Source organism: Cryptomeria japonica, chromosome 1 (assembly GCF_030272615.1).
Source record: "Cryptomeria japonica chromosome 1, Sugi_1.0, whole genome shotgun sequence".
NCBI classification, from domain to species: Eukaryota; Viridiplantae; Streptophyta; class Pinopsida; order Cupressales; family Cupressaceae; genus Cryptomeria; species Cryptomeria japonica.
Genome location: NC_081405.1, coordinates 530,680,230 through 530,824,408, shown reverse-complemented (window position 1 = coordinate 530,824,408; position 144,179 = coordinate 530,680,230).

Below are 144,179 nucleotides of genomic sequence, written 5' to 3'. Positions count from 1 at the left end.
TGTATGTATGTATGTATATGTATGTATGTATGTATGTATATGTATTTATATATATGTATGTATATATATGTATGTATGTATGTATGTATGTACATACATACATACATACATATATATATATATATACACATTATATATATATATATATACATACATACATACATATATACATACATATATATATATACATACATATATACATACATATACATATACATACACACATACATACATACATACATACATACATATGTATGTATGTATGTATGTATGTATATATATACATATACATATACATATATATATACATATACATATACATATACATATATATATGTATATATATACATATACATATCTATATATATATATGTATATATATACATATATATATATACATATACATATATACATATACCTATACATACATGCATACATACATACATTTATATGTGTGTGTGTATTTGTACATATGTACATATATATGTATATATATTATGTATATGTACACACACACACATACACATATTATATATATGTACACACACATTATATATATAATTTGAAAATGTACATATATGTTTTATTTTTCACGTTAGAAAAAATTGTACATTGTTTATATGCTATATGTTGATGTTTCATTTGATGTAGTAAAAAAATAGATTTAATGTTTTAGTGTTATATGTTTGATTAGAAAAGGTTTAAATTTTTAGTTTTTTTTAAAAGATTAAATTATATATATGTGGACATATAAAGTTAAACATATAAAACATATAAACCACATATGCAACAACACATCCCCTTAAGACATGATATACAAACTACACATAAAACCACGCACACACACACACACACACACACACACACACACACACACACACACATATATATATATATCCCTCTCTCTCTTCCCCCCTCGCCTCCCTCTCTCTCTCTCTCTCTCTCTCTCTCTCTCTCTCTCCAAGTAAGTGTTAGGATAATTGAATAACTGAGAGTGGGGGGGTGAATCAGTTGTTAATAGATTATAACATTTAATCCACTTAATAAACTTTAAACAGATCAAGTACTGGTAAATAAAAACAGATGGCGGTAGGAACGAATACTAGTAAACAATACAACTTAATAATTAAACAGATAATCAATGCAAAGCAAGGATACCACATGATTTGTATGTGGAAAACCCGAAGAGGGAAAAACCATGGTGGGAAGCCTACCCACAATCAAATGATACTTCTGCAAAAAGTATGTGATACAATGAGGGGTCTGCACATGCATGAAGGCACACTTCCTAGAGTGTACTGCTCATTATAAAAGAGTCTCACTGACTACAGAGAGGCAACAACCATCTCAAGATAAATGGACAACAATCTAGAATAATGAACTGCTAGAGGTAGCATGGATGATAGAAGAGGATGAGAGGAGAAATGAGCATCATAAGAATGCTATAGAATATGGTCCCTTTGTGAGGAAAAGAGGCACAAATTTATAGATTAGAGGAGGCCAATAGAGGGATGAGATTGATTTGATAATGAAGGGATAGGATTGGTTTGAGGTAGTGGACATGGATCAAGGATATCTTGAAGGAATAAAAAGGATTATAAAATTCCTTGTGACATGAATGGGGGGATTTAAAATTGGAGAGAAATAGTAAGTGGGATTTTGAGATATGAGTGGGAAAATATAAAATTCCTTGTGACATAAGTGGGGGGACTTTAAAATTCCTTGTGACATGATTGGGGGAATTTAAAATTCCTTGTGACATGAGTGGAGAAATATAAACTCGAAGGATATTGTTAAGCATGATTATGAGGGTTTCTAGAAGAATTAATTAGGATAAGTGGGTATTAGGAAAATTTATTTGTAGGAATCACATGATTAGGATAATTAATTAAAATTAATTAACTAAAAAGGATTTAGTAGAATTAATGATTTGGTTGACTTTAGAATAATGGTAAATAATTAATTTATTTGATAAATTAATTATTGGACTATAGTGACATGATTAATTACATATTAATTTAATTAATTTTAGGTGTCTACACTATCAATGCATATCTTTATAACCCTATTAATTATCTAGGTTGATTTTAAAGCACCAACTCAAATGTTCCTAATACCCATATTATTCCATTTACATATGCAAGATTATACAAACAAATCCTATTCTACTTCCCAGTTAGGACATCGTGCCATTACTAAATAAGAATCAAATGATATAACAAGAGTTAACTTAGTCTAAACACCCAATTACTTAATCCACCATAAGATCTCAATCCTATATATAATGCACATTTTTACAATATGATCCATATAATAATACATCACATTAATTCATTTCCATTAAAAGCAATCATACAACCCACAAGCTACTCATTCATGTCTTCATTCTAAGGGAGTCCATTAAGAACACACTTCCTAATACCAACATGTCCATTTAACACTTACACTACAATCATAGATGCACATAGGATAATCTAAATATAATACTCATTCATTTTATTTCCTTTCCATTTTAGATTTACATACATAATGAATATCTAGCTATAAAAACCATAATTCCTTACATCTCGACAAGAACTTAACCTACTACAAGTCCTAATGCATGTTCTCAAACTCATCTCTATATAATAAATATTCTTACAACAAGAACTACATGAATACAACATATAAATCTATTACAAGATCATAGTCTTTACATCAAAATATCCTATTACATAAGAGATCATGGTACAAGTGTTGGAAACCAATAACACTAAGAGGGGGGGTGAATCAATTTTATACTAAAATAGAAGATTTTAATCTTAACAAAACATTCATACACCAACTGGTATACCGGTATAAATAGAATTGAAAAAAGTAATGCAACCAATAAGCCACACACATAAATGAGAAACATAACACATATATTTATATGTGGAAAACCTCGAAGAGGAAAAACCATGGTGGGATTTGTGACCCACAATATCAATTCACTAGCCATATGAATGTAGGTCCCAGGGACAACTGAGAGGGGGGGGGGGGGGGGGGGGGGGGGGGTGAATCAGTTGTCTAATAAATTCAAACCAAAATCTTATTAACCAACTTAATGCTTAGTACCGGTAAGATAGTTAAGTATGCTGGTAAACAGTGTTAACAAAAAATTGCTATACCGGTAAGAATTAATGCATGAAACATAAACATAAGGTCATCCACAACACATAACACAAATATTTGTACGTGGAAACCCTATAAGGGGAAAAACCATGGTGGGAAACCTTACCCACAATCAGATGATACTACTATAGATAGTAAGTGTACAAGAGGGGTCTGCACATGCAGAAAGGCCAACAACCTAGAGCTCATTGCTCAATCACAGATGGGAGTCACACTGACTACAGTTGGATGGTTAAATCCAATGAGAATGTACTGCACAAAATAGCATCTTCATATGCTGGATTCAGTACCGGTGTAATGCTGATATGCTTTTGCAAAAACCTAACTTCACCTTCAAATGATGTCTTTGTGTATATCTTTGCTTGATCTCGCATATAACCTTCCTTAAATCTTTTTCGCATTCCACACTTGATCTTACAAATAAGATCTTACATTTATACCATACCCTAAGACCAATTTTAGTAGGTTGGCTCTACAAGATATTACAATAAAACATTTTACAAATAATACAATATCTGATACAATAACCAATTGAACATGTCAGCTTAATGTATTTACAACAATAATAAATCATCTCCATAGCGTGCCATGCTAATCTGGAAAAGATAACCCTGTCGGTGTAACCCTAGATAACCTGGACCTATTTGCCGGTAAAAGCAAATATGCAAATAAGAATATGCTAATGATTATTACTTCAAAGAAAAGTGTCCACATGATGTCTTTGATATTACCAAGTGTCTTCCATGTCAATGCAGGTACCGGTGAACATTATATCCTGTCAGTTAACCATATACCGGTGACTGTTTGCACAGTTTACTGATTGTCGGTGAATGTTGTTGGATCTCCAAAGTAGGTGTATTTAGCAGGTGTTGACATCAATGACAAAACCATACCAAAATACCAACAATGAAGAGATATTGCAATATATGATGGGCCTGCACTTGTAGGAAGGCTTACAACCTAGAGCACACTTCTCATCATAATAGGAGTCTCACTGACTACATAACAATCTAGAGAAGTATGAACTGCTTAATATAGCATCTCCTTATGCCAGAATACAGTTCTGCTTTAAGCTCTATCTGTTCTGGTTAAAACCCTAAACCTCAATACTGGAATAACCCTTACAATGAATTTATCATATACATAGTCTCTCAGAATGATTTCACATCATATTACATTTCATGTTCATATCCTTCATTCTCATATCCATATATTTCATTTTACAAAATGATCTATCAAACTGACCTATATATACCCTATACAATTTTCATGCCTTATGTCGGCTTACAAAGATATGTACAATATCATATTATATGTTAGTCAAATAACATAAATGAATAAGAATTAAAAAAAATTACCGATGCCGGATCCAAGATGTGTCGGCCTCCAATACCGATGACCTTTGCTACACCATGTCAGCTGATGGTATGATGAAAGAATAAGTATCTGGTAGATTACTGAGAGGGGGGGTGAATTAGTGAATATAAAAACTGATACAAACTTCCCAAACTCAAATTCAAATATACAAAGTAATCTTATCAATGAAATGTCCCTATCAAGATCAATACTCATAAGAATACCGATTGACTGTTACAACAACTTAACAGTAAACAACATTTAACTTGTAAACATCTAAATTCTTTATCATATGCCAATGCTTCATTTCTCAATGCTTCTAGTTATCATGCCTTATCAAAAATAGTTAATCAAATCAACAATAAGATCATAACCACAAAAACATTCACCACATGACACAAGTATTTGTACATGGAAAACCCAAATAGGTAAAAACTACAGTGAAATGAGACTCACAAGTTAATATCTGAACTCTCTGGAAGTTCGCCCTATTAGGAGCCAAACCTGTTAAAGCTCTTACAAAATTCCCATTAAGAACTGATCCTGTTAGGAATCACCCGGTTAAGGGATTGACTACAAATGCCTTGTTAGAAGCAAATACCCTATAAGGAGTAACCACAGTAGAAGATTTGAAAATCCAATCTAATGGACCACCTTGTTAGAGGATTTAATAAGTAACCAAGCTTGTTAGATCTTACTCGGTTAGGGGATTTCAATTTTGCTATAATTGTTAGAGAACAACAGGAGTTTCTTGATCTGTCTGAATAGCACTACATTTTCTTGGTTAGATCAATTTAAGCTTCTATCTGCCTGTACTCAAACTGCAGACTCATTCTTCGGTTCCGCAATTCACACACTCAACTGATTTCTGCCAACTCTTGCCAACACTAAACAAAAGAACTTCGTTGACCTTAAATATAAATTAATTAGGTCGATAACACAACAAAAAATCTAATCCTCTCACTGAGATTACAAACAAGCCAGTACAAGAATGACCTTTGTATTTCATAACAATCTCTACACATCAATCAAGAAAACCTCAATCGCTCCTTGATTACCACTTCAACAAGCTCAGTAACTCATCATGCATTTTGTATTAGATGCAATACACTTTGTTCATTCCCTAGACAAACAATCACGCCAAAACATTTTGAACTTGTCTTCATACAATGACCATACGTGTTACCATCACTGCCGCTCAACATCAAATCATAAACTAACATAACCAATTCAACAACCTTAATCAGTTAGGGTTTAACAAAAACAACTGGTAGGGTTTATCAGTTACATAACATAGAAAGGGTTTAACCTTTTACTCCGATTATCAGTTCAACTCACAAACTTACATACCGGTTTACAATAACCTTTACAAAGCTCTTCCTACTAGTTATAAGACAATATCAACAATAACAACAATATCAGCAATATCATTAATATCATTAGTGGTTCAATTGACATCAATGACAACATAACATATCATTAATGCAATCTTAATGAAAATACCTACAATCTCCCCCTTTGGCATTGATGGCAATACAAAATATCAACACCATTGCTTTGCTGTTGTGATTGTGAATATGAATCCTAGTATACATTACCAAGTATTAACATGCTCTCTCTATCTTCAGTTTGTCACTGGTTTTCCTTCACATAATCACATAATTCTTCTCCCCCTTTGACAACAATGCCAAATTGGATGTAAAACATGTAATGTTAAATTTCCACTTTGCATCAACAACATACTACAACTTGATGCTTCCCTTGTGGAATATATCCACTTTTACATCAACCCTTGCAAACTTTTGCAAATGATTCAAGGACTAATGTAGTAAACATCATGTTCAACTAACTTCATGAAGAGGGACAACCCCTACTTGACTTCTAAGATACTCAAAAGTAGTCTTAGAAAGAGGTTTGGTAAAAATATCAGCAAGTTGCTCCTTGGTAGAAACATGCTCTAAGATAACATCTTTTCTCTAAATTTTTTCCCTCAAGAAATGATACTTCAATTCAATGAGCTTGGTTCGTGCATGAAAAATGAGATTCCTGGAAATATTTATGGCACTTGTGTCATCACATAAAATCTTTATAGGTTCTGAAATCTTCATCTTTCCTAACTGACATTCTTTGCAAAGAGCAATAATGGGTTTGTCTAACTAAGGCAAACCTCTCATTGTCTTAGACTTACTAACTTTAACAATGTTATCAAATTTTATATGAAAAAATCTCCTATGCTAAAGCCAGCTATAATCTATTTTAGCAATAAAACAATTTATAACTTTAGAATTAAGATGAAACATGTTACCTTTAGTTTGTTTCCCAGTTGCAATTAATTCACCTTTGTTGTCAAATATTTTGTACATGCCATTTTTACATTCCAGTGGGTATCCTTTGTCATTGAGTTGTTCCACACTCAAAAGATTGTGCTTTAGTCCTTCAGCCTAGTAGACATCATTTGCATTGCTCTTCCCATTAAGAGAAATAACTCCTTTACCTTTAACCATGCAAGGTGAGTCATTGCCAAATCTAACAACACCGCCATCAAATTCTTTCAAAGAAATAAATTTTCTCTGATCACCGGTCATATGACGTGAACAATCACTATCAATGATCCAATCATCAGAGTTATCCATCCTGGATATTAATGCCTTCTGGTCTAATATCTCTTCCGTAATAGCTACAAACACAATATCTTCACTAGAATCACCATCAGATTCTTCATCAGTGATACCACTATCAATAGTAATAAGACAATCTCTTTTGTATTTACCCTTATACTTCTTGAATCTATCTCTCTTGTGTTCATTTTCACCATTAGGACAATTAGCTGCTATGTGGCCAATCTTATTGCATGCAAAACATTTAAAGGTAATTTACCTCTGTATTTACCAGTGCCTCTAGGCAATGGCTTTTCCAATAATGCTTCAAGCTCCACTAAACTATCTTCATCATCAACATCTGTGCTAGATCTAGATTCATAATCATGACTAGTATCTCTACTTTTTCTCATAGATGGGTTAGAAATAGAAGCTCTAAATGTAGACTCAGATTTTTGTACACTACCACCATAGCCATTTAATTTAAAAGCACTAAGCTTGCCAATGATGGAGTCAAGAGTTACCTTAGTTTTGTCAATGGACTTCAACTCCTGAATAGTTGAAACTCGAATAACATAGACCGGTAGTAGGGTTCTTAGTACCTTACCGATTACTGTGACATCTTTCACTTTCCCTCCCGCACTCTTAATTTCACCAACTATCTCTTTTATCCTTTGACCATACTCCTAGATATTCTCACCTTCAAACATCCTCATTTCATCAAACTTTCCTCTTAGACTCTCTTCTTTATCAATGTTAACATGTCCATCACCACTATAAATCTTTTCAATTTTTTTCCATACTTCATATACAGTTTCAAGACCATGAACATCTACATATTCGACATCAGACAAGGAATTGATAATAGCCTCCAATGCTTGATGATTTTCTTGTTGTTGTTTCTTTTGATCATCAGTCAGAATTCTAGTAGGTGGAATATACTTAGTATCTATATGATCCCAATACTGACTTCCCAAACTCTTGATGTAAATTTTCATTCTGTCACTCCATATCCTATAGTTTTGTCTGTTGAACTTCAGACCTTCCTTCTTCATCATGATCTAGCAGATCTTTTCCTCAAGTTGTTAGCCTTAGACCTTAGAGGACCTGATATGTTCTGATACCAATTGATGGTATGATGAAAGAATAAGTATCTGGTAGATTACTGAGAGGGGGATGAATCAGTAAATAGAAAAATTGATACAAACTTCCCAAACTCAAACTCAAACATACAAATTAATCTTATCAATGAAATACCACTGTCAAGATCAATACTCATAAGAATACTGGTTGACTGTTACAGCAACTTAATAGTAAATAACATTTAACTTGTAAACATCCAAATTCTTTATCATATGTCAATGCTTCATTTCTCAATGCTTCCAGTTATCATGCCTTATCATAAATAGTTAATCAAATCAACAATAAGATTATAACCACAAAAACATTCACCACATGACACAAGTATTTGTACGTGGAAAACACAAATAGGTAAAAACCACGGTGAGATGAGACTCACAAGATAATATCTGAACTCTTTTGAAGTTCACCCTATTAGGAGCCAAGCCTATTAAAGCTTTTACAAAAGTCATGTTAAGAACTGATCTTGATAGGAATCACTCGATAAAGGGATTGACTACAAATGCCTTTTTAGAAGCAAATTCCTTGTAAGGAGTAACCTCAGTAGAGGATTTGAAAATCCAATCTAATGGTCCACCTTGTTAGAGGATTTAATAAATAGCCAAGCTTGTTAGAGCTTACTCAGTTAAGGGATTTTAATTTTGGTGTAATTATTAGAGAACAACATGAGTTTCTTGATCTATCTAAATAGAACTACATTTTCTTGATCAGATCCATTTAAGCTTCTATCTACCTTTACTCAAACTGTAGACTCATTCTCTGGTTTGGCAATTCACACACTCAACTAATTTCTGCCAACTCTTGCCAACACTAAACAAAACAACTTCATCGACCTTAAATACAAATCAATTAGGTCGGTAACACAACAAAAAATCTAATCCTCTCATTTAGATTACAAACAAGTCGGTACAAGCATGACCGTTAGATTTCATAGCAATCTCTACACATCAATCAAGAAAACCTCAACTGCTCCTTGATTACTGCTTCATCGAGCTCAGTAAAACATCATGCATTTTGCATTATATGCAATACACTTTGTTCATTCCCCAGACAAACAATTGCACCAAAATATTTTGAACTTGTCTTCATACAATGACCATACGTGTTACCATCATTACTACTCAACATCAAATCATAAACCAGCATGATCAATTCAACAACCTTAATCAGTTAGGGTTTAACAAAAATAAATGGTAGGGTTTATTAGTTACATAAAATAAAAAGGGTTTAACCTTTTACTCCAATTACTGGTTCAATTCACAAACTTACATACTAGTTTACAATAACCTTCACAAAGCTCTTCCTACCGGTTATAAGACAATATCAACAATAACAACAATACCAACAATATCATTAATATCACTACCAGTTCAATTGACATCAATGAAAACATAACATATCATTAATGCAATCTTAATACAAATGCCAACAACCTGCATTTCTTGTGACCAAAGAAATATTTTATCTTACTGGTGCCGGTGTAAAGTCTGTGAAGTGTTTTCCGATACACCATATGAAGCCGGAACCCAAAATCATGTTGCCATAAATGACAACATAATGAAACCAACCAATAGAGTATCATTTGCCAACTATCTCCCCCATTGGCATTAATGGAAACACTCTTGTGAAAAATGGTCATGGTTTCACCTGTCGGTGTCATCTTGCCCTACTCCCCCTGAGCTGAATATGCAAAATAATTCCAAAATTTGAAAAAATTTGTATCTCCCCCTAATTTATGCAACTCTTTATTCTTTTTTATATTTACATTACCCCCCTTTGACATCAATGCCCAAAAATTATAAAAAGAGTGTCAAAGAATAATAACTGTACATTGAATATCTCCAAAAATGTCTTACCAGAGCTTGACCAATTTCAAGATTTTTGGATAAGCTTTCTCTAGTAACTCTACATATGTATCCCAGTCGGTTTTGAATGTGTCAGAGATGGATACAAGTCCACTCAATAAATATGCAAGTGATTCTTTCTCAGTGACTTCTATCAGTGTGGGCTTCCCAAGCATATCCATGTATTCCCTCTTATGTACACGAAGTGAATCCAATCCTGGACTCACCAAACCTCTGAGACTTCTGGCTCTCTGAATGATCTTATCTCTTTCCATTTCAAGAGCAGAAATTTAATTCTCCAAAGTCAAAATTTGTCCATCAATAGATGTGGTTAGTGAAGTTAGTCCATCAAAAGAGTTAGCAATATTAGCAATCTTTTCTTGTAACTCCTTTATCTTCTTATCTATATTTGTTGTAAGAATATTTGTATTACAACTTACCCTGTTTATGTTAGTACCCCGTTTCAAAGAATTTTCAGTAAGAATAAGTTTCTCCTCAATCTTCCTCTTCTCTGTCTCAATAATCTGATCAAAAGTGACTCTCTTAGCCAAAGTGCATCTCTCAAGCGCTTGCCGGTTAGAGATTTGCTATAATGATTGAAAATCTTTGGAGATGTGTTGTGTTATTGCCTTAAGCTTGTTGGAAGGGCTCACTTCATTCTCAATCTTACATTCTGGGACCAGCCTGTAGAAAAATGTTATTGATTGATCTATTATCCCCTTATATGTCAATCCCTCCTTCATTATTTTTTGAGCAACCATCATCATTAGCCCTGTGGGACTCATATCTATGATGGACTTCTTCTCAAATTGAGAAGTGTCAATAGTCAACAATGATGGACTCCCAACTGGTGCCTTACCAGATTTCCTTGTTCTCTCTAGTGATTTAACTTTTATTGCCTCCTCACTTGCACTGGTGGCTTCGCCACTTGGTGCAGTCTGTGCAACTATCGGTTCCTCTCTAGGAACAATATCCTCAACCTATACATTAATATCTGGAGGATAAGCATCCTCAAAGTTAGTGTCCTATACAATGTTCTCAGTAATAACCAGTGTCTCAATATGTGTCTGTACATTTGCGATAACCGGTGGCTCAATTTCCACTATCTTAATGTTCTTCAAAACTATGGGTGGAGTACCCATAATTCATTTACCTTTCCCTTCAACCGGTGTATCTTTATTTTCTATTTTGGTCTCCGATGAAGTGAAGAATCCTCTATGCACTCCCAAAAATTTGATCCAAGTTTGTGTTTCCTTTATCACCTCATTCATTCTCCCTAACATTAGGCTAGTTATTCTATGTTTGTTGTTAAAACCTTCCTATTAGCAGCCTCTATTGTCTTAGCCATCTCATTTGGAGCTATCATAATACAGATGGCTACAATTTCCTGTATCTTAATGTGTTTGTCTTCTTGCATTGTAGATAACCTTCTAACATCTAACATGTTGTATAACTCTGTCGGTATTTGATTTTCTATTTCAATTAAAGATTTTTTATAGATATCTAAAAATAGAAGCATGACTTCCTCTACCTCTCTTTGTTCATCAACTTCTAATTCATCATAATATAACTCAACATCATTCAATATTCCATCCTTAGTGATTTCATCAACAATTTCAGCACAAGTCTTAGGCAGAATAATTGTTACATTACTAGTATCAAGTGCCAAATCAATGCCACTTTTCTTCCTCCTCCTAGTAGTACTGGATGCAGCTAATGGTGTGGCCTTAGGTTCCTACTTCTATGCTAGTAATTTGATGATAACCATCCTAACTGGTTGCTTCTTTTCTTCCCCCTTAGGTTCTTCCAATTTCTTCCTTACAACCCTTTTGAATGCTAATAGAGTGTTGTCCTCAAATTCAGAATCTGTAGTCACAGGTTCAACATGAACTATCAGATCCTTCCTCTATTTCCATGTCTCCAGGACAACATAAATGAGGGCCTTAATGTCCTTAGAAACTTCCTGTACAAACTTTCTCACCTTGCCTTCTTTTTCTCCCTTTCTTTCGTTTAAACTCAGTTTCAACCTCAAGAGTCTTCTAATGTGCAGTTACACAAGGTTTTTCTGCTTCATCTATTTTTGCATCAAGTATAATTTTTGCATATGCATCAATAATTAATGCATCTACCTCATAGCCCATTTCAGCTATCCATATCTTCTGGGGCTTGACTGCCTCAATGAGGGTCTCATCTTTCTTGACCATGAAACATATGGCAGTAGAGTATTTTTGTACTATATGCTCGAGTACTCTTATTCTAGACCTCATAGATTTCTGAAAAGCTTTGAAGTAACCCCATACCTTATCATATCTAAGACTTCCCAATGTGGAAATTGATTTCTTAAGTTGTCTACCTATTAGGATGTCAAAAACCCATTGCCTCCTTCCAGAACCAGGAGTATTATTCAAAAAGTATAACATTAAGAAAACCAATAGATTTCCATACTGGAAGGTGTCCTTCTTCTTACCTTTAATCTTCCCTAAATTAATCAATAGCTCCTCAAGCTTCTTGCCACAAAGATCTAACTTGATATTTTCTCTCATCATCCTATATGCGGCCAAAATACATGAACTTGAAACTAAATTTAGTTGGGTAGACTGAGCTACCTTGTAGACCATGATCATGTTGTCAAACTTGATGTTGGTGTTGGTGATGGTGCTCACCTTCATTGATCTCTTGTCTGATGAGGCGTTGGTGATCTTCCTTATGAAGTCATTTGATACTTTCTTATCCAGATGTTACCCTATCAATGACAAGCCTGTAATTGCCTGGATGACTTCCTTAGTGATTTTGTAGGGTTGGTCCAGCCATATGAATTCCCCATGTACTTTGCTTAGTACATATCCAACTATCTCATCCTCAAATTTTGGAATATCCAAAATATCAGTAAACCCTAGATCTTTGATGTGTTGATATGTCAATTTGATCTTACCAGATTCTCCAATGAGTTCATTCGTATACATCCCTTTGATCTCCAAAGTGCCTAAGTCCTCTATATCAATGAATATAGGCCCTAACATCTTCCAAATATACCACTCCCTCTGAAATGTGATAAAATGCTCCAATTGAATCTTCCTTGGTAGCCACATGTGGATACCATTTGAAAATTGGCCTAGGGCGGTCCATAACATCAACTACAGTTGGATTTGAAATGAAAATAGGAGCAAAAGATGATCTCGGTTCTATGATTCAAGAAAAATACCTTTGAATGCTATTGGTGAAAACCTCCAACAAATCCTTCCAAATGTCTGTGCAATCACTCAAGAAGAAATCTAAATGCCTCTGAATAGCTTCTGATTGCACTAAGTTACTTTGAATCACTCTGAATGCTGGGTGATTAACAATGAAGTGTAATTGACCTTTTATCAATCAAGAAACCCCTAATCTTCCATTGACATAAACGACTGTTGGTGAAAGATATCGGATCTCACTCTGAAGATATCAATGTCGGATAATCCTTTCCAATATCTAGAACATCCTCCAAAATCTCTTCCCAAGGCATATGCATCATATTTCATGAGATTTGCCTAACCTTAAGGCATCTACCTTTGTTATCGGTTGAGCTCATTGCCAATGTAGGAGAAGCCTCTTCTGTCGGATAGATAACCAAGACATTCCCATCTGATGATTGCTCTTTAGTCTTCCTAACCCATCTTTGAGTGTGATCATGTCAGATCTCACTAACCTTCTCTTTGCCTTTATCATTTGATCCTCCATTTCCTACCGGTATATTTCTACTTTTGTAGAACTTAGCAATATGTCCAATTTCATTGTATGCATAACATGTAACATTGTTCTTTTGAATTGCCTTGCTAAAACTGGTGAAATTGCTTGACCTGAAATGATTAGCCGTATGTCCAAATTTTCCACAAGCATAGCATTTTACATTCATTCTACAATCTTCTATCTTATGACCAAACTTATTGCATTTAGAACATTTACCGGGAGCAGAATCAAGGTTTTGATTTGCTCTGTGTCTACATTGCCTAGCCATGTGTCCAAATTTATTGCAAACAAAACATATACCATTGAATTTATAAGCATTGAATTTCTTTATTGGTGCCTTATGGTTTTGATCATCATTAGCAATACCAAAACTTTGTCCTTGCTCAAATCCATTTCCACTGGAATCTCCAATCTACCTTTGATTCTTCAATAAGTCATCAAGATGTGTTGAGATGATCTTGAATTTTTCTTTGTACTCACTTGCAACAGTTAAGTCTTCTCTTAGTATCATGATTTTTCTCTCAAGCTCTTTCTTATTGCTCTAGGATTGTACCAAATCAGTTCTAGTATCTCATTTTCATGAGTCAACCTACCACATTCTTCAAATTTGTTCTTCAGGGATACAACAAGACTTTCTTCCTTTTTCTTTCTGTCCTTAATCTCCTTAGACATCCTCATAGTCATAGTTTTAATTTCATTCTTCATAACCATGTTCTCCTGACTCAATTTCTGTCATTGTTCCTTAGGTGCATTTTCATCATCCTAATTTTGTAAAGGTTCTTTCCTCCTATCTTGAATAGATGATAGTCTCTCTTGTAGGACAAGATTGAATTCCTTGGCAGAATTTAACTCATATTGTAGCTTTAAATTCTTCAATCTTTCATCATCATAATCTTCAAGTGTCATTTCAAGCTGCTTCTCCAAAGCCATATTCAATGATTTCGGTTTCAGGATCTTCCTCAAGCTTTTAAACTTCCTCCGAGACACAAGGATCTGATACCAATTGTTGGAAACCAATAACACTTAAGGGGGGGGTGGATCAGTGTTACACCAGAATAGAATATTTTAATCTTAACAAAACATTCATACACCAACTGGTATTACCGGTATAAATAGAATTGAAAGAAGCAATGCAACCTATAAGCCAAAAACATAAATGAGAAACATAAAACATAGATTTATAAGTGGAAAATCTCAAAGATGAAAAACCATGATAGGATTTGTGATCCACAATATCAATTCACTGGCTATATGAAGAGATATTATAATATATGATGGGCTTGCACTTGCAAGAAGGCTTACAACCTAGAGAACACTCCTTATCACAATAGGAGCCTCACTAACTACATAACAATCTAGGCATCAATCTAGAGAACTATGAACTGCTTAATATAGCATCTCCTTATGCCAGAATACAATTCTGGTTTAAGTTCTATCTATTATGGTTAAAACCCTAAACCTCAATACCGGAATAACCCTTACAATGAATTCCTCACATACATAGTCTCTCATAATGATTTCACATCATATTACATTTCATGTCCATATCCTTCATTCTCATATCCATATATTCCATTTTACAAAATGATCTATCAGATTGACCTATATGCCCTATACAATTTTCATGTCTTATGTCAACGTACAATGATATGTACAATATCATATTACATGTCAGCCAAATAACATAAATGAATAAGCATAAAACAATTTGCCGGTGCTGGATCCAAGATGTGTCGGCCTCCAATACCGATGAACTTTTCTATACCATGTCGACTTGCATTGCCAGTGTCGGTGCCGATGCCGGTGTAAAGTCTGTGAAGTGTCTGTGGGTACACCATATGAAGCCAGAACCCAAAATCATGTTGCCATCAATGACAACATAATGAAACCAACCAATAGAGTGCCAATTGAAAATGACAAGTACATTATATAATCTTAACGTCACCACTTACTAGCAACATCTTAACAACACATTCATATCATGAAAATAATATCAATCAATACATTTAAGTTCTACTCATTACTTTCTTATCATGAGATTATGAACTATCAAAATATATCTTTACAACATCATTAATTATCTAGGTTCATTTTAAAGAACCAACTCAAAAGTTCCTAATACCCATATCATTCCATTTATATATGCAAGATTATAACAACAAATCCTATTCTACTTCCCAATTAGGACATCATGCCATTACCAAATAAGAATCAAATTATATAACAAGAATTAACTTATTCTAAACATCCAATTACTTAATCAACCATAAGACCTCAATCCTATAAATAATGCACATTTATACAATATGATCCATATAATAATACATCATATTAATTAATTTCCATTAAAAGCATTCATACAACCCACATGCTACTCATCCATGTCTTCATTCTAAGGGAATCCATTAAGAACACACTTCCTAATACCAATATGTCCATTTAACACTTTCACCACAAACATAGATGCACATAGGATAATTTAAAAATAATACTCATTCATTTTCTTTCCTTTCCATTTTAGATTTACATACATAATGAATATCCAACTATAACAACCACAATTCCTCACATCTTAACAAGAACTCAACCTACTATAAGTCCTAATGTATGTTCTCAATCTCATCTTTATCTAATAAACATTCTTATAATAGGAACTAGATGAATACAACATCTAAATCTATTACAAGATCATAGTCTTAACATCAACATATCCTATTACATAAGAGATCATGATACATGTACTTAGTCTTCTTACATTTACAATGCCATCATGAATACATTATAAAATCTTAATACATAAAAATCAGCTACATGTCCATTCATATAATGATGGATCATAGAATCCATAGCCAGAAACACAAGAATCCAATGTAGAACATCCCAATTGAAGAAGGCATCAAACCACTCGACTATTTGGAACCAAATAGGAACCACCCCCCATGCTAGGAGATGACATGGGGTTCCAACTCACACTCAAGACCTAGGCTAACACCTAAAACCCAAGGGAATTGACATAACAACCACAAGACAAAGGACAAGAATACAATAACCAACCACATCACAAGGATGAAGTATAATAGAAAATTCCCAGGGGCATGAACAACAAATCAAAGCATAAGGATCATGGACACATGTAGGGGTGGAGTTTCATCACATGATATGCTCATGAAGAAGGGAACAATATCAAATCATGATAGGCATGCCACGAGGTTCCATCCTCACAAAGAAGGTCAATCCATACCCATGGTAGTCATGCATGTTATCCTCACAAAGAAGAGAAATCCATACTCTTGATATGTATACATGTACCCTCACATAGAAGGGTAATACCAATCCTCTGATAGACATGTGGATCCATCTCAACCTATGTGAGAACAAGAGATATTAGCTTGCCATATCAATAGCCTCAAACCAATTATTATCTTATTAGGTGAATCCCAACCCAATCAATTTATTATTAATGTTATCACTTATTTTTATCAATAAAACTTTCAATGTGCCCTAGAGGTCTAGACTCTAAGAATCCAACAAGAACCACTTAGTAGCCCATCTCACTTGACGCCAGTCATCACATGAAAACCCACTCCCCCGAACAATATGTCAAGACCTTAGAGTAGAACCTAAATAAAAATAACATCATAGCCACATCATGAAGGCCCACAACTAACATTAAAATAGTCTCAACATCACTGATACAATCTGAATTACAATATGAAGCATACATCAAAATGCAAACACGAGCCTTCACCAAAGAAACATTTCAATGATCCAAAGCATATAATTGAGTTCAAAAGTTAATATTAAAAAATTCCCAACCCTCAATAGTGAGGAAACACCATCTCATTGTAGCTCGCATTAACATTCCTCAACAACAAGGCATTCTACCTCTCATTGGAGCATACAAGAGCAATAACCTCAATGGTAAGGCACAAACCTCCTACCAGAGCACAAAATAAATATTAATAGATCAAGATGACATCATAAACACCTTTAAAGAACTCAATTAAATCATAAAATTCCTCTGGTAATGCACAAAATCCAAAAAAGAGACTAAATTGGGCAAAACTATCAAAACTAGCAATTTGAGATAGAATAGCACAACCAAAACCTAGATTAGCATTCCCAGGAGATAGTTTATCTCTCCCATGATATATTTTAGCATTTTGAGTCTTAGAAATTGCGTTTTGGATCTTAACATTAGCGTTTTGGGTTTAATATGCAAAAATCAGTAAAAATAGACAAAATAGATAACAGTACTTGCCTAGATTGCAAAGGGACTCACAATTGGACCAAATGGCATTCCCAGTAGGTGTGGGAGGTTGAAATAACATTGAGGAAACACATAGTTAAATAATAATGATCTCACAATGAGGATCCAACAACAATTTCTAGTCTCGATCGCACTCAAAAGTGCACAGAACCTCACCATTCTCACCCAACAACACATGGATATACAATAATGCAAAAATAAGTATGATACCACATCCAAAGGATAAAAATGACCCAAAAAATATTAAAGAAAACTACAATATTCTTTTTTACAACAAAAATAAATTCACAAGACCACCGAAAGTAATTCTCAAAAAACCACATACACACCCACTTTGCAAGTGAACACAAAAACTCAAGGAGATGCAAACAGTACATAGGAAAACATATTTGTCCTCCAAAATTCATTTAAACTCAATCAAAGCCTCAAGAAAGGGGAAGGAAGGAATTATATAAGAGAAATGTAGAGAAAATTTTCCAGACATGCATTATTTTTCTACAAAATCACCATATTATATTATAGTATTAATGCTTATAAAATTTCCCCAAAACCAAAAGTGAAATCCTCAAAAAATTGAATCTAATCCCCAAAAAATATTTCCACAAACTCAAAGAAAACAATCTTTTCCAAATCTAAATGCAGAGAATGAAATTTGATCTCCAACCTAGAAAATCGCAGTAATGGTAAATGAATTAGATGAAGAACAGTCCCAAACCAGAAAAGTCAATTCACAATCTTCAACCCAACACAAATCCTCAATCCAATCTTAAATCCAAATTCAACTCCAACCATGAAATCCCAAATTGCAGGGAAGCCAACCCCCACAATGCATAGAGAAATAAAATAAATAAAAAAATCAAATTTAAAACTATAGAACCAAGCCGACCGATCAAAAAATTCCTTAAAACTATATATTATATGTACCATGCATAAAATTGAGATAAATATTATTTACTTATATAAAATCAACCAATTAGGTGAAAGGGTAGGTAAAATTTATGCAAATAATAATAAAATAATATTATATTATCAACATTAGTAACAAAGATAGCTCTTGCAATCCTTGAATAGGTGATTGACCACAACATTGCTTTGATGGAGCTTTCCCTTGTTGGTAAGTTTTCTGGTCCGAGACCTAACATTGACCTAGTTAGGGTTTTTGTGAGTAAAAGATGGAAGATGAAAGGATAGGTTGAGGTCTCTTCTCTTTCGAGGGGTTTTTTATCCTTTACATTCTCTTGTGTTTAAGATGTCTCAGATACTCTTTGTGGGGGACCATGGGTTGTGGGAAGGTCTTCACTTACCCTAAAAGAATGGGTTCCCAATATGGATATGTTCGATGCCTTTTTTAAATGGCTCATGTATGGGTGAGACTCTTAGGGCTTCCTTTGGAGTATTGGCATGATGATATCTTTAAGGGTATAGCTAAAGTTTTTGGTGAGCTTTTCTCAATTGACCCTATGACTGCTACAAGGAAGAGAATGGTTTATGCTAGATTATGTGTCAGGATCAGTCGATCTAAGGATCTTCCTTCCTCAGTTGAACTTGTTTCAAAGTTGGGTTCGCTTTTTCAGGCCATTGAATATAAATTTTTTCCCTTTGTCTATTTTTTGTGCAAGAAGGTGAGACACTAGGTGAAGAAATGACCTTAGAATATATTTTTTTAGATTAGATATCAAAAAAGCATTACATAACATCAACAAAAAAAATTGAGTTCAACAGTAGCCGGGGCACCAATAGAAGGTGCATATACAAAATACACAGTTAACGTGCACCTCCAAAATCAGGGATTACAAATGTTATACATATTTATAAACAAAATTGACATTATAGCATATTAAGAAACAACTAAGGAATTAAAATTTCAGCATCTGGTGAGTTATTGTTTCCCACTGGTGGGAGCCATGCCACCCAGCCCATAGTTCCTTCCTTCCATACTTCCACTCGGCCATCAAGTAACTCTTTCTTGTGAGGATGGGAAGTGCACTCACTGATCAGGTCAGCCTCCTCTTGAATGATCTCCATATGCATTTGTCTACAATCCATTTGCCTCATGAAGGCCACCAAAGCTTGTTCAAAAGATTCTTTTCATGGTTCATCTCTCTCCCAAGTGAATCCGTGTGATAGTTTACAGATGTACATCATAGTGGCCCCATCCTTGATCCACCTGTCAAACTTGTCTGAGTCAAGTTTAAGCACAATAGCAGCCTGCACGGAAATAGAATGAGCAATGAGTCTCCTAAGAGACTCAGTGAGGTGCTTGGTATTGCTATTAAAGATGTCATCATTGCGATACTTCCATATAAGCCACAAAAATTCCAAAGAAAAACAAGACCAAAAGACATTTGCAATCCTCTTACAGCCCTTGACATAGCCTAGAACAAAATATATGTATTCAAGAGAAACAAACTCTAAGTTAAAACCAAATATTCTCCATATTTCTTTAGCAAAATGGCATTCAAAGAAGATGTGTTTCATAGATTCAGGCACTCTGCAAATGCTACAATTTATTAAAGCACCTTCCTTATTTTTTATGGGGAGTTTATTTAGCAGTAATCACCAACCAAAGAATTATATTTTAGGTTCATTATGGGCCATCCATAACCTACTTAGACAATCTTTCTAGGTCTTCGGTTCCCAGTCCAGGTCCCAACTTTTATTAAGGTACATAAAAATGGTATCTGACTCGGTAAGTGTAGAGTATATGCACTTGGCTTTAAGGGAAGGGAGAGGAGTGTCATCAATCCAACATAGTGCAGCCATAGGGGGGAGAGGGATAGGGAAGTGGGAGGGGGGAGAGCAGAGGATAGTGCCAATATAAGGACATTATATGTCCTATTTTGGGATTCTAGGATAGAAAAGGTGATTTGTAGCTCCTCCCATGATCTGAGTTGGTTGTTTGTAAATAGCTATTCAAAATTTTTAATACCCCTATTATGCCATTTCAATGTAGAGCAACCTTGAAGCATGGACAACGGTTTCCCATTATGGATTAAGTTCCACCATATTGATCTGTTATCAGCAATATTCCCCTATTTAGTGCCATCAATTTAACATTCCCCAAGTGTCTCACGTGTTCCCAGGCCTTCCATAGGGACTTGAAGATATCAAACCCAGCTAGAGCTACCTCAAATTGCCCCATAAGACTATCCAATATTGGGAGGTCCTTCCATTTCTTAGCTTTCTTAGGAATAGAGCATTTAATATTATTCCTTATAAGCACTTTCCATGGTTCATTGTCTTCCATGGCCTTAAGGATCCACTTGGAAGGATCTACTTTTGGACATGATTAAATAGGTAGTTCTTAAATAGCTAGGCTGATGAGAAATAAATATTATAAGAGGTTAATATTTTTTGACAAACCTGGAATCTTCCAACCAAGGAGAGGAAAATCTTATTCCACTTTGAGACTTTCTTATCTATCTTGTTCCTTACCCATTCCCACATTTCTTTTAGATTTGGGAGGAAAGAGAAAGGAATACCTAGATATTTTACAATCTGTGTTGGGCCCAACCAATTGAGAGAGAATTTTGTAAGCCAGCCCAAAGGGTTTTCCTCCAAACCAAGAAGATTGGATTTGTGAAGAGAAATTTTGCTACCAGATGCCAAACAAAAAATATCAATATTTTTCATTAGGGCTACAAGGTTCTCTTCCTCTAGCTTAATTAATAGTATAGTATCATCAGCAAACTGGATATTATAAATTTCCTCTTTTTTAGGTAATGTAATACCCCTAACAATGGGAGTAGAAGAGGAGCCCTTAAGTAGGTAGGACATTGCATCAACAACTAGAACAAAGAGGGCAAGAGCTAAAGGGCACCCCTATCTGATAGATCAAGTAAGTGCAAAATTGGAGGACCGTAATCCATTGACTTCAACAATGACATTGGCATCATATAGTAAGGTTCTGACCATATTACAAAATCCAGGGGGGAAGCCTAATGATTGAAGCATCTGAATGATATAGTCCCATTCTATCCTGTCATACGCTTTCTCAAAATCTATGAGCAACATGGCTCCATTCTGCCTTGATTCCTTTTCCCAATGCAAGGATTCCCAACATGTAATTAAGTTTTCCAATATGAACCATCCTTTAACAAACCCTGTTTGAGTATTGCTGACAATCTTAGGTAGGATCTTTTCCAATCTGCATGCAACCAACTTAGCTAAAATTTTCTAGGACACATTCAACAATGTGATAGGTCTCCAATTTTTAATAAGGTTTTGTCTCCTTCCTTGGGAATGAGCTTTATTAGACCTTGATTAACATTCTTGCCTAGGGAGCCACTATTTATTGCCTTAGTATATAGGGAGTAAAGATCATCAACAATTGACCCAATGTTTTCTTTATAAAATTCTACTGGAAACCTATCAGGGCCAGGGGATTTATCATTGCTGAGAGCCAAGATAGCTCCCCTGATTTCTTCTTTTGTAATATCCATTTCAAGTAACTTATTGTCCTCCTTGTCAATACGCTTGGGAACTAGGGACATAATAATCTTTCTGGCATTCTCCTGCTCCTCCCTACCTGGTTCAATAGAGAATATATTCTTGTAGAACTGGGCAAAATAGTCAAGAATTTCAGTTGGTTCAATTAGGTTCTTATTCTGCTCCTAGATGGTGTCAATTTTTTCTCTAGCTTGTTTCATTTTAAGAATATGGAAGAAAAATGTAGACCCTCAATCTCCAGTATCTAACCAATTCAATTTAACCCTAGCTCTCCATCATTTGATTTTCTGATTCTACAGTCTTCTAAGATCAGCCTTGACCCTAACAAGTTGGTTAGTGAGTGATATATTCTCAGGGTCCCCTTGGAGTTCAAGTTCAGCCATTTGGAGATCATGATGCAATTGTAACTCAGATGCTCTGGCATCTTTTGCCTTCTTTTTACCCACAACTTGGCAGAGAGAGGTCCAAGTTTTAATATTCTGATTCCACCTGTCTATGTTGGACCATTGGGGATTGCCATATTTGTTAAACATATCGACCAGACACAGGGCACATTTAAGGTCCTCATCCTGTAATACACTAGTGTTCATTCTAAAGTTTGATCTAGGGTTGGGTGTGGACACCCTATTCTCAATTAACTTTAGTCCTATCATAATAGGATGATGATCTAAGAGCATATAAGGTATAACAACATATTGAACTCCCCCATCATTTTAATTAATTTCAAAGAAGTCTTTGTTGAAGTAAAATCTATCCAGTCTGCAATAGACTCTTTTATTATATTGTTGATGGTTACACCAAGTGTACCATATTGAATTATACTCACCCTTCTTTCTTGCTAGAGGATCTAATAAATTTATCTTGTTAGTCATCCTTTCCCATTGAAGTCTCTCAGTACCCTTCCATTCCACCTTATTACTGCCCTGTTTATCTTGAGAATTTATTACCATGTTGAAATCCCCACCCAGGAACCAGGGGATATCTTCTAAATTAGCAAGCCATTCCCACATACTTGCCCTTTCCCGATAGTCATTGGAGGCATAAATTGAACATATGCCAAAGGTGGAGTTGTCATTCTAAATGATAACCCATACTGCCCTAGCACAGGGGGATTGTCCCCATTTTCCCACCTTATTAGCCCAGTTAGGGTTTAATAATATTGCAGCCCCTCCTCTTCCTTTAAGGTGGTTGGTATAAAAGGGAGTGGCCTCCCTCCAAATGGATTTCAATCCAACTTGCAAGGTGAACCCCACTGATTTCAACTCCTGGAGCATAAGACAATCAATATCTTTATGCATATTTAGAAATCTTTTGACCACATATTTCCTATCAGGGGCCTCAAGGCTGTTGATGTTCCATGAAATGGATTTTAACATTAGGAGGATTGTTCAATAGTATCTGTCAGGGACTTGAACCCCTCAAAGCACTTAGGCCATTCCTCGGGATTAGAGAGGTGACTAGCATCAAAGGCCACTATTGAGAGTGGTCTACCTCTTTTTTTCCTTAGTTCAGAGAGTTGTTCGGGTTTCATTGATTCCTTCCTAATTGCCACCTCCTTAACTACCTTAGGAGATCTTTTCCTCCTTTTTTTCTTGGATTTAGTTCCTGTTAGGTCCCCTTCCCCATTATTAGATCCAAAGTCAAAGGTTCTAGACTCTGGGGAGAATGGCTTCTCCCGACCATTGTTGTTAACCTCATATTCATCAGGCTCCCCACATGGGCCAAGTCCATGGCCATCCTCAATGGCTTGGTCAGAGGGAGGGATGGTCAGCCCCATTACCCCATCAATGTCACTTGATGCTAATTCAAGGGGTGTGGTAGAGTTTTGTGTTTCCTCCCCCTCAACTATGGCCTCCAAGGGAGTATTTGAATTGGCAGCAATGGGAGGGATGTTTGTTTCCCCAAGAATGTCCCAATTGGCCCTACATTTAGCCCCTAGACTTATAATGCAGATGGCATTGGTGGTATCTTGAAGACCACCATCCTCCTCTTTAATCAAGTCATGGAGGAAGGGCATGGTACTGGCCTCAATTTACTTTTTCTGATTGCTTAAAGACACTTCAAGTTGTTTTTTGAATTCTACAGTAGTTTTCAACTTTTCAAGGACAATTTACTATGCATTTTGAGTCCTGGGTCCACCAAGTTTAGTGGGGAAGCCAACCATTTCAGGTTCCAGTGAGCTAGGGGTATTGTTGGCAAAGTTGGCCTCTTTTATGGCCTTCTGATATTTTGCCAAAGACTCAGCTATTGAGGGAGGAGAACTGAGTGGGTTAGAGCAGCCTTGAGGTTGGTAGCTAGTGGGTGGGGGATTGGTGGTAGGTGGGGGTGGCGGATTGGTATGGTTAGACTAAGGGTGGATGGAAGGGGTGGAAGTTGGGGGTGCAGTGTGCAATGGGAGGGGAGAAGAGTCATTTTGTTTAGGGTTTGAGAGGGCTTCGAAGGTAGAGTGCTTAGAGTGTCGAGCAGAGGTGTTCTTGGAATGAATGTTATTTTTTCCTACTAATAGAGGGTAATTTTTAAGGAAGTGTCCACTTCTTCTGCACTTATGACAGGCATTGATTCCTCCCAAATACTCTAGGGGACAAGAGATAATTAATTTTCAATGCATATATCAATTACTGAGGGAAGAGCCGAGCCAGGGTTGAGGGCAATAAGCACTCTTGCATCCATATGGGGTAGTAGGGCAGCAGAGGAATTGATTTTGATTACCTTACCTAGGGGTTAAATAAATTTGGATATACAGTTCCATAAAAAGGGTGGTACGTTTTTAATAATAACCCATTTAGGGTTAGACAATGCCATGACTTCCTTGAATGCAATGGGATTCCAAGGGATAGCCCTAAAACAAGAGTTTCCAACATTCTAGAATTATTTATCGAGCACTTTCTTCTGGGTTTCTTTATCATTAAAAAAAAAAGAAACAATCCTTTTTGCAACATTCTACAAAACAAAAAATGGATGCCAAGTTTTGAAAACCAAACATCTTGAAACCATCTATTCAAATATTGTCTAGATGACACTCTATCTACATCAAGGACTGCTAATAAAATCATAGAATCCCTAAGTCTAGTTATTTCCTTAGAAATACATTCAACCATGGAAGAATTAGGTTTAATGACAACTTTAGGTGCTGAGGCAACCTCACCTTCTTCGTGAGTCTAGTTTGTTGTTACATCTTGGGGAGACTCTGACTTGAACCTTGCATCCTCTAGAAAAATGGTGCAATGTCTCTCGAGAGCCTAGCGGAATGACTTCATCCCTTCGGCGATGCCCTGATGGTTTTTCTTCCCTTTTGCGGTGTTTGAATTGGGTTTATTACCTACCCCAACTTTATTTTTCTCCATTAATGGAGACATGAGCTGACTTGAATGTGGGGCCTCTCGGTATGTTTGGGAGCCCTTAGCTAGAGAGCTGACATGCCTCCAAGGACTATTCATTCATCCTTGGTTGCTGAGCCAGCCGACCTAGTCTTTTTTCACATACAATGATGTCCTTAGAATATTAAGAAAGATGAAGAGAGAAATAAAGGCCCTAGGATGTGCAAACCTAAACCTAGGGTGGTTGGAGGTCAGAGAAAATAGGAAGAGAATAAGCTTCCTAAAGGACCTAATGAGATTATAGAGAATGAAAAATATGGGATGGAGAATAATCAACATGTCTATAATGATGAGGCTAAGGAGAAAGGCCAGGAGAACAAAGTTGATGGTATAGAAAATTTACAGGAGGTATAGAATAATGAAGCTAGGGAGAAGGGCTAGGAGGTTGATATTCAAGGTGATGCCCCTGTGTAGAAGGAAGGAGGAAATATTTTGGGAGACTAATGTAGAGGATGGAGGATTTAGTTGCAATCTTGTAAACTAGAATGGAATATGGACCCAAACCCCAACACTCCTATGGTGTTTCAAATGCTCAAAGTGCCTCAATAGGCTCAAAACTTGTCTTCACCTTAATCAAGTGTTTCCTCTACCTCCACATACATAAAATAAATTCAACTAACATGTCTCTAAGCTTTTCAAACCCTCAACTCATCAACTGATACAAAAACCCAGTTTTAGCCCTTCACTAGGCCTAGTTTCCTAGTAGCCTGTTAGACTGTTTTTGGCTCTTTTCACACACATTTCCCAAAACACCAACCAATGTTATGACTGATTTAGATACAAAATATCAAACTCTATCAACACCCAAAATATTTCCTATGGTTGTTTTGGAACAAAGCCTTCAAAAAACTACTGTCCCTAGTCACCGTGAGGGCTAATTAGGTCACTTTTGTGAAGGAAGTACCATCCAATCTCACTTCCAGACTTAACCCTTATGTACAATATCTTTTTATAGTCTCAATCCAATGATTTTTCAGGTTTTAAGTTCTGGTTGCACTCCTAGATACCCAAACTCCAAAAACCTCACTAAATCAACCTTACAACTAGGGCTTTCTCAAAATCCCACCTCCAGTCACTTCTAAGGCTCAACCAAAGTTCAAACACCTTCACAATAGTGTTTCTAGACACTTCAATGCATAAAATACCCCCCTTGTTCAATTAGATTCTCTGCTGCTACACTCTAGCCTTCATTTTCACTCATTTTCAGTCAACTTTCACGCAACTTTCATGGTGTACACCTGCACTCTTCACTCCTTCCTATCAAAAAAAGGTGAGGAAATTATTTTACATGTTATTAGGCATCCATCCTATGAGAATCAGACCCTTACATTCATAGGATGGATCCACACATGCTTGGAAACTCACACAATTAGTGAGAAATCACTGGTTTTCCTAGGACAGTCAGCAATAAAATGAAAATGATATCTTTTAAAAACTTCAAAACATGTTAGTCATGTAAATAACAGTCTATGGAGTCCCTAAAACATAATAATATCAGCCCCTTCACTTAGCAATGCAAGAAAAACATGAAAACACAAGATTTTGACAGCAAATAAAGAGGTTTTTTATTGATTTTCTGGAACAGTCCGTACAAATCCATACCAACATCATCCAACCACACAAAAATGACATAAGATACTTTATAATTCCTTCCCCAACCAACTCCAACCAATCCCCACCTGATTAGAATGATTAAAGTGCTTAAACAAGTCATAATCTACTTTCCCTCCAAAACTGGAACTAACCATTGGAAATCAAGTTTTTAAATTTAAACTTCATTTCTAATGCTTCAATAAACTAAAACCTATCAAATCAATGGGTTTTAATCATGATATGATCATTTAAAGCATATTAGACCCTTATTCAACCTATCTAGACTCCTAGGCATCATTAACCCAATTAAATAGCATTTTGGTCCTAGGACCTCTATCAGGACCTTTAGGACTTTTACACATTACATATGATTTATTTCTTTCAAAAGCCATTATTGGCTCTAAAACTCTCCAATCAACTTAATTTTCTTCATAAAACCTTCCTAGTATCTTCATTGTATTCATGGTTTTGTAGGTTGGCCTGGGTGCTCCTGCACCAGAGACCAAAGTACTAATATGGTTGATAATGAAGAAAATTTTAAGGGGGATGACTTGGAGGAAGGTGAGATACCAAATAATGCTAGATCTAGAAGTTTTTTGCCAAGTAATAGAAGGTATGAGGCTAAGGAGGGACAAAATAGCCCTATTTGCACCTTTAAGGATCATCAATCTTCACTAGTGTTAGGCTCTTCTTTTGGAGATATGGTTTCAGTCTTACTAAAGATATCCAATCTTGAGGAATCTTCAACCCAAAACTCTAATGGTATCCTCTCTAATCTAGATCAGAACATTATCATTCTGGATACATTGTGTCAAAGAGAACATAAGCCTAGATGAGATTGATTTTGATGATGACATGACCTATACCAAAGTGGAGAAGAAAAATAAGAAAATGAAGAACTATGGTGTTGGTGTTTCTACTCGCAATAGAGTAAAAGTAGATTGTGGGCCTCCTTGGAGTGTGGGCAATAAATCTAATAGATGGCAAAGAGAACATGAATGCTTGCAAAATACTATGGATGGGTAACAAAGGACGATCCATGAAAGTCTTTTTAATTCTCCTAGTAAGAAATGAAGATACTCTCTTGGAATATTAGAGGCCTTAATAGTTGTCATAAACAAGATATTGTTCATAATTTTGCTAGGGACCATAAAATAGATATTTTGCTTATTCAAGAAACTCAAATTCCAAAGGAGAGAGTTGAGAAACTTAAGTTTTTCAATTTTTGTGATTCCCTAGGTAGTAGTTCTGATGGAGCTTCTAGTGGTATTGTTACTTAATGGAATTCACATTTTATTCAAGGTGTGCCTCTTTGTCATGATGGAAACCATGTTTCTACTTTATTTAAGTACTCTAGAGATGGTTACTCATGGATCTTATATAATAACTATGCGCCTAACAACAAGGTCTCTAGAAGGAAATTTTAGGCTAAACTCTCTTCCTTTTAGAGTAACCATCCTAATATCCCTTGGCTTGTTAATGGAGATTTCAAAACTCCACTCCAGGAGGCTGAGAAGTTTGGAGGGTCTCAGACACAACTAGACAATAAACAAGTTTTGGAAGACTTCATCAATGATCAGTGTCTTATAGATCTTGACTTATCTGGAGCTTCCTACACTTGGACTAATTGTGGGGTTGGGGATGAGTTGATACAAGTTATATTGGATTGGGCCCTCATCTCTATGAAATGGTTACATCTATATTATTGTTGTTTAAATGCTATGATCAGAGTTGGTTGTGACCATTATCCTATCAACTTTGTGGTTGAACCCAAAGGTGGTAGGAGAAGAAAGTTCTCCTTTAGATTTGAAAAGATGTGGTTGTCTCATCCGAGTTTTTTTAATTGTGTTAAGGAGTGGTGGAACGTTCAAGTTGATGGTACTTCTCTATTTCACATTGCTAAAAAGCTTAGGATTGTAAATGATAAGGTTAGAAAATGGATCAAGGAGACTTTTGGTGATATTTTCTTGTTGAAAGCTTCTCTTCAGTGAGAATTAAATATTGTTCAGGATAAGATCCAAAGAGAAGGTTATGTTGGTGACAATTTTTCTAAATGGAGAAATTTTGTCTAAATATGACATCATTATTGCTAGGGAGGAGATTTTTTGGAGACAAAGATCTATATCTTTATTGCTTAATGACAGAGATAGAAACACTAGATTTTTTCATGTCACCACTCTCAAGCATAGAGCGACTAATATAATTGATTACATCATAAAAAATGGGAGTAAACTTGAGAGAGGAGGAAATTAGTGAAGTTGGTGTTGATTTTTTTGAAGAGCTTTTGAAGGCTGACCCTATGCTAGATCTAGAGGCCCAAAATCTTCTGGCTGATTCTATTTCTAAGGTTTTGTCTCAAGATCAGAACCATAGTTTGGCTGCTACACCTTCTAATGGGGAAATTAAGAATGTTTTCTTTTCTTTTGATGGTAACAAGGCTCTTGGCCTAGATGTCTTCCCTATGTTCTTCTTTCAGACCTTTTGGGATGTTGTTAAGAAAGATGTTACTAATATTGTTAAAATATTTGTTGGAGCTAGATCTTTGCTTAAGGAACTTAATGCAATTTTTATTGTCATTATTCCAAATATGAAAGGAGCTAATTATTTGGATACCTTTCGACCTATTATCATGTGCAACTTATTTTATTAAATCATCTCCAAAGTTCTAACTTCTAGGCTGTTGCGGATTTTACCCCTTTTGATTTCTCCTCAGCAGAATGGTTTTATTCTGGGGAGACAAATTTTGGAATTTATTATTATAGTGCATGATGACATTCATTCCTTGGTTTCTTCGAACACATAGGGTTTTTTGCTGAAGGTAGACATTGCGAAGGCTTATGATAGGGTGGATTGGTCCTTTTTGAGGAAAATTCTTGATGCCTTTGGATTTTTTGGGAGGGTCATTAGCCTTATTTGGCAGCTCATCACCATGACCTAAACTATTGTTATTGTCAATGGTTTTCCATCTCAGTTATTCAGAGCCTCTCGTGGGTTAAGGAAGGGAGATCCTATCTCCCCTATATTGTTTACTATTATGGCTGAAATCTTTGGTAGATTCATTAATAAATAGGTGCTGGAAGGGACTCTAAAAGGATTGAAACCATCTTTCGCATGTTTAACTTGTTCTCATCGACAGTTCATTGATGAAACTATCTTGATGGGGAGATCTTATGTTGGGGAAGCTAGTGTTATAGAGTCCACCTTAAGCCTCTACGAAAAGGCTTTGGGATAGGTGGTTAACACATTGAAGAGTTCCATTTTCTTCTTCAATACTCCTAAGGCTAGACAAAAGAAGATTGTTGATATCCTTGGCTGCATGATTGGCTAACTCCCCTCAATCTTTTTAATTCTTCCTTTGGGATCTAAGCCTTCTAATTTATTTTGGCTTTATTTGATTGATTACTTCAATAGGAAGCTGGCAAGATGGAAGGGTTCCCTTCTTAGTCAGGTTGGGAAAATTCAAATGCTAAAGGCCACACTACAAAACCTTCTGGTGTATGCCCTCAGCTTGTTCAAGATTCCCTCAAAGTTTGTGGAGGTTATTGAAAAAATTCAAGAGAGATTTCTTTGGTCGGGGGTGGAGGAAAGGAAAAGAATCCCTTTGGTGGCATGAAAGAATGTCTGTAAACCTAGAAAATATGGGGGTCTAGGGATTAGGAGTATCAAGTCTTTTAATTTAGCTCTCTTGGATAAACACGTTTGGAGAACTTATAATTGTTGAAGAGAATAGAATATTTACTCTCTGGCATAACAAATATCTCTACAATGTTCATACTTTTCAGGATTTTATAAACTCCTCTCAAACCCCTGCTGGATCATATCTATGGAATAACATTATTAAGGCCTGGGATGATGCTAATCATGGATATAATTGGAAGGTAGGGAATGGAAGGAGTATCCATTTTTGGGATGACTGCTAGATCAGTAAGAGTTTGTTGGCCTCTGATCCTTTGCTAGGGACTTTTAGAGATGTTTGTATTGCTTGTTTTGGGTCAATGGTGGTGGACTATTGGGTTGAAGGGAAATGGGTACATCTCTTTGTTATTCACCCATCTCTTGCCTAGCTACAAGTTTATCTAAACTCCTTTGGATTAGAGAATAGTTTTGAAGATGAATTGATCTAGAGGTTCTCCTCTACTGGTAAATTCTTTGTTTCTTCCATGGCATGTTGTGATGATACTCTTGTTCCATGGTGGTCCAAAGCCTATATTAAACATTTAATACCTAAGATCAACTTGTTTTTTTGGCTTCTCTTTTTGAATAAAATCCTTACCACAGATAATATTTGTAAGAGGGTCTTTTCTATACCTAATAGATGTTATTTATGCTTCAAGGAAGTTGAATTTGATGATCATCTTTTTCTGCACCATTCTTATGCAGTGTAATTTTGGAGTCAAGTTCTTCAGAGATGGGATCTTTGCTGGATCTTTCCTGAGCTAGTTAAGGAGTTTGTTGAGCAATGGAGGGTGCCTAATAGGAATTATTTATTAGAAACTTTATGGTTCGTTGTGTTTCCTCATGTGGTGCGTGGTTTATGGAAGGAGAAAATTAATCAAATTGTTAGGGAGACCTATTTTAAGCCTGAGATTGTTTTCAACAAAATTAACTAGGCTATAATTGATAATCTCTCTATTGTCAATTTAAAGTGTAAGACTCAAAACAATGGTTTTAAAGACTATGAGATTAGGGTTGCTAATTCTTTGGAAATTAATTATAATATATCTTCATTTGTCAGACCCCATTCTAATATTAGAGCTAATCTTGGTTGGAGAAAACCTCCTTAGCGTTGGGCCAAAATTAATTTTGATGGGGCAGTCAAAGGTAACACTAGACTAGAAATATGCGGGGGAGTGTTGCATGATCACAATGACAACTTTCTTTTGGTGATGGGGCTCCCACTGGGAACTCAAACTAACCATCTTTCTAAAGTCATTGGATCCTACCAAAGCCTCATTCTTGCTAGACAACACAATTTCAAATGTGTTTGGTTGGAGGAACTCAAAAAATATTATAAACTATCTAAGGGGCATTTCTAAACCCTCTTGTAATGTTGAAATTTGGATTAAAAAAGATAGGGATATTATTAAATATTTTGATAAATGTTTTATATCCCATATCTATAGGAGTCTAATTCCTGTTGGCTTGATGATGAATGTAATTATTTATATATTGTCATTGATGTAACACATACACACACATATGTTCATATTGTCTACCAGTGTGACTTCAAAGTTATTTATATTGCGACCAGTATACTAGAAGGTTTATATAAAACCGGTACATGGTGACAACTGGTATATGCATGGAGTCAACCGATGTGTATTTATATATGGATATTCATAACTTGATGTCAACTAGAAGATTCTGCAGAGATTATCCAAGGAGAATCGAAGGACAAATGGTTTATATGTTTAACTAAAACTGGTACTATTGGTCCAACTGGTATTCATTGATTATGTAATGAGTTATCCTCACCAACAAATTTTGGCAGTATTTTTGTGATGAGTTATGATTGTTTGACTAGATACACTGCACCTAGGAAATTGTGATATGATTTCTCAAGGCCGACATGAAATCTAAATATCTATATATTGACATCACAATGAATTTTATTTTGTATGAGCGAAGGAGATATAATATGTGATGTTTTGATGCAGAGGTAGAAGTGTTAAGTTACAGAGTATGTTGGTAATGAATTTTTGAGCTCAGAAGAGGATCTATTCAAGAAAGTTGTGCTACTACTAGATCACACCATCTGTTGTTTTCTAATCACTGCAATAGTCAAATCCCCTAACTAGGTAAGCTCTAAAAAGCTTCTTTTTACAAATCCTCTAACCAGGTGATCCATTAGTTTGGATTCAAAAATCCTCTACTGAGGTTACTCCTAATAGGGTACTACCTTTAGCATGGTATAGCTTATAACTAAGCTTTGGGATCTTTAACAAGATTCACTCCTAGTAGAGTAACTTTTTGTAGACCCTAACCGATTAGTTATCTATTACTATAGATATTTAACTTGTGAGTTCCATCTCACCATGGTTTTTCCCATTTGGGTTTTCCACGTATAAACACTTGTGTTATGGTGGATGTTTTACTTATTGTGGATGCTTTTATATCATTTTGGATTGCATGCATGGTGTTTAATAAACTGGTTAAGTATATCTACTAGTCAGTTTTTAAAGTAGTATTGTTTTTGGTGTCAGTGATTCACCCCCCCTCTTAGTGTTTTACAAGTCCATCAATTCCTTGATTGACTACCTTGCAAATAAAGGGGTTTCTAGTAAGAGTAAGTTGAGTTGGACCAATGGGGACAAGCTAGAGGTTGAACTTTTCATGCTCATCCTTTATGATAGAAGTTGAGGCAATGATATTAATGATAATTTGTTCCATCATGACTAGAAGTGAATGTAGAAAGATCAACTCCTTTTCGATTTTGGCATGTGGCCAAAGAGGACTGAATAATAAGTGTGGAGTTATTTTTCATGCTATGTGGGTGTATAATGGTATATTGTGGGCTTTGTTCTTCAGATTGCAAGCTATGAGTGTTCCTAATCATAGAGAGAAGTTGAGAATGGGGGCACCAAGAAGAGAATTGAGCCATTGAATTATGTGTAGTTGAAGAAAGAGAAGAGGCTCTAGGGGATGCTGGAGAAAGGGGGTTTTACCCCTTACATTGAAAGGTTGCGAGGTTGAAACAAGGATGTTACCAACTATTTTTCCAAGCACTAGAAATAAGGGACTATTACTCTTAATGGATGAAAGGTGTTGGTTGATGAGAGCCTCATTTACCAAGTCACCAGGCTATCGACTGATGGTATGAAGTATTATAGAGATAGGACTTATATTGAGCAGGTTGTGCAAAAATTCCCAAAGACTGAAGATGAGAGAGGTAAACTTGTGAAGAAGACCACTAGCTACTATGTTATCTCTGTGATCAAGAGTTTCTGGGTGAAACTCCTAAAGGTAATTATGGAGTATTTAACTCTAGATGGTCATTTTTCTAAAGTTTATGGATATCAGTTTTTTATTATGAACCATTTTTGCCATGGAGTCAAAATGTCATTTATGTTCTATCTTATGTCTGCATTAAGGGCCAATTTCAAAGACCATAAGAAGAACCCTACCAAATTCCCCATCCTTCATGTAGATATTTTAGTCCTAATTGACTCACACTTCTATGCAATTCCTACTCTGAATGTTTATATTCAAACCTCTTCTAAGGATGCAACTAGTTCTATGGAGTCAGGTGGTGAGGATTCTGACTCATAATTTGATGTTGATTCTCGTCCCCTCTTAAAAAATTTAAGTTTGAAAAGGCCCCAATGGCCAAGTCTCCTATGGGAAAAGGTAGAAAAGGGAAAAAAGAAAGTTATTCTTTCTTCTTCTTCTACTTCAGCTAGCAAGGATACCCCTATTTCTAGCAGTCCTAAAGATAACCCTGAGGTTTCTATGAGTGAAATATTGTTAGTATGCAGCAGGACAAAACTATTGTTACCATTGAAGATGATAATGATGCGATCAAGGCTGACAAAGGAGCTAGTAAGAGGACTCAAGGCAATATGAAGAAGAAAGCAACCACTCAAAATGCGGACTATAAGGAAATGAAGGCTGCACCTGATAAGATGAGTATCCTAGAGGCAAAGGTGGCTAAAACCCTCAAGTGTCACATGTAGTTGGGTTGTTGGTTCTGTTACACTAATACATTTTCCCTAAAATTCGGATGGCGATTTCCAATGAAGAAGGTATATTGTGAACAAATTTGATTTTTTGAAAAATTGCCCACATTTGTCAAAATTCTGACTTTAATTAAATATATGTTTTCAGTAGAGAAGGAATTGGCAACGACATTTGTCTTTTCTACAAAAAGTGCCTACATTCGTTGAAATTTCGACAATAGTGGGCATTACTTAAAAAAAAAGACCAAGACATTTCAAATCATTTTCGTGGCCTCTTCCCATTCTCATGTTGCCACCCTAGCAGCCTATTCCCACCCACAGTTTCACCTCTGTCAAACCCCAGCAACTGTATCGAGGTTGTGTCTGTGTAATGCCATGACCGGTTTTTCTAGGAGGATGGAGCCATAATCTTTCTTGAGTGAGACGAACAATCCAATGAAGCTGACTACCTCATGTCTTTTTCTACCCTTCTTTAGGAAGGGAGTCCTAGTGAAAGCCGGGAACAAAGATAGATAATGATGAATGCATCGAGTTAGATTTGTCTATTCATTTCGCTCATTCTAGCTCAAAACCATACTGAATTAACGAGGCTCTTGTTATTGTGGGTTTTATATCTCAAACTGTTGTTGGAGGATATGCATTGAGTGAATAGTGCGAGCTAAAGATAATGTAGTACTGTTGGTCTTGCCTATGGTTGTGGGCTATGATCATCCGGGCCTTGAAGCAGATCCGTAGGGGAGCAAGGGATGGGGGCAAAGGAAGGTTGAAGCAGATCAAAATCTACAATAAACTTAGAAGTAATCTCTTTTAGATTAAAAAACTGAAAGAAAACATATTATCTTTTTATGGAATATCTTCAAGGACATGCACTGAAAAATGTAATTGGAAACCTTGGCATTATTGATGCATATGTTGTTTCTTTCAACAAGTTGGGTCATGACCTTGAGAATATAGTAGAGAAGGTATAGTTATCTGTTAGTTTTGCAATTTCAGTTTACTTGTATTAGAAAAACATATTATGCCTAACTAGAGCATAATGACTTCAAAAGTTAATCATTTTGACATTAATTTGCAAGTGCAACACATATTGTTAACCAAGAATTAACTTTTTTGAGTTTATTGCATATTTTACACATAATTGTTTGTTAAATCTATAAATTCCTTTACCATGGACAAATATCAAAATTTTAATTCCTTCAATTTGATAATCATGGCACTAAATCTTATCTTCATTTGCCATATACATTCACAACCATTATTTGTGGTGAAAGTTGAACTTCCAAGGATAGCCACCAGGGTGTTTTTGCCTTCTAGATGTACTTCTGGAGTTTCTCATTTCTTATTCTAGTACTTGATCACACTTATGGTGTATATTTACTATGTGTTCTCCATATTAATGGTCCCCTCTTAACTAGATAGCACCAGGAAACATGTAATGATAGTTTATTAATATAAAGAAATTATTCAATTGTACCCAAGTTCTTAGGAAATTCAATGTACTTGTTATATGTGAATCACTTCAAGTGCATTGCTAGGGAAGGACAAGAAGACCATCAGTTAAACCTAGCATGTCATAGTGCAATTTACAAATTGTGGCCTCTTCATGAGTAGCTCACTTTATGCTTTCACATTCCATTTCCAATCACATAAGGCACATAATGGCATTACTTTCATCTTGAAGGCTTGAGCAAGAGTGGAGCTTAGGCTTGACATGCAATGGTTTTTTGTGGCACATCCCTCTATTCATCTCTTAAGCCAAAGAGTTTGCTTGTGATTTACAAATAAATAGCATACAACCCACACGGAACAATGAAGCCATATTACTCACAAAGCCACATATACAAAGAGAAATAACTTTTTAAGTTTGTTTCCAATGAATAGACAAGTAGACAAGCATGCAAGTGAGACCCTATTATTTATAACTAAAAATTGAGTGACTAAAGAGGTCAGATTTAGGGTGACATCTATACATATACATAAGATAAAAAATCTGCACTTGAATTATACAATAGTTCAACACTATACTTCCAAGGTCTTAGGGGTACATATGATTGGGTGTATACACCAATGAAGAAGATTCATATCATCAACATATTTCATATATTAACCTTTGATGTTATAAAATAATTTTGAAACCATATCTCATCGCTGCCATATCTGTAAGTTTCATGGCCATCTCCCTGGACAAGTTTATTGCTTAGATTTGTCATGCTTGTCATGTATTCGTGGACGTACCATTGTTGTGTAATCATTTTTTGTTGGGAACTATATTTAAGAAACACATCCTAAGGGAATAACCTGCAGATCACGAACATTCATTAACTCAAATGCCAAGTTTGAGGAGTATATATTTCATCAAATTCACCTAATAATTTTGATCTAATCTTAACACTTTTTGTTTTCATGACATTTGAGTGAATTAGACCATAGCTGCAATTGTTATAGAACCTGGGAAGCTGCCATAAATTTCATATTGATCAACCTTGTGAGTAAACCATGGCTCCATTGGGTTTGTCATAACAATTTCAGTACCATCCATGATTAGTCCATCATCTTTCATAATTAACAGTAGTGAACTTATCCAATGTCACATAACACCATGCAATGAAACTTAAGACATAACTCATTATTCTTCTGTATGAGATTTTTTAACCAAGATTATCATATTTCAGCTTGTGTGATAAGTTTTGGTAGGGGAATTAGCTAATAGACAACATAGATATGTATCATCAACCTCCTTTTTTTTCACCAAATGGATAAAAATTTATTAAACACAATGAGAATTATAGAGCAAGAAGGGCCAACAGCTCAACAAAGAACATCAAAGCATTGCACTTCCCTATCTTCAGCAACTAACTACTCCAACATGTGAGACTACTCCAAAGATAATTGTCCCCCATCCACAAGGTTCCATCATATTCATACTATTAGTATTTGAATCATTTACAATTATGGTGCACACATCTGAGCAACTCATGCCTATCTAATCTCGATTTGCATAAACTAAGAAGGTAGATACAACTAAATAATCTTGAAAGAATTGCATATGAAGGGCACTATTAGAAAAGAACTTATGTACCATGCTAGTCTATGTAGCTACTACTAATTATTGCATAGAAATATATACATGTGTTAGAATGCGTTGAAATAGTAGCTAGCTCAGATACCTATCTATTGTATTTTAATGCTGTCAATGACAATTAAAATACACATGTATTATCTATTATGTAAATCGAACTTGGGACTGGGCCCAAATACATGTAACTTGTAATTATGTCTTGCTTGGGCAAGACCTATATATAATGTAACTTGTGGATAGGATATGCCCTATAAATTTAACTTGTAATTTGGTCTGACCCTAATTGGGTGATGTAACTTGTGGTCCTATATTGAATGTAACTTGTAGATAGGGTAGGTCCAATATGTATTTTGAGCAATTATGTAATTGGGCTGGGCCCAAACTCATGTAGCATGTGATAAAGGCAATCAAGAAATAACGTCTTAATAGGTCAAGACCTATTTGAATGATATACATAATATTATTATTACATTAACAAGGCAGGCTGACTTGAGACTTGACACCACAAGTCAAGTATATAAGCAAATCATTTGCATGGCATAATGAATCAATCACATACAAGGTGAATTATTCTTAAGGTTGTCAACACATGTAATTTGATCTCCAACATTTGGCAATCTCTCTCTCTCTTTTGCGGACTTGCTCCTCATCCATTGTGTGAAGGTTGGCTGTTAGGTGATACTGAGGATAAATATTCAAAAAGTATAATAATTACACTAATACATATATCACTCTCATGTCTTCCGTAATTTGATATAAGTTCCCTCTATCCTGTTAATGCATGATAGCCTCGATAAGATAAATGATTGAATGAGAGATAAATGAAGTCTCTCATTCAATCATCTATCCTATTGATAAACTATGATGAAGACTTCAAGCTATTGTTCCTTCATTTGATGATCATTCTTAAATTTGTATATATTCAACCATACTTGCAAAGTTCGATCAATGCTTAACTACCGATAATCATCGGTTGATAATCCTTCTTTTTAAGGATCCACTTTACCTTTGTTGATTTTTATGTTTTATAACTTGATATCCTTTCTTGCATAGAATTGTCCTAAATCCAAATTCTCTCCTTGCTTGGATGTGTGTGTTCCTTGATTAGGACCTCTTTCATTGTTTTGTAGGCAAATAAACAAAGACATCGACCTCTCCTCTCTACTTATACACAAAATGGATAATTGAAACCACTTCATATACACAAAATGTCTCCTTGCACTGATCAAGCCTCAAAAATGTGACACCCTTGATCGACAAGGGTTGATACTCTACAACATGATGCCTATCATTCATGAGCTCAAGGTGGTTGCTTTCATGCTCAATAAAAATATGATCAAAACTTTTTGTAGTTTCACAACTTGCTAGCCAATGAAATCCATGATGTAACATGAATCACCCAACATTACACAACTTGTTAGCTAGTAGTATTCACGTTTCTTCTATTTTCTCTTATCATATGACTAATAGTAAGCATCTCCTTAGTAAACCTAGAAGTCATATATCTTCTCACATGATAGAGTGTTCAAGTACAATTGTTGGGACTAGGAGGTGCAGATCGACCAGATCCTCCACCCATCAGATGTAGACAAAATGAATGTTTTTTGGATTAGGATGCTACACAGAATCTGCTATCAAAAGGTTGTCAAAAATTCTTGGGACTAGGAGGTGTGAAATTGCCTACTTTTATGCTTTTCATTCCATCAAAATTTGAGTTTTATTGTCATCATTTACTTTTCCAAAATCTTCACATGTAACTCCTGAATCAATTTCCTACACACAAAATGATAAAAAATAGGTTTGTTGATGGAGGCTTTCCTAGGTCAAATCTCGGGTTGTGAATTAACCTTGAAGTATAATTTTTTCCTTGTGAGGGAAAGGATAGATCTAATCTAAAAATGCTTAAAATTGAACATGATACCTTGATGAATCTTTCTTGAATCCTCACACAAGGTTTTAGGATGTCATGCAGAATGGTGTACTTTAACTTGAATTCTCCTTCAATGCTTGATGAATGCTTGATTGTTTGTTCACTTGGAATTGAATTGATTTTATAATTAAGAGATCAATTGAATTGTAGGTAAAACCCTTCAAATGATAGGGTAGGCTTCCTTTTATACCTAATATATGTCTTGAAAACATTTTATCTCGATGGCTTTAAATTAAAGTACTTTCTCTTCTATCTGGTATTGGTGGAGTAGAGGTTGCATTGCATCGACCTAGGATACATATTTCCACAAATACAACACAAGTTTAATGTATCCCAGGTCAATGCAAAGCAACCTCTTCTCTAGAGATCACCACAAAATAGATAAAGAACTTAAATTTAATGTCATCAGGATAAAAGGCTTTCAAGACAAATAAATGGTATGCAACTGTATCTATTTGGAATGCATTACTCAAACAATGCAATCGATTAGTTGTCTTTCAAAAAAAGTGGTATGATGAAATCTTTGGGCATAAAATAGATGAAATGCACTCCATACTATTGCTGCATAATATTTTGGTCGATGATATTTTTAAAATAGTAAAGGAAGGTGTATGGAACTGGCCTACTCTTGTGCTTTTCATGCCATCAAAATATGAGTTTTATTATCATCATTTACTTTGCCAAATTCTTCACACATAACTCCTGAATCAATTTCCTACACAAAATGACGAAAATAGGTTTGTTGATGGGGGATTTTCTAGGTCAAATAGGTTTGAATATACCTTGAAGTGTGCAATATGGAAGGTTTGCATTCTTAATCTCCTGCCCATTTCTTAATTTAAAAGATGATATATTTATTAAATATCTCCTCTATTTTTGGAGGTAGACATCTTTAGGAGAAGATCTCTTCCTCCCTCTTTAAAATGATCCCTTTATATCTAATCTAAAAATGCTTAAAATTGAACATGATACCTTGATGAATCTTTCTTGAATCCTCACACAAGGTTTTAGGATATCATGCAGATTGTTGATCATGAATGCTGTGCTTTAACTTGAATTCTCCTTCAATACTTGATGAATGCTTGATTGCTTGTTCACTTGGAATTGAATTGATTTTATAATTAAGAGATCACTTGAATTGTAGGTAGACCCCTTCAAATGAAAGGGTAGGCTTCCTCTTATATGTAATCATACATAAAGTGTTTGAATTTTTTTCTCACACATGAGGCAAGAAATGAGGGGTCATATTTTGGGTCCCAATCACGAGTACCGGGGCACCTAAGGCATCCTAGTCTTGTCAATTTAGGATGTGACATGCTAAAGTGGGCATCAATGTCTCAAGATTAGATGGACCTTAAGTGATTGTCTCCCTTGTATATGATTTGTTTGGGTGATAAACTTCACCATTCTACTCACAAGAATTTATTAAGTCTCAAATAAAGGGATCATAACTTATTAATGATGCAGTGAAAGTCCTTCATGAAGGACTTCTAGAAGTATTTTTGGATGAGTCTTTGTCAAGTGTAGAGAAAAAACAATTGATGCTTAATGGATTTAAGGAACATTCTTTTAAATTGGAAGCCAAAGTTTAATTGAAGGATGTAGAGAAGAAGGTGGAAGAGAAAAGACTAGAAGTTTTGGTGATTAGATGTGCAACAACACATATCCAACTACATGAAAGTATAATTTTCTTTTTAGAAAAATGTAAAGGATGTAGTGGTGGCATACATGTTTTAAAGGCAATGGCCTAAATATACTAAGGATATTAAGGGTCACATAGATATTATAGCATCACAAATTGTACAACTATCCAATACTATAGACATGAAGAATGATGCAAAAGGAAACAAAAGGCTTCAAATAGAAAAATTGTACATGCAACTAAATCCATTGACTAATCAGAAGAACAAAATTAAGAAATGGTTCAATCATCTAAGAGATGTTGTAGACTTGCAACTCACCAGCTACTTAGTTTTTGTGGGTAAGAATTTTTTTTGTTTTGGTTATGGCTATGGTGTTTGTAGGGAGACATTTACAAATTTATATCTATTTTCACTATTTAATGGTTTATGGGTTTGTAATGGTAATTTAAGATCTTTCATATTTTTGTATATATTCTTTATAATAGCCTATTATAGCGATTTGTTCTATTATGGATAATGTTTTGGGCAAGACTGCTTTGCCATCAGTGAATGAAAGCATTGCATGAGTTCTACTTTTAAAAATTACATGAAACATTTTTAATTTATTTGATTCAGTGTTATTTGATAAAAACGTTTATCAATGATGTTTCCTTTCTCCAAGAATTGGATCTAGGATCTTTCTGTTAGATAATATGTAACATCCAATGACTAAATATTTTCTTTACAAATGCTTATTTTATTTAATTATCATTTGAGTGTGAATTATAATGTATATCTATGTGGAAGCAGAAGATACAAGATGAAAATTCATGCACAAGAAAATTTTGTAAAAGAAAGCAACCAAGCATTATCTTGAATGACATGGAAACAAGCTCATCAATTGCCTACAAGAGAGCAATTGGAGAAAAGAAGAGGAAAGTGTTAAAGGGTGATAAATACATAGAGAGCATGCAATACAAATAAACAATGTCTGGAGTGTGTGATGTGACATCACTAATTTATGTCTGGAGGGACTAACTGCTTTTGTAGTTCCTGGGAAACCTATTGGGCCACACTTGGAGGAAATCAATGTGTTCATGCAAGGACCACATTTTTTCTATTATGAGAATGATGCTTTTGCACCAAAGGATATTTGGAAGGCAATATCCAAAAATTTCTATAGTGTGGAACCAGAGTTGGTGGACTCAAAGAACTTTTTGGCTTCCAGAAGACCAAAAGGTTATGTACACAATCTCCCAATAGAAGGGTGATTTCAAGCATTACCTCTCTCCCCCATGACAATTCAGAATGCACTTCCTCAGACAAAGGACTATTGGCCTCCATGAGATCAAAGAAAAAATTAAAGCATAGACTCTAGATGATGTTGTGGTGTCCTTTGTGAAGAACTCTGCACTATAATTGAAAATTCACGAGGGAAATTGCAAGACAGTGAATAGAAATACATTCTTGAAAAGTGGGAAAAATGGATCTTGGTTTGGGTGGGGCCATGTCGAGTGGCTCCTCTAGAGGTTGATGAGATAGAAATCATATTAGGATTTGAAAAAGATCACACTCGTGGAACTTCATGTGCAATTGATCGAATGCACTATTTGGGTAATGTATTCCAAATAGCCCTTCGCTCTCAGCACTCATGTAAATTTGATTAAGTGTTGATTAACCCCTCCCCTCTTAGCACTAGTTGGGACTAACAATTGGTATCAGAGCATCAAGTCCCTAGAATCAGAAGAAGCTTAACTGACTTAGGGAGAGATCCAAGATGATGCATAAGGAGGGTCCTAAGTTCTATAAGGAGAACTACACCTTATGGTATGGAAGAATGAAACTTTATCTAATATCTCTAGGTGAACATTACTAGAACCATGTGATCATAGAATACAATGAACCTTCAGGGACTCTTACTCTGGACTAGATAAAGGAAAGGCAAGATAATACTATTGCTATGGGTCTGATTGTTAGAACTCTTTCAGATAATGAATTTGCTAAGGTGCAAGATTTGAAAACAACTTTTCAGATATGGAATAAGATTAAGGCAATCTATGGGGGAGATCCCCATGTTCAAAAGGTCAAAGTAGATATTCTGAGAGGAAAATATGATGAGATGAGGATGCAAGAAAGAGAAAACATAGAGAAGTATAGCAAGAGGATAAAGGATGTAGTAAACTCCATTAAAAGTGTAGGAGGAAATCTCAAGGAGGAGGATGTGGTTAGCAAAATCTTGAGAACTCTGCTACCACAATATGTCATAAGGGTCTCTACTATCTAGGAACTCAGATCATTAGGGATAGTAAATGTAACTCTTGACTCACTGATTAGTAAGTTGACTGCTTTTGAGTTGAGCAATTATGATAATAGTGTACCAAAAATTGATGTTGATTTCAAAGCATCCATGATGCATGCACCAACAAGGAGAAGGAAAGAAATAGGTAGTAGTTCTACTACCAGAACCGGTCGTTCCCATGAGAGTGACAATGATCTCTTTGAGGAACAGGAGCAAGATGAAATTGAAGCTCTATTGGCAAGAAGATTGCCAAGAGGTAAAGGTAAATACAAAGGTAAACTACCCTTAAAGTTCTTCTCCTATAATAAGATAGGTCATATTACTTCAAGATGCTCTAAAAATGATAGAGATAGGAAAGATCATTTTAGAAGTTACAAGGACAAGAGCAAGAAGGAATGTTATCTTGCAGAAGGAGTCACTGATGAAGAATCAGAGAGATCTAATGATGATGGTATTGCATATGTGGTAGTCAATGAGGACAACATAGAGGAAGGAGAAATGGCATTGATTTCTAGCACAAACCGGTGTGGAGAATGGGTGATCGATAGTGGTTGCACTCACCACATGACCGGTGACAGAAGCAAATTACTCAACATGGAGGATTGCAATGGAGGAACAATGAGATTTGGAAATGATTCCCCATGTGAAGTAAAAGGTAAGGGGTCTATAGCCTTGAATGAAAAGACAAATTGTGATGATGTCTATTGGGTAGAAGGATTAAAATATAGTTTACTAAGTGTTGCACAACTTAACAATAAGGGTTACCAGTTAGAGTTCAATGGACGGGTATGTAAAATTAATGACAAATCTGGAAGTCTGATTACCACCGGTAAACAGTCAAAAGGCAATTTGTTCCATCTAGACACCACCATAGGTAATTGTCTAGTGGCTAAGGTTGAAGACATATATTTGTGGCACAAAAGATTCTATCATCTTAAATTTGATAGCATAGATAAATTCAGTAAGGCAAAATATTTTAGAGGTATGTCTGACATAGTAAAACCTGAAAAATGCTATGTGCAAAGAGTGTCAACTAGGAAAGTTGACCGGGTCCAGTTTTAGCAGTAAAAATTTATGATCTAAAAGTTTACTGGACTTAGTTCACACAGACCTGTGTGGTCCCATGAGAACCAAGTGTTTCTAAGGAGACCAGAATTTTATGTTATTTGTGGATGACTTCTCAAGAATGATGTGGGATGTATTCTTGAACGAAAAATCTGAAGCCTTTCACATGTTTACGATGTTTAAGGCTTGAGTTGAAAGAGGAACTGGTAAGAATCTTAAGTGCCTCAGATCAGAAAAAGGAGGAGAGTTAACCTCTCAAGAGTTCTTGAACTATTGCGAGGAATAGGGAATCATGAGACAAATGTATGCACCCAAAACACCTTAGCAGAATGGAGTTGTGGAAAGAAGAAACATAACTCCTATAGATTGTGCAAGGACTCTAATGATACAGAAGGACATCCCACATATATTTTGGAGAGAAGCAATAAGAACTGTTGTATACAATTTGAACAAGATACAAGTAAAGAAAGGGACAAACAAGACCCCCTATGAATTATGGAGTGGATACTCACCTAATGTTTGTTATTTCAAAGTATTTGGAAGCAGGTGCTATATCAAAAGGGACAAGTACACTAGAAAATTTGATCCCAAGTGTGATGAGGGAACCTTCTTAGGTTACTCAACAAAGAGAAAGGCATATCAGTATTTAAACAAAACGACCGGTAAGATTGTGGAAAGTGCAAATGTTAGAGTAGATGAATACTCTGAGAAAAATGAATAGGATAGTAAGAGTGAGCCGAACAACTATAAAGGATTTGAGTACATTGTACTGGTGGAACCTACTGAAGAAGATCTAGTTGAAGGGGCTAATGAAGAATCTAGTGAAGTAGAACTTGTACGATTGGTAGATGAAGCTTTGAGGAGTGAACCAGAATTGGCTAAATATGTCAAAAATAATCACTCTACAGAAAATATCATTGGTGACAAGGATGTAGGAGTTCTAACTAGAAGAAGAGCAAGAGAGAATGGGTGTATGCTCTCCATTTTTTAGCCCAAAACAAAAAAGGAGGCTCTAAAAGATGATAAGTGGGTCAAAACCATGGAGGAAGAACTGGAGCAAATAGAGAAAAATGATACATGGACTCTAGTGCCCAGACTAGAAAATAAAAATTTCATAGGCACCAAGTGGGCGTTTACAAATAAAATGGATGGAACTGGTAAGGTGATAAAAAGCAAGGCGAGATTGGTCTATAAAGGCTATGCTCAAGAAGAAGGTTTGGACTATGGAAAAACCTTCGCACTGTTGGCATTCTACACTCTTATGTGAATAGTTGATGTTGTCATTGATGGCAACAAACTAGCATTCATATGGAAACTAACTGGTAGATACCAACACCAATAATAGACTTCTACATACATCGGCAGACACTTCACCGACATCGGCAATAATGCATACCAACACTCAAGCCAACATGGAATAAACTTTTATTTATTGTTTTGAATTGTAATTATCTTTTGTAAAAGCTGACTTGGTATATTGTAAAAGACTCATATATGTATGAAGTCTTGAAAGTCATTTTGATATATATGTATGTGAAGGATAAGGGAATTTTGTATAAGGACAGTGAAGGTTTTTGGTTATAGACTGAGCTTAAACTGGTACTAAACCTGGCATAGTTGATGCTGATTTGAGCAGCACATTGTATTGGATTTAATCATCCATTTTGTAAGTCAGTGAGACTTCTATTTTGTAGTTGAGCAGTGAGCTCTAGGCAGTTGGCCTCCCTGCATGTGCAGGCCCCTCATTGTAAGTAATATTCATTCATTGGCCAGTGAGTGAATATTGTGGGTCACAAATCCCATTGAGGTTTTTCCCACACCGGGTTTCATCATTAAATATCTTGTGTAATGGTGTGTTCTCTATGATGTCTCTATTATTCTTATTTGCTGCATTAATTCTTATTTACCGGTACACTATTTTAGGTTGCAAAGTTAATGATAAGTTTAAATATTCTACTAACTAGTTAGACACTAATTCACCCCCCCCCCCCCCTCTCAGTGTCTTTGGGATAGTCATTGAATCTAACAATTGGTATCAGAGCATGGTCGTCTACTTTAAAAAGCCTAACAGATTGAGGAAGATTTTGACACTGGTACAGATGGAGAACTTAAGACAACAATTGGAAGGAGCTCTTGTAGACTATGATGCAGAAAAAGTGAAGAACATCAAATTGGAGGATGAACTTAAAACTGCTTGAGAATTCATTCAAGCACTTCAAAATAACCCAATTATTGCAAAGAATAAGAGAAAATAACTTCATATGTAGATGCAGAAGGAGGATGATGAAAAAGAAACTCTTAGAGAACTTCCAAACAAGTTGAGACAAGAGAACAATAATATGAAGAATGAAATGTAAGATATGACTATGAGGTTATGTAAAGATATTGAAGACATGAAGAAGAATGAAGAAGACTTGGCTAGGAGACTCAATGATGCTAGAAATTTGAGACTTAGTCATGAGAATGATATGCTAAAGACAAATCCAATTCATATGCAACATGATAAAATTGAGCTTATGAGACAAAAGGGAATTCTAGAAAATGAGTTGGCTACTACAAATAAGAACAAAGACAAATTCAAGAAAATTTTAAAGGAGCTTGATGACATGTTGAAGAGTTAGAAACCTAATCAAGATACTAATGGACTTGGATTTGAAGTTGGAGAAAGTTTCGGTATTGTAAACAATGAAGACAAGAACAAACCGGCAAGACAACCTAATGCTTACAAATTTAATGGCAAATATTTCAATTGCAACAAATATGGTCATAGATCAAAACAATGTAGATTTAGAAATAATCAGAACACAAACTCATCCACTAGTCAATATTCCAAATGCAACAAAGTTGGTCATAATTCAGAAAATTGCAGAATGAATGTGAAATGCTATGTTTGTGGAAGATTTGGACATTTATCTAATTAATGCAGAACCCAAACCAGCATAGGATATGGAAAGGCTATTCAGAGGAATAATGTAGCTTGTTATTCTTGTAACAAGATTGGACATATTGCTAAATTATGTAGAAGCAAGAATGCACCAACAAACAATATGAGATCTAGCTTGAAGGGAAAAGAGAAGGTAGAAGAAGTAAAGAAATTTTTTTCTTAACATTGGATTAAGAAAAGAGATCAGAGAATTGATGAAACTATATCTTCACTGGTAGAATAGAGTAATCCTCCACCGGCATGAGATTCTTCATCTAACTAAGGAAAAATCCCTTGGGGGTATGGCAGTGAATTGAAAAACATGCATTCTACCCTCAGTTAATGGTGAGAAGATACATCTCTTCTTTACTGGCAGGTGTGTTAAGTTTTCACTTAGCTGACAAGCATTTAATGATGTTTTGAAGAACATTTTTGGCTATAAAGCACCAAGAAAACCCTCATTTCAAACTCACCTAGCATTCAAACTTTTTGTGACCTTGAAATCAAGAAAAGGCATTCAAGGCGAATTTGGGAAGTGTTTTTAAAGCATTCAACAAGCATTCAAATAAGAGGTATTTTTCATAATGGCTGCTTCATCTTTTGTTCTTGAATTTATTCCAAACCCTACCATTGTGGAGAATGTGAAATGCCCTAGGCCCGTTTTTAAGATAATTTCTGAAATTGCAATGCAAGACGACTCCGTAGGAGCTTTTGCAAAAATGCCTAAGGGAGTAGCATTTGTAGAAGACCCTAGGATTTATATACATTGCAATATATAAGATCTAGGATCTGAGGAGTTAATGAAAATGTTTAATGAGGTTATTGTGATGAACATGGAATTGTTAAACCCGAACACAAGATTGTGGAGACTTTAGGTTTTGTAAAGATACCGAATATCCCTAAATTTCTAGAGGAAGTGGTAAGAATGGTATTAAGTAGAGCACATGGAGAATTCTTATGGTTGGATTCTGTTTGTAAGATAACCCGACAAGCAATTAGGGCAGTTACTAGTTTACCCTCAACTGGTAGTAGACCTGACAAGACAAAGAAGATTCCTAACAAAATGGTGATGAGCCTAACTGGAGAAACATCTAACAATAAATAACTTACAGTAAATGGCATTAAGGACATCAATGTGAGATATGTAAGTATGGTTCTTGGATATAAAGCCACACATGCTAACAAACTCAATTTTGTTTCCAGTCTTTGTATTTATAGTACAAATGAAATGATAAACAACAATGCTAAGATAGATGTGTGTGAATGGTTAAAAGATGAGCTTATTGATAACTTGAAAAGATTAAGGGAGACAAGAAAGGTACTTTCCGCTTTGGAAACCTTCTGGTATGTTTAATGCTATATTTCACCAAAGAGATCCCCATTACAAGACTCAAAGACTTTGGTTATGATATACTAGTAGAAAAATAACTATAAGAAGCTTTTACCAGCATGGGAACTGATAAAGATAACAACATAACTGACTACTTTAATTCTTTTCAATCTAAGATGAGAGCTAGTGTAAGGATTCCTTAGAGCATAGTTGAAAAATATGACAAGGAAATCTGCTTTGTGATTAAAAGAGATGAAACCTAGATGGAAGCAGTAATACCTAGAACTATCTAGGTTATTGAAATAGGTTATGAGGTTGATCTACATGTTTTGGAAACATATTCAAAAGCACTGCTTGATGCACCAAGAGAGCCATCTGAAGAATTCTTTGGAAGTGCAGAAAACATAGAGAATAAAGTATCTATGTAGAAAAGGGCTAAGAAAAGAGAAAAAATCATTAGGGATGCATCTAAGAAAGTAAACAAAATGAAAGATAATTTCATGAACCTTAGTGGCATATCGACTAGTGATCTTGAAGGACTTCAACCAGAGGCACATGTTTCACCGGTTCACTCATCTTTTGACAGTGACAGTAGTAAGGCAATTGAGTTCAAAAGAGTGGAAAGGAAGAGAAAACCCTCACTAGTACCCTCTCCTTCTCCAAAAAAAACAAGGACATTAAGAAATAAATAGTAGGTGGTTAGGGAACCCAAGAAGAAAATTCCTCCAAAGAGAAAATAGACACCAACAAAACCCACATTGAATGATTTATTGAATGAAATAACAGAGGAAGGTAATTTGTCTAATGTGAACAAATGGTATACTTATTCAAATGATACTGACATAAACACTATTGAAGAAAGCATTATTCTTCATTTGGACATTTATAAGAAATTTTTGATTGAAGTTGTTGAGGAGCTACCCCATGATCTCTACATGAGATTACAAGCAAAAAGGCTATCAGTGATGGAATTAGACAATAAATTGAAGGTTGAAGCACTCTTTGTTGTTCACTCAGTTAACTCCAAAGAAGAAATTGATGAACTTATTTATGAGACTAACTAATCAGTATTTGCTAGTGGACACTGGCAAGTAAGTTGATGGTTGGAAGAGTAAAGGAAATTGCAGAAGAAACAATAGATAATTGGGATATATTCTTTGTGGAAAAAGAAAAACAAGAGGAAATGAACAGACTTAAGAAGACATTCAAAGTGTATCAGAAAGACAAGGACAAGGATAAAGGAAAAACTAGTGGAATTCCAAACATTAAGATTAGTGACAATCTTCCACCACTACCTTTGGATACTACATCGGTACACTCAGAATATCCACTAGTTATTAACACTGAAGGTATTACACATGATGATACTAATTCTAAATCAAAGATCATTTTTACAATGAATGTGGATACACAAAAGGTAAACATTGTTGTGGATAAGGAAACATCTGAAGTAAAGACAGACAATGTTGACAATAGCAACATGGCAGAGGAATGGGTACAAACTCAAACAGGGCAACCGACACAAACTGAAAATCTTATCAATAAAGGTACTAGCACAGGGCCACCAGAGATTGTGAATCCAATAGAGAAACAAATAGAAGTAGAGTTACACACACAGTTTGAGAAACCTTTATAGGTTGAGATGCAAACATAGACTGATCCACTGAAAGAAAATACAAGAAAAATGGACACATCTGATAGAAGCAAAGAGGTAATAAAGATGATTGGTCAGACATCTGACACATCTACAGGTGAATTCAAACCTACCAACATTATTGAGGTACTTTTGGATTCAATTAGGAAGATAATAGATTGCAATACATTGTCCTACAAGGCAATTGACAATACATTACCTATTCTTAAGTTGATTGCACCAAATTGCAACATAGATCACATTAAAGATTCTTTAGGTAAATTGGACACATTGTCCAAATTTATTGCTGATAATGTAATAACTATTGACAAAGTGAATGAGGATACAATTAAGGAAAGAGTTGAAAAATAGAAAAACAAATTCTTTGAAGAGACTATAAAGAAGTGTACAACACACTTGAATACATTATTACCGGTACTTAACTCTACAATTTTGGAATACAAGGAGCTATTTAAGGAAACATGCAAACCTCACCTTTTTACAAAAGACATAGATAAGGGGATCAGTGAAACACATAAAGAAATTGATGACATAGCTGATAATAAAATTGGTTCATCTGAACATATATCAGTTATTGAGTAGGAAATGGTAGGTTTTGAGGAGAAACTAGAGAAACTTGAGAAAGAGAAGGCGAGGATAAAATCAAATTCCCAAGAACTTAGAAATAAACTTGGTCCTAAGTTGGACAATCTTATCTCTCAAAGAAATGAAATCTATAAGGCATTAGTTCAAGGAGAGCGATCATTGGAAGATCACATGCATTATCTCACCGACATGATTCAACTGAGTGAGGCAACTTTGAATGATAGAAAAAGGTTTATGTAGAGTCTAAATTTAATTTTGGTGGATATTTTTCAGATTGTAACCAACCGGTTATAGACCTTGAGGTGAAATTTTTGAACTCATTTGACAATTTTTGACAACCTTTGTCATTGATGTCAAAGGGGGAGTAGTGGAGGAGAAAAATAAATCTACAAAGGAGATCACTCGCTCAAGGGGAGCACATCTTTTTGGATTTCATTTTTTGGAAACAATTTATAGATTTTTCTCATGAGTGTTGTCATCAATGCCAAAGGGGGAGATTGTTGGCATTTTACACTCTTATGAGAATAGTTGATATTGTCATTGATGGTAACCAACTGGCATTCATATGAAAACCAACAGGTAGATATCGACACTGGCAATAGACTTCTACATACATCGACAGACACTTCACCGACATTGGCAATAATGCATACTGACACTCAGACCGACATGGAATAAACTTTTATTTATTGTTTTGAATTGTAATTATCTTTTGTAAGAGCTGACTTGGTATATTGTAAAAGACTCATATATGTATGAAGTCTTGAAAGTCATTTTGATAAATATGTATGTAAAGGATAAGGTAATTTTGTATAAGGACATCGAAGGTTTTTGATTATAGACTGAGCTTAAACCAGTATCAAACTTGACATAGTTGATGCTGATTTGAGCAATACATTGTATTGGATTTAATCATCCATTTTGTAAGTCAGTGAGACTTCTATTTTGTAGTTGAGCAATGAGCTCTAGGCAGTTGGCCTCCCTGCATGTGCAGGCCCCTCATTGTAAGTAATATTTATTCATTGGCCAGTGAGTGAATATTGTGGGTCACAAGTCCCATCGAGGTTTTTCCCACACCGGGTTTCCTCTTTAAATATATTGTATTATGGTGTGTTCTCTATGCTGTCTCTATTATTCTTATTTGCTGCATTAATTCTTATTTACTGCTACACTATTTTAGGATGCAAAGTTATTGATAATTTTAAATATTTCGCTAACTGGTTAGACGTTGATTCACCCCCCCCCCCTCTCAGTGTCTTTGGGACTATCATTGAATCTAACATGCACCAGTAGCCAAACTAGAAGGGGTCAAAATTTTATTGGCCTATGCTGATTATAAAAGGTTAAAATATTATCAAATGGATGTCAAATCAGAATTCTTAAATGGGGTGTTAGAGTAAGAAGTATACATAGAGAAACCAAAAGGGTTTACATCTGAAGATGGAAGGAATATGGTATGCAGGTTACAAAAGACTCTGTATGGGCTAAAACAAGCACCAAGAGCTTGGTATGAGAGGTTGCACTCATATCTAAGCATAGGATTCAAAAGAACTAGTGATAACAGTAACCTGTATCTGAAGAGTGGAATTGAAGGAAAACACCTAATTGCTGAGATCTCTGTAGATGATATCATCTTTGGGGGAGATGATGAGATGAGAAGAATATTTGCAAAACAAATGCAACAAGAATTTGAGATGTCCATGATTGGGGAGATAAATTTCTTTATTGGCCTACAAATCTCTCAATTAAAGAATGGCATCTTCATTAGTCAGACTAAGTACATAAGAGAAATTTTGAAAACTTTTGAAATTGAAGATTGCAAACCTATTGGATGTCCAATGGTTATAGGTTGCAAGCTATCTAAACATGATGAGGCTAAAGAAGTAAATGAGACACTTTACCGGTCCATGATCACTAAGTTATAGTATGCAGTCCATAGCAGACCGCACATAGCATAAGCTGTTGGCTTGGTTGCCATATTTTCTGCAAACCTAAAAGAGACTCACATGATGGTTGTCAAAAGAATATTCTGATACCTAAAGGGGATTGATGAGTATGGTCTTTGGTATCCACACAAGGGAGATTTCAGTTTAAGTGTCTTCATTGATGATAGGAAGAGCACCAGTGGAGGTGCATTCTTTCTTGGAGACAAGATTGTATCTTGGACAACTAAGAAACAAAATTGCATTTCTCAATCCACAATTGAAGCTGAGTATGTATCTATTGCAATCAATTGCAGACATATAGTTTGGATCAAGCAAGTGCTAGAAGGAATACAAGAAAAAGTGGTTGGACCGATAGTGATTCATTGTGATAAGACCAGTGCCATTGACATATCTAAGAACCCGGTGATGCACTCCAAAATGAAGCATGTAGCCATCAAATATCACTAAGGGAACAAGTTCAAGAAAAGGAAGTGATGTTGGAGTACATATCAACAAAAGAGAAGGTGGTTGATATCTTCACCAAGCCACTACAAAAGGATACCTTTGACTATCTCAGAGGTAAGTTGGGGGTTATACCCCTCCATTCAATAAAGTAAGCAAACAGGGTTCTACATCAATCTAGTATGATTTCAAGTTTTTTCATATAAAAACAACTAGATTGATGAGTGTGGACTACTCCAGTTAGGGGGACCAATCTTGTAAGTGTTCATAATGGACTCTTTGGCATTGTTGTCAAAGGGGGAGATATGTTTAGAGTGCTTGAGCATTAGTAGATATGAGTGACAGGGGGAGATATTCATCTCTTAGGGCAGAATGACTGAACTATTACAGAGATGAAGAAACATGCATCCAATTAGCCAGAGTTTGAAGTGTTTGCCATCAATGTGAAAGGGGGAGATTGTTGGATTGTTGGCATAAACAAACCAGTCAATCTAAAAAACCCGGTATATGTGCTAAGGTTTGTCATTGATGTCTAACACTTACCATTGAAGACACTGACCATTGAAGTGGTAGAGGTAGAGTGGTGTTGCTTTTCAGTAAGCAAAAGTGAATAGAAACAACTTCAACATTGAATGATCAAAGGTTACTTTAGCTCAAGGAAAGATAAATTAAGTCAACCGGTCTATCTTTCAATAAGATCGGTCACTTTGTTGATGGTGAAGTCACAAAAGGTGACTCAAGTAAAAAAAATCATTTTCTCTAACAAACCGCTAACTCATAGGTAAACAAGGGAATAGACTTGGTGCTAGCACAAAAAACGGGCAAGAAAAGGATGAATTGATAATGTAGAAGTGTAGTGGCATACCGATACATCAGTATGACAGAAGGAAGATAGGTGATCACCATAAATCTCAGAGCGGTGATTAGTTACTCAGTTGCGGTGGTAAAGGATGAGTTGGTAGGCTTGTGTCTATGCCAAATCATATGTTGGTAAGGTCAACTTTTAGTTACCATGCAGTAATGCATGGTTACATGCAAGTTTTCTGGTTCGCACTTATTTAGCTGAACATGACTCAGAAGTTTCTATCTTTGGGAGATGCGGTGACACAATTGGTTGGACACTTGGTAGAATTGTTGTATGGTGCACAAAGAAAGAGTGGGAGATTTTTGAATTTGAAATCTTTTGAAATCCATGATTTCTTTGATTAAGGGAATGCCTAGAAGTGTCGACATGAAATGTATAGTGTTCTTGATTTCATTCAGAAGTTTTTGATCATGAAATTTGCAAAAAGGAGAAATTTTTTAAGGTGATCCAAATGTGAAGAGCAGAGGAAAAGGAAATGCTAAGAGGTGTTAGCATAGTAGAGTGTATGTGTGGCAGATTGGCTAAGTGCAAAGTCAAGATATAGTGAACCGATAGAGTGTAGAGCCGAAGATCAAAGAACTGGTAGAGAATAGTGTTGAAGAATAGGTGACCGGTAGAGTGAAGAGCCAAAGGTGTAAGAAGGAAACCAGTGCAGTGCAAAGAAGACATAACCGGTGTGTATTGAGTGTGATGCATATTGAGATCTGATCAAGCTATCAAGTAGTTAATTTAGCAGTTCATCCATCTGTTGCTTTTTAACAACTACAACATAAATCCCTTAACTGGGTGGCATCTTAACTGATGTTATAAGTCCTCTAATTAGGGTACCTTTAATAGGGTAAAGGTACTAATTGACCTTAAACAAAATCCTTTAACCGGGTGGGACCTAACAAGTGTCTTTGTTTCTCCTAACAAGGATGGCTCTTAACCGTGCGTAGTCTAGAAGAGTACAAATTTTGTGAGTTCCTACTCACATCATGGTTTTCACCCTATTGGGTTTCCATGAGATAATTCTTTGGTGTCACTATTAACTTTTAATGCTTTCATATTTTTTACTTTGGTGATTAAGTATATTGTTGGATCTTAGATGAATGCAGATTTAAGATAAAAGTTAAATTGTGTAAATTTGATTTAGTGTTGATTCACCCCTCCCCTCTCAATACCGGTTGGGACTAACAATATTTTGGTGCCTAATTGGGAAGAAATAGGGTTCCATTCCCTAGTCCTTCCAATTAGAGCCTTAATTTGGGCCTCTTAGTGGTAATAAAATTTGAGCAGGAACCCCAGCTTTGTGTTGGCTCATGTTTGAAAATTAATTAGTTTTTTTATGGTAAAGTATAAAAAGAGGTCTACCCTTCTCATTTATCATCCACATACATAAAATTCAATCCAATATCAAGCAATCAAGCATTCAATTTTAAGAAATCAAGCAATCAACCTTTATTCAAGCATTAGAAAAAATAGAGTCAAGATTCAAGCATTGAAGTTGACATTCATGCTCTATGTTATCAAATACTTCATGAAACCCTAATTCCAAGTGGAGACAAACAAAACTTTACAAGGAGGTATATCATTTGTGTTTTAGTCATTATTCAACATCTCACTCAAAAGGAGAATATTTTCATTATTGCAATTCAATCAAATTTCATTCCTATTTCATGGTTAATTCCAAAATTGGGGTTTGATCTAAGGAAAACCCTATTCCAAACCTATTTCCCTTCTCTAGTGTGCATAGGAATAGGTACGAAACTAAGATCTTTAGGATAAGCTTTATTTATAGAGATGAATCAATCCCCCATTGGAGTGTGAAAAGTTCACAGGACCAAAGCAACTGTCACACCGGTCCTGAAAAATTAAGAGCTCCTTCTAAGAATAGGTTTGAATCCTCTTACAATCCTTAGATCCAAGTTCATGGCTCAATTTAACGACTGTAGCTTATTGTTTATGCATTTTTACATCAATTTCAACATATTTACCCTAATTTCAGCAAATTCAATAAATCAATTCAACTCAAGGGAAAAAAGAGGGTACATTTCAACACCCCTAGAATTAGATTAGTATTTAGGCCTCTTAGGTTTAGATCTACCTAATTTGTATCTTTCCCTAATGTAATTGGTCTTAAGAAAAAAATAGTGGTTTTAATACATCTAATGGTGGAAACCCTAAATTTTTATCATTACACTACATACCCCAACTTTGTTAAATATTATTTAGACTTTGCAATGCACTAGATTATTTTGTCTCTCCCATCTATGAGTAGAAAAAAATATTTATTTAATTTATCCACTAATACCTCTTTGTGTCCTGTTTCCAACATCTCAAAAAAATTCCATTTGAATACCCATGTGTCATGCACCTTGTGATTGATCATATGATCAACAAGTTTATTCTCATATACCTCCTCTATGAGATGACATGCCTCATTCAATGCCTATAATGAAGCCAAAGGAGGTATCCATTCCATGACTTGTGTCAAAAAAGGGGGCACCATCCATTTCAGACCTTCCATGATTGGTGATCTGTTATTAGAGATACACTTCTTTATAAAATTAAAAATTGTTGAACCATTTGGTAGCTTTGTTGCACATGGTGAGAATCCTAGAAGGTGATGCTTCATCCAAATATTTGTTTTGGAGGAATTTGCACCAATTTTCTTAGCAATTTTTATACATCTACCATACCAATTTTTTCCCCCAATGATATGTTTTGTGGATGAATATCTCAAATTACAATACCACCTTTAAGTTTTCTCTTCTTCACCTCAACCCAAGCCATCAATGGGATTTGTGTCTTTTCATTCAACCCATTCCATAATAAATTCCTTAGAAGAGATGAAAATTTATTCATGATGCAGCTAATAATATCGACATAGGAGCACACATAAACGAGCACTACTGATATTACAACTTGTAGCACCGTAATCCTTCTAGCTAGGGTTAGCCACCACCCCTTCCAATTTTTTGTCTTCTTTTCACATTCTGATGCCACATATAACCATAACAAATCTTTGGTGACACCATTAAATAGGGGGATACAGAAATAATGGTTCAACAAATTCTCAATAGAAAAGCTAAGTATTGAAGCCACCCTTCTTTGATTTGTAGGATTGTTGTTGAAGAGGAATATGTGACACAGCCATGATCTGAAGGGTCCTCAAAGAGAACTATCTAGATAATGAAACAAGTGTAACACAATGGAAGTGATCACAATTAACATAGAAAATACAAAATCAGACATCTGCATCATTATATATTCATCATAGAACATCTGGTAACATCCGGGCTACATGTAGGCTAACATGCCCAGTTATAGACTACATCCTAGAATATAATCCATCCAAACCTCCAAGAGGTATCAAAATTAGAAATAATACATAATTTTCCTCAAATAACTTCCATATCCACCAAAAGATAACATACAACAACATATATACCCTCCATAACTCATCTAGGTCGGCCACAAAAAGATTACATTCTCCAAGACAACAAAAATGAAATGTGTAAAAAAGGTTAGCCCCAAAACATGCAGATCTCATCCGCCAAGAACAAACATGAAGTGCAGATCACATAGGAAGGTCAACCAAGGGCCTAAGAACATTTTGTGTGGTGCCAAATTGATCCGCAATCCAAGAAATCTCTCCACACAAGAAGAAATCTCCAACATAGACAATAAGCTCAAAACTACTCCGAAACAAAGAAATCGATACTTTGGAAGTGATAACTTGATGAAAAGAGCCCAAATGAACTATAAATTCAGAATAAGGAATAAGAACTAGCCAAAAAGCTGAAAATATGATTTGCAATGAAAATGAACAACTACCGAAACACGTTGAAAGAAACACTAAAAACTGCAATGAAGAACTGAATAAGAACAAAATAAAAGAAAACTTCTTCTTTGTCTGCAAACTTCTTCCTAACCTCTCTTGGAACCTCAGCCATATTCTCTAACTTCTGTTTCTCTTCATCTCTCTTTCCTTGCTTCATACATGCACACTATCTCTGACTAATTCTCTCCTTCTTTTGCAACTCTGATTTAGTTCTACCACAAGATTTCATTCGGTTTGCCATCATCACCTTAACCTTACTACCATCCAGTATCACCTTGCTATCAGGCCTATCCACTAGATCCTTCTCCAAATTTATGCCACCATCTGGTGTAACCTCTGTAACCCACTTCTCATCACTACAACACTTCTCAAGAATCAAACTTTTGTTAGGAACTGGAAGGGCAACTGAGAGGGGGAGGGGGTGAATCAGTTGTCAATGAATTTCAACCCAAATATAACTTAATCAAACTTGATACTTAATACCAGTAAACTAAACTTAATTCAGGTTGATAGATTAGCAGTTAATATTAATACTGGTGAAACTTAATGCATAAAATAGAAAGAGAAACAACATCCACAACTCATAACATAAAGATTTTAACTTGGAAACCCTGTAAGGGGAAAAACCATGATGGGAAACCTTACCCACAATTAGATGATACTACTACAAATAGTATGTGTATACAAATGGGGTCTACACATGTAGAAAGGCCAACCACCTAGAGCACACTGCTCAAATGGGAGTCGCAATGACTACAGTAGGATGGTTAAATCCTAGAATAATGTACTGCTCAAAATAGCATCTCCAATACTGGATTCAGTACCAGTTAAGCTCTAATAAACACCTTCAAACCTTCCTTGAACCTTCTCTATGGTCTACTCATATGATCTTCAATATTCACACATACCATGTTACAATACCATAACCTTACATACCATATACCATCATATCATATGTCATCTCACAAATGAGATCTTACATATATACCAAACCTAAGACCAAATGTGTAGGTCGGCTCACTAAGAATATTACAATTTAAATAAATTATAAATAAGTCAAGATGTGATGCATCATGTCAGCTCAATACATTTAAAACAATATCCAATCAATAAATCATCTCCATAATGTGTCGTGCTAATCTGGAATAGATAATGCATACCGGTCCATAACCTAGACCAATCTATCGGTAACAACAAATATGTCAACCCGATTAGACCATTATCCAAAACAGCAAAACCAAGTATCCAAACCATGTCTTCAACATAATCCAGTGATCTCTAGATGATAACAAGTCTTCATCAATGCCAGTGAACAATATAACCTGCAGGTAAACAATATATCGGTGACTATGCATAAGTCATTGAACTTGTCGGTGAACAAAATGTGTTGGTTCAACATAACCGTAGATCTCCAAAAGGATAAGTGTTGACATCAATGACAAAACTCATGCAACAGATCCATAATACCAGCAATCTCCCCCTTTGGTATTGATGACAAAACTAGATGGAAAAATAATTAAGTGCCAAAAAAAGAATACCAAAAACCAAAAACCAACAATCTTCAAGATAGATCAATACCAGAAATCAGAATAGATCAATACTAGAAATCAGAATAGATCAATACCAGAAATCAAAATCAAAATATAGAGAGTATATATCTCTCCCCCAATGAATAATGTCTCCAAAAGAATAATATCTGTTATCAGTGTTTAAGAAATGGGTTTTCTTTTCCCATGATTGGCTAAGTTTTTGAAATTTTGAGTCAGGTATGCTATTAACTGCTTCAAATCTGTTTTAGGTCTTTAAGGGTTAAGGGTTTTAGTTTTAAATCACTCAAATGTTTGATAAAAAACCCTCAAGTTTCTATTCCTGCATTACTTTATTCACTTAAGTAATGGGTCTTGGGGTCGTGTGAAGTGTCCCTCCTTGTTATTTGCCTAGGCGGTCGTTAAATAATTGTGAAAAATCTACGCCTTATGCCTTTTTCCTTCTAATGTTTTCGGGTCCAGTAAGTGTCACGCAACTTCCAGATGAATCTACGACTTTCTCTATTTCGTTAGGTGAAGTTGTGGGTGTGTTAAGCTATGCGAAATAGTGAAAAGAAAAAGCATGTTCGGCTATGTGCATTGGATTTGGTTTAATGAGACTCCATCTTGCTCAAGATTTAACGGCTGGTGTTGATTTGCAACCGAAACGAGTGAGTAAATTACCTTTTGTGAAATGGTGAAAAGGTTTGGCAGGACCTAGCAGTGAAGACTTTTCCACAGCTAAAAGGTGATCAAGTTCAAAAGAAATCAATGACTCACATTGTTTCATGGCTAATAGATACTCACATGTTATGCTCTGTGAAATAGCGAAAGGTTTTTGGCCTGGGCAAAAAAGGTTTATAAGAAGCATAATAGATGAATAGGTTCTTAAAGATCTAATAGCTAGCGCAGTTTCACAGGAGAAAGATGCTCGAAAGATAGCTTTCGTGAAACAGTGAAATGACATGGCGTTCCAAGCAAGCAGCATTTGATTTACAGCCATGAAATGATGAAAACCCTTGGATCAAAACAAAGATGATCCTCTTTTACCTTTATGCTTTACCTGTTCTTCGGGCCCACTAGCTCTTTCGCCATTTTGCAGGCTTTAAAACACAAGCATCTTACCTTCACGAACACACATGGACTGTTAGATTATATCAAACTTGTTTGATGCTTAACAACCTACTTGAATCTGGCAGACATGGGTCGTCTGACTCAACTTTATCCACCTGGTGTCTAGTCATTCCTGAACTGACATGTTAACCTTTTATTCACTGAGAAAAAACATCGGGATCCACTGTATCCTTGCCACCTGTATTTGCCAGGTCACTTCTTATCCCACAGCATGACTCATCTTCTTGGACCCACCCGTTAGTCCTTAAATCCAATCTGTTGACCACTTTGATTTTCAGCCACGTGTCATTATCTTATTTGCCATCTCAACTAGCTTAAGGCCTACAAAATGGTGAAAGAGAAAAAGAGGTTCTTCTTGGCATGACGTGGAGTAACAGCTATTACTTATTGTAAAGCTTGATGGTGATGTGTCGATTGACACATAGTTCAAAAGGTGATTAAGGGCCTGCCAAGATGTAGCTGGTGATTATGCAGGAAGTAAGACACGTGGTTGACTCTGAACTAAACCTAAATTGTTTTCTAAGGCTAATGGCCGAGTGCCACGTGGCATTTGTTAACCGGTGAATAAGTGGGGTAAACAATGTCTGGATAAAGGTCTCACTTAAAAGATGGTCATCTCAAGATTGATCCAACACTTCTCATTGTTTCATGGCCCGAAGATGTGAGCAGATTAACCTCTATGAAATAGAAAAAAACCGTTAGCCGTTAGGATGAGGCACGGTTAGTGAAAAAGTTGACGGTCCTGGTAGGGGTTAAAGGTTGGGCGGTTAGAGTTCCATCTAACACTTGGCGTAGCTTCATGAAAGGAAAGTACTCACGGGATAAAGGTTGAGAAATGGTGAAAAGGAGGTAGGGCCCGATGCAAAGGCAAAGAGGTTAAAATAGTGTAAAGACTGATCAAGTCTCATCTGATCAGATGGCTGGCGTGATTTCGTTTGGCGAAATTGCTAGGATGTTATGCTCTGCAAAATGACGAAAGAGTGAAAAGGAAATATATAGGCATGTTGTGACCCATTGGAGAGAAAATTTTGAATTCTTCTATGAATTCAATTCGGAAAGGACGGACGAAGCATGCGGTATCAATGTCACAGTTAAGAGCCCAACTACCATATATGATATCGAATCAATTGAATGAAAGCATCATTTTAAAAAGTTGTTGCAGAGAAGCAGTTGCAAAGCAAATTTCTTCACTTGTAGAGAAAATTTCTTTAGTTGCAGAGTGGATTTCTTCAAGCAAAAAATAGATTCTCTTGTACTCGTCTTTGACAATTACTTGACAGTGTGTTTTGAATTGAGGTTTTGATTTATTACAGAACAGTTGGGGCTAGTAATTAAATTGCTTGCATAGTTTTTAAGATGACACCTAAAAGAGAATTCTAAGGAAAGGTTAATTACCAGGAGAGGGCTATTTGTGATGATTTCCTAGAATAGTTGACAATGTCAACTAATGTGGTAGCAAAGGTAAAAGAACTAGTGCAAAGAGCTCCTCACCTAAAAATAGGAGAGGGATTGTATGACAAAGGCAACTGGCTAAGAGACCCTCAAATTGGGTTGTCTGGGTTGGGATTATTTAAAGTTGGATTTGGTATGAGAAACTCCCTAGCCCCAATGAATAGTATTTGGGAGCTGGATGTAGGCAAATTGGTGGTCCCTGGAGTATTCATGGATGTGGATCTCCTAACTCAGGTTGCACACAACTATGACCCAATCACAAGAAGTGTTAAGGATATAAGTGGAAAAACCCTCATTGAAATAAATAATGAGGAGTTCAGAAATGCTTTTGGGCTTAGTGAGTTTACCAATTTTTTAGAGCTTATTAACTTTAAATCACTAGCTAAGGTTTATAGTGTGCAGAGGAATCACCTTAGAAATGGGCCTCTCAAAGAATTCTTTGTGAAGATAAGTGGGTTAAAAGTTGTAGGACCTAACACTGAGGAGAATTTTGTTGGTATTTTGGTATGGTTTTGTCATTGATGTCAACACCTACTAAAAACTAGCACTTTGGAGATCCAACAACATTCATCGGCAAGCAAGTAACTATTGCACAGTTACTGGTATATGGTTCACCGACAGGATATAATGTTCACCGGTACTTGGAATGATATGAAAGACACGTGGTAATGTTGAAGACATCATATGGACACTTTGTTTTGAAGAATTAATCATTGGTATATTCATATTTGCATATTTGCTTTTACCAGCAAATAGGTCCAGGTTATCTAGGGTTACACCAGCAGGTTTATCTTTTCCAGATCAGCATGGCACGCTATGGAGATGATTTATTATTGTTGTAAATGCATTAAGCCAACATGTTCAATCAGTTATTGCATCAGATATTATATTATATGTAAAATGTTTTTATTGTAATATCTTGTAGAGCTAACCTACTAAAATTGGTCTTAGGGTATGGTATAAATGTAAGATCTTATTTGTAAGATCAAATGTGGAATGTGAAAAAAAGTTGTGTGAAGGTATATGCAAGATTAAGTAGAGGTATACATGAAGACATCATTTGAAGGTGAAGTTAGGTTTTTGTAGAAGCATATTAGCATTACACCGGTACTAAATCAAGCATATGGAGATGCTATTTTGTGCAGTACATTCTTATTGGATTTAACCATCCAACTGTAGTCAGTGTGACTCCCATTTTGTGTTTGAGCAGTGAGCTCTAGGCTATTGGCCTTTCTGCATGTGTAGACCCCATTTATGTACACTTACTATCTGCAGTAGTATCATCTGATTGCGGGTAAGGCTTCCCACCATGGTTTTTACCCTTACAGGGTTTCCACGTACAAATATTGGTGTTATGTGTTGTGGATGACTTTATGTTTATGTTTCATGCATTAATACTTATTGGTATAGCAATTTACTATTAACATTGTCTACCGACACACTTAACTAGTTTACCGGTATTAAGCATTAAGTTGGTTAATTGATTTTTGGTTTGAATTTATTTGACAACTGATTCATCCCCCTGCCCTCTCAGTTGTCTCTGGGACCTAACACCTTTTTCTTTAAATCTGTTTACCCTTAGGGCCAAAGGATTGTACTAGTCACTCTGCCAAATTTTAGGAGAAGATGCTAAGGCAAATATGCCAACTCATTATATGTTAATGATTGCTCAAATTTTGAACCCTTCTTTGGCAGTGACTTTTGACTATGCTTCTTATATCACTGATGCCATCCATGAAGGATTGATAGGAATAAAGAATGGGAAAGTGGATAGGAGGCCTTTTAGATGGTACTCCCTCCTTATGCATTTATTTTTGTTCAAGGGTGGTGACTATTTTGCAAGTGGAATGGATATTGTGAAAGAGAAAGATGGAGAGAAGATGCCAGTGCAGTTATGGAGTACAGTGCTATCGTGGGACAGAGAAGATGTAAGCTTCTTGAAGTTTGATAAATGTTTTGCATCTAAGATTAGGACTCTTATCTATTCAGAGAATCCAAGAGTCCCTAAGGTTCTTTTGGAATTCATTAGGCCAAAAGAGTTTGCTGAGAATGTTAAAATTGTCCACAATTGGGGTGATATCTACTTATACCCTATCTCCACAGTTTTCAAAGTATATGGTTTTAAAGGTACTCCATTTTTGTTTCCCTATTAGGTCCCTCTTAAAGTGGGAATTGCAGAGATCCTCAAACAAATTGGTAGTGTGCAAGAGGCAGAGTTAACAGGCAGAGGTAAAGGGACCATTTTCCCTACAGTTACCATAGCACATCAATTTGTGATAATTAAAGGAGGTTGGAAGTGTTTTGAAGATTTCCTCCAACCATATCATTTGTCAACTACAGTATCCTAGTGTGCTGACCCTAAAGATTTCTTCGATGACATGTTTAGAAAAAGGGCAATATGCAGAGGTAGACCCCACCAATTCCAGTTTCCTGAAGACCTCATTAGGAATGAGTTTGATTTAGATGAGCAAGAGTTGAGGAAGGAAAAGTGGGTGGCCTACAAAAAGGCTTTAGACTTTGTGCACCAATTTGACACTAGCTATGATCCTTTGTCTAGCTTTTGCCCCTTTTAAGAGAAGATAAAGTTCTTAATTCTTTGTTTTGAGGATGTGATGCAAACATTGAAAGAAAAGAGGGAGGTTGTAATTAAAAAAAACCCTGCGAAAGCAAGACTGGTTCTCAATAGGTCTACATCTACTAGAGTAATCCCTCCTAGTGATTACATGTTGCATAAGAAGTCTAGCTACAGTGTGTTGATGCCAACAACAAGGGAGCCTTCTACCTCAAAAGGGAAGAGGAAGATACAAGATGTCATTGACATCCAAGATAGCCCAGAGAAACAAAGAGTGGGAAAGGAAGTACAATCTGATGAGCCTTTGTACTCCCCATCTCAATCCTCTATTCATATAGGAGATGAACATGTAGCAGCTAAGCAACTGTTACAACTAGGTAGTCATGGAGAGATAGCATACACATATGATGAAGTGGAAGAGGGAATGCCAGAAGAGCCCCTTACTACTTAGATGAACATTACTACTAATGAGTTTAAAGGCTAAGAGTGGGATCCTGAGATCAAGCAAGCCAGTGATGATTTCTTGGCTAACAATAATTTTGTCACATCAGGAGCTTTCATGCAATTTGTTTGGAAGTAGAACATTGATAAATTTAATGCTAGGTGTGAAAAGAGGAAATGTGAGTAGCCCCACAAGGATCCAACTGTGGTGGAAGAAGAGATAAAGCAAGAAATGGTTGATGATTTTAAGACTATCACCCCCAAACAAGGAAGAGACATGGTAGCACAGGCTTGGGTACTCATTCTCCCCAAATGGGACATAGAAAATGCCTTGGTTTTAGAGGCAGTAAGAAAAGAGACCAAACCTATGGAGGGAGTCACTTTTAGCAAAGATAATGCTGCACTAGTCATGTGGTCTCTTAAAAGAGATGAAAGTGAGAGGAATAAGGACACCCCAGGGTCAAGTTACCTTGGAGGAATGATAGTGAAAAGAGTGCAGAACACTGGGGTAGTGGAAGCTGCTAGCACTGTGCTAGAGACTACAAAGTTTAGTGTTGTAGTAGTAGAAAGAGAGGCTAAGGAAAAGGCAGATCTCCAAGTTAAGTTGGAGACAATTTTGAAATCTTACAATAGTGCCAAGGAAGAGGTAAGGGGTAAAGATAGCATCATCGCCAAGCTACAAAGCCAATTGGCAAGACAATACCATCAAGGTGAGTCCTCAACATTGATTATCTCCTCTTCTCCTGCAAGACCTCCACCTACTAGCCCCATTATTGAGTTCCCACCATCTCCAGCACCTTCTAGTTCTCAGTTGATTGAGATCACTCCTCATGAATTGGAGAATTTAAAATAGGCTTAGGCTATATATGCAAAGAAATATGAAGAGAGGGTAAAGGCTAAAATTTTAAGTTTTGCTGACACTATAGGGTCTTCACTAATGTATAACAACATGAGTAAGATTTTGGAAATGTGGAATGAGTTAAATGGGGACAATCCTATATTAATACCTATTTTTGATAAATGGAAACCCAAAGAGCAGGATATAGAACTGATTTGTGTATCCTATGATGAAGTAGGGGCTGACCCTATTATTAAATCTATAAATGATATGACAAAGGATTTAGTAAAGTTGGTAGAAGGAGTAGATAATGTAGATAGAAAGATCAACTTGTACAAGAAAGAGTACATTGATCAATTTTTTGAATTACTCTTAGGAGGTTTTGTTAGCCCAACCTAATTAAAGGACAAACAAATATGGCTTAAGGAATTGGAAGCCAAATTGTCACTGAGAATAAAAGGAATTGTTAAATCAGAGGATACCTCCATATTTGTTAAAACAATTGAAGAGATTGAGAAAATCAAATCTCATTATGGTTTCTTGAATTCAGAGGTCAATAAAATGAGGAATTCTTGGAAAAGATTAGCCAAGAATAAAGCAAGAGTAATTAACTTCTCATGGCCTACTGATGAGGTGTATCAGGAATGGACAAGAAAGTATGCAATGCTTGATGTGGAGCAGTTAGAAAATGTTGCAACAGAACAACAACAACAAGAAGCCGCAGATGTTGAAAGAAACTTGTAACCGCATTTGTAAAAGGTTTTGTAACTTCTTTTTAAGAAGTAATGATTGTAACAAACTCTCCTAGGAAATTCTAAAGCTATGTGTGCATCCATATTGTTATAAATGGATACCATGACTAGTAGAAAAAGGATCGCAAGGAATTGTAAGAAAACACTACAGAAATTTATCTGAGTTTTTTTTCAAGTTTTGATGGAGAATATTCAAATGTTTTTGTAATACTTTTAGAAGAAATATCAATACACAAACCATTGGTTTTGAGTTTAAACTTTGTGTTGTCTTCAAGTATGTTTGCAAATGTTTACTCTTTCATTCTGAGTAATCTAGGGTTATTCTTTTTAATATGGGTTGCAAGGCAATTTTCAATAAAAATGTTTCTTAGCTTTTCTCTTCAGGAGGGGAATTAAATACGCAAGAATCATTCTTTACTAGTAAATTCTTTGTGGGATACTTTGAATTTTGATGAACATGGTTTAGTTTGGTATGAATAAATTCTTATGTGTGTCAGGTATATATAGGGATCTGTAGAAGCCAAACTGAAGGAATTTTTAGAGATGTTTGATTGTGGAAGTATTGTTTGAACTTAGATGACTCTGTGACCTTGGATAAGGCATTGATATCTATTAAGGTTATCTTCTATATATCTTGTAGATTGATACTGAACATGAGTATAAGTTTCATTCCTTCATTTCAGTTTGTTTTAAGGTGATGAGATCCACTAGTTTTTGGATTGGTTTGTTGTGGATTTATCTTTTAAAAGTGTGAATTCAGTTCACAAAGGTATACCCACCTGAACTTTGGATAAGTTCAAAGTGTAGAAGGTTAATCAAACCTTGTCATATGTTGTCTTGAAATTTTCCTTCGCTTTAATCTCTCTTCTACATATAGAGTTATCGTGTCACTATAAGGATTTTAAAGTGAATCAGATTTTGAGAACAACAATATCTCCCCCAAGGATAATGTTTTTCCATAGATATCTCTCCCCCTTTGACATCAAATGCCAAAGAAAATAAAAATACTAGAACATACAACCAACTAATTCAACCAATTACTATAAGTAACTACCCCCCTTGAGAAGTAGCTCTCCTTTATCAAAGTTGGAAAAATATTTCTCTGTTAGTTTTTGCTGATTTGATGTCAATCTTCAACTTTCTAAGTTTCTACAGGTGAGGGTATTACCCCAAGCTGTTCTCTGAGATATTCAAAATTTTCCTTAGGCAAAGGCTTAGTAAATATATCTACAATCTACTCTTTAGTATTCACATAAACCAATCTTACTTCTTTTGCTTCAACAGTCTCTTTCAGAAAATTGTATTGATAGAAACATGTTTAGTCTTAGAGAGAAATATCGGGTTCTTTGATATATCAATTGCTGCAGAATTATCACAATAAATGATTATAGATTCTTTTCATTTTACCTTTATTTCCTTCAACATTTTCTTAATCCATAAGACCTAAGTACAATTAGTTGCTGCTACAACATAATCTAATTCTATTGTTGACAATAATGTACAACTCTGCTTCTTGCTCAACCATGAAATTGATCTGCTACCAAGAAATAATGCTCCACCAGTGGTTCTCTTTCTATCATCTACATCTCCTACCCAATTTGCATCAGTGTATGCACATAAATCAAGATTTTCATCTTTAGGATACCATAAACCAAGATTTGTTGTGCCTTGCATATACCAGAAAATCCTTTTTACTACTGATTCATGATTTTCTTTAGGATTACTCTGAAATCTTGAAACAATACATACTACAGTCATTATATCAGGTCTTGTTTGAGTTAAATATAGTAAACCTCCAATCATAGATTTGTATCTTGTTGGATTAACAGGATCTAAATCATCCTTCAATTTCAATTTATCAGTTGTAGTCATAGAAGTACTTACCGGTTTAGAGTTTTCCATACCACATTTCTTCAGTAGTTCATTCAAGTATTTTGTTTGACATATGAATATACCTTTATCAGTCTATGAAATCTGCAATCCTAAAAAGAATTTTATCTCTCCAATCATAGACAATTCAAATTCTTCCTGCATCTTATTAGCAAAGTCTTTACACAATCCATCTTCTCCTCCAAAAATGATATCATCAACAAAAACTTCAATAGCCAAGATGTCATCATTAGTCACTTTGAAATATAAGTTGATGTCAGCATTACCTTTCGTGTAACCAAGCTTCAAAAGATATTTGTCCAATCTAGCATACCAAGCTCTAGGAGCTTGCTTCAATCCATACAAAGTTGTCCTTGATTTGCAAACCATATCTTTATGATTTGTCAATAAAAATCCATCAGGTTGTTCAATGTAAACTTCCTCTTCAAGATCACCATTTAGAAATGCACATTTTACATCCATCTGATATACTTTGTAGTTCTTCCGAGCTATAAATGCAAGAAATAATCTGATTGCCTCAATTCTAGCTACCAGTGCAAAGGTTTCATTATAATCAATTCCCTCTTTCTACCAATATCCCTTACACACTAATCTTGCTTTGTTCCTTATTACCTTACCATTTTCATTAAGTTTATTTCTTAATAGTCATTTAGTTCCAATTACATTTTTGTCTCTAGGCTAGGGAGCTAATGTCCATGTATTGTTCTTTTCAATTTGTTCTAATTCATCTTCCATTGCCTTAATCCAATGTTTATCTTGACAAGCTTCAATAACAGATGCTGGTTCAATTTGAGAAATTAAGAACACCTCTTCATTTTCCTATCTTCCTCTTGTCATAACACCTTGATACTTATTCCCAATTATCTAATTTTTTGAGTGATTCAATCTTACATACCTGGGTTTATTCACATGTTGTTGTTCTTCAGTAACTCTGGAATTCTCTGATGATCCCGATGTGACTAGATCCATGTTTTGTACTTGTTCACTCTGTATTGGTTCATTTATGATCATCTCAATTGTCGGTTCAGAATCTATAGACCTTGAATTTCCTCTAAGTTGTTCATCTATCTTTACATTAGCACTCTCAATGATCTTCTACAATATTTTATTAAAACATCTATATGCCTTTCTCTTAGATGAATAACCAAGAAATATTCCTTCATCACTTCTAGGACTAAATTTACCAATATACTCATATCTCCTAATATAACATTTGCTTCCAAATATTATGAAATATTTAAGAGTAGGAGTATTACCAAACCATAGTTCATAAGGGGTCTTACTGGTTTCACCTTTGATGTGAACTCTGTTGAAAGTGTAAACCGTTGTATTCACTACTTCTCTCCAATACACATGAGGTAGATTTGCTTCCAATATCATGCTTCTAGCTGCATCTAGAATAGTTTTGTTCTTCCTTTCCACAATTCCATTCTGCTGAGGTGTCTAGGGTGCTGATAGTTGTCTTTTGATTCCATTCACTTCACAGAATGTATTAAACTCCTTAGATATAAATTCTCCTCCTTGATCAGATCTTAAACATTTGATTTTCTTATTGATTTCATTTTCTACCATTGCCTTGAATAACTTGAATTTTCCAAAAGCTTTTGATTTCTCCCTGAGAAAAGTAACCTAACACATTCTAGAACAATCATCAATAATTAGCATAAAGTATCTATCTCCCTGCAGACTTCTTGTTCTTGCCAGTCCACACAAGTCAGTATGGATTAAATCAAGAACATTATTGGATTTCTCAAAAATACTCTTAAAAGTTGTTCTAACTTGCTTTCCCATTTGACATTCCTTACATACTAGATTATGAGGTTTTACAATCTTAGGTAAATCCCTTACTACCTTAGTTGAACTGATCTTTACAATGCAATCAAAGTTTACATCATAGATTCTCTTATGCCATAACGAACTTTCATCAATATGTGCAATCAAGCATGTCTTATCATTGTTGTTCAAATGAAAGAAATTACCTTTAGTCTGATTACTAATTGCAATCTCCAATCCAGTTCTATTCATGATTTTGCATTTTCCATTTTTTAATTGTAACTGAAATCCCTTTTCAACTAATTGACCAACACTCAAAATATTATGCTTCAAACCTTCAACATAATAAACATTGTCAGTGTTATTCTTACCATCCAAAGATATAGTGCCTTTTCCTTTGATTAAGCAAGCATTATCATCACCAAATCTTACTAGACCTCCACTATATTCCTGAAAAGATAAGAATTTACTTTTATCAGTAGTCATATGATGTGAACATCCAGAATCTATAATCTATTAATCCTTTTCTTCAATTTTAGCTGTCAGGGCCTACTCTACTGGTGGAATAGTAGGTGCTGATTGATCTTCTTTTATTACAAAAAAATTCCATCCATTGTCTGTTGATTCTTCATTAGAATCATCAGTAACTCCATCATCATAATAACAAGATTTGTCTCTATTTTTCTTAAATCTATATCTCTAATATTTAGGGTTAGGTTTATATGTTCTTTTATCTTCCTCTCTCAATCTTAGATGCCTATCAGGCTATCAAGATGCCATATGACCAACTTTATTACAATTAAAACATTTAAACAGTGCTTTACCTTCATACTTACTTCCAACTAGACCTTTAGGCATTTTCCTTGCAAATAGTGCTTCAAGTTCTTCCAGTTCTTCATTTTCCCTTCTGATATCTTCAAGTTCTCTTGCATAAAGTGATTTCCAATCAGATTTGTCAGATGATGATGATGATGCTCCAAATGATGATGCTTTCAAGGCTAAATTTATCTTAATTGTAGCAACAGGATCAAATTCCTCAAGCTCAGATGTTGAAAGTTTTCCAACCAGGGTATCTCTAGATACTGATGTATTAGGCATTATTCTCAACTCATTAATACTATTTACTTTTATTTTATATGTTGGTGGCAATGCTCTTAAGACTTTAGAAACAATATCATCTTCACTTAAGGACCCTCCACAACATTTTATTCCTAAAATAATTTCATTAGCTCTTTCCATAAAAGCAAAAATTCTTTCATCTTCTTCCATTTTCAAATTTTCATACCTGACCCAGAAACATTCCAATTTTGCAATTTTGATAGTGGTATCTCCTTCATTCAATGTCTCCAATTTATCCCAAATAGCGTTAGCAGTAGATCGGTCTGATAATCCCATGATTTTCTGATCTAATAATGTGCTCAAAAGTGCTTCTCTTGCTTTGCAATCATTTTCTTGATCTTTACCCAATGTTGGTGGATTAGGTTGATTCAGTGTAGGACTAACATAGCCATTCTTTGTAACTTCCCATATGTCTCTTCCAATGCAATTTAGATGTGTCTCCATTCTGATCTTCCGTATACCATAGTTAGTTCAATCAAGTTTCAGACTCTCCTTCCTGAAAATGTTTGTTGCCATAGGATCTCCTCAAGCTATTAGGCTTTTACAAAAAGAGGACTTAGCTTTGATACCAATTGTTAGGAACTAGAAGGGAAACTGAGAGGCGGGGGGCCAAATCAGTTGTTAATGAATTTCAACCCAAATCTAACTTAATCAAACTTGATACCTAATACCCGTAAACTAAACTTAATGTTGGTTGACAAATTAGCAGTTAATATTAATACCGGTGAAACTTAATGCATAAAAAAAAAAAGAAACAACATCCACAACTCATAACACAATGATTTTAATGTGGAAACCCTTTAAGGGGAAAAACCATGGTGGGAAACCTTACCCACAATCAGATGATACTACTATAGATAGTATGTGTATACAAATGGGGTCTGCACATGCAGAAAGGCCAACTGCTTAGAGCACACTGCTCAAATGGGAGTCATAATGACTACAGTAGGATGGTTAAATCCTACAATAATGTATTGCTCAAAATAGCATCTCCAATGTTGGATTCAGTACCGTTAAAGCTTTGATAAACACCTTCAAACCTTCCTTGAACCTTCTCTATGGTCTGCTCATATGATCTTCAATATTCACACATACCATGCTACAATACCATAACCTTACATACCATATACCATCATGTCATATGTCATCTCACAAATGATATCTTACATATATACAAAACCTAAGACCAAATGTGTAGGTCGGCTCACTAAGAATATTACAATTTAAATCAATTACAAATAAGTCAAGATGTGATGCATCATGTCATCTCAATACATTTACAACAATATCCAATCAATAAATCATCTCCATAATGTGTCATGCTGATCTGGAATAGATAATTCATATCGGTCCATAACCTAGACCAATTTGTTGGTAACAACAAATATGTCAACCTGATTAGACCAATAACCAAAACACCAAAACTAAGTATCCAAACCATGTCTTTGACATATTCAAGTTATCTCCAAATGATAACAAGTCTTAATAAGTGCCGATGAACAATATAACATGTTGGTGAACAATATACCTGTGACTGTGCATAAGTCACTGAACTTGTCGGTGAACACAATGTGTCAATTCAGCATAACCATAGATCTCCAAAAGGATAAGTGTTGACATCAATGACAAAACTCATGCAACACATCCATAATACCAACAATTCTTCACTTCTCTTTCTCCCTTAAAGAAGCCAAAGTTAACTTTTTCCCATCCTTCTTAATAGTGATTAGGTTTCTTCTACAATCATAAATAGCTCTCCTATCAAAATGTCAAGGTCTACCCAGCAAAACATGACAAGAACTCATAGATAAAACATTGCATAAGACTTCATCTTTGTAAGATCCCATATTAAAATTCACCAAACATTGTTTTCTCACTTGTAGCTTATGATAATCTTGCAACCAACTCACCTTGTAAGGACAAGGGTTCTCAAGCCTCTTCAAACCAAGCTTCTCTACTATCTCCTTAAATTCCAAATTATCAGTACTTCCACTATCCACAATAACCTTACAACACTTAACACCTAGTTTACACACAATTTAGAAAAGATTCTTCCTTTGAGTAGGTCTAGTATCTTCTCTTCTCTACTCCACCAAGACTCTTCTAAACATAAGGGATTCTCACTTCTCTAGTTCTATCACATTCTCTCTAATAACTCTAGTTTCTTGATCCTCATTTTCCACACAATTCCTTGCCATTCATTGCTTACACTCTGTTGGTTCCCCAAATGGGGTTTACACTACAAGAGGGCAGAGACCAAGTTGATTCTTTAGATTATCTATGGAGAAGACAACTCCAACTACTAATATCTTCAAGGACTTGGACCAACTATGACAAGGATTCTGCAAATCCTTCTACACTTTTGACTCTACAAGACCTGAGAGGGTAATCCCTTGGTGAATCTATAATATTTGCGCCATACTCAATAATTACCCCAAAACTAGGCAGATAATCTCATATAAAGGCTCAACAAAGAGGGAGAATGCTAAAAAATGATGAATTCTTCAGTGATCCTTAGCCTATTGGAGCATGAGATGGATAAAACATTAAATAACATATATAAACTAAAATATATTATGATAATCAATAGTTTGCAACAAATATAGATGAATGGAGCATAAAACAAATTGTAGAAAAACTTAAGACTAGCTAGGATGAGTGCCTTATTCCATTGGGCACTCGAATTCAAAAGACATAAATGAATTATAACAAAATTTATCTAATAGCATTCAGATCTAAGATAATATTTCCTTACAATATTTCTTATCTACAATCCCAACCAAGGATACTTATCAAATCCTTGAACAAGCCCTATCACTCTGCAATTTTATTTTAGCATTTAATTGATCCCTTAGATCAAAGCATAAACAAAAACTACATACATCAAAACAATGCACTAAATGAAAGAAATCCTTGATTATATTTTATTTGAAAGATGATAGAATTGTACAATATAGATAAATAGATCAAAATTATATTTCTATTTAAATAAATTTTCTATTTCTTTCATAAAACAATTTACATATAACTCCTTCAAGAACCTGTAAAAAACTTGACACATGACTCTTATCTATTGCTCTGCAAATTCTTTACAATTTTCTCATTCCCACCTAAAACTTACTACAAGAACCCATGACTCTGAATTTTAGAAAAACTAAGTACAAAGATTAATTTTTAAACCCTATCTCTTGGTCTTGAATTCCCTTTTATATAAAATAAGGGAGCAAACAAGCTACCAGCCAAAGGAGACACGTGTCACTAAAAAATGATCAGTTACCCATAAGTCTGTTACAAAATATTCCCCTTAAGGAATGTCACAACCAAGAACAAAATTTCTAATTACTTCAAAAAGACATTCCAAGTACTTTATCCCTTTTGTTGTTGCTGATGAAGATCTGATATGGGCCCACCTTGTGGTTGCTCATGTTAAAAAAGGTAACTGCTGCAAGAAGACAAAACCGTTTACCAGGCTATCACAACAAATAGTTAGCTATCTAACTATTTTCAATCCTTATTCCTCGTTCAAATAAGTATTACTCCACTTGTTATATTCCTCATTAACTAGCCATTTGAAATTCATAACCTCATCAACTTTTTCTCTGTATGGAGTATACTTAATTGCCACTTGATTCGCCTCTTTTTCAAAAGATTAAAAGAATGTTCTTGTAGATATTATCTTGTTCATGCCATCCTCTAGGATGACAGTATCTATCTCTTCACAAATCAATTCTACTTGGGCATTGATGACTCTTTCTGCCTCTTCTTTCCAAAATTGCAAATTCTTAACTGCCCTACTTTCATCCTCAATACCTAGCAAAAGTGTTTCATTCAGCTCACTGAAATTTCTCATCAACACCCTTATCTTTCTTTCTATATTTTCTAGCAGCATTTGGGCTTCCTCCATTGACTTTACCAACAAATAGGTTGGTTGAAGTGTAGGTGGCCTCTCAGCATGGTACTTGGAAGTGTTGGCAATTGACACTCATTTGGGTTCATGGTGTTGTCATTAATGGCAACACACGTAATTGTGGATCCGGTAATCAAGGTATGGTATCTGACATTCAGGTAACCAACATATGGAAAGGAAACCAACAAGAAAAGTAAACCAATAGGCGAAGTAAACCAAGAAACTTGGAATTGGTATTTGGAGGCCAACATAGGAGATTGATACAACAAAGGTTAAAATGACAATGATCATGAAGATTTAAGTTTATATTTTGTTTTGGGCCGACATGTATTAATTTTTTGTAATATAATTGTAAGCCGACATAAGGCATTCATGTATGTAAGGGTATATAAGTTAGTCTATTAGGTCATTTTGAGATATAGGCAATATGCAATTGTATGGCAATGTAATGAGCAAGATCTTGATCGATAGTATGTGAATGTTTGTATAAAGGGTTGGGAAGCGATTTGATACACTAATATGGAAGGTTTTAGTATTCACCAGTACAGTGTGCTTAAATCGAAACTCATCTAGAATATTAGATGCACACTCAGAGTTTAGATTTTTTATTGTAATTCAATATTTTGTATCTGTAGTTAGTGAAGCTCCTTAGTGATGAGCAGTGCGCTCTAGGTAGTGTGCCTTCTTGCATGTGTAGGCCCCTTTCATGTAATATTTATTCAACTAGCTAGTGGATAGATATTATGGGTCACAAATCCTACCATGGTTTTTCCTCTTTGTGATTTTCCACATATAAATCTATGTATTATGGTGTTCATCTTTGTGGTCAATGCTCAAGGATAGCATTGTAGCTCATTTTTTGAGTTTTGTAACAACAACAGTTCCTTTCTTTTCAATAAAATAGCAGCAGATGCCTTCTTGATACTTCCTGTGTTATTTGGTGAATGAATGATCTGATGATTTTGTGTGATTTATATCCTCTAATTTGTCTCATTCAATGCAAGCTTTTAGTGTAAGGAGATACATGATGATTGCAGGTTTTAGTTTGTGTTAGTTGTTTTTAATAGCTTGAAGTTGTGAAAACCTATTGTTTTCCTTAAAGCAAGTGTTAAAATTCAGCCCTTTCTAGGAAATATTTATGCATCACATGTTCAATTCAGTTGTGAATTTTTTCAGGGTTATTTGTTAAAGATTTTGTGAGTTAAACAGGTTGTAGATCTCAGATAGGATATTTGGTGTATCACCTCTTTTAGGATAGGTTTTTTCATTACATGCATTCATCCTATCCCTTTTCCCATCAAGAATTAAGTTTGCAGGAGATTCATCATATAGGATGCTGACCTATAATCTGGAGATTCACCTTCACTTTGAGCAACCCACAGGCTCGAAGGTGTTTTCATGTTTCATAGGATTGTTGAGTTTTAAGTTTAGCATTCATGGGTGCAATCCTTCATGACAACAATTTTAAAACCCAAATTGCATATTTCTCTCTTATCCCACATGCAGACCATGTTTTAAAATCCAATATGCACTTTCCTTGAATTTCCTCACACATATATAAATCAATTTTTAAAACCTGATTTACATCACTTTGAACTTGTCACTTGCACATTGGATTTTAAAACCTAATGTGCAACCTTCACTACAACTTACATGTCAAATGAATTTCAAAACTCGAATGACATGTTTATTCATTGTCACTTGCATTTTGGGTTTTGAAACCCGAAACACATATCTTTGCCCATTGACATGCATTTTAGATTTTAATACCTAAAATACACATTTATCCAACCTAGGTGTAAATAGAAATCGGATTTGCATGTTTTGACACTTTCTTGTTGCAAATAGGGGTTTGAAACCCAATTTGCATGTTTTGACCCTTTCTTGTTGCAAATCAGGTTTTAAACCCCGATTTGCAATTTTTGATCTACTATGTCATATTTTTTGTTCCTTTAGGAATTCTTCAATTTAGTATTGGAACTCCATTCCAGATGCCAGATTCCAAACACCAGAACCAGATGACTTCAAATAATAGGCTACCTTGCAATGACATAAAATATACTTGACAAAGGATGTTGAGGTTGGATCCACGTTTCTAGATACTTAGTTTATTTTCATGTTGTTAGTTATGCATTATGTAATTTTTTTATGACATTTCACATGTCATTTGTAAAATTGTAATTACATATAACAACAACATAAGTCCAAATCCAAATAGGACTTTGCTAATGAAAAAGTCAAAGTTAATTGCAACTTTCTCTCTTTTTTCCCAATGTTTTTCTCTATATAAAGAGGAAGCCTTATTGTAAATAAACATATTTTGGCTAATGCATTGAAACTCTACCAGATTAGAGAGTTATCATAGACTTTGTGCTTGTAGTGAAAATCTAAAAAATTTGTCAATAGAGAAATAGAGTTTTTCTCCAATCTTTATCTTGGAAGCACTTTGTTGTATGTGAGTGTCTTCTTATGTCGTTCTTAGTGTACTATATTTAAATATTGGATTGTGCATTGTGAGAAGTTGTTGGATTAAAAGGTATAAAGGTGAAGTATTATAGACTTTGTCCTATAGTATTTTATTGTGAATCTTTTGTTAGTATTTGATAATAAGGTGGAGACTTTATGTTGTACTAAGTTATCTATTTAGAGTGGAGAATATTGTGATATATATGAAAGAATTTGAGCTATCTATATATTCTAATTAAAATTTCAAGAATTACTAAGAGAGACCATATAAGACTTTAGGGCTTACAATGGTTTCATAGTTAGTATAGATTTGCTGCTACATCTTCAAAACATTATTTTGTTTGAATGGAAGTTATATTTGTTTGAATCATGAAAGTTCCACAATCCATAATATACACTGAGATTCTTCTAGATTCAACTATGTAGATTTTTTTAGTGCCAACATTTCAGATCAAATTCAATGATCCATCATCAGGGCAAGAAAGCATGAGAAGGGAACAAAAATGATAGTTTTAGCAACCCAAGAAGTCTAAATAGATGGGAGAAACTTGGAACCCAATGCCAAAGGCACCAAAAAAAATAAAAAACTAATAAACAAGTGAAAAGGAAAAGTTAAGGACAATGGAAGTTATATCGGTTATTATTGCTTAAATTATTATCTTGTTATTTGTGAATTATTGTAAAAGAGAAAGTCCACTTTGAAGTAAGAGAATTGGATAAACACTTATTCTGAAAAAAATAGAATATAGTGATTTTAACACCTTGGAAAATAGTTTAGAGAAGAGATTCAATCTCATCACACTATGGTTGAAAAACACATTTTTGTAATCCCTTGATTATAAAATTTTCAACCAACAAAAATTATAAAGTTTGATCTAGTAAGATCTCTTCAAAGGAATCATAAGCCTTGGGTTAAAATTCCCAACCCAATTTTGCATCTATACCAAATAGGAATTGCACCACCATGGGTCACTAGCCATAATTTCATCCCTCTCCTTTTTAGATCCAAAATTTAGTGTAAAGAAATTTTTGGTAGGAAGAAGGTATTTTCTTCGTATGATTTTTTAGCCAGTAATCGACGAAATTCTTCTTTGTTCATATTTATAACAATCACCTTCATGATAATCGCCTTCTTTTCTAGGGTTTCTATTTGTTGGGTGAATATTTTATTACCAACATACCAATGATAAAATATGTATTTCACAAATAGCTATGTTGAGACAAAGTCTCTCCTCTCATCAAGGAGAGGTTCCCTAGTAGAATTTGGGTATTTCAACAACTTTGAAAGTAAATTCAAGGGCAATCTTAGGGCATATAATTTTTTTTCAAAATTAACATATATCCATTTACTTGATTAAAATTCTTACAAAATAACCAACTAATGAAACTTGCATACAATGACTAAACTATATCTCTAAAACCACATAAGCGCAAAGTCTTATGTGAATACAACCTAACTTTCAAATCAAGGGACCAAAAGTTCATGTGCCCTTTGGAAGTTCATGTAGAGGTGTTGTAAGACTCAAGGGACCAAAAGTGGTACGCCAAGGACCTCAGGCTGCCATATTTAGTGGATTGTATGGGGGAATTACAAAATGATTGACGGTTGTGATAACCACAACCTACAAACTTGATGCCTCACTTGGAATAGGAGACCAATGTGCAGTAGGAGGAAAAATCCTTGCTTGCTGCAAAGGAGATCTTGTTCATGGAGGAGTCACAAATGGAAAATTATGTTGCTACAAAAACTCAAATATAAGATCAAAAATCCCTTTCTCTCTTCGACCATGAGTGTAAATTTGATCAGCTAGATTAGTACTTTGATAAACTCAACAATATAGATATTACAATGGAAAAACATACACTGCAACCCAAAAGAGAAAATATCGTTTGCACGTCGCTCCCCAGTAGAGTCGCCAAAAAACTGTTGGGTGAATATTTTGTCACTAGCATACCAATGACAAAATATACATTTCACACACAGCTATGTTAAGACAAATTCTCTCCTCTCATCAAGGGGAGGTTCCCTAGTAGAATGGGTATTTCAACAACTTTGAAAATAAATTTGAGGGTAAGCTTAGGGCGTATAATTCCTTTTTTTTTTCAGAATTAATGTATATCCATTTACTTGATGAAACTTCTTACAAAATAACCGACTGTATACACATAAAAATGGCTATGAGTGATTAAATAAATATTTTATATTTATTTAATGTTTATTCTTCTATCAAATAGTTAATTTGAAAAGATTAATTTTTTTAATTCATTTCATGTCTTTCTATTAATTAATTTAATTGAAATACTTTATTAACTATTTCATCTATCATATTCCTCTAATTAATTAAATATCTAATATTTAATTATTCTTCTAATCAGTTAATTAAATATCTAATATTTAATTATTTCCTCCAATTATTTGAATATCTAATATGATTATTCTTCTATCCTATAGTCTCAAATATTTAATTTCTAAAATTATTTAATCCCTTATCCAACTCACCTTCCATCTCCACTTCATCTTCCCTTTGCCAAATCATCAATCATGTGGGTAAAGATATTAATATTTCTTAAATATTAATTCATCATTTATCTCCAACCTCCAAATTTAATGAAATATTGTGTACGTACACATATTTCTTAAATTTTCTTCTATATTCCCTCCAACATCCCTACATCTTAGGAAGGACTTGAGTCCACTTGTCCTCTCATGCCTAAATCTTCTCTAACGATTCCTAGATTCCCTCAGTCAGCAACCCAGTCAAGGTGAGATGAGTGACACTTGTCTTCTCCTTCCCCCTTTCTCTCAACCTTCACCTTTGCTCATGGCCATCCAAATCTACAGATCTGATCATGACCATTGATCTGGGCCACATCATCTTATCCTCTCAAAGTCTATAAAATCAGGAGTTTGAGTTGAGAAAGAGTTAGTCTTCAAGTGAGTTTTCAAGTTAATCATTTGTGAAAACTTATGCATCCGTGAGTTTTAATCTTGAAGAAAATAACATAATAATTTAGCATTGCATATCATAGTATTAGTTAACTATCAGTTATCAGTCCATTCTTCATATGCCATCTTGGAAGCTATCAGTGTTTGTTTAAGAGCACACCATCTACAACTAGGAACAATGGAGTTAGGACACAATGAGACATAAATCATGAAGGTAATAATAATATTTTTATTTTAATGTATGTCATGTAGTTTCATTGGTTAAGTTTGGAAATCCTATAACAATTTCCTTTGTATTTTGTGAAACTAACATGTTGCAGGTAGTATTTTGATGATAAAATTCAAGTCGACACATTTTGGTGCCCACCGTGGGGCTGAAAGCCTCACATATTCTTTTTAATATCATATCTAATTCTCATAAAAAGAAAATTTAACGCATTGATAATATAGATTCATGCTTGTGTGAGTTTTGGAAGCACTTTTATTTGATAAGTTAGCACCTTTGTCCTACAGGTTAGCGCATTTGTCATTTAGGTTAGCGCTTTTGCTTACAAATCAACACATTTAATCTTTAGAACAATGATTTTGTCCTTCAGGTTGGTGCATTTGTTAGTTTGGTTAACATTTTTGTTAAAGAATTCTCACTTCTTAGTCCACAGAGTAGCATTTTTGTGTTTCAGGTTAACACTTTTGTCCTTTAGGTTAGCGCTTTAGAGGTGAAAGACAACATATTTGTTAGGATAGCACTTTTATTTGCAACTGGCAGAATTTTCTTACAGGTTCGAATGTCCAAGAACTTAAATTTTTCAAACTACTGACATGCATGTGTAGGATTATTTTTAAAGCAAATTTCATACATTTCCTCACCTAGTTAATTAAGAGTTCTATTTTGGAAAGTAACACATCATGTCATGCTCATTTAGCTTAACTAAGGGGGATAAATTAACAACATGCAAATTACATTTTGATTGACTTCTTTAAAATAGTTGCACATAGATTTTAGAAGGCTAAAATGAACTTGTGTTTTCTGTGCTTGATGAAGTAGTAGGTAAGTATGCTCTCACCATCATACAGTGATAAAAAACCAAACCTACTTTCTTTTATGTATAACCTTTAGAGGGCTTGCCTTCCCGAGCTGCCTTGAGGAGGGCAATGAGATGGAAACAACACAAAGTAGAAATGGGCTAATACCAAGTCCTTCCAATCCACTCTAAATAAATCATGTTTGTGACAAAAGTCACAAGCAGCATGTGCTAATAAGTTCATACCGATACTATGTTTCCCCATAAACCCTATGGAGTGACCTCTATAGGTTGGGAACCTTCTATATTTACAAAGCTGAAAGTGCCACATGTATGGCCACATGACCGAAAGCCTTTACTAAAAACCATTTTTACTAGTTGCCAAAATCCTTCTAATTATTGGTGCAGGAGGTCAGACCTCTGAAGTGGCTCACACACATATGGTTCTTAGTAGAGATATAAAGTTTGCCATGGGGATTTTTCATGGAAACTGGTGCTTGGCTGCCCCAAAGAAGTGAGTGCTGGGGGTGGAGCCAGTGGGGTCAAGCATCTAAATATCTCCTTTGAATAGCGTAGCCTTGGGGGAATCCCCATGTGTGATTCAACAATTATTGTCTCAGCCTGCCATAGGATTTGTACTTGCTTATGCATTTTGTTTTTCAAAAACTTTGTGTCTTCTATGTCTATGACATGTTCAAAATGGTATAAAATTGAAGAAAATCATCATCTCAAAATGAGTGAAAATCCAACAACTTGCAGAAGGATTTGAGGAAAATCCTTGAAACATAATCAGAATAGCGCTTTCAAGCAACAAAATAGTGCTTTTATCTCATAAGTTAACACTCTTTACCACAAGAGTTAGCACAAATGATTTTTCACATCGAAAAATCATATCAAACCAAAATTTCAACATCAGTATCAAAACACTTCTTGAATAGATTTGTCTCTAAACTATCGCACATTTTCAAACTAGTTCAATAACTGGGTCACTAATCCAACAGGCTATTTTTGAAGGGTTTCCATAAGCATAAACATTCAACAAGCTATTGATTCAAAATATTTTAATTGCAAAAATCAACATCATTGTCAAGTTTCTCATCAGGATATATCAAATCCTCTATCACGAAGCTTGATCAATTCATCTTGTGTTCATTATCTTGGATATATCTTTCCCATTTTGAACCTAGGTCATATCAAAATCAGAATTGCATCAACCTTGGAATCAAACAAACTTGTAAACAATTAGATGCTTATATGAATTTTAAGTATCGTGTTAAGAAAAGAAAACCCAGTTATAAAGCTACTCAAAAAAGAATAAGATTCTTGTATATCAATTGCAAGATCTTATTAAAACATAGGGCATTCCTACACCGTTTTCATCACTATATACATGGCTGCGTGACAAAGTTTGATGGAGAAATTTTACAAGGATGTGCTTTTCAACAAAGAGATGATTTATCACAATGAACAATCAATAGTGGTAAAATCAACAAAGCATATCTTCCTAAACCAATAATCACTTATTGAGTTGTCCTTTGGAAACTTGAAATTTTTTGAAACAATCACATGCCAGTTTGGACTAGAGCTCAATACGAACAACTTAGAAAACAACAAAAACAAATGGAGGAAGAGGATAATCTGATGTTACAAACTTTTGGGTATATCATTATTGACGAAGAAGCAGTCAATAACACCATTAGAGACCTTGAGCAAGATTTCAAATTTGATAGACTAATGGAAAAATTATTGGCAAAACAAAAAGAGAAATATCTTTTGATGTTGGCAAAATTAGGAGCTAAATTTCCCAAGACTTTAACATAGAAAGCTTGAAACAAGATGCAGAGGCAAGTAACACCCAAAACATAGATGATCCAAACAATGAAGATGTAAAAAAAGAAAGTCATGAAGAGACAAGAAAATAACGTAATGACACAAGAAGAGAGCATAGTGATAAAATAACTTATGAAGAAATAAGGAGAAACTATATGGATAATCCGTAGTTAAACCGTACTCAACAAATATGACAAATACAATGGAAAATCTGATCCTCAGGATCACATTAGGGAGTTTTGTACTATGAGTATGGAATTTGCACATGATGAAACTTACCTGATGCATCTTTTCCCTAGGATTTTAAATGGACAATCAATGGAATGGTTTTCAAGATTACCATCTGGAATCAAATCTTTTGAAGAACTTGTGAATAGATTTATTTCACAATACTCCTACAATGTAAGGAATGAGATAACAATGCTGGATTTATGCAATGTTAAACAAAAGAATGGTGAATCTTTTATGATCTTCTTACAATGATAGAAATAGATGTTTAATAGGTATCCAAGAGATGTAACTGATCAAGAAAAGATGGACATATTTATTGATAATCTTATCAGTGAAATGAATTATCAACTAAAAATGCAATGTCCTCCCTCCTTCGCTAAGATGATTGAGAATGGTCTGAAAATAGAAAACGCGATGGTAAAGAGAGGAGAGCTAAAACTTTACAATAATTCTTACAACAACAACAACAACAAAAATGGCAATAATGACAAACCCAAGTTCTAGTCAAAGAATAGGAATGTCATCAACGGGGGAAATGACGATAATAGTGCTACAAAACAACAACCAATTTTTAATCTATCAAGTCAAATCCCAAACAATAACAATCAAGAAAGAAATAAAACCAAGTCTTTCTTCTCCAATCCTCATAGGAAGTTTACAAACATTGGAGAACCATTAGAATCAACTTTAAAAACTCTTCTTACAAACAAACTAATTATTTTACCAGAAGCAAGAAGTTATGAACCAAAAGTCAAGCCTAATTGGTGGAATGACAATCATTTTTGTAATTACCATTGGAATAAAGGACACAAAACAAATAATTGTCAGAGGTTAAAACACCTTATCCAAGATTTGATCGATAATGGAACTATCACAATAGATATCCATAAGACAAATGAATCACAGCTAGCTTTCAAAACTCCACTTCTGAATTATGACAAAGGTGAACAATCCCAATTAAAAGATGACAAAGGAAAAGTCAAAGTGAACTACACTTATACATATGATGATGTGGTAAACTTTATCATTGTTAAAGATAATCCACCTTCAGAACTAATCAATCTCATTATGAGAAGCAAAGTGAAGGTCACCTTTCCGAGTATAACAAAATACTCAACATCCACTTCACAACAATACAATTTGGTAGAGGAATTATAGAGAATACCCACTCAAATATCAAATTTAGAACTTCTCAAAGTTTCACCTATGCATAAGGAAATTTCAGAAAAAGCTTTAGTGGAAACAATAGTTTCAAAAGACTTGGATGTGGATCAATTCCAAAACATGGTGGGACACCTTATAGCCCCTCATTGCTTATCATTTTCTAAAAATGATGATGCATCCTTGCAACATCCTCACAATGCTACTTTACATGTTAAAGTCACCATTAATATAACTCGTGTCAAACATGTACTCATAGATGGTGGATTGGGCTTAAACATTTGTGCATTAAGTTTAATAAAAGCTTTGAGATATTCAGAAAATGAAGTAGATCCAAAGAAGAAAATTACTATTAAAGCTTATGATGAAGCAGAGTGTTCTTCTAAAGGAATTGTGGTGTTACCAATCAAAATAGGACCTGTGGAAAGGAATACATTATGTTAGGTTTTAGATTTGAACCTCTCTTACAACATTCTTCTAGGAAGACCATGGATTCACACCATGCAAGAAGTTGCTTCTACATATCATCAATGTGTAAAATTTCCTCATGAAGGACAAGAGGTCACTATAATTGCAGACTCTAGCTAGAATTGCAATAATCTGAAGCCAACGCAAGATATAAGAGTTCCACATAATAGAGAATCAATATATCCTACCAAAGAGATCCAAGAAAAGTTATGGGAAACCTTTGAGAAAAATCTCAAATTAAATGATGAAGGAATGAGAAAATATTCTTTGCACAATTTTCCACTTTCACCTGTCATATGGAAAGCCTACAAATATCCAATCAAAGACCTTATATAAATCAAAATAAATGTTTAATGGAGCATTTGTTAGAGCTGGAACACTTGAAGAAGAAACCGAAGACAAGGACATTCTTGGTTGGTTGTACAAAGATGAAAATGAAACTATAGCAACAACTATAGAAATCAATATTCCCATAGAACAATATGGCAATGGTTATAAGATCATGCAAAAAATGGGATATGAAGGAAAAGGACCAATTGGTAAGCAACATCAAGGTATTTTAGAACCTATTTGTCCCCACTTGCAATCTAAAGAAGATAAATCAGGACTTGGATATCTAAAATTAAATCAAAAGCAACATAATCATCAACAACTAGAGTGGAGAAAGAAATCAGTCTCTAAAGAAGAAAAAAGGCATGAAAAGATACATCAAGTAGTCTAAATAGTAGCCAATAAGTAGAAACAAGAAGAACACAAGGAACAAGAAGAAGAGATTGCAATCAAAAGAAAATAAGAATCTTGTCAACAAGTTCAAGGAATACGCGAAAGTGCAAAATCTAAACAAGATATTCCAGAAGTAGTGAAAATCGAGATGGTAGAAATTAGGGAGCTTTTTGCACCATACCACATTCCTATGTGGTATAGTGGTATAGTCCTAGACAATGGTTCAGACATATTCAAATGAATATGAATGGGGTCCAGATGTCTCATCTAGTATATCAAGTGAAGAAAAAATGAAGAGTAAGTAGCTATCACAAAAGAAGACTTGTCTATTACAAAACAAAAGATGGAATTAGAAAGAAGACAAGAAGAAATCAGAATCCAGAGAAAAGAGGCATATATAAGACAACAAAAGAAATGAGATGACAAAGACAATGAAGTAACACCACAAGAAGTACAAATAGATATGGATCAAGCATCTCGAAATATCATATTTCTATCAAATAAAGAGCAAGATGTACCAAGATATGGTAGAACCATAGAAGAACTAAGAGATAGTCAAGTAAGATTGATTATTAGTTCAGAAGAAGCTGAGTTTAAAAGAAGACAAAAGCTAGTAAAAGAATCCTATATATCATGTGCCCAAGTATGTCAACTTCAAAATGAAAATGAATTTATTGAAAATAATCAAGAAGGAACTTGCAATACTAAAGATGTGTGTGTTGATATAATTCATTCGTTTAAAGGATAAATGTCAGATGAAGAACCATTTGAGTGTGAACTACAAAATACTAATACTGATTTTGTTAGAACTAATTAGAGAACACTTGGGAGAGATAATCCTCAAGATCATTCTATCTATGACATGACCTACTCTATGCCAAATTATGACCATTATGTCATGAACTTTGAAGCACCTAACGATGACAATGATTATGACTTACCCCTTCTTCATCCTGAACTAATTGATTGGGATAATCTAGAAAACCCTGAATTAGATGTCTTTTCTAATGATCATGACTTATCTTTGTATCTTAATGTTGTCGAACCCATAACACCTAAGATATCTTCCATTGCAAAATCAAGTAACGTTTCTTATAGTCAAGAGAATGCCAAACTTTCCAATCACAAAATTGAAATAAAACAAGGAAAGAGATCTACTATTGAAAACCATTTCATGGCAACACTAGATCAATCAAAAGGAAAAATAAAGGACGTATCTGATGGTGAAAACCTCTTTGAGGCCCCAGAAGATGGAAAGTTTGACATCCTCCCTACATATTTTCAAGAGAGATATGTTATTCTAATAGAACCAATAGAAGGAATAAACATTGGCACATCAAAGGATCCCAAGATACTTCATTATATTGCCTCATTATCAGATAAAGAGAGGAAAGAATACATGGAATTCTTCAGACAAAGACAAATAAATTTTGCTTGGTCATATGTTAACATGCCAGGACTTAATCTAGATCTTATAATGCATCATCTCAATGTGTATTTAAAGGCAAAACCAGTTAAGAAAAAGCTAAGGAAGATGCATCCACACATCACTCTTCTTGTAAAAGCCGAGCTAAAGAAACTATTAGATGTGGGTTTCATAAGGCCTATTGCCTATCTAGAATGGGTTTCAAGAATTGTACTAGTGTCAAAGTTGGATAAAAGAATAATAGTTTACACCGATTTTAGAGATTTGAACAAAGCATGTCCCAAAGATGATTTCCCACTACCCAACATTGATATAATTATGGACTTATTGGCAGGGCATGAGATGTTTTCATTAATGGATGGCTTCTCAGGATACAATCAAATAAGAATCACCCCTGAAGATCAAGAAAATACAACATTCATGTATGCATGGGGTACTTATTATTGGAATGTTATGCCATTTGGGCTTAAGAATGTAGGAGCGACTTATCAAAGGGCTATGATGATAATTTTCCATGATATGATGCATACATTTATGGAAGATTATGTAGATGATATACTTGGAAAGTCTCATACAAGATAAGAACATCTGAACATCTTAAGCAAGATCTTTGATAGGCTTGAAAGATATCAGTTGAGATTAAATCCAAAGAAATGTGCATTTGGAGTAACCTTTGGAAAACTTGTTGGGTACATTATATCAGCCCATGGAATTGAAGTAGATTTTGAAAAGGTCAAAGCCATCATGGAGATGGAGTCACCTAGGAACATAAGTCAATTGTAATCATTACAAGGAAGATTGCAATCAATCAGAAGATTTGTCTCTCAATTAGCAGATAGATGTCATCCATTCACTCATCTTTTACATAAGATGTTCCATTCAAATGGGATCAGAAATGTGAAAAGGCTTTTATGCAAATCAAATAATATCTAATGAATCCTCCAGTATTGGTATCACCAATCAAAGGGAAAACATTGTTGTTCTATACCTCAGTGATAAACGTATCACTAGGCTCTCTCCTAGCTCAACATGATGAAGAAGGAAAAGAAAGAGTAGTGTATTACATCAGTAGAACAGTTTTTGGCTATGAACTAAATTATACATCAATAGAGAAGACATGTCTAGTGGTTGTATTTGCAACTCAGAAGTTATGACATTATATGCTGACTCATTCTATGAAACTAATAGCAAAGATAGATCCACTAAAGTATTTGTTGAACAAGTCAATTTTGACAGGCAGATTAGCCAAATGGGTTGTGATACTAAGTGAATTTGATATAGAGTATATTGATTGAAAATATATCAAAGGATAGGTCATTGCTAATTAATTAGCCGAAGCACCTTTACAAAATGACATACCATTGCACATTGAATTTCCTGATGCAGACATTGTAATAGTAAGTATAAAATTTTGGGAATTAGAATTTGATGGTTCTTATACACAATATGGATCAGGCACAAAAATTTTGTTCATCACACCTTAGGGACACACAATTCCAAAATCATATAGATTGCAGTTTCCATGCACAAACAATATTGCAGAATATGAAGCATTGACTATTGGGCTCAAAATGGCCATTGAATGGAATATCAAGGAATTACATATCTATGGAAATTCACAACTTATCATCAACCAAATAAATGATGACTATCAAACTAAGGATCACAAGCTCATGCCCTACAAATAGTTGGTAGAAGAGTTTAAAGAACACTTTGCAGAAGTATCATTTACTCAAATCCCAAGAAATGAGAACAAAGTAGCAGATGCAATGGCTACAATAGTGTCTCTCTTGCAGAATCGGGAGAATCGACAACATTACAAATTCCTCATGGAAGATATCTTAACCCCTACCATTCAATCCCATCATACCTACATGATTTGCCATATATCAAGAATCAGCCAATCATTATACAGCCAAACCTATCAATTCTTAAAAGAGAATATCCTTCCTCCTGACCTATCCCACAATCAAAGAAGAAATTTTATCTGTTAGTCATCTTGTTATACTATTATTTCTGATACCTTATATAGGCGAGGTCTAGATAGTACTTTATTGAGATGTCTTGAACAAGAAGAATCTGAGAAAGTTATTAACGACGTTCACGCAGGTATTTGTGGCTCACACTCAAGTGGATTAACACTGGCTAAGAAACCTCTTTGTATGGGTTAGTATTGGCCTAATATGGAGATGGATTCATTCACATATGCCAAGAACTGCAAACAATGTTAGATCCATGGTAATCTCATTCATGCACCAGCACAAGAATTGTATCCTATGGATGAATCAGTGTCATTTTCTCAATGGGGCCTTGATTTGGTAGGAAAGATAAATCCTTCATCCTCTAATGGAAATATGTTCATTATGACTGCTATTGAATATTTCACTAAATGGATTGAAGTAGTACCTCTAACAAAAGTGACAGGAAAACAAATATAATCATTCATCTTGAATTATATAATTTGTCGCTATGGAGTTCCTATGACCATTATCATTGACAATGGATGACCATTTAAGAATCAAGATGTGAAGGAACTATGTGAGCAGTTTCATATCCAACATAGGTTTTCTACTCCATATTATCCACAAGGAAATGGTCAAGCGGAGGCATCAAACAAGACTATCTTGAAAATATTGAAGAAAATAGTCAATGAAGCTGGAAAAGATTGGCACATTCAGCTAAATCCTGCTCTTTGGGCATACCAAACCAACATCCGCACACCAACAAGGGAAACTCCATATTTCTTAGTCTATGGATCAGAAGCCATATTACCCATAGAATTAGAGATACCTTCTCTATGGGTTTCCTTGAAAGGTCTTATACTAGAGGAAGAACAACGAGCCTCTAGACTCCAAGAACTTGAACTGATCCAGGAACGTCGCCAAAATGCAATAGATCATTTGAAAGTATATCAACAAAGAATGACAAGAAGTTATAATCATAGAGTCAAGCCACACATTTTTTAGAGTGGAGATATAGTTCTAAGAGAGAATCCAAAAAATCAGCAAGACCAAGAAAAGAAGGGTAAATTTGAACCAAATTGGCTAGGACCTTTTGTCATAGTAGCAACATATGTCTCAAGAGCATACAAGTTATCCACCCCTGAAGGTGATTGGTTTGATGAACCTATCAATTCTATTCATCTCAAGAAGTTCTATGCTTGAGATATAAAGTCCTGGAAAAAATAAATAAGAAGCATATAAAATCCTAAAGAAATTAGTAAAAATCAGAAAAGTAGAAAATCCCTAAAAAGCATAAAACAGTGAAAACAGAAAGAAAAAAAATGAAAAGAAAAAAAATGCAATAAATTTAGATGGTGAAAACCTAGTAAACAGGCACTATCTAAAAAGAAAAGTGAGTTCTTCCATCTATGAGATTGCTTTGCGCACCTATCCATTCCATCATATCCAATCTATCACTTCCTATCTTATCCATTCCATCTTTTACATCCATTGCTTTGAACCATTAGCAAAAAATATGCAACTTACCAATAGTTATCAATCTTTGACATACTTTTCATAGTCATTGTCTTAGATTTTATCAGAATCAATCAATCTGCATTTGTATCCCTCCATGGTTTGGATCTTGATCAATTCATACATCCATAATAAAGTTTTGTTTACGTTAGGGGTAAAATCCCAATTCCTTTTTCTAAGGTGATCTTTTGAATCTTTGAAAATCCAACACATTCGGAAAACTTAGAAAAACCAAAAACATCTAGGATTTTGAAACAGATATCGAGCAACAAAGCAACAAAAATCAAGGCATCTTATGACAACTGAATCGTGAAACTCAAAAAATGAAAAATTGAAAAGCAAGTAATAAAGGATTATCAAAGATCATTCATCAAGATCAGTAAATGACCATTAGAACATGTGAATGACATGCGAGATTCAGTGTTTACATCTTGATTTTATTGCTAATCATGTACTCTATGCGACTCAAGGATGTTCATGACTAGAGAAGCTATGATGGGGCATGATTATTTTCTTTGATTTTTGCCTGTGGTTTATCTCTTATTAAGGTATGTACTTGTCTAAGGATATGATCGGCAAAAGATCAGGGAGGACATTTTGAGTCATGCATGAAAGAAGATAGTCCTTGTCTATTCTGCAAGCAATACTCAGGTAAACTTGATTCATTATATCAAGTTGCTTGTATTAACTTGCTATATCAAAATCCATGTAAGAAATACTTAGGTCATCTTGGATCATTATGTCAAGTTTCTTGTATTTTCTTACAATATTTTAAAGCTCAATGATCAAATCAAGCACGGTTACAAGACAAGCATATGAAGAATGGTAGTATCATTTTAGTTAGATCATTTTAGATTAGCTCATTATTCATTTGTATTATAAGTATTCAATGCTAGTTGCATTATAAGCATTTCATTTCATTCACAGATCAATGGTCATGAATAAAGATTGAGTATACTTGGACAAACAAAAATAATTTTCATTTGATCATTATAAGTGCATTCATTTTTAGAATCATTTTAATCATCATCCATTTCATTTAGTAGCATTTTAATCATTGCATTAGTTTACATTCAATTAAGTGCATTTCATTAATCATGTAGTGTATCATTATTATTATTTGCATTATCATTTCATTAAAGATCATTTAGTTACATATTTGCACTTAGATTCATAATCATTATAAATATTTCATATAAAAATAAAAAACATTTGAATAACATATTACATAATCATCTATTTTGCATTCCCATATAGATCATTGCATTTGCATCATTTAAGTTAGTAATCATTTTTTAGTTGCATCCAAGGTCATCAAAATCAAAAATCAAAAATCAAAAAACATTTATCATTGCATCATCATATAAAGCATCATCATAATGAAGAGAAAAGATCATAACATCATCCATATAATCAATGCATAATAAAGATCATCATCATATAGTGTCCATGTCTGCATATAGATCATCATAAAACAATAAAAGTCCAAGTATACAATGATATGAGATCAAAAGTACAAGTGCTTCATCAATACAAAGTCAAGTCATGGCTGTCTTGTACCACTACCACCTGACTTTGTCTGTCTCTGTGGCTATGGGTGAGAAGATCCTTCAGATGCCTGTCTCCCATGATAACCACTCCTCTGAGGAGGTCCCATGACTCCACCACTACTAGTGTCCATTCTCACAGTGGTATGATAACTACTTGCTCTCTAGATCTCTGCAATTAAATCCTTATATAGTCATTGCCAATGGGAAGTCTCCTTCCCAGCCTGAACTAGTGCTCAAATAGTATTAGCTGAGAGAGTGCCTGATCCAACCTACTGAATGTGATCAAGGAGGACCTGAGTATCTTTTTATCTCCTAACAACTCTATCTCTCTCTATCACAAGTGTCTATACCTGGGCTCTAAGCAGATCTACCTGTTCTTTGAGACTATCCATGGTCTCCTACTCTGGCACATCTTGTTGTGGCACATGAACCCCAATACCCTCATCTCCACCTCCTTGTCCACCTACTAGAATCTCAGATTGAGTAGCTCTCAGAAGCCATCATCTAATGAGTGGAACATGATCCTCTGGATCCTCATCTTCTCCACCATGAGCTACAATAACCCTAGGGTCTAGCTGAATCTGACCAAAATAAATGTCTCTCCTACAAGCCCCATCCAGTCTAGTCATCCTGCCTCCTCCTATAGAGTGAAACCCTCTCAGTGATCTCATCCCTGCTCTTCCAATATCCCTCCCAATCCATCCAAACTCTCTCCCACTCATAGGAAATGGTCTCCCAATCCTACCAACTAGTTTGAATGGTCCTCCATGGACTCTCAATCAACGTCCTCTCTATTTGGGTCTCCTACCACCACCACCTCTATCTCCACCCTCATCTCCATCCCCTCCAGCCTCCTGAGAAGCTCTAAGTTCTCATCTCCATCTTTATCTCCTGATAACTAGATCATTTGAATCATCATCCTCATCTCTTGAGCTGGGAGGAGGATCTGCTAGATCAGTAATATGAGGAAACGGGTGTGCTAGTATGTACTAAGCATAATCTGCAATAACCCTAGGATCTAGAGTGTGCAATCTCATATCATAAGCTACCCTAGGAGTAGCCAGAAACTTTGCATGTGCTATCTCAAACAAAAAAGAAGGTCCCCAATCTTGCCTATCTCTATACCGTCATGCATATATCATGACACCAGTAGGCATTGGCTGAATGATACCAAACTATCTCAGAATGAGACTAATCAACTGTCTCTCAACAATGTATGGACTCTGACCAATGAGATATCTACTTTGCATAATAAATGGTAATATTTGTGCATCATCCATCCATGGCTCACAATTGATATAAGGTCTTCAAATAACACTATCCAGTGATCAAGAACCCAACATCAATACTCCATCTTACCCAGCTTATGCTTAGTAAGGATACCTGCATATAGATAAACATATGGCTTCCTCTCACCACAAACTCTATGATGAATAGGCCAAGTAATAGAAATGTGTTCCCAACACCAGATCTATAAAAGTGTGCATCTTGTTGACAAACTAGCACTCTCATCGAAAACAACTTGATGAAGATCATGATACAAATGAGCAAGTATACAAACACCCCATGCATATCGAGTCCAGTGTTGCATCATTCTCTGAAGAATATCACCCCACCCAACAACAAAACCACAAGATCTCTTGTCTGGATAGATGAATCCCCCAATCAAACCTCCAAGAATCACAGGGAGAGTCTCCTAATACATAATCATATCCTCCAATCGGATCTCTCCTCTCAAAATTCTCTCATCACCAAATATGGCTTTGCATGCCTCTGTCCCTCCATGATCCTGAAAAATCATACTGAACTAACTCACTAGTCACTAGGATGTGGAGAATCCTGTAGGCATCCTCAAGCGTCACACTAATCTCACCCATGGGCAGGTGAAAAGTGTTATGCTTGCTACACTATCTCTCAGATAACGCTATCAAAAATCCCCTATTATGGGTAAAATCAGGCATGTATAACAAGTGGCGTAATCTTTAGGAACCTATATGTCTCACCTCTACCTGTGTAAGCTCTAGCACTAAGTGCTGCATCGTTGGGAATTTCTCCCGATACTGGAGAACATCAAGTTTCTCTTGTTTACCAAGAGAATTCGATCATCAATCATCTATCTATCAAATCAAAGGGATCGCTAATCTCTCACATCAACAATTGGTAAATCTTTTCATATGAAGCAAATCAGGCTATCAAATCAATCTAAACCTATCAATCATGGTTTTCTATCAATCACTGAGTTCAATGAAACTTTTCTATGCTCTTCATCAGAAACTAAAATGGTTTCTTAGAGCTAATCTATCCAATCAAATCAAATTGATCAATCATTTATCCTATCAATCCATATTTTCAAATCAAACAATCAAGTACCTATTCATCACATTTGCGCATCAAAATGCCTAAATCTAATCATCAAAGTGAATTTTTACTATGAAAAACATCAAACACATTCATTAGAAACAAAAGCACTAATCTTTTTAATAAAAGAACTATTTTATTGAACGCAGACACGAAACCACACATATGCGTGAACCTTTTTAACAAAAGCGCTAAACCTTCGAGCATATGCATGAAACAATCAAAAGCACTAACAAAATAAGCAAAAGTGCTAACAAAATGAGCACATGCACTAAACTTATCAAATGCACTAAATTTACATGCAAAAGCGCTAACAAAGAAAACAAAAACACTAAACATAATTGCCGAAAATCGAAAAAATTCAAAATAACCAAAAATGCGCTAAACAAATATGAAAAATCATATGACAAGTTGTGAAAAGTTTGGGATAAGATACATACTAGATACCCATACTCAAGAAGTCGTTGATATCATCGAATGCGCTCAAATCAATGGTTCTCCAACGGGGTCACCAGTTTGCCACCTCACCAAGAAAATTTCTTCACAAAGCTAACAATGAAATTAAAATTAACTTTGATTAATTTTATATTTACTATTCAGAAGGGTAATTAATGTTTTTCAATGGGGCAATTATAATTATTTTTCATAAATAAATTTAATTGATGGACCTTTTCAATTATCATGAGATCAATCGCTTCTCTAAATTTTTCAACAAATTCACGATCAATCTCTCGAGGGGGCACACAATCAGAATTTTTTATCTCTATCAGGCACACTATCGAGACTTGATTTAATCTTTGAAACAATGTTGTCTTGACATCATTTCAAAGAGGGGCAAAATGTATACACATAAAAATGGCTATGAGCGATTAAATAAATATTTAATATTTATTTAATATTTATTCTTCTATTAAATAGTTAATTTGAAAAGATTAATTTATTTAATTCATTTCAAGTCTTTCTATAAATGAATCAATCGAAATAATTTATTAATTAATTCATGTATCCTATTCCTCTAATTAATTAAATATATAATATTTAATTATTCTTCTAATTAGTTAATTAAATATCTAATATTTAATTATTTCCTCCAATTATTTGAATATCTCATATCTAATGATTATTCTTCTATCCTATAGTCTCAAATATTAAGTAATTTCTAAAATTATTTAATTCCTTATCCAACTCACCTTCCATCTCCACTTCATCTTCCCTTTGCCAACTCATCAATCATGCGGCTAAAGATATTCATATTTCTTAAATATTAATTCATCATTTATCTCCAATCTCCAAATTTAATGAAATATTGTGTACGTACACATATTTCTTAAATTTTCTTCTATATTCCCTCCAACATCCCTACATCTTAGGAAGGACTTGAGTCCACTTGTCCTCTCATGCCTAAATCTTCTCCAACCATCCCTAGATTTGCTCAGTCGGCAACCTAGTCAAGGTGAGATGAGTGAGACTTGTCTTCTCCTTCCCCCTTTCTCTCAACCTTCACCTTTTCTCACAACCATCCAAATCTATAGATCTGATCATGACCATTGATCTGGGCCACAACATCTTATCCTCTCAAAGTCTATAAAATTAGGAGTTTGAGTTGAGAAAGAGTTAGTACTCAAGTGAGTTTTCAAGTTAATCATTTGTGAAAACTTATGCATCCATGAGTTTTAATCTTGAAGCAAATAACATAATCATTTACCATAATCATTTAACATAGTCATTTAACATAATCATTTAGCATTGCATATCATAGTATCAGTTAACTATCAGTTATCAATCCATTCTTCATATTCCTATTAGTGCTTGTCTGAGAGCACACCATCTGCAACCAAGAACAGTGGAGTTAGGACACAATGAGACATAAATCATGAAGGTAATAATAATGTTTTTATTTTATATATATTTCATGTAGTTTCATTGGTTGAGTTTGGATTTCCTAAAGTAATTTCCTTTGTATTTTGTGAAACTAACATGTTGCAGGTAGTATTATGATGATGAAATTCATGTCAACACACAAACTAATGAAACTTTCATACAATGACTAAACTATATCTCTAAATCCGCATAAGTAAAAAGTCTTATGTGAATACAACCTAAGTTTCAAATCAATTACAATTATAACTAATATAACTTGTAGCTCAAAGTCTTCAAGATATATATATATATATATACTGTGTAGGGGAAAAAGCGAGACTAGGTTAACATGCCCTAATCCTACCTTTTGACACACATTACGGAATACAAAAGAGCCTAGAGATATCACACAATTGGCTACTTCTTTTTGTGAAAGAGAGAGCCATGGGATATCTATTAGGATTTCTATTCCTTCGTTGAAATTGAAAGATAAAAAGATGCAAGTTCAAGTCCTAGTTCCAAAATGCAAGTATGAACTAATAACAAGATTGCAGAATTGAGATTAAACAATGAACAACTATAAATACAAGGATGAAATAAGAATGCAGATGTGTACCCGGAGTCAAAATCAGACTAAAAATGTCTAGGATGAGGGCGCGGGCGCCACTGTCCTGATTCTGTCCCAAAAACTGCACTAGAAACTGCTGTTTTGTACTCTGGAACACTGTCGGAAACTGTTAAAAATGCTGTCTGTCCGGAGAACTAGGGCGCCCAGTGCCTCTGTCCCAGGGACTAGGGCACCCAGCACCCCTGTCCTGGCAGGACCAGGGTACCCAGCGCCCCTATCCCAATCTTTTTCTCTGCAATTTGGTGCGGAGTGCTATCTCGACCTGCTCTTCCCGGATCTATATCCCGCGGCGTCGTTCGAGTTCCGAAACATGCACTTATATCTGAAAATGGTATGGGTGGCTATATAGGGTTTTGCCTTAGTCAAACCCCCACTTCGGTGGTTTCCACATCCATGAATAGCCAAGTTGTTTTGTAAAATGTATTGTGTGTGCAAACCTAGTGTGTGTGCAAGGTCCTAAAATGCAAGAAAGCAAACTAGAGCAACCTAGAAAGTAAACCCTAATTGCTTGTAAATGATAATGTAAATGCTCTAAATCAAGATGCAAAGTGATCTAAAGCATGAATAAATGATATATTGAAGCTTATGAAAAGACATAAAAACAATATGAAATCATACCCAACCCTCAAGGGAGGGGTACAAGCCAATCTTCAGTCGGTAATCTCCTATTGTTCTTCAATGCCTTCCAAGCCCTAAGTGGATGAATTAATTTGATAAGTGTTTGATAGAGGGATGTTGAATGTTGTTGAAGTCTTCAAAGATCTGCTCTTTCGCTGCATATGAGGTTCCTGAAAATAGAAAATCGGATCCCTTCAAATGAAGAAAGAGAGCTCTTATGTAGGAAACCCTAGATCGTAATTTCATCTTTTGGCCGACCTAGAGATTTAATTTCCCGCCAATTTCTTGAGGTTAAGCTTTATTTTGTGATTGGATTGTGCTCCCAAAATTTTGGGAAAGATGTCCGGGACCATGTGCACTCTGGGCGCCATGGTCCCAACAACTTTTCACCAAATTTTTAGGGCCATCGGATATGATGATTTTAGAGAGAATCCCGAAGTTACAGGTGATTTCGAGATGTTTTGACCCCGAAACCAAGCCCCCAAGTTCAAAATAGGACTTAATTAGGGTTTTTGATTGAGTGATGTATTGGAGGAATAAAATGAAAAGGGCACGCTTTAACGAAAGGGCCCAACTTTATGATGTAGAAGATGATGAAATAGAACCTTAGACCTAATTAATTTGATTAATTAAGTGCTAAAGGAGAAATGCAATGCAAAATGTAAAATGCACTAAGGCGGGTGCTAAACTAGGTGTGAAATTGTACCACCCTAGCGAGTGCGTACAATTTACAATGCTACATTTAGCCCCCACTTTAGCGGTCATATGAGTACTACGTGCATATGCAAGCTAAAGTACAGAAAAGTAAACATCATTTAAAAAAGGATATATCCATAAGTTGTCGAACAAAGCCCCCAGCGGTATCTGCAATACACAGTTAGGAACCACACCCTACAAAATACACGTTAGATCACAAAATCACCTAATGCTTACTAATGAAAGTGATGAAATTTGTGAGTAGCTACATGCCCCCCCTATTTCGACTTGCTTATTAGGGAGGTGAAACAGGGTAGCATGTTTACTTACAACAAATTGTGTAAGAGAGTATTGATGAGGGACGTTCACTAAATAGGCTTCATCAAAGCACTTTTTGGAACATCCCAAGAGTAGGGGAATGAAAATACAATTCCGACACAACAAATGGCTCAAAAATCGCATCTCCCAAACCCAAGTTATGATAAAATGAATGATAGAGGAAAATTAGGGTTTCAAAAGTAAAGATAAAGAAATGAAAGTATATACCTTGAAAGTGACATTTGCATTTGTCACTTTGTTGATTTCTGAATACTGTTCATTGCAGCGAAGCCCACATAGCCATCATCATGCCTTCACGATGACCAGAGCGTCCCACGAGGATTGAGATCCTGTGCCAGGCCATGATTGACGATGAGCCACTGGACGAGGTGAGTTGACTGAATGTTTGACTTTTGATTTTCCACATTTTGACTTTTCTGTGATCGTTTGCGGACCCTGAAGTCTGACCCGGGCCCCACCCAGGATGCCATGGTCCCTGTGGGGCGCCCTGGTCCCCCCAGGGTGCCATGGTCCCTGACAGGGCGCCATGGTCCCCTCAGGGCGCCATGGTCCCTGACAGGGCACCATAGTCCCAACCAGGGCGCCATGGTCCCTGACAGGGCACCATGGTCCTTGACAGGGCGCCATGGTCCCAATCAGGGCTTGGTGAGGGGTTTCAGGGTTGGCATATGATGTTTGACAGTTCGCATGAGCGATTTTGATGATCGAGTACTGATTACGGTTATGTTTTTGTGTTGCAGGGTCTCCCATACATGAGAGAGCATACGGCGGGACATATTCTTCACAGTTTGCGAGATCAAATTCCACGGCTGACTCAAGTAGAGAGAGACACATTGTCGATCATGGGATTATGGTATGTGATCCTCATGCCAACCATTCGGTTCCATCCTACGATGTTGATGGCATTGATGGAGCGATGGGATCCTGACACATGCACATTTCATCTTCCAGTAGGGAAGCTGACGGTTACACTCGAGGATGTGTACCATATACTTCATCTTCCTATCAGAGGAGTGACTATTACATACGTGACCGATCGATCAGTGGAGGATCATCAGAGAGAGCAGGTATATTGCATAGGGAAAGTCATGCCGAGCGAGATGAGAGGTCGCATCATGGTCAGCTGGCTCTTACATCCTATAGGGGAGGTACCCCTTCTGAGATGCCTTATGATCGCCATCATAGCACTAGCCATCTACCCTAATGGGTGAGGTACACACATGCATGGGGGTCTCACATGGTGCATCAGAGCTATGGAGAGACATAGGAGAGTGTATGCTTGGGGTCGAAGTATGCTTGCACATCTCTATCACAACCTTGAGGAGTATGTATTCAGACAGGGTTGCAGTTTGATGACATGCACACTTCTGTAGGTGTGGATTTTAGAGAACTTCACATGCACCAAGCCTATCAGCTTTCCACTGAGTACGGCTAGTGAGCGACCTAGGTTGTTTGCTTATCCACTTACCAGCGAGTGGAGATTTGGAGATTTCTTATACTGGAGAGTGATTTTTGATAGATTGACAACCGAGGTGACAGTGTGGAGACCCTACCTGCGGATGCACAGATGGGATGGTATGGAGAGACAGTTAACATGCTTACAGAGGAACCGCCTACTACAGGGATGATATTCACACATCATAGTCCCTTTCTACTTTGATCGAGTACGGAGGCAGTTCGGGCTAGAGCAGTGTGTTCCAGCCGATGTGCCCATCTATACCCGACACTCACAAGTCCTTCCCAGACCTAAAGTAGTAGCAAGACCGATGATAGATGACATCGAGACTATAGATATAGAGGGATCTGATCAGGATGTAGTCACTGATTACTCTGCAGAGCCTGGTGCACAGCGCAGGTATGTCTCATGGTTTATGAGATCATATCTAGGTCCTATCTTTCCACTAGATCACCCGACAGGCCATCCAGGCCCATGGAAACATGGAGACCAAGATGAGGACCAGGGATCCAGGTCAGAGGAGCCAGAGGAGGGAGAGGGTCATGAGGAGGCAGGAGATCAGCCTAGTGCTGAGGAGGAGGAGGAGGAGGACACAGATAGAGATGAGGAGAATGAGGATGCAGGTGAGGATGCAGACGAGGAGGAGGACGATGATGAGGATGATGATGAGGAGGAGGAGGATAGAGATGATGAGGAGGAGTTGGATGCAGCTCCCCACCATTCAGGAGAAGATACCATAGCTCTGGATCCTCCTCTTATTCCCCAACAGGGAGAACATGAGGCGATATGGAGACCTGTTCCTAGTACCATCCAGCCTACACTCATCGTGCACAGATTATTCAAGTGAGGGGAGCCTAGTAGTTCCCAGTCACAGATGCTACCATATCATGATCCCTACTGGCGTGAGGGAGATCCAGGTATAGTAGGTTTATATTGATTGATTAATGTTTTGATGATATAGAATGGTACTAATACAAAAATCTATTCTACTGCCACAGCTAATGTGCAGGAGTGGCGTTCCCTGATTCAGCAGGCAGTGACAGACATTTCCATGATAGCACAGATGCCCAGTTCCTCATAGATTGCTTATAGGCCTCAGGGGAACGCGGGTCGGCATGAGGACTTGTTTTCCCCATTTCGAGTACAGGTAGACATATGGAGGAAGAGAGAGAGAGTCCTATCAGAGGACCTTTAGCGGGCGCATCGAGATCTAGTAGCAGCTCAGGCCGAGGCTACCACCTATCGTGCGATCCTTATGGATAGGGATCATAGGAGTTCCTCTCGGAGTCACTCATGGTCTGTATCACGCTACACACCCATGGGTCCACCTTCATGGCCAGATCAGGAGGGAGCATCTAGTCGACACTCTCCAGCCACTAGTCCTAGGGATAGGAGATGATTTTATGATGTAGGAGAGGTCACATTTTGGATGTATAGTGACCTATATTTGTATATGATCCACACATATATATATGTATATATACATGCTTCTCTTTTGTCTCAAATGTGTTATCTTTAATGCTTAAAATAATGTATATTTTGCTTTGATTAAATCTAATACATTTGGTAAATGTACATGTATGTTCAGAATTTAATTTCCATGTGATTGATTTCTCAATGCTCCATGATTAAATTGATACATGTGTGACTTAATTAAAATATTTAATCAAGTACTACATTGATGATAGGGAAGAGCTATGCATTAAGTCTAAGAATCATATAACTAATGTGATTTAATTTTGAACTTAAACACAACATGATACGATTCTACTTAACACATAAAGACACTGTATAATATGCTAGCATAATGGAAATGTAAATCTTTTACAATTTACATAAATGAATTCAAGACAAACCATAAAGTAAAGGGACACACTTGTCAAGAACGAAGCAATATAGATTAAACACTATAACATTTAATTCTATTTTTCTCTAATTAGGAGATACTAACATATTATCCAATGTTGAAGAACTGAAAAGAAGATAAATAAGGAATGAAGAATTAAGCATAATATCTACGCAAGTGCATAGCATTGATAGGTTCTTTAAGAGGCGTACCATCTACATCCACTATTTTGTAAGCACCTGATCCATAATCCTCAATAACGATATATGGTCCAAGCCAATTAGGACTAAATTTTCCCTTTTCTATAGGTAAGGAATTCACATTGCACTGATTCTCATAGAGGACTAAGTCACCTACTGAGAAGGAATGTTGAATAACCTTATCATTATAGCTTCATTGTAGAGTTTTGTGATACGCTTGAATATGCTCAAGAGCATTTATACGCTGTTCATCAAGCATCTCAAGCTGTTGAAGTCGTTGTTCTCTATAAGAGTCATCATCTACTATACCTTTGAGAGAAACCCTAAGTGATGGAATCTCTAACTCTAAGGGCATAATAGCGTCAGCACCATAAACAAGATTATAAGGAGTAGTTCCCATAGCAATTCGTACACTCGTTTGGTAGGCCCAAAGAGCATAGATTAGCTGGTTACTCCAATCCTTACCATGCTTATTCATGGTTTTGCGAAGAATTTGTTCGATTATTTTATTGGATGATTTGGCTTGACCATTTGACTGAGGATAGTATGGTGTAAAAAATCGATGTTTGATATGATACTTCTCGAGGAATTTCTTCACGTCCTTGTTCTTAAATGATGTCCCATTATCTGAGATTATAGTGGAAGGTATCCTGAATCGAGAAATGATGTTTTCTAAAAGAAATTGACAAATCACTTCAATAGTAGTAGAGCGAAGGGGAATAGCTTCTACCCACTTTGTAAAGTAATCTATTGCAGTTATAATGAAGGTGTGTCCTTGAGATGAAGGAGGAGAGATTTTACCAATAAGATCCAAAACCCATGCAGAGAAAGGCCAAGAAGCTACTTGAGAATGAAGTTCTTGGGCAGGAGCATGAATCAGATTATTATGTTGTTGATATTGATGACATTTCTTAACAAATGAAAAAGAATCCTTCTGCATGGTTTGCCAATAGTATCCCATACGAAGCAATCTATGAACCAAGGATTTGCCTCCAAAATGCCCCCCACAGGCACCTGAATGTGCCTCTTCAAGAGCAACGGGGATTTCTGATTTGTTAAGACAGCGAAGGAGAAGACCATCATAACCCCTTCGGTAAAGAACATTAGAAAGAATGATATATCTAGCAGACAGCTTGTGGATTCTAGCCCTAGTGTTCCTATTAGCGGAATCAGAAAAGGTACCATCGGTCAAATATCTTACGATATGCAAGTACCATTCATCTGAGTCTATAAAGTCACAACATGTTACCAGACTAGAATCGTCTACAATAGCTGGAGAAATAAGGTTGTGAATAACAAATTTAAGATAAACCACAGGGTCCTCTAAAGACACAAGAGAAGCCACACATGCCATTGCGTCCGCATGTCGATTATCTTTTCGAGGAACGGGTTCCATGGTATAAGAATCAAAATTTTGTAATAAAGAGATAGCAAGGTCTTTATATTGTGATAATTTGTCTTGTTTTGCTTGATATATTCTTGTTACTTGTCTTATAATCAATTGCGAATCTCCATAGATATGTATGTGTTTTATGTTCAGAGCTAAGGCTGCTTTTATTCCTGCTATAAGAGTCTCATACTCAGCAATGTTATTGGTACACAGGAAATTTAGATGATAGGATAAGGGAATGGATTTCTTTGTAGGAGAAATTAGAACAACACCTGCCCCTGATCCCGTACGACACTTAGAGCCATCAAAGTATAACTCCCAAGTTTCATCTTTCTCTATAGAAAGAATGAAGTCATCAGGAAAAGACTCAGGGTTAGCGAAGGAGAAAGGTGAAGGGGCCTCCACTAAGTGATCGGTCAACGCTTGTCCTTTAATTTCTCTTTGTGAAACAAATTTAAGGTCAAATTCAGTCAACATCATAACCCACTTAGCTAGGCATCCTGATAAATCAATTTTAGAGAAAAGATGCTTCAAAGGATCAAACTTTACCATGACGTGGCCTTCTGAATTTAAAAGATAATGTCTCAATTTCTGAGTCACAAACACCAAGGCCAAGCATTGTCTTTCTATCGCAGAATATCGGGTCTCATAATCGAGTAAGGTACGACTTATGTAATAAACCAGACATTCCTTACCATCTTAATCATGTTGTGCCAACAACACTGCAAGAGCATGAGAAGAAGCAGCTGTATACAGAATGAAGGGTTTAGAAGGTTCGGCAGGTTGAAGAATAGGAGGACTAGCCAAATACACTTTTAAATCTTCAAATGCTTGCTGACAATCTTCATTCCATTGAAAAGTGATATCCTTTTTAAGAAGTTGAGTAAAAGAAAAGGTATGATCCGCAAGTTGAGACACGAACCTACGAATGGCTTGAATCTTTCCTTGTAAGCTTTTAAGTTGAGACACATTTCTAGGAGGTGGCATGTTGACAATAGCATCTATTTTCTTAGTGTCCACCTCAATCCCTCAATGCGAAACTATGAATCCTAATAGTTTTCCACTATCCACACCAAAAACACATTTTCAAGGATTCAAGCGCATGTGATATTTATGAATTCTTTCAAACATTTGACGAAGGATTTTAATATGATCCATACGAAGAATAGATTTGGCTAAAATATCATCAACATAATCCTCTAAAATCTTATGCATATAATCATGAAAGATAAGGGTCATCGCTTGTTGATAAGTTGCACTGGCATTTTTAAGTCCAAAAGGCATCATTATCCAACAAAATGTACCCCAAGGAGTGGTGAAAGCAGTTTTGAATTGATCTTGAGGGTTAATAAAAATTTGATTGTATCCTGAAAAACCATCCATGAAGGATAACAAGGCATGTCCTGCCGTAGAATCAACTATCATGTCAATGTTTGGAAGAGGAAAATCATCTTTTAAAGAAGCCTTATTTAGATCCCGAAAGTTGGTACACATTCTTATTTTGTTGTCTAGTTTAGCCACAGCGACAATATTTGAAATCCATGGGGAATAGTCAATAGGGCGGATAAATCCAGCCTCCAATAACTTTTCAATCTCAGCCTTAACAAGCAGAGCCACCTTGGGATTCATTTTTTGAATCTTTTGTTTCATGGGCTTAGCATCAGGAACTAAGACAATATTATGAGTAACAATCTTAGGATCTATACCAGGCATGTCAGAGTATGTCCAAGCAAAGATCTCAGGGAATTCATGCAATAAATCTTCATATTGCTTTTGTTCCTCTTCATCCAAACATTTTCCAATTTTAATAACTTTCTCTTTATTGCAAGGATCCATCTTAACATTAGTGGTGTCGCTTATGAGAAGATTACTTTGTTAAGGAGTATCCTTTAACTAAGGGAATTCTTTCACAATCTCATCATTATCAATCTCTTTTCCAAAATAGGCTTCAGTGTTCAAACAATAAGGGAGTCCCCTATTATGATGATAATGAGGAAGAGTGTCATAGGCTCCCAAGAACTTAGCTAAAGCATCATTGGTAGGGAAGACATCCAAAGCACAGTCACCTGAAGGATCCCCATCAATATACTCAAGGTGTTGCATTGATAGAGATGTAGAAATAGTATTAACACTAATGCATGGTCTTTTAGAAGCTTTAGTACGTTTGCAGGGATTATAGCCAAGTCCAAAGGCATAATTGTGAAAATTAGTCTCTAGAGGAATTTTTATCCCTTGTTCATGAGCACCACAACCATTTTCATGATATCCATGCTTAGCAAAAATGCGAAAACCACGACCATAACGATCAGCCATTTCAGGAAGAGAAGGTGGTTTTTCATAAGACAAAGAATCAAACTCTTCATAATTAGAGGTGTGAGGAGAAGAAGTTTGAGAAGCGGCCACAAAATTATTACTCATAGGTTCAGGTAAGATTGATTGATTTTTAGCTTCTTCCTTCTTTTCAACTTTAAGCTCTCTAGAAGGAACCTTATATTCACCTACAAAAGTGGGATTAAAATCAAGAGATCCCCAATCATCTTCTTCGAGGATCTTCTTAGGTTCAAAATCCTTCTTATGTGTAGTTTCAAGTTGAGAAGAATCTTCTTCGGGATTTCCAGACTCATCCAAAGAATTTTGATCATCGGAGAGAAAGGATTCATTGATAGGTTTCTTGTTTAAAGAATTATCGCTAGACGAGGATGGCTTAGAAGAACCCCCTTTGGAAGTAGATGTTTGTAGACAAGCTTGAAAATTAGTATCACCTATCAAAGTATATGTCTTATTGTTATAGATGAATTTAACTTGTCTATGCAATGTAGAGGGGACAGCTTGCATGCTGTGAATCCAAGGCCTCCCTAATAACAAGTTATATGTTAAATTTCCCGACATAACATGGATAGGAGTAGGCAAAGTAACAGGTCCTACTGTGAGGGGTAAGCTGATGATACCTAATGAAGTCTTAGCCACATTGTCAAAGCCACAAATGGGATGAGAGTCTGGCTCAATAAGAGACGTATCCACATTCATCTTATGCAATAGATTAATGCTACACACATTAAGGCCAGAGCCATTATCTACTAGTGTTCATCTTATAACAGTGTCTTTCATGATAACCACAATCATCAAGGGATCATATTGTTGTTGAATTTCACTAGTTGGCAACTCATCTTGGGTAAACACAATTTGAGCTTTAGGATTCATCACAGAGTTAACCAAAGATGCTATATTACTAGATGTATTTGGTGGAGGAACATTCAACTCTTTGAAGGCATCTTGTAACATTCCATGATGAGCGGAAGAGGTTTGAATCAAATCCCAAAGGGATATCTTAGCAGGGGTAGCTTTAAGTTGTTCTATGAGATCATATTCCTTACCCATAACTTGCGAGATACGGGGAGCTTGTGGAAGAATTGGTTGAGGATTAGGAAGAGAAACTAGAATAACAGGAGGAGGATTAGGCTACCTATTATTTCTGGTGTGATAAGTATGGGCAACTGCATGATAACTCTCTCTAGTTATTTGCTTGGCATAACTATAAGGACTTATAGGTTTTCTTCCTTGCACGGTGATAATTGGTTTATTTGGGGTACAAAACTTGCAATTTCGACTGTATTTCGGTCTTCATGATGGCGATGCAACATGGAACTTGAATGGAGACCCCGAAACTTGTCCACGACATCAAAAACTACATTTTTCCAGCACCCTGCCTAATCCCTCCTTGCAACCTGCTATCCCGGGAGGTGGGACCAGAGTGCCCAATGCCCTGGTCCTTCAGGACGAGGGTGCCCAGCACCCTGGTCCCTGGCCCTAGTTTTGGGCCCGATCTCCTATGGGGCTTCAAGTCTTTATGTTTGCAAATTGGAAAATACTCTTTCCTTGTCGGCCCAAGGTCGGAAAAATCAGTCTATCAACCCTAATTGACAAGTATATAAACTACATTTCCTCTCCCATTTTGGTAAGATGGAAAAAAGGTGGAAATGATACTCAAACATTCAAACATTCAAGCATTCAAGCATTCAAGCATTCCTTCAAGCAATTGATCATTCTAAGTCTCCATTCAAGGCTAAGTGTTGCATTCAAGACAAGGATTCAACCATTGAAGAGGAGATCACATACCACATACAACATAAAACATACAACATACAACAACATCTACACCTTCGCATGTAAGAATACAAACATTCTTACAACAAGGTACTAGTACTTGTTTTACATTACAAACATTTACATTTACAGCATTTCTCATTTCTTGGTTAATTCCAAAACCGGGGTTTGACCTAAGGGCAAACCCCTAATCCCTAACGCCCCAATCATCTTTGCTTTTTTGTGTGTAGGTTGCAGGTACGCGACTGTAATTGAAGATCTGGAATCCTTGTGCAGAGATGAACAGATCCCCCTTCGTTTCACGGATTTTTCGGAGGATCGTGTGCACGCCGGGCGCCATCGTCCCATCAACTTTCGCTCAAATTTGCTGGACAGCGCCGTCTCAACATTTTACTGCTAATTCCAGGTCCGTAGCTTCATCCTATATCCCTATCTCAGTTTATAAGTGAATCTTTCTCACTTTTCATGCATTCCTAGCTTAATCATTCTATCCACATTCTTTACAAAAGAGGGTAGCCTTGTTGTCTTAACCCTTGAAACTCATTTAGAATCCAATCTTGCATTGTGTGAGATTGGATCTTGTGGGTTTCAACCCCTCTTTTGAATGTAAAGTCTCCCCTAAGTGAAAACCGACAATCCTAAGTGACCTCCCCTTTCCCCTTTGGAGTGGTGGAGGGAACACTTAGGGTTCACTCGCGATTTTCCGCTTTACATTTTGGTGAACCCGACGTGAACATCCTTTCTGATTATTCATGGTTATATCTGAAAATTGGATTCCTTGATTACATTTCCGTGTTTGATCTTTTGCAAAATTTTAGAGGTTGATTGCATAAAAACCCTAAATTTTCTTTTCAGTAATTAAGCTTGCGAAATGTCTAATTGTTAATGCTTGTTTCAGATCTACCCTTCTATTACAAATTGTCATTTGTGCTTTAATTCTGAAAATTAAGTGGTTAAGTGTCAAAACCCTAATTTTTGAAACCCTCTTGATTCAACCTTTGACTGATAATTTCACTGATCAAAACATCTCCAAATCACCTGTAACTTTGGAGTCCGCAATAAAATCATAAAATCTTTCATCCCTGAAAATTTGGAAAAAAGTTGTGAGGACCATGTGCACTCCGAGCGCCATCATCCCCGACATTTTTTTCGAAATTTCAGGAGCTAGATCTTACTGTATTTTTCTGCTAAAATCCAGAATTTTTGCTGATTTTATCAATTCTAACACTTTCAAAATTAAAGTCAAAGTTGGTCTAGTGATTGCTTGGATTAAGGCTCCTAATCATTCAAAAATTATTGAAATTGAAATTTTGTGTCAAAATTGTGTTCTTACTATCCTAAATCTGAAAAGTGTGTTTGCATTCATCCGAAATTTTAGTACTTTATTCAAATTCTTGCAATTTGTGACTTTTGAAATTAAGTGCTTAATTACAACAACTTTGATTTCCGCTTTCAAAATTGAATTTTGCATGAAATTGAGTCAACTTTTAAATTTCAAAACTTGCATTGCTTTTGGTATTCCCTCTAAAATCATAAAATCCAAAATTTCAGTTTCCCTCTCTTTTTTCAAAATTCAAATTTTGCATTTTTCAACAATCTTGGTAGGGTTCAATTTTGAGATTACAACTTTAATTTGGCCTATCTACAGATCGTAAAATCACTCAATTTTTTCAGATTAGCTCTAAAATCATCATAATTGTCATCCCTGCAAATTTCGAAAAAAGTTGCGAGGACCGTGTGCACTTCGAGCGCCACGGTCCCTGACATTTTTTCTGAAATTTTGGGAGATTGACATGATTGCATTTAACAGCTTAAATCTAGAAGATTGGCTGATTTTACTGAAATTTGCTACCTCTAAATTCAAAATCTTCTCTCTCTCTCTAGTGCATGAGTTTTACAACAATAAGCCCTACTTACACTATTCCTGTTAGACGAAGTCGTAGAATTAAGTCTTTTCGAGGTTTAATTACCGAGGAGACGGAACCTAATTTGAATAGCCTTTTTAACGAGGACACGGGTAATTCCTCTAATCCTCCTAATGATGAAGAAGCTCTCCATGAGGTTTCTGTAGAACAACTTGCGAAATTGGACAACCAATTTGACGATTTTCGACAATGGATGTCTCAAGAATACCCCAATAGTCAAGCTCTTCCTTTAATTGAGGGTCTAAAACATATGCTTCAAAGTGATAAGAATGGAATTGATATTTTGTGTGGTATTGCACACATTGTGGATTCGAATGTGATGCCTATGAAGAGTTGTGCTGAAACTTTGGGTTATACACAACCTCCTACTCAAGTCAATCATTCTATTCCTTTGGTGACTTCTATTGCTAGCATACCTACTTTTACATCAAACATAATGGCTACTTCTATACAAGACATTCCGCCTATGATCACCAGTCATGGGGGCAATCCTTCCTCTTCAATTAACCCTCTTCCTTCATTCAATCCGACTTCTTCATTCATTCCTTCAATGAGTGTCCCTATTACATCTCCACAAATGAACATGATGCAAGGGGGCAATTCATTCAACCATTCAATTCCTCCTTGTAGTGTTCCTCTTTTCCAATCCTCTCCTATGACTAACTATCATAGTGTCCCGCCACCTTACTCTTTACCTTCTTTCAATAACATAACACCTCCATCTCAATCTAACACATCTAATATGAATTCTTCGACTGAAGCGACCATTAACAATCTTGCACAAACTGTCTCTTCTTTACAACAACAAATTGCCTCTATGAATCAATCTAAGTTTAGTGTGCCCACATTTGATGTTGCGAGCCCACTTTCTCTTGACATTGTTCGAGCTATCCCTCCTAAACATGTTGAAATCCTGCATTTGGAGCTTTATAATGGTAAAGGAGATCCTCTAACACATGTTAAGACTTTTCAAACAGTATGTACTGATTTTGCTTATGACCAAAGGTTGCTTGCAAAATTGTTTACTAGGACACTAAGAGATAAAGCCCTACAATGGTATTGCTCGTTGCCTTCTTATTCTATTACTTCTTTCGAACAACTTGCAAATGCTTTTATTCAACAATTTCAAAACAATATAAGTCCTAAAGTTACTTTGATTGATTTAATGCATTGTAAACAAGGTGTTAAAGAAAAAGTGACTGATTTCATTGGTAGATATAAGCATTTGTATGCTCAAATTTCTTTTCCAGTGCCTGACAATGATATTCAAAGAATCTTTATTTCTAATTTACAAAAAGATATTCGAGACAAACTCCTATTTTCTAAGTTTACTTCTTTCCAACAGTTGTGTGCAACTCTTCACAATTATCAACTGACTGTGAGTCATATGGAACAATCACATCCTATGGCTCTGAGTGATAAGGGTGATAGCAGTCAACAACCATCTGGAAAGTTTAAACCGAATAGAGATTCCATCAAATTCAATGAAAACATCATCAACAACAATGTGAATGTATTATCAGGTGTGCCTCCTATTTCTAAGTTTTTCAAGAAAGAAAGAAAGTATACTCCTTTGAATGAATCATTGCATATTATTATGAATAAGCTATTGGAACAAAATGTGCTTACTCTTCCTCCTATAAGGCAAATAGATCCTACAAAGATTAATTCACCCTATTTTCATAACAAATCTTTTTATCAATTTCATCGTCAACCTTGGCATGATACTGAAAAATGTTTTTCTTTAAAGGGTAAAATTCAAGATTTGATTGATAATAATACTATCTCTGTTTCAGGAGTGAATGATAAAGGCAACACATCTGTAGCTCCTCCTAACCAAAATTTTTAGATTTTTACTGATCCATTACCTTCTCATACCTCTAATGCGATTGAGACTAATGATTCCTCTTTCTCATCTAATGGTCTTGTGTCTATGACTCCGAATGTGATTAACTTTGTAGAGCAGCAAGAAAACCCTAAAGAACCTTCCATCACATTTGATTCTAGTGAAACTATCAGGGCACCTGATCGTCCTTTATACATAGTTGCAAAAGTCAAGAATACACCTTGTCATAGAGTGCTTATTGATCCTTCGTGCATGGTTAATGTTATTACTGAAGAATTCCTCTTTACTTTGCAATTGAATCAAGTGATCTATGACAAAACAGATGTGGTTGTGAAATTATTTGATGCATTTTCTTCTCCTGCAATTGGTTCTATTACATTACCTATTGAGGTCCATCACAAATCCCTTGATGTGAACTTTTTTATTATTCCTTCATCCGAACAATTTCATGTGAAGCTTGGCTATCCTTGGCTATCTTCCATGAAAGCTATTGCTTCTCCTATTCATAAGTGTTTGAAATTTCCCCATAATGGTGAAGTTGTTACTGTCAATCATAGTCTCTTTAAACCAGCTGAAAGAACTTCTAGTGTTCCTATTGATTATTTTTGGCCTAAATAATACCAATCCCTTCCTCCGCGAAGTGATCATCTTTTCAAATCTTATCACAAGTGGAAAATAGATATGATCCTATCTCTAAGTGAACCTAGAACACCCAAACTTGATATTCCTATCGTTCTTGAGAAGGAAGTTCTTCCTTTGAAAGATAAAACTAATGTCTTTCCTCAAGAAGATTCCCAACCCATTCCTATGGATGTGACTATGTCTATGCCTAATAAACTTTTTGAAAGCAGACCTATGCCTCCTCGTCATGAGGGACTTGGTCTCCTTCCTAAACCAAATATTCCTCCTTTATATGGAGCAGTTCCTCCTCCTTTTTATAGAGAGAAGAGACCTTCCTCTTCCTCTATTATCCAGCCTAAGAGACCACAACCTAAATACCCAAGTGATAAGGATGAGAACATTCCTCCTCCTCAATCTTCTCCACTTCCTACTAAGACTAGATGAAATCATTCTGCGCGTGAACGTCGATGAAAGCATCCTCTTAGAGCTCAGGCAGCTGCTTCTCAAACTTTACAATCTCCAAAAACACCTTCAACAAGCATTATTCCATTTTCTCCTCAATCAGAAATTGAGCCAAAATCTCCTAAACATAAGATGCATGATGGTCTTGATCCTGTGCGAGTTAAAGATCCTATTTTTATAAATCTTGATGATGATATAGATGAAAATGTTACTTCTCTTGCTTCTGATAGTGAATATGAACTTGTTGATATTGATAACCATTTATCTAACAAATTTTCTAAAGCACTTATCCTAGCTCCTAGACAAGAACAATGTGGCTTGGAACATGAACATAGCCCTTGTTTGGATCTTGTGATAGATCCATCTACTGTGTTGGATGTTCCTCCTCTAGCGTGTTCCCTACCTTCCTGAAACATTGATCAGCAAGATCGGTGGGTAGATGACGTGCTAGACTAGTTACATTAGCATAGCAGATTCTCTTCTCCTCTCTTTTGTTACTTCTTCCATATTTTATTCTCATTCTTCTATTTGTTGTCCTTAGTGTTGTCTACTTGAGGACGATGCAAAGCATTGAGATCTCTTTTGGTCTCTCTCATGTTGACTCAAAAGACACATGTGTTCCCTTCTTCTAGGTGACCTTCCTTGATTGGGGAATGAAGAACAATTATGCATACATACATATGATATACATGAATTATCATACAACATACTGACCCCGAGGAAAGCGAAGTCACCTCGTGCTTTGTGTTTTGTATCTATTATCCTTGAGCTTATCTCACACTTGGGGGCTAAATCCTTGTGATAACGTGCTCCTTTCCTTCTCATTTCTTATGTGTATCACTACCTTAAAGCAATCACCCCCATTGAGGCATGTGCGATCACTTTAACGTAGGGGGGCATACACCCTGTCTATCCCTTCAGGATACTTGAAAATTTCTTGGCGAACTTAGCTTTGCCTTGAAAATTTTTGGTATTTTTCTTACATGACTCATAGTGAGGGAACCTTACTACTGACAGTCATGGTTCTCCCTCGTGATCTTCCCTTTTACTTTATCAATCAAAGTCGTAAGATCCTTAGTCCACTGGGGGCTTGGTGTGTCTTGCCTCCTTGACGTGGTGAAAGGCTTTCAATGTTGTTTCCTTGTACTTTACCAGAAGTATGAGCGTATGCTTATACTCCTGCTAAAGTGGGGGCTAAATGTAGCGTCCTAAAATTGCAACACTTGCAATTTCGACCGCATTTGGGTCTTCACGATGGCGACGCAACACTGAACCTGAATGGAGACCCCGAAACTTGCTCATGGCATCAAAAACTGCATTTTTCCAGCACCCTGCTTGATCCCTGCTGTCTCGGGAGGTGGGACCAGAGCGCCCAGCGCCCTGGTCCTCTAGGCGCCATGGTCCCCCAGGACCATGGCGCCCAGCGCCCTAGTCCCTGGCCCTATTTTGGGCCCGGTCTCCTATGGGGCTTTGGGTCTTTATGTTTGCAAATTCGAAAATACTCTTTCCTTGTCAGCCCAAGGTCAGAAAAATCAGTCTATCAACCCTAATTGACAAGTATATAAACTACATTTCCTCTCCCATTTTAAACAGAGGGAAAAAGGTGGAAGCGATACTCAAACATTCAAACATTCCTTCAAGCAATTGATCATTCTAAGTCTCCATTCAAGGCTAAGTGTTGCATTCAAGACAAGGATTCAACCATTGAAGAGGAGATCACATACAACATACAACATACAATATACAAATACATCTACACCTTCACATGTAAGAATACAAACATTCTTACAACAAGGTACTAGTACTTGTTTTACATTACAAACATTTACATTTACAGCATTTCTCATTTCTTGGTTAATTCCAAAACCGGGTTTTGACCTAAGGGCAAACCCCTAATCCCTAACCCCCCAATCGTCTTCTCTTTTCTGTGTGTAGCTTGCAGGTACGCGACTGAAATTGAAGATCTGGAATCCTTGTGCAGAGTCAAACCGATCCCCCTTCATTTCGCGGATTTTTCGGAGGACCGTGTGCACGTCGGGCGCCATCGTCCCATCAACTTTTGCTCAAATTTGCAGGACAGCGCCATCTCAACATTTTACTGCTAATTCCAGGTCCGCAGCTTCATCCTATATTCCTATCTCTGTTTATAAGCGAATCTTTCTTACTTTTCATGCATTCCTAGCTTAATCATTCTATCCACATTCTTTACAAAAGAGGGTAGCCTTGCTATCTTAACCCTTGAAACTCATTTAGAATCCAATCTTGCATTGTGTGGCATTGGATCTTGTGGGTTTCAACCCCTCTTTTGAATGTAAAGTCTCCCGACGTGAATCTATCATTGCTTCCTCTTGCATTACATTTGTTAGGTCTAGATCTAGATTTAGTGTGTTTTCATTTCATTTTCATTAAAAAGGAAAAAAAAAAAAGGGAGTGTGTTTCTTTGCATTGTGTGTTTAAATTTTATGCAACCTTTATTTCAAAATGTCAGATTTTTATTTGCAAAATGTTCATGCTTTCGATGATTATTATAAGTATAGCCAAGACGAATTAGATGAAGCTTTAGATGATTTTTTAAACCCTAAAGATGCCAAACCTTCATTTTACCAAAATCTCATAAACCTTGTTACTATGCCATTTAGGTGTGATGAGAAAGATAAGTCGAATGATTCCTCTCAAGGATACATTCCTATCAACTCTTCTGCTGAATCTAGTAACATGGTTGTTTTCAATAATCCCCTCTATGAGGAGATGTCTCCTTTTGAATCAAAAGACAAACCTTTTAATCGATATGATCATGCTTTGTTGGATGATGCTCTTGATGACTTTATGGCTTTATCAAAATCTTTAAACAAGAACAAGACTTCTAAATTGGTTAACATGATAAAATTGAATGAACATAACAAGCCTCTTTTTGAAGTCCAAGGTGTTTATCCTTCTCCTACCTTTCAAGTTCCTAAATCACCTCTCCTTATTGTCCAAGGAGGGTATGATCATGATTCCTTTCATACCCCGAATAAACCAATCATCATCGTGCAAGGAAGAAAACCTATAAGTCCTTATAGTTATGCCAAGCAAATAACTAGAGAGAGTTATCATGTGGTTGCCCATACTTATCACACCAGAAATAATAGGCAACCTAATCCTCCTCCTGTTATTCCAGTTTCTCTTCCTAATCCTCAACCAATTCTTCCACAAGCTCCCCATATCTCACAAGTGATGGGTAAGGAATATGATCTCATAGAACAACTTAAAGCTACCCCTGCTAAGATATCCCTTTGGGATTTGATTCAAACCTCTTCCACTCATCATGGAATGTTACAAGATGCCTTGAAAGATTTGAATGTTCCTCCACCGAATACATCTAGTAATATAGCATCTTTGGTTAACTCTGTGATGAATCCTAAAGCTCAAATTGTGTTTACCCAAGATGAGTTGCCAACTAGTGAAATTCAACAACAATATGATCCCTTGATGATTGTGGTTATCATGAAAGACACTACTATAAGATGAACACTAGTAGATAATGGCTCTGGCCTTAATGTGTGTAGCATTAATCTATTGCATAAGATGAATGTGGATATGTCTCTTATTGAGCCTGACTCTCGTCCCATTCGTGGCTTTGACAATGTGGCTAAGACTTCATTAGGTATCATCACTTTACCCCTCACAGTAGGACCTGTTACTTTGCCTACTCCTATCCATGTTATGTCGGGAAATTTAACATATAACTTGTTATTAGGGAGGCCTTGGATTCATAGCATGCAAGCTGTCCCCTCTACATTGCATAGACAAGTTAAATTCATCTATAACAATAAGACATATACTTTGATAGGTGATACTAATTTTCAAGCTTGTCTACAAACATCTACTTCCAAAGGGGGTTCTTCTAAGCCATCCTCGTCTAGTGATGACTCTTTAAACAAGAAACCTATCGATGAATCCTCGCTCTCCAATGATCAAAATTCTTTGGATGAGTCTGGAGCTCCTGAAAAAGCTTCTTCTCGACTTGAAACTACACATAAGAAGGATTTTGATCCTGAAAAGATCCGCGAAGAAGACGATTGGGGATCTCTTGATTTTAATCCCGCCTTTGTGGGTGAATATAAGGTTCCTTCTAGAGAGCTTAAAGTTGAAAAGAAGGAAGAAGCTAAAAATCAATCAATCTTACCTAAACCTATGAGTAATAATTTTGTGGCCGCTTCTCAAACTTCTTCTCCTCACACCTCTAATTATGAAGAGTTTGATTCTTTGTCTTATGAAAAACCACCTTCTCTTCCTAAAATGGCTGATCGTTATGGTCATGGTTTTCACATTTTTGCTAAGCATGGGTATCATGGAAATGGTTGTGGTGCTCATGAACAAGGGATAAAAGTTCCTCTAGAGACTAATTTTCACAATTATGCCTTTGGACTTGGCTATAATCCCTGCAAACGTACTAAAGCTTCTAAAAGACCATGCATTAGTGTTAATACTATTTCTACATCTCTATCAATGCAACACCCTGAGTATGTTGATGGGGATCCTTTGGGTGACTGTGCTTTGGATGTCTTCCCTACCGACGATGCTTTAGTTGAGTTTTTGGGAGCCTATGACACTCTTCCTCGTTATCATCACAATAGGGGACTCCCTTATTGTTTGAACACTGAAGCCTATTTTGGAAAAGAGATTGATAATGATGAGATTGTGAAAGAATTCCCTCAGTTAAAGGATACTCCTCAACAAAGTAATCTTCTCATAAGCGACACCACTGATGTTAAGATGGATCCTTGCAATAAAGAGAAAGTTATTAAAATTGGAAAATGTTTGGATGAAGAGGAACAAAAGCAATATGAAGATTTATTGCATGAATTCCCTGAGATCTTTGCTTGGACATACTTTGACATGCCTGGTATAGATCCTAAGATTGTTACTCATAATATTGTCTTAGTTTCTGATGCTAAGCCCGTGAAACAAAAGATTCAAAAAATGAAACCCAAGGTGGCTCTGCTTGTTAAGGCTGAGATTGAAAAGTTATCGGAGGCTGGATTTATCCGCCCTATTGACTATTCCCCATGGATTTCAAATATTGTCGCTGTGGCTAAACTAGACAACAAAATAAGAATGTGTACCGACTTTCAGGATCTAAATAAGGCTTCTTTAAAAGATGATTTTCCTCTTCCAAACATTGACATGATAGTTGATTCTACGGCAGGACATGCCTTGTTATCCTTCATGGATGGTTTTTCAGGATACAATCAAATTTTTAATAACCCTCAAGATCAATTCAAAACTACTTTCACCACTCCTTGGGGTACGTTTTGTTGGATAATGATGCCTTTTGGACTTAAAAATGCCGGTGCAACTTATCAACAAGCGATGACCCTTATCTTTCATGATTATATGCATAAGATTTTAGAGGATTATGTTGATGATATTGTAGCCAAATCTATTCTTCGTATGGATCATATTAAAATCCTTCGTCAAATGTTTGAAAGAATTCATAAATATCACATGCGCTTGAATCCCCGAAAATGTGTTTTTGGTGTGGATAGTGGAAAACTATTAGGATTCATAGTTTCGCATCGTGGGATTGAGGTGGACACTAAGAAAATAGATGCTATTGTCAACATGCCACCTCCTAGAAATGTGTCTCAACTTAAAAGCTTACAAGGAAAGATTCAAGCCATTGGTAGGTTCGTGTCTCAACTTGCAGATCGTACCTTTCCTTTTACTCAACTTCTTAAAAAGGATATCACTTTTCAATGGAATGAAGATTGTCAGCAAGCATTTGAAGATTTAAAAGTGTATTTGGCTAGTCCTCCTATTCTTCAACCTGCCAAACCTTCTAAACCCTTCCTTCTGTATACAGCTGCTTCTTCTCATGCTCTCGCAGCGTTGTTGGCACAACATGATAAAGATGGTAAGGAATGTCCAGTTTATTACATAAGTCATACCTTACTCGATTATGAGACCCGATATTCTGCGATAGAAAGACAATGCTTGGCCTTGGTGTTTGCAACTCAAAAATTGAGACATTATCTTTTAAATTCAGAAGTCCACGTCATGGTAAAGTTTGATCCTTTGAAGCATCTTTTCTCTAAAACTAATTTATTAGGACACCTAGCTAAGTGGGTTATGATGTTAACTGAATTTGACCTTAAATTTGTTTCACAAAGAGAAATTAAAGGACAAGCGTTGACCGATCACTTAGTTGAGGCCCCTTCACCTTTCTCCTTCCCTAACCTTGAGTCTTTTCCCGATGACTTCATTTTTTCTATAGAGAAAGATGAAACTTGGGAGTTATACTTTGATGGCTCTAAGTGTCGTACGGGATCGGGGGCAGGTGTTGTTTTGATTTCTCCTACAAGGAAATCTATTCCCTTATCCTATCGTCTAAATTTCCTGTGTACCAATAACATTGCTCAGTATGAGGCTCTTATAGCGGGAATAAAAGTAGCCTTAGCTCTGAACATAAAACACATACATATCTATGGAGATTTGCAATTGATTATAAGACAAGTAACAGGAATATATCGAGCGAAACAAGACAAATTATCACAATATAAAGACCTTGCTATCTCTTTATTACAAAATTTTGATTCTTATACCATGGAACCCGTTCCTCGAAAAGATAATCGACATGCGGATGCAATGGCATGTGTGGCTTCTCTTGTGTCTTTAGAGGACCCTATGGTTGATCTTAAATTTGTTATTCACAACCTTATTTCTCTAGCTATTGTAGATGATTCTAGTCTGGTAACATGTTGTGACTTTATAGACTCAGATGAATGGTACTCGCATATCGTAAGATATTTAATAGATGGTACCTTTCCTGATTCCGCTAATAGGAACACTAGGGCTAGAATTCGCAAGCTGTCTGCTAGATATATCATTCTTTCTAATGTTCTTTACCGAAGGGGTTATGATGGTCTTCTCCTTCACTATCTTAACAAATCGGAAATCCCTGTTGCTCTTGAAGAGGCACATTCAGGTGCCTGTGGGGGGCATTTTGGAGGCAAATCCTTGGTTCATAGATTTCTTCGTATGGGATATTATTGGCAAACTATGCAAAAGGATTCTTTTTCATTTGTTAAGAAATGTCATCAATGTCAACAACATAATAATCTGATTCATGCTCCTGCCCAAGAACTTCATTCTCAAGTAGCTTCTTGGCCTTTCTCCGCATGGGGTCTGGATCTTATTGGTAAAATCTCTCCTCCTTCATCTCAAGGACACACCTTCATTATAACCGCAATAGATTACTTTACGAAGTGGGTAGAAGCTATTCCCCTTCGCTCCACTACTGCTGAAGTGATTTGTCAATTTCTTTTAGAAAACATCATTTCTCGATTCGGGATACCTTCCACTATAATCTCAGATAATGGGACATCATTTAAGAACAAGGACGTGAAGAAATTCCTTGAGAAGTATCATATCAAACATCAATTTTCTACACCATACTATCCTCAGTCAAATGGTCAAGCCGAATCATCCAATAAAATAATTGAACAAATTCTTTGCAAAACCGTGAATAAGCATGGTAAGGATTGGAGTAACCAACTAATCTATGCTCTTTGGGCCTACCGAATGAGTGTACGAATTGCTATGGGAACTACTCCTTATAATCTTGTTTATGGTGCTGACGCTATTATGCTCTTAGAGTTAGAGATTCCATCACTTAGGGTTTCTCTCAAAGGTATAGTAGATGATGACTCTTATAGAGAACAACGACTTCAATAGCTTGAGATGCTTGATGAACAACATATAAACGCTCTTGAGCATATTCAAGCGTATCACAAAACTCTACAACAAAGCTATAATGATAAGGTTATTCAATGTTCCTTCTCAGTAGGTGACCTAGTCCTCTATGAGAATCAGCGCAATGTGAATGCCTTACCTATAGAAAAGGGAAAATTTAGTCCTAATTGGCTTGGACCATATATCGTTATTGAGGATTATGGATCAGGTGCTTACAAAATAGCGGATGTAGATGGTATGCCTCTTAAAGAACCTATCAATGCTTTGCACTTGCGTAGATATTATGCTTAATTCTTCATTCCTTATTTATCTTCTTTTCAGTTCTTCAACATTGGGTAATATGTTAGTATCTCCTAATTAGAGCAAAATAGAATTAAATGTTATGGTGTTGAATCTATATTGCTTCGTTCTTGACAAGCGTGTCTCCTTACTTTATAGTTTGTCTTGAATTCATTTATGTAAATTGTAAAAGATTTACATTTCCATTATGCTAGCATATTATATAGTGTCTTTATGTGTTAAGTAGAATCATATCATGTTGTGTTTAAGTTCAAAATTAAATCACATTAGTTATATGATTCTTAGACTTAATGCATATCTCTTCCCTATCATCAATGTAGTACTTGATTAAATATTTTAATTAAGTCACACATGTATCCATTTAATCATGGAGCATTGAGAAATCAATCACATGGAAATTAAATTCTGAACATACATTTACATTTACCAAATGTATTAGATTTAATCAAAGCAAAATATACATTGTTGTAAGCATTAAAGATAACACATTTGAGACAAAAGAGAAGCATGTATATATACATATATATATGTGGATCATATACAAATATAGGTCACTATACATCCAAAATGTGACCTCTCCTACATCATAAAATCATCTCCTATCCCTAGGACTAGTGGCTGGAGAATGTCAACTAGACGCTCCCTCCTGATCTGGCCATGAAGGTGGACCCATGGGTGTGTAGCGCGATACAGACCGTGAGTGACTCCAAGAGGAACTCCTACGATCCCTATCCATAAGGATCGCGCGATAGGTGGTAGCCTCGGCCTGAGCTACTGCTAGATCTCGCCACACCCGCTAAAGGTCCTCTGATAGGACTCTCTCTCTCTCCCTCCATATGTCTACCTATACTCAGAATGGGGAAAAAAAGTCCTCATGCCGACCCGCATTCCCCTGAGGCCTATAAGCAATCTATGAGGAACTAGGGATCTGTGCTATCATGGAAATGTCTGTCACTGCCTACTGAATCAAGGAACACCACTCCTACACATTAGCTGTGGCAGTAGAATAGATTTTTGTATTAGTACCATTCTATATCATCAAAACATTAATCAATCAATATAAACCTACTATACCTGGATCTCCCTCACGCCAGTAGGGATCATGATATGGTAACATCTGTGACTAGGAACTACTAGGCTCCCCTCGCTCGAATAATCTGTACACGATGGGTGTAGGCTGGATGGTACTAGGAACAGGTCTCCGTATCGCCTCATGTTCCCCCTGTTGGGGAATAAGAGGAGGATCCAGAGCTATGGTATCATCTCCTGAATGGTGGCGATCTGCATCCGACTCCTCCTCATCTTCTCTATCCTCCTCCTCCTCCTCATCATCCTCATCATCATCCTCCTCCTCATCCACATCCTCACCTGCATCCTCGTTCTCCTCATCTCTATCTTTAGTCCTCCTCCTCCTCCTCCTCAGCACTAGGCTAATCTCCTATAGGTGGATCAAGATCTCCTACCTCCTCATGACCTTCTCCCTCCTCTGGCTCCTTTGACCTGGATCCCTGGTCCTCATCTCGGTCTCCATGTCTCCATGGGCCTGGATGGCCTATTGGGTGATCTGGTGGAAAGATAGGACCTATATATGATCTCATAAACCATGAGACATACCTGCGCTGTGCAGCAGGCTCTGCGGAGTAATCAGTGACTACATCCTAATCAGATCCCTCTATATCTGTAGTCTCGATGTCGTCTATCGTCAGTCTCGCTACTGCTCTAGGTCTGGGAAGGACTCGTGAGTGTCGAGTATAGATGGGCACATCGGCTGGAACACACTGCTCTAGCCCGAACTGCCTCCGTACTCGGTCAAAGTAGAAAGGGACTATGATGTGTGAATATCATCCCCGCAGTAGGTGGTTCCTCTGTAAGCATGCTAACTGTCTCTCCATCCCATCCCATCTGTGCATCCGCAGGTAGGGTCTCCACACTGTCACCTCGGTTGTCAATCTATCAAAAATCACTCTCCAATATAACAAATCTTGAAATCTCCACTCGCTGGTAAGTGGATAAGCAAACACCCTAGGTCACTCGCTAGCCATACTCAGCGGAAAGCCAACAGGCCTGGTGCATGTGAAGTGCTCTAAAATCCACACCTACAGAAGTGTGCATGTCATCAAACTGCAACCCTATCCAAATACATACTCCTCAAGGTCGTGATAGAGATGTGCAAGCATACTCTGACCCCAAGCATACACTCTCATGTGTCTCTCCATAGCTCTGATGCACCATGTGAGACCCCCATGCATGTGCGTACCTCGCCCATTAGGGCAGACGGCTAGTGCTATGATGGTGATCATAAGGCATCTCAGAAGGGGTACCTCCCCTGTAGGATGTAAGAGCTAGCTGACCATGATGTGACCTCTCATCTCGCTCGGCATGACTCTCCCTATGCAATATACTTGCTCTCTTTGATGATCCTCCACTGACCGATCGGTCGCGTATGTAACAGTCGCTCCTCTAATAGGAAGATGAAGTATACGATACACATCCTCGAGTGTAACTGTCAGCTCCCCTACTGGAAGATGAAATGTGCATGTGTCAGCATCCCATCGCTCCATCAATGCCATCAGCATCGCAAGATGGAACCGAATGGCTGGCATGAGGATCACATACCATAATCCCATGATCGACAATGTGTCTCTCTCTACCTGAGTCAGCCGTGGAATCTGATCTCGCAAACTGCGAAGAATATGTCCAGCCATATGCTCTCTCATGTATGGGAGACCCTGCAACACAAAAACATAACCGTAATCAGTACTCAATCATCAAAATCGCTCATGCAAACTGTCAAACATCGTATGCCAACCTTGAAACCCCTCGCCAAGCCCTGATTGGGAACATGGCACCCTGTCAGGGACCATGGCACCCTGGGGGGACCAGGGTGCCCCACAGGGACCATGGCGCCCTGGGTGGGGCCTGGGTTAGACTTCAGGGCCCGCAAACGATCACAGAAAAGTCAAAATGTAGAAAATCAAAAGTCAAACGTTCAGTCAACTCACCTCGTCTAGTGGCTCGTCGTCAATCACAGCCTGGTGCAGGATCTCAATCCTCGTGGGACGCTCCGGTCATCGTGAAGGCATGATGATGGCTCTGTGGGCTCCACTGCAATGAACAATATTCAAAAATCAACAAAGTGACAAATGCAAATGTCACTTTCAAAGTATATACTTTCATTTCTTTATCTTTACTTTTGAAACCCTAATTTTCCTCTATCATTCATTTTATCATAACTTGGGTTTGGGAGATGTGATTTTCAAGCCGTTTGTTGCATCGGAATTGTATTTTCATTCCCCTACTCTCGGTATGTTCCAAAAAGTGCTCTGATGAAGCCTATTTAGTGAATGTCCCTCATCAATACTCTCTTACATAATTTGTCGTAAGTAAACATGCTACCCTGTTTCACCTCCCTAATAAGCAAGTCGAAACAGGGGGGGGCATATAGCTACTCACAAATTTCATCACTTTCCTTAGTAAGCATTAGGTGATTTTGTGATCTAATGTGTGTTTTGTAGGGTGCGGTTCCTAACTATGTACTATAGATACCGCTGGGGGCTTCGTCCGACAACTTATGGATATATCCTTTTTCAAATGATATTTACTTTTCTGTACTTTAGCTTGCATATGCACGTAGTACTCATATGACCGCTAAAGTGGGGGCTAAATGTAGCATCGTAAATTGTACGCACTCGCTAGGGTGGTACAATTTCACACCTAGTTTAGCACCCACCTTAGTGCATTTTACATTTTGCATTGCATTTCTCCTTTAGCACTTAATTAATCAATTTAATTAGGTCTAAGGTTCTATTTCATCATCTTCTACATCATAAAGTTGGGCCCTTTCGTTAAAGCGTGCCCTTTTCATTTTATTCCTCCAATACATCACTCAATCAAAAACCCTAATTAAGTCCTATTTTGAACTTGGGGGCTTGGTTTCGGGGTCAAAACATCTCAAAATCACCTGTAACTTCAGGATTTTCTCTAAAATCATCATATCCGATGGCCCTGAAAATTTGGTGAAAAGTTGTTGGGACCGTGGCACCCGGAGTGCACATGGTCCCGAACATTTTTCCCGAAATTTTGGGAGCACAATCCAATCACAAAATAAAGCTTAACCCCAAGAAATTGGTGGGAAATTAAATCTCTAGGTCAGCCAAAAGACGAAATTACGATCTAGGGTTTCCTACGTAAGAGCTCTCTTTCTTCATTTGAAGGGATCCGATTTTTATTTTCAGGAACCTCATATGCAGTGAAAGAGCAGTTCTTTGAAGACTTCAACAACATTCAACATCCCTCTATCAAGCACTTATCAAATTCATTCATCCACTTAGGGCTTGGAAGGCATTGAAGAGCAATAGGAGATTACCGACTGAAGATTGGCTTGTACCCCTCCCTTGAGGGTTGGGTACGATTTCATGTTATTTTCATGTCTTTGCATAAGCTTCAATATATCATTTATTCATGCTTTAGATCACTTTGCACCTTGATTTAGAGCATTTACATTGTCATTTACAGGCAATTAGGGTTTACTTTCTAGGTTGCTCTAGTTTGCTTTCTTGCATTTTAGGACCTTGCACACACACTAGGTCTGCACACACAATACATTTTACAAAACAACTTGGCTATTTGTGGAGGTGGAAATCACCAAAGCAGGGGTTTGGCTAAGGCAAAACCCTATATAGCCGCCCATACCATTTTCAGATATAAGTGCAGGTTTCGGGACTCGGATGACACCGCAGGTGACAGATCCGGGAAGACCAGGTCGAGACAGCACTCCACATCAAATTGCAGAGCAAAAGACTAAGACAGGGGCACTGGGTGCCCTGGTCCCTGGGACAGAGGTGCTGGGCACCCTGGTCCTCCGGACAGACAACATTTCCGATAATGTTCCAGAGTGCAAAACAGTAGTTTCCGATGCAGTTTTCGAGACAGAATCAGGACAGTGGCACCCACGCCCTCGTCACAAACATTTTCAGTCCGATTTTGACTCCAGGTACACATCTGCATTCTTATTTCATCCTTGTATTTACAGTTGTTCATTGTTTAATCTCGATTCTGCAATCTGGTTATTAGTTCATACTCACATTTTGGAACTAGGACTTGAACTTGCATCATTTTATCTTTCAATTTCAATGAAGGAATAGAAACCTACTATACCTGGATCTCTCTTCCACAAAAAGAAGTAGCCAATTGTGTGATATCTCTAGGCTCTTTCGTATTCCGCAAGTGTGTGGTTGAAAGTGAGATTAGGGGATGTTTGCTTAGTGTCACTTTTTCCCCTACACATTTTCAGATATAAGTGCAGGTTTCAGGACTCGGACAACGCCGCAAGTTACAGATCTGGAAGAAGCAGACAGAGACCAAAATTCGTGTAGGGGAAAAAGTGACACTAAGCAAACATGCCCTAATCTCACTTTCAACCACACACTTGCAGAATACGAAAGAGCCTAGAGGTATCACACAATTGGCTACTTCTTTTTGTGGAAGAGAGAGCCACGGGATACCTATTAGGATTTCTATTCCTTTGTTGCAATTGAAAGATAAAATGATGCAAGTTCAATCCCTAACCCCAAAGTGCAAGTATGAACTAATAACAAGATTACAGAATTGAACTTAAATGATGGAAAGCTATAAACACAAGGACAAGACAAGAATGTAAATGCATACCTGGTGTTAAAATATGAATGAAAATGTTTGGGACGGGGACGCGGGTGCCACTGTGCTAATTCTGCCCCTGAAACTGCTCCGGAAACTGTTGTTTTGCACTCTAGAAAAGCTATCAAAAATACTGAAAATGCTATCTGTCAGGAGGAATAGGGCACCCAGCGCCCCTATCCCAGGGACCAGGGCGCCCCACGCCCCTGTCCTGGTCTTTTGCTCTGAAACTTAGTGTGTTGTTTGGTCTTTGTCTGTTTCTTCCGGATCTGTAACTTGTGGCGTCGTCCGAGTCCTAAAACCTGCACTTATATCTGAAAAGGTGTTTGGGTGGCTATATAGGGTTTTGCCTTAGTCAAACCCCCACTTCGGTGATTTCCACCTCCACGAATAGCCAAATTGTATTGTAAAATGTATTGTGTGTGCAGACCTAGTGTGTGTGCAAGGTCCTAAAATGCAAGAAAGCAAACTAGAGCAACCTAGAAAGTAAACCCTAATTGCTTGTAAATGATAATGTAAATGCTCTAAATCAAGATGCAAAGTGATCTAAAGCATGAATAAAGGATATATTGAAGCTTATGCAAAGACATGAAAACAACATGAAATCATACCCAACCCTCAAGGGAGGAGTACAAGCCAATCTTCAGTCGGTAATCTCCTATTGTCCTTCAATGTCTTCCAAGCCCTAAATGGATGAATGAAATTGATAAATGCTTGATAGAAGGATGTTGAATATTGTTGAAGTCTTCAAAGATCTACTCTTTCGCTGCATAGAAGGTCCCTAAAAGCCAAAATCTGAATCCTTTCAAATGAAGAAAGAGAGCTCTTATATATGAAACCCTAGGTCTTAATTTCAACTTTTGGCCGACCTAGAGATTGAATCTCCCACAAATTTTTTAGGGTTAAGCTTTATTTTATGATTGGATCGTGCTCCTAAAATTTTGGGAAAAATGTCCGGGACAATGTGCACTCCGGGTGCCATGGTCTTGACAACTTCTCACCAAATTTTCAGGGCTGTCAGATATGATGATTTTAGAGAGAATCCCGAAGTTACAAGTGATTTTGAGATGTTTTGACCCCCGAAATCAAGCCCCCAAGTTTGAAACAGGACCTAATCAGGGTTTTTGATTAAATGATGTATTGGAAGAATAAAATGAAAGGAGCACACTTTAATGAAAAGGGCCCAATTTTATGATATGGGAGATGATAAAAATAGAACCTTAGACCTAATTAAGTGCTAAAGGGGAAATGCAATGCAAAATGCAAAATGCGCCAAGGCGGGTGCTAAACTAGGTGTGAAATTGTACCACCCTAGCAAGTGCATACAATTTACGACGCTACATTTAGCCCCCACTTTAGCGGTCATATGAACACTACGTGCATATGCAAGCTAAAGTACATAAAAGCAAACATTATTTGAAAAAGGATATATCCATAAGTTGTCAGACGAAGCCCCCAGCAGTATCTGCAGTACACAGTTAGGAACCGCACCCTACAAAACACACGTGTTAGATCACAAAATCACCTAATGCTTACTAAGGAAGGTGATGAAAATTCGAGGGTAGCTATATGCCCCCCCCTGTTTCGGCTTGCTAATTTTAGTGAGTTGAAACAGGGTATCATGTTTACCACTTCGAATTGTTAAAGAATATTGATGACAAATGCTCACAAGAAGATTTGATATGAGATCAAAAACTAATGGAGAATCATTTGGTAAGAAAGAGGACTAAATCTCAATTCCAACATAACAAAGAGTGTGAGGATTTAAGAGTTTTCTAACACAAGATGAAGGATGTAAATGGAAACAAAATGCAAAGAGAAGAAAAGAAAGGAAAAAAGCATGAATACACACATTGGTGATCCATGAGAAGAATAGTGAGAGAGAAAACATGGACTTCTCGCCCCTAGATCTTGTCTAGGTGATCCATGGGAAAAGGACATGGAAAACTAGCCCCTAGAGTCTATCTAGGTGATCCATGTAAGGGAGGGGAGTGAGAAAGTCTAGCCTTATGCCGCTAGTTCCACTCAACCTCGTGCATGTGTGTGTAAGGGAGGTTAGAAGCACCTCATAGGAGTCTATGCCCGAGTATGCTACAACCTGTATATGTATAGTAAAAAAGCATGACATCTTGCTCTAAGAGTCTGTGCTCTAGTTCCAAGAATGACCCATTGCTCAAAAAGTGTAATGTTTATGTCATAAGCAAAGTAGAACAAAGATACCTACCTTCATCACAAAAGAAGATACCCCAAAAATGCAACAATGTCATAGATCCAAGCAAGAGAGTTTTGCACTCTTTAAGCAAGGATAAGATAGTTGAAAAGGGATATCTTGTAGTATGTGTAAAGGAGATCCTTAGAGGAGAAGAGATCTTTGTACAAAAGACACCTGTCCTCGAGAGGAATTGTCTTAGACAAATATAACATCTTCTAGAATAAGACAAAGAAGAGAATAAGAATGCAATACTTCCTTTTTGTGAGGTGAAAGTGATTCTTAATGAAGGATGACGCTCTTTTTAACCCAATTGGGAGAGTGAATTCATTATGGATGTATTTTACCAAGTGCAAAAGAGGTTGTAGTCAAGGACTTACACCTCTTGTAAGAGAGAATCCTTCGTGCATGGTTAATGTTATTACTGAACAATTTCTTTTTACTTTGCAATTGAATCAAGTGATCTATGACAAAACAGATGTGATTGTGAAATTATTTGATGCATTTTCTTCTCCTGCAATTGGTTCTATTACATTACCTATTGAAGTCCATAACAAATCCCTTGATGCAAACTTTGCTATTATTCCTTCATCCGAACAATTTCGTGTGAAGCTTGGCTATCCTTGGCTATCTTCCATGAAAGCTATTGCTTCTCCTATTCATAAGTGTTTGAAATTTCCCCATAATGGTGAAGTTCTTACTGTCAATCATAGTCTCTTTAAACTAGCTGAAAGAACTTCTAGTGTTCCTATTGATTATTTTTGGCCTAAACAATTCCAATCCCTTCCTCCGCGAAGTGATCATCTTTTCAAATCTTATCAAAAGTGGAAAATAGATATGATCCTATCTCTAAGTGAACCTAGAACACCCAAACTTGATATTCCTATCGTTCTTGAGAAGGAAGTTCTTCCTTTGAAAGATAAAACTAATGTCTTTCCTCAAGAAGATTCCCAACCCATTCCTATGGATGTGACTATGTCTATGTCTAATAAACTTTCTAAAAGAAGACCTATACCTCCTCGTCATGATGGACTTGGTCTCCTTCCTAAACCAAATATTCCTCCTTTATATGGAGCAGTTCCTCCTCCTTCTTTTTATAGAGAGAAGAGACCTTCCTCTTCTCCTATTATCCAACCTAAGAAACCGCAACCTAAACACCCAAGTAATAAGGATGAGAACATTCCTCCTCCTCAATTTTCTCCACTTCCTACTAAGACAAGACGAAATCATTCTGCATGTGAACGCCGATGAAAGCATCATCTTAGAGCTCAAGCAGCTACTTCTGAAACTTTACAATCTCCAAAAACACCTTCAACAAGCATTATTCCATTTTCTCCTCAATCAGAAATTGAGCCGAAATCTCCTAAACATAAGATACATAATGATCTTGATCCTGTGCGAGTTAAAGATCCTATTTTTATAAATCTTGATGATGATATAGATGAAAATGTTATTCATAATGAAAATGTTACTTCTCTTCATTCTGATAGTGAATATGAACTTGTTGATATTGATAACCATTTATCTAACGAATTTTCTAAAGCACTTATCCTAGCTCCTAGACAAGAACAACATGGCTTGGAACATGAACATAGCCCTGGTTTGGATCTTGTTATAGCTCCATCTACTGTGTTGGATGTTCTTCCTCTAGTGTGTTCCCTGCCTTCCCGAAACATTGATCAGCAAGATCGGGGGGTAGATGACATGCTAGACTAGTTTCATTAGCATAGCAGATTCTCTCCTCCTCTCTTTTGTTAATTCTTCTATGTGTTATTTTCATTCTTCTATTCGTTGTCCTTAGTGTTGTCTACTTGAGGACGATGCAAAGCATTGAGATCTCTTTTGGTCTCTCTCATGTTGACTCAAAAGACACATGTGTTCCCTTCTTCTAGGTGACCTTCCTTGATTGGGGAATGAAGAACAATTATGCATACATACATATGATATATATACATGACTTATCATACAGCATACTGACCCCGAGGAAAGCGAAGTCACCTTGTGCTTTGTGTTTTGTGTCTATTATCCTTGGGTTTATCTCACACTTGGGGGCTAAATCTTTGTGATAACATGCTCCTTTCCCTTCTCATTTCTTATGTGTATCACTACCTTAAAGCAATCACCCCCATTGAGGCGTGTGTGATCGCTTTAACGTAGGGGGGCATACACCCCGTCTATCCCTTCAGGATACTTGAAAATCTCTTGGCGAGCTTAGCTTTGCCTTGAAATTTTTTTGGTATTTCTCTTGCATGACTCATAGTGAGGGAACCTTACTACTGATAGTCATGGTTCTTCCTTGTGATCTTCCCTTTTACTTTGTCAATCGAAGTTGTAAGATCCTTAGTCCACTGGGGGCTTGGTGTGTCTTGCCTCCTTGATGTGGTGAAAGTCTTTCAATGTTGTTTCCTTGTACTTTATCGGAAGTATGAGCGTATGCTTATACTCCCACTAAAGTGGGGGCTAAATGTAGCGTCCTAAAATTGTGACACTTGCAATTTCGACTGCATTTTGGTCTTCACGATGGCAACGCAACACGGAACCTGAATGGAGACCCTGAAACTTGCTCATGGCATCAAAAACTGCATTTTTCCAGCACCTTTCCTGATCCCTCCTTGCACCCTGCTGTCCCGGGAGGTGGGACCAAAGCACCCAGCGCCCTGGTCCTTCAGGACCAAAGCGCCTAGTGCCCTAGTCCCCCAGGACCATGGTGCCCAACGCCCTGGTCCCTGGCCCTATTTTGGGCCCGATCTCTTTTGGGGCTTCGGGTCTTTTTGTTTGCAAATTGGAAAATACTCTTTCTTTGTCAGCCCAAGGTTGGAAAAATCAGTCTATCAACCCTAATTGACAAGTATATAAACTACATTTCCTCTCCCATTTTGGTAGGATGAAAAAGATGGAAAAAAGGCGGAAGCGATACTCAAACATTCAAGCATTCAAGCATTCAAGCATTCCTTCAAGCAATTGATCATTCTAAGTCTCCATTCAAGGCTAAGTGTTGCATTCAAGACAAGGATTCAACCATTGAAGAGGAGATCACATATCACATACAACATACAACATACAACAACATCTACACCTTCGCATGTAAGAATACAAACATTCTTACAACAAGGTACTAGTACTTGTTTTACATTACAATCATTTACATTTACAACATTTCTCATTTCTTGGTTAATTCCAAAACAGGGGTTTGACCTAAGGGAAAACCCCTAATCCCTAACCCCCCAATCGTCTTCGCTTTTCTATGTGTAGGTTGCAGGTACGTGGCTGAAATTGAAGATCTGGAATCCTTGTGCAAAGATGAACAGATCCCCCTTCGTTTTGCGGATTTTTCGGAGGACCGTGTGCACGCCGGGCGCCATCGTCCCGTCAACTTTCGCTCAAATTTGCAGGACAGTGTCGTCTCGACATTTTACTGCTAATTGCAGGTCCGCAGCTTCATCCTATGTTCCTATCTCAGTTTATAGGCGAATCTTTCTCACTTTCTATGCATTCCTAGCTTAATCATTCTATCCACATTCTTTACAAAAGAGGTTAGCCTTGCTGTCTTAACCCTTTAAACTCATTTAGAATCCAATCTTGCATTGTGTGGGATTGGATCTTGTGGGTTTCAACCCCTCTTTTGAATGTAAAGTCTCCCCTAAGTGAAAATCATCAATCCTAGTAATCTCCCTTCTCTCTCCTTGGAGTTGGAAGAGGGGAGAGCAACTAGGGTTCGATTTTCTGCTTTACATTTTTAAATGTAGCGTCCTAAAATTGTGACACTTGCAATTTCGACCACATTTGGGTCTTCACAATGGCGATGCAACACTGAACCTAAATGGAGACCCCGAAACTTGCTCATGGCATCAAAAACTACATTTTTCCAGCACCCTGCTTGATCCCTCCTTGCACCCTGCTGTCTCAGGAGGTGGGACCAGAGCGTCCAGCGCCTTGGTCCCCCAGGACCATGGCGCCCAGCACCCTGGTCCCTGGCCCTATTTTGGGCCCGGTCTCCTATGGGGCTTCGGGTCTTTATGTTTGCAAATTGGAAAATACTCTTTCCTTGTCGGCCCAAGGTCAGAAAAATCAGTCTATCAACCCTAATTGACAAGTATATAAACTGCATTTCCTCTCCCATTTTAAAAAGAGGGAAAAAGGTGGAAGCGATACTCAAACATTCAAACATTCAAGCATTCAAACATTCCTTCAAGCAATTGATCATTCTAAGTCTCCATTCAAGGCTAAGTGTTGCATTCAAGACAAGGATTCAACCATTGAAGAGGAGATCACATACAATATACAACATACAACATACAACATACAACAACATCTACACCTTCGCATGTAAGGATACAAACATTCTTACAACAAGGTACTAGTACTTGTTTTACATTACAAACATTTACATTTACAACATTTCTCATTTCTTGGTTAATTCCAAAACCGGGGTTTGACCTAAGGGCAAAACCCTAATCCCTAACCCCCCAATCGTCTTCGCTTTTCTATGTGTAGGTTGCAGGTATGCGACTGAAATTGAAGATCTGGAATCCTTGTGTAGAGATGAACCGATCCCCCTTCGTTTTGCGGATTTTTCGGAGGACCGTGTGCACACCGGGCGCCATCGTCCTGTCAACTTTCGCTCAAATTTGTAGGACAGCGCCGTCTCGACATTTTACTGCTAATTCCAGGTCCGCAGCTTCATCCTATATTTCTTTCTCTATTTATAAGCGAATCTTTCTTACTTTTCATGCATTCCTAGCTTAATCATTCTATCCACATTCTTTACAAAAGAGGGTAGCCTTGCTGTCTTAACCCTTGAAACTCATTTAGAATCCAATCTTGCATTGTGTGGGATTGGATCTTGTGGGTTTCAACCCCTCTTTTGAATGTAAAGTCTCCCCTAAGTGAAAACTGTCAATCCTAAGAACCTCCCTTCTCTCTCCTTGGAGTTGGAAGAGGGGGGAGCAACTAGGGTTCGATTTTCCGCTTTACATTTTGGTGAACCCGACGTGAACATCCTTTCTGATTATTCATGGTTAGATCTAAAAATTGGATGCCTTGATTACATTTCCATGTTTGATCTTTTGCAAAGTTTAGAGGTTAATTGCATAAAAACCCTAAATTTTCTTTTTAGTAATTGAGCTTGTGAAATGTTTAATTGTTAATGCTTGTTTCAGATCTGCCCTTCTTTTGCAAATTGTCAATTCATATTTGTGCTTTAATTCTGAAAATTAAGTGGTTAAGTGTCAAAACCCTAATTTTTAAAACCCTCTTGATTCAACCTTTGACTGATAATTTCATTGATCAAAACATCTCCAAATCAGCTGTAACTTTGGAGTCTACAATAAAATCATAAAATCTTTCATCCCTGAAAATTTGGAAAAAAGTTGCGAGGACCGTCTGCACTCCGAGCGCCATCGTCCCCGACATTTTTTCTGAAATTTCGGGAGCTAGATCTTACTGTATTTTTCTGCTAAAATCTAGAATTTTGGCTGATTTTATCAATTCTAACACTTTCAAAATTAAAGTCAAAGTTGGTCTTGTGATTGCTTGGATTAAGGCTCCTAATCATTCAAAAATTGTTGAAATTGAAATTCATGTCGAAATTGTGTTTCTTACTGTCCTAAAACTGAAAAGTGTGTCGACATTCATTCGAAATTTCAATGCTTTATTCAAATTCTTGCAATTTGTGACTTTTGAAATTAAGTGCTTAATTACATCAACCTTGATTTCCACTTTCAAAATTGAATTTTGCGTGAAATTGAGTCAACTTTTAAAATTCAAAACTTGCATTGCTTTTGATATTCCCTCTAAAATCATAAAATCCAAAATTTCAGTTTCCCTCTCTTTTTCAAAATTCAAATTTTGCATTTTTTGACAATCTTGGTAGGGTTCAATTTTGAGATTACAACTTTAATTTGGCCTATTTACAGATCATAAAATCACTCAATTTTTTCAGATTAACTTTAAAATCATCATAACTTTCATCCCTGCAAATTTCGAAAAAAGTTGCGAGGACCGTGTGCACTCCGAGCGCCACGGTCCCTGACATTTTTTCCAAAATTTCGGGAGATTGTCGTGATTGCATTTAATAGCTTAAATCTAGAAGATTGGTTGATTTTATTGAAATTTGCTACCTCTAAATTCAAAATCTTCTCTCCCTCTCTAGTGCATGAGTTTTACAACAATAAGCCCTACTTACACTATTCCCGTTAGACGAAGCCTTAGAATTAAGTCTTTCCAAGGTTTAATTACTGAGGAAATGGAACCTAATTTGAATGGCCTTTTTAACGAGGACATGGGTAATTCCTCTAATCCTCCTAATGATGAAGAAGCTCTCCATGAGGTTTCTGTAGAACAACTTTCAAAATTGGATAATCAATTTGATGATTTTCAACAATGGATGTCTCAAGAATACCCCGATAGTCAAGCTCTTCCTTTAATTGAGGGTCTAAAACACATGCTTCAAAGTGATAAGAATGGAATTGATATTTTGCGTGGTATTGCACACATTGTGGATTTGAATGTGATGCCTATGAAGAGTTGTGCCAAAACTTTAGGTTATACACAACCTCCTACTCAAGTCAATCATTCTATTCCTTTGACAACTTCTATTGCTAGCATACCTACCTTTACATCAAACATAATGACCGCTTCAATACAAGACATTCCGCCTATGATCACCAGTCATGGGGGCAATCCTTCTTCTTCAATTAACCCTCTGCCTTCATTCAATCCAACTTCTTCATTCATTCCTTCAATGAGTGTCCCTATTACATCTCCACAAATGAACATGACGCAAGGGGGCAATTCATTCAACCATTCAATTCCTCCTTGTAGTGTTCCTCTTTTCTAATCCTCTCCTATGACTAACTATCATAGTGTCCTGCCACCTTACTCTTTAGCTTCTTTCAATAACATAACACCTCCATCTCAATCTAACACATCTACTATGAACTCTTCGACTGAAGTGACCATTAATAATCTTGCACAAACTGTCTCTTCTTTACAGCAACAAATTGCCTCTATGAATCAATCTAAGTTTAGTGTGCCCACATTTGATGTTGCGAGCCCACTTTCTCTTGACATTGTTCGAGCTATCCCTCCTAAACATGTTGAAATCCGGCATTTGGAGCTTTATAATGGTAAAGGAGATCCTCTAACACATGTTAAGACTTTTCAAACAACATGTACTGATTTTGCTTATGACCAAAGGTTGCTTGCAAAACTGTTTACTAGAACATTAAGAGATAAAGCCCTACAATTGTATTGCTCATTGCCTTCTTATTCTATTACTTCTTTTGAACAACTTGCAAATGCTTTCATTCAACAATTTCAAAACAATATAAGTCCTAAAGTTACTTTGATTGATTTAATGCATTGTAAACAAGGTATTAAAGAAAAAGTGACTGATTTCATTGGTAGATATAAGCATTTGTATGCTCAAATTTCTTTTCCAGTGCCTGACAATGATATTCAAAGAATCTTTATTTCTAATTTACAAAAGGATATTCGAGATAAACTTCTTTTTCTGAGTTTACTTCTTTCCAACAGTTGTGTGCAACTCTTCACAATTATCAACTGACTATGAGTCAAATGGAACAATCACATCCTATGGCTCTGAGTGATAAGGGTGATAGCAGTCAACAACCATTTGGAAAGTTTAAACCAAACAGAGAGTCCATCAAATTCAATGAAAACATCATCAACAATAATGTGAATGCAGATCAGGTGTGCCTCCTATTTCTAAGTTTTTCAAGAAAGAAAGAAAGTATACTCCTTTGAATGAATCATTGCATAGTATTATGAATAAGTTATTGGAACAAAATGTGCTTACTCTTCCTCCTATAAGGCAAATAGATCCTACAAAGATTAATTCACCCTATTTTGATAACAAATCTTTTTGTCAATTTCATCGTCAACCTGGGCATGATACTGAAAAATGTTTTGCTTTAAAGGGTAAAATTCAAGATTTGATTGATAATAATACTATCTCTATTTCTGGAGTGAATGATAAAGGCAACACATCTGTAGCTCCTCCTAACCAAAATCTTTAGATTTTTACTGATCCATTACCTTCTCATACCTCTAATGCGATTGAGGCTAATGATTCCTCTTTCTCATTTGATGGTCTTGTGTCTATGACTCCGAATGTGATTAACTTTGTAGAGAAGCAAGAAAACCCTAAAGAACCTTCCATCACATTTGATTCTAATGAAACTATCAGGGCACCTAATGGTCCTTTATACATAGTTGCAAAAGTCAAGAATACACCTTGTCGTGGAGTGCTTATTGATCCTTCGTACATGGTTAATGTTATTACTGAAGAATTTCTTTTTACTTTGCAATTGAATCAAGTGATCTATGACAAAACAGATGTGATTGTGAAATTATTTGATGCATTTTCTTCTCCTGCAATTGGTTCTATTACATTACCTATTAAAGTCCATAACAAATCCCTTGATGTGAACTTTGCTATTATTCCTTCATCCGAACAATTTCGTGTGAAGCTTGGCTATCCTTGGCTATCTTCCATGAAAGCTATTGCTTCTCCTATTCATAAGTGTTTGAAATTTCCCCATAATGGTGAAGTTGTTACTGTCAATCATAGTCTCTTTAAACCAGCTGAAAGAATTTCTAGTGTTCCTATTGATTATTTTTGGCCTAAACAATTCCAATCCCTTCCTTCGTGAAGTGATCATCTTTTCAAATCTTATCAAAAGTGGAAAATAGATATGATCCTATCTCTAAGTGAACCTAGAAAACCCAAACTTGATATTCCTATTGGTCTTGAGAAGGAAGTTCTTCCTTTGAAAGATAAAACTAATGTCTTTCCTCAAGAAGATTCCCAACCCATTCCTATGGATGTGACTATGTCTATGCCTAATAAACTTTCTAAAAGCAGACCTATACCTCCTCGTCATGAGGGACTTGGTCTCCTTCCTAAACCAAATATTCCTCCTTTATATGGAGCAGTTCCTCCTCCTTCTTTTTATAGAGAGAAGAGACCTTCCTCTTCTCCTATTATCTAGCCTAAGAGACCACAACCTAAATACCCAAGTGATAAGGATGAGAACATTCCTCCTCCTCAATCTTCTCCACTTCCTACTAAGACTAGATGAAATCATTCTATGCGTGAACGTCAATGAAAGCGTCATCTTAGAGCTCAGGCAGCTGCTTCTCAAACTTTACAATCTCCAAAAACACCTTCAACAAGCATTATTCCATTTTCTCCTCAATCAGAAATTGAGCCAAATCTCCTAAACATAAGATGCATGATGGTCTTGATCCTATGCAAGTTAAAGATCCTATTTTTATAAATCTTGATGATGATATAGATGCAAATGTTATTCATGATGAAAATGTTACTTCTCTTGCTTCTGATAGTGAATATGAACTTGTTGATATTGATAACCATTTATCTAACGAATTTTCAAAAGCACTTATCCTAGCTCCTAGACAAGAACAATGTGGCTTCGAACATGAACATAGCCCTTGTTTGGATCTTGTGATAGCTCCATCTGCTATGTTGGATGTTCCTCCTCTAGCGTGTTCCCTACCTTCCCGAAACATTGATCAGCAAGATCGAGGGGTAGATGACGTGCTAGACTAGTTACATTAGCATAGCAGATTCTCTCCTCCTCTCTTTTGTTACTTCTTCTATATGTTATTCTCATTCTTCTATTTGTTGTCCTTAGTGTTGTCTACTTGAGGACGATGCGAAGCATTGAGATCTCTTTTGGTCTCTCTCATGTTGACTCAAAAGACACATGTGCTCCCTTCTTCTAGGTGACCTTCCTTGATTGGGGAATGAAGAACAATTATGCATACATACATATGATATACATGAATTATCATACAGCATACTGACCCCGAGGAAAGCGAAGTCGCCTCGTGCTTTGTGTTTTGTATCTATTATCCTTGGGCTTATCTCACACTTGGCGGCTAAATCCTTGTGATGACGTGCTCCTTTCCTTCTCATTTCTTATGTGTATCACTACCTTAAAGCAATCACCCCCGTTGAGGTGTGTGCGATCGCTTTAACATAGGGGGGCATACACCTTGTCCATCCCTTCAGGATACTTGAAAATTTCTTGGCGAACTTAGCTTTGCCTTGAAAATTTTTGGTATTTTTCTTACATGACTCACAGTGAGGTAACCTTACTACTGACAGTCATGGTTCTCCCTCGTGATCTTCCCTTTTACTTTGTCAATCGAAGTTGTAAGATCCTTAGTCCACTGGGGGCTTGGTGTGTCTTGCCTCCTTGACGTGGTGAAAGTCTTTCAATGTTGTTTCCTTGTACTTTACAGAAAGTATGAGCATATGCTTATACTCTCGCTAAAGTGGGGGCTAAATGTAGCATCCTAAAATTGTGACAGTTGCAATTTCGACTGCATTTGAGTCTTCACGATGGCGACCCAACACTGAACCTGAATGGAGACCCCGAAACTTGCTCATGGTATCAAAAATTGCATTTTTCCAGCACCCTGCTATCTCGGGAGGTGGGACCAGAGCGCGCAACACCTTGGTCCTTCAGGACCAGGGTGCCCACCACGTTGGTCCCCCAGGACCATGGCACCCTGCGCCCTGGTCCCTGGCCCTATTTTGGGCCCGGTCTCCTATGGGGCTTTGGGTCTTTATGTTTGCAAATTGGAAAATACTCTTTCCTTGTTGGCCCAAGGTTGGAAAAATCAGTCTATCAACCCTAATTGACAAGTATATAAACTACATTTCCTCTCCCATTTTAAAAAGAGGGAAAAAGGTGGAAGCGATACTCAAACATTCAAACATTCCTTCAAGCAATTGATCATTCTAAGTCTCCATTCAAGGCTAAGTGTTGCATTCAAGACAAGGATTCAACCATTGAAGAGGAGATCACATACAACATACAACATACAACAACATCTACACCTTAGCATGTAAGAATACAAACATTCTTACAACAAGGTACTAGTACTTGTTTTACATTACAAACATTTACATTTACAGCATTTCTCATTTCTTGGTTAATTCCAAAACCGGGGTTGGACCTAAGGGCAAACCCCTAATCCCTAACCCCCCAATCATCTTCTCTTTTCTATGTGTAGGTTGCAGGTACGCGGCTGAAATTGAAGATCTGGAATCCTTGTGTAGAGACGAACCGATCCCCCTTTGTTTCGCGGATTTTTCGGAGGACCGTGTGCACGCTGGGCACCATCGTCCCATCAACTTTTGCTCAAATTTGCAGGACAACACCATCTCAACATTTTACTGCTAATTCCAGGTCCACAGCTGCATCCTATAATCCTATCTCTGTTTATAAGCGAATCTTTCTTACTTTTCATGCATTCCTAGCTTAATCATTGTATCCACATTCTTTATAAAAGAGGGTAGCCTTGCTGTCTTAACCCTTGAAACTCATTTAGAATCCAATCTTGCATTGTGTGGGATTGGATCTTGTGTGTTTCAACCCTTCTTTTGAATGTAAAGTCTCCCCTAAGTGAAACCGTCAATCCTAGTAACCTCCCTTCTCTCTCCTTGGAGTTGGAAGAGGGGGGAGCAACTAGGGTTTGATTTTCCTCTATATAGCTGCCCAAACACACTTTTTTTTTTTTCTTTTTAATGAAAATGAAATGAAAACACACTAAATCTAGATCTACATCTAACAAATATAATGTAAGAGGAAGCAATGATAGATTCACGTCGGGTTCACCAAAATGTGTAGGGGAAAAATTGAGACTAGGTTAACATGCCCTAATCCTACCTTTTGACACACATTACAGAATACGAAAGAGCCTAGAGATATCACATAATTGGCTACTTCTTTTTGTGAAAGAGAAAGCCACGGGATATCTATTAGGATTTCTATTCCTTCGTTGAAATTGAAAGATAAAAAGATGCAAGTTCAAGTCCTAGTTCCAAAATGCAAGTATGAACTAATAACAAGATTGCAGAATTGAGATTAAACAATGAACAGCTGTAAATACAAGGATGAAATAAGAATGCAGATGTGTACCCAGAGTCAAAATCAGACTGAAAATGTTCAGGATGGGGGCGCGGGTGCCACTGTCCTGATTCTGTCCTGAAAACTGCACCGGAAACTGTTGTTTTGCACTCTGGAACACTATCGGAAACTGTCAAAAATGCTGTCTGTCCGGAGGACCAGGGCACCCAGCGCCTCTATCCCAGGGACCAGGGTGCCCAATGCCCCTGTCCTAGCAGAACCAGGGTACCCAGCGCCCCTGTCCTAGTCTTTTGCTCTGCAATTTGGTGCGGAGTGTTGTCTCGACCTGCTCTTCCCGGATCTGTATCCCGCGGTGTCGTCCGAGTTCTGAAACCTGCACTTATATCTAAAAATGGTATGGGCGGCTATATAGGGTTTTACCTTAGTCAAACCCCCGCTTCGGTGGTTTCCACCTCCACGAATAGCCAAGTTGTTTTGTAAAATGTATTGTGTGTGTAGACCTAGTGTGTGTGCAAGGTCCTAAAATGCAAGAAAGCAAACTAGAGCAACCTAGAAAGTAAACCCTAATTGCTTGTAAATGATAATGTAAATGCTCTAAATCAAGATGCAAAGTGATCTAAAGCATGAATAAATGATATATTGAAGCTTATGAAAAGACATGAAAACAACATGAAATCATACCCAACCCTCAAGGGAGGGGTACAAGCCATTCTTCAGTCGGTAATCTCCTATTGTTTTTCAATGCCTTCCAAGCCCTAAGTGGATGAATGAATTTGATAATTACTTGATAGAGGGATGTTGAATGTTGTTGAAGTCTTCAAGGATCTGCTCTTTCACTGCATATGAGGTTCCTGAAAATAGAAAATCGGATCCCTTCAAATGAAGAAAGAGAGCTCTTATGTAGGAAACCCTAGATCATAATTTTGTCTTTTGGCCGACCTAGAGATTTAATTTCCCACCAATTTCTTGGGGTTAAGCTTTATTTTGTGATTGGATTGTGCTCCCCAAATTTTGAGAAAAATGTCCGGGACCATGTGCACTCCGGGGGCCACGGTCCCGACAACTTTTCACCAAATTTTCAGGGCTGTCGGATATGATGATTTTAGAGAGAATCCTAAAGTTACAGGTGAGTTTGAGATGTTTTTACCCCGAAACCAAGCCCCCAAGTTCAAAATAGGACTTAATTAGGGTTTTTGATTGAGTGATGTATTGGAGGAATAAAATGAAAAGGGCACGCTTTAACGAAAGGGCCCAACTTTATGATGTAGAAGACGATGAAATAGAACCTTAGACCTAATTAATTTGATTAATTAAGTGCTAAAGGAGAAATGCAATGCAAAATATAAAATGCACTAAGGCGGGTGCTAAACTAGGTGTGAAATTGTACCACCCTAGCGAGTGCGTACAATTTACGATGCTACATATACATGTATACATATATATATATACATGTATATACATATATATATATATATATATACATATATATATATATACATGTATATACATATATATATATACATGTATACATATATATGTATACATGTATATATATATATATGTATATATATATATGTATATATATGTATATACATGTATATACATGTATATATATATGTATATACATGTATATATATATGAAACTTCCAATAATCTAAAGTAACCAACAATACTACAAAGCCTACTACCTAATCACTGTATCACAATAAGTTAATTCCTAAATATAAAAATAGCTCAAAGACTATTTGCTACAATTTAGATGCTCCCTTAATCACATGAACAAAAGCGCCACCAAAATCAAGGAATTAAAGAACATATATAAGCAATGAACATAGGAATATCCACTCATATAAACAATCTTCAACCCAACACAAAGTTTGGAATCAAAAGGAATTGCTTTCTTTATTTGCTTGATTGAATATTCACAACAAAAAGATCAAAGTCTTAGTTGAGGCAACAATTCGATAGAGTTTTTGCTTAGCTTATAAAAGATAAATATTTACAAATGAGGTTCCTCCTTTTATAAGAAAGGAGTGGATAAAAATGTGGGCACAACTAATTCAACTGTAGAGTCACACTTGACTACAACTACTGCATAAAATAAAAATGCAACTGCAAGAAAATTTGCAATAAGAAAAGATGCAACTACATGAAACTACTTAGTGTCAACGAGGACAATTATTCTTCATTTTCTTCCCTTTGGATTTATTTGGAGAAATATTAGTCATCTGCTAGAATATGCAACATTTTTATCATGTAAATCAATAGTCACCATTATAATGTCAACTTTCAAGACCCGAAATGATGTCTACAAGATCAAAATTACACTTAGATAAAAAGACAGAAAGATCAGTAGATTGGGTTTTAAAACTCGATCTACACTTGGGTAGATCAGGACTGCAAGTTGGGTTTTAAAACTTGATCTGTAGTTTGAAAAAACATAGGTTGTAGTTCAAGTTTTAATACCACATGTAGAAAGAAAAAAAATTGAAGCATTGGGGTCTGACATGATCTGCACATCAGGTTTTAAAACCCAGCGTGACAATAAAAGA